Source organism: Camelus bactrianus, chromosome 9 (assembly GCF_048773025.1).
Source record: "Camelus bactrianus isolate YW-2024 breed Bactrian camel chromosome 9, ASM4877302v1, whole genome shotgun sequence".
NCBI classification, from domain to species: domain Eukaryota; kingdom Metazoa; phylum Chordata; class Mammalia; order Artiodactyla; family Camelidae; genus Camelus; species Camelus bactrianus.
The window spans coordinates 25,507,796-25,650,663 of NC_133547.1; the positions used below are offsets into that span (position 1 = coordinate 25,507,796).

The 142,868-nt window shown below is 48.2% G+C and overlaps 1 protein-coding gene and 2 long non-coding RNA genes across 8 annotated transcripts; 2 read left to right on the plus strand and 1 right to left on the minus strand.

The window, feature by feature from the left end:
* Positions 1-22,823: 22,823 nt before the first annotated feature.
* LRRC8C (leucine rich repeat containing 8 VRAC subunit C) lies at positions 22,824-91,338 on the plus strand. 4 transcript variants are annotated; one of them, XM_074369891.1, is made up of 4 exons: positions 23,216-23,468; positions 45,219-45,405; positions 59,832-59,973; positions 84,775-91,338. In XM_074369891.1, the coding sequence occupies exons 3-4, from the start codon at positions 59,836-59,838 to the stop codon at positions 87,046-87,048; spliced, it is 2,412 nt and encodes an 803-aa protein (XP_074225992.1). In that variant the 5' UTR covers positions 23,216-23,468; positions 45,219-45,405; positions 59,832-59,835; the 3' UTR covers positions 87,049-91,338. The 4 variants fall into 4 exon arrangements, with proteins under 4 accessions (XP_074225994.1, XP_074225992.1, XP_074225993.1 ...); XM_074369893.1 differs by lacking the exons at positions 23,216-23,468; positions 45,219-45,405 and adding an exon at positions 22,824-22,951; XM_074369892.1 differs by lacking the exon at positions 45,219-45,405.
* A 25,789-nt stretch (positions 91,339-117,127) lies between these two features.
* On the plus strand, positions 117,128-126,103 carry LOC105065292 (uncharacterized). 3 transcript variants are annotated; one of them, XR_012509069.1, is made up of 5 exons: positions 117,128-117,266; positions 117,508-117,652; positions 118,605-119,211; positions 120,202-120,987; positions 122,000-126,103. It is a non-coding gene; the product is annotated as an uncharacterized LOC105065292 (long non-coding RNA). The 3 variants fall into 3 exon arrangements; XR_012509070.1 differs by having other exon boundaries at positions 120,836-120,987; XR_006723065.2 differs by having other exon boundaries at positions 118,605-120,987.
* LOC141578601 (uncharacterized) lies at positions 117,260-120,896 on the minus strand. Its single transcript, XR_012509071.1, has 3 exons — positions 120,758-120,896; positions 119,188-119,243; positions 117,260-117,635 (listed from the first exon to the last, which is right to left on the minus strand). It is a non-coding gene; the product is annotated as an uncharacterized LOC141578601 (long non-coding RNA).
* Positions 126,104-142,868: the final 16,765 nt, after the last annotated feature.

Below are 142,868 nucleotides of genomic sequence, written 5' to 3' on the forward strand. Positions count from 1 at the left end.
TTGGGCATGTCATGCACTTACTTTTTTAGGTTTTGAAATGACTCACTTCTATGGCATATGAACAAGCCTTTTATTCACCGAAGAACCTGAAGCATCATGGCAAGAGGAGGAGGATGGGACTGTTTCAGAGGGTAGCTCTGCAGAGCCTCCCGTCAGGAGAGGCAGGTGTGCGGGGAGGAGGCGCCATCTAGGGCAGGGCAGGTGGGAACACTTCCAGGGGGCCTCGTCCTCTCAGGTTACGCGTCCCAGGAAGGAGAAAGGGCCTCGGGTGGCACCGGTGGAAAGTTACCTGGGAGGCGCTCAGCCCTCTGGGGCTTGAACACCGAAGCATGAACTCTGAGGCTGGTCCATCACCACTGCTGTGCAGCCCACAGTCTCACCTGGGGCCAACACATGCCTCCAAGTTTTCAGTCTTCTGGTTCCTGTTCCATGGGCCTCTGGGCCTCAGTGTTCCTTCAGTTCCTTCGGCTGCTAGTTGGAGAGACACTCCAGGCTTGGGGACCCTGAGAGGTGTCGCCAGCGCCAAGGGCAGACTGACCCCTGGTGGGCTGTCCTGGAGCTGCGTGCCGTGCGCCTACTCTGTGCACCTACTCTGTGCTCTGGTGCCCGGCTCAGGACTGATCCAGGCCGGGTCGGGGCCTCTGCTGTGCCCAGAAGAGGAGAGAGCAAGACCGCTGTCTTACAGCTGGACTGTCAGCCGGCTGCTGGAAAGGCTCTTGGCTGCACCCTGGGTAGAGCCTTCTCTCTACCAGTAAGACTGGGTGACCTTATCTCTCTGAGCCTCAGTTTCCTTATCTGCAAAACGTAAATTCTATTCTGCAAATATTTAGTGCCTGCTCCTAGCCAGGTGCTGCCTTAGGTATGGAGGATGGGTCAGGACAAGACCAACAGGGTCCCACCCTCAGGGACACAAAGCTCGCTCAGTCTCAGGAGGATTCCAGGAGGTAATGTAAAATGCTTAGCATCTTGTCTGACCCTCGTGGGTGCTCACCTCATGTTAGCTCTAGTGAATTTTCCTCCAAAGATGGTAGAAAAATCTTTTAAAATATCTTTCCAACCTCAGTCTTCACCCATGTGTTTCTCTCTGCCTGGAAGGCTCTTCCTTGATCCGTTTGTCTAACTCCTGTTCATCCATTTCTCTGGTTACACGGTCACTTCCTCAGGGTAGCACCTCCCCAGCCAGGCCCACGCTTGGCCCCCCTGGTGTGCGTTCTCACGGGAGCTGGCACTCTGCTTTTGGATAGCCATCACCTTGGTAACTCCGACTTGTTTGGTGTTCGTGTTCCTGACCAGACTGTAAACCTGGTGTGGAGAGGCTCCACGGCTACCAGAAGCCTCCGCATCTGGCTTTGAGTTCTCCACGAATATCTGACCATCCGACTGGTTGACACACGAAGGGGATGTTCCCCTTTGAACGATAAAACTACTCTGGACCAAGGAAAGGAGACTGTGACACATCCCTCAGGAGCACACGGGCCCTTTCTTCCCTCCCTCTCATCCTCCTCTTAACATGAAGAGGAGGGACAGCCAAGAGACAGGGGAGAAAACCAGCCACGCCCTGGGCAGACCTGCATCTCCTTGGAAGCCATCGGGCAGCCAAGTCACCGTGCAAAGGATGACATGACGGGCCCCCACTGTTAACAAGTGCTTCTCTGCCACCGCTCAGGGCACTGCTGACAACAGGGCGGGAAGGTCTTCTCTGAGACCAGGCACCACAGGCACACTCTTGTCTGTCTCCCACAGCCAAGCAGTGTCATTTAAAGGAAGAAGTCTTGTCTCTCCTAGCTGTAGAGAGAAGGCTGAGAAAATTAAATCCAACGCTGCATGACTGGAATGGTGACAGCAGCAGAAATGTAACCATGCTGACTTTTTCACCCCGCCACGCAGTACGAGAGGCCCCCCGCCTTAGTACCTTGAGAAGGAGACGCAGTTACTTACGTGTGACTCACTGCAGATGTGAGTGTTCTGGCCCCTTGGTGCCTTGTGGGGTTTAACAAAGCAGCACTGTGACCTGACCCCAGTGGTTTTCTTTTGGCCAGAATCCAAATCCTCTGGGCAGTGCTGGACGTCCCACGTGCTTTCCTGCAGGCGCATGGCATGGAACGCGTGCCAGTTCCCTGTTCCAGGCCTTTCTAAATCTCCATGCCTCTGCCCATGCTCTTCTCTCAATCAGAAGTCCCTTCTTTCCATATAAATTTGGAAGATTATCTGTCTGTCTGTCTATCAAACTGCCATTTATTCTTCAAGACTACGACAAAATACCATTTTGTCTCTGACCACCTTCCTTCTCCCAAGCTGGAGTTTAGTGCTTGTATTCCTAACCTTTATAACAGTGCACTGAGGTTATTTTTAGATTTCCTCCACACTAAACTGACAACGGAAACCAAATCTTATTCGTCTCAGTATCCCCTTCAGCTAGTAGGGTGCCTCACCTTGTAGGTGCAGAGTGAATGGAAGGCAGAAAACCAGGCTTTGGCAAGCCTTGTCCCGGGGCCAGTGGGTCGGCCAGGGAGTCTAAGGACAAGCGTCCGCACCAGACACTGCTAGCGGGCACTTTTGTGGACGGACTGTGACAGCAATGAGAAGTCTCTGGAGGCTTGTGGGCAGGGAAGCAGCGTGAGGAAGTGGAGCTTGGGGCTCTCTGAGGGTGTGGTGAGGCTGAAGTACGGAAATCTGCTCGTTCTCCAGGTGAGGGAACTGGGGCTTGAGAAAGCCGAATGTTTTACAATAACACACCAGCTAATAAGCCAAGAAACCTGGTTGAGAGCCCAGATCTGATTCCAGGGTTTGTGTTCTTCGACACGGCGCAAAAACTGAACGGAGTCTGCAAGCGCCACCTAGAGCTGGGGCCCTGCAGTCCTTCAGGGAGCGCTCACGCCGACGGCAGAATGTCGCTAACCCTTCCTGGGCCCACTTCAGCCTCCTCTTCACCAAAATGAGGAACGTTGAGCCAGGTGGCTGTAAGGCCAGTTTTGGGCTCTGAGACGCTGTGACTCTCTCTGGAGCACAGATGGGCTTCCTGACCGGAAACCAGCTCAGCCAGAACCACGGGCACTCGTGCGTCGGCCCTGAGCAACTTCTTTACCGGTTGCAGTCATGACTCCAAAACACAACACAGGCTGTGAAATACTGTCTTAAAGTCTAACTCTTCTTCCCCGAGACGCTCAGGCGCTGAGCTGTAACTGCTGACCTCACAGGATTTATCTGTGTGTCTGAACAGTCACACTTAAGTCACAGCAAAGTTCTCCCTCACTCTCCACGCCTTGGGGCTGTTACCCTGCTTGTAATTCTGCGTCGTTCTGAAAGTTCAACTTCGCACTGCTCAGACTTAGCCCTCCACACCCCATCACAGACGTCGCTGTCAGACGGACGTGCCGTTCTCGGCCTTCGGGCTGAAAGTCAGGGTACAGCACATCTGAAAATGTGTGGTTCAGAATGAGCCCTGAAGTGAAAAGCTCCCCCCAAACCACCGAGTAACATCCTGCTGTTGTCCTCATCAAATCTATGCCATCGCTCCTTCGGTTCAGCCTCCGTTTGGAATCAGCTGTCTGATGCCATTTCTTTGAACCGTTCGGAACAAGATGCAATCTCATTATGGTCAGCTGCACAGAGTGGACCTTTCAGAGCATAAAGGAACATCTGTCCTCCATCTGCAGCGCCCAAAACACGGGACTTCCACAATAGAGTACATTGTAGGACTCCAACGCTTTTAAAGGGCAAGACGTTCATTTCTGACGTTTCCATAAATACAGCTAACGGAACATGCTCATCTCACATACTGTTCTTCAAAGAGCATGTCAAAGGCCACTGGAGCAGAGCATTTGAACGTGATCTTTAGATTCAGCCAGACCTGGTTCGAATACTTGTTGTGTCATATACTAACTGTGTGTTCTTGGAAAGTGACTTAATCCTGGTCATTTTAGGTTTCCTCAGGGATGTGAACTGGAGTAAGTGTACACAGTCGGGAGATGATGTCTTCAGAGAGAACGGCACACGCTGGGGCGCTGGGTGAACGCCAGCTGCTGCTCCTGCTTTGCTGCTGCTGATACTTGGGGCCGAGCGGTCTGACTCCTGACGCGGCTGAAAAGAGCAGGGGACTGGGATGGGAAGACCTGAGTTTGCACCCCACCACTGCCGCTTACTGGCTGTGTGACCTCGGGGAGGTCACCGAGACCTTCTCAGCTCAGCTTCCTCATCTGTCAAACAGGGAAACTGAAGACAGCTAACGTACAGACAGCTTCCACGAGGGGCAAGTGAGGCGATCTGAATAAAGTTTCTCTGCCAGCTGCCAAACTCTGCATGCCTGTGTCGTTTTGTCATTGTTGGTGTTAAGGACTGAATGTCTGTGTCCCCCCAAAATGCATGTGTTGAAACCCTGACTCCCAGTGTGATGGCGTTAGGAGGCGGGGCTTTGGGGAGTAATTAGGGTTAGGTGGGGTCGTGAGGGCCGAGCCTCCTCGAAGGGGTTAGTGTCCGTATAAGAAGAGGACGGGTCTGGGGCTCTCTCCCTCTCCCTGTCTTGCAAAACATCAGCTGTCTGCAGGCAAGGAGGACGGTCGTCACCAAGAACTGGAGGGGCGACTTGTCGACCTTGGACTTGGAGCCTCTGGGACTGTGAGAAGCAAGTGTCTGTTGTGTGAGACCCCCCGTCTGTGTATTCTGCTAGAGCAGCCCGAACTGACGGAGACAGCAGTCGCTCCGGACCTGAAGAGCATGTCTGATTTTTTTTATAAAAATCTTGGTTATGTGCTCAGGTCCTTATGACTGATCTCCACTTAGCCCCTTAAGTGAGGCAGCACCGAGCGTAGAACGCCGTCTTCCCCAGCACAACGCTGTGTGCTGGTCTCAGGGCCGACCTCTGTGCACGTGTGAAGTCCCAGGTCTGCAGAGCTGCTGAGGCAGAGAAGGGTCGTCGACTGCGGTCCCCGCTCTGTGGGTGTTGTATCTGATGTTGCAATCGTTAGGGTTTTCAGATCTCACCTCCCCCTCCCCCCAGAGCATTTAGAACAACTGGCAATTCAGCCCCTCCCCACCGTCCTGGGTGCCTGATCCTTTCGTCCCCACCCCGAGGGTGGAGGTCGTTGGGCTTGGGACCTCGAAATCCTGCCTCCTCGACTTTCTAGCCGTGTTACCCTGGGCATGTCACTTAACTTTCCCACACATCCATTTCTCAGCTGCAAAATGGGAGGGAATAACTGGTTGGGAAATTTTAATAAGACAGCACATGTAAAATTCTCAGAGCCACATCCAGCACCGGGTCACTCACCAGCTTTGCCCTCCGTCCCTGAGCACTCTTCTCATTCACCGCTTGCTTCTTTTCTTTAATAATAAACAACATAACATTTTAATTAATTAGTTTATACCTGTATATTTCTGGAAAAATCGTATTTTTAATAAAATGTGTTAAATATTCAGATTGATTGTTTTGCTGTGGAGATATTAAAACTGTGTTCTCAGGTTATAAAGTCCAGGATGAGAAGAGGGCCAGCAACCGGATTCTCTGCTGTGGATTAGCCAGACCCACGCTCTCTGGATGATAGAGCACAGTGTTGCCAACGAGCAGATTGAGAGATAAGAGCAAATACAAGCCGCGCAACCATTTACCTGACCTTTCTTTAAATAAGTGGCACAGAAACCTCACTGTTGTGAAACAGCAGCACTAAGGCACACAGGAAACAAAGGCACTCTCTCCCGCAGCTCCTGACACAGGCGCGCACGCTGCTCGCTCCTCGCGCCTGGTTGCTGACAGCCCTCTGGGCCTTTGGTGAGACGATCACTAGCAGAGTCAACAGCGACTTGTGAGCCTGTGAGGAAGTGCCCCTGCGGAGACCCCAGCCAGCACTGTATCTCAACAAAAACAATAGATTCTATAGAATACATTTGAAAGCGTGTGTGTGTGTAAGCTCAGGGATCACAGAACATCTCTGGTGGATACACAAAAAGACAGTAACACTGTATACCCTTTTCTATGCACATCTTTTTGTACTTTCTTTTAATTTTGCATTATGTGCATGTATTGCCGATCTTAAAATTACTTTAAAAATGATAGTCATGTGGGAATGCTCTAGAAAGAGTTGTCCAATGCCTTGAAGGTTAGCAGGGACTCCACAACTTTCTAATACATGGACAAGGGGGATGGCGGTTCTTGAAAACCACTGTCTAATAACAGCCTGCTAACAGCTAGAAGAAGAGCTTCTAACACTGTGGCCTCTCCGCTGTAGAGCACTTGTAACCGCTCTCCTCAAGGTTTGTAAAGTAGCCATTTGTCCCCAGTAATAGTAGAAATGTTGATGGAAAGCTTACTGTATCAGGCACTGTCGTATGCACATTTAACACATCACCTCGAGTTAATTCTCACAACAGCCTTCTGAATTGAGTCATTATTCATGTTTTAAATAGCAGAAAGTTGTGTCTCGGAGAGTTTCCTAACCAGCAAGTGACAGGGCTGAGATTCAAATATGTTAGTGTTTCTTTTAACTTTTCTTTTTCTTCTTATTATTTATTGGATAAACTTGACACATAACATTCTATAAATTTAAGATGCACATCAGATTAATTTTATATATTTATATATTGTAATGATTGCCATCGTAACGGCATTTATCTACTACATACTTACAGCACAATATTACTGTCTGTATTCATTGCACTGAGCATCAGATCTGTGGCTAACCTCCTACTCGTTACAGGTTTGCACGCTTCAGTGCCATCAGTCTTATTCTGCACCCCACCCCCATCCCCTGGTAACCACCATTTTACTCTCTGGTATTTGTATGTTTGTTTATTTGTTTGTTCGCACAGGTCAAATCTGTTGTAGGTTTATGACAAGGGGCATAGGACTGTTATAAGGATTAAGTGAATTAATACGTAGAAAGTGCTTAGAACCATATTGCTTGTGGTATTTCTCCCCTTTAAGTTCCAGTACTAACATTCTGGAGTTAGGGAGGAATTTTGTAAGTCAGAGACGTGATCAAGTCAGCAAAAGTACACGAAGTCATTTTTATGAGCTGAGGTAAGTTAAGGTCCCACCTATTCTGTGACTGAGAGCTCTACATTTTCCAGGATAGTTTTCCCTTTATTTTTATTTCCTGTCGATGCCGCTTCCTAGAAGATCTACTGCCATGAATTTGTGTTATTTGTGCTCCACTCCAGCATTTTTATGCTTTTTCATCACAGCAATTTCCACCATAAAACCAGAGAAAGCCAACGAGTTTAAGTGCGGCCTTTAGGGTGGCCGCCCTCACAAGCAGAGGTCTTGTTACTGGACGTTCCCCTCGTGCTCTGGGCTGAGTCTCTACCTGCGGGGAGTGAGAACTGGGGGAGCTGGCGCTTTGTGGGGCAATTTGCCGTTCCAAGTGGGTGAGGCATAAAGACGGCTTGAGATCCTATTTTCAGCGTGTTCAGGAATAGCCACCACCTAACTGCTTACCGTAGAAAGCAAAGGAACACATCAGGTCTGAGCCTGACTGACAAAACACACCACGTTTCTTCAGCCGGATGTCAGGCTTGCAGAATTATGATGCGAGAGACGGAGACCCCTCCGTCAGCAGGACCGCGCCGCCCGGTATGACAGCCGCCGGCAGCCTGGGGCCGCCTGGGGCCGCCTGTGGCCGCCAGGCTCTTGAAGTGGGACTAGTTCCAACTGAGGTGTTCTGCATGCTGGATTTCAAAGAATTAGTTAAAAACAATAAGACACACCAATATTTTTATATTGATTACATGTTGAAAGGATAAGTTTGAGTATTTGGGGTTAAGTAATATAATTAAAATCAATCTCATAGATTTCTTTTCTTTTTTAACATTTTTTAGTTGAGTTATAGTCAGTTTACAATGTTGTGTCATTTTCCAGTGTAGAGCACAATTTTTCAGTTACACATGAACGTACATATATTCACTGCCACATTTTTTTTCGCTGTGAGCTACCACAAGATCTTGTACATATTTCCCTGTGCTGTACAGTATAGTCTTGTTTATCTGTTCTGCATATGCCTGTCAGTATCTACAAATTTCGAGCTCCCAGTCTGTCCCTTCCCACCCCCCGCCCCCTTGGCAAGCACAAGTTTGCACATAGCTTTCTTTTCATTTTTTAAAATGTGGATCCTAGAAAGCTTAAAATACCCATGTGGCTGGCATTCTGTTTCGACTTGGCAGCACTGTTCTAGGTTGAAGTCTTAACTTTACCTCGACCTGACCCTTAAGCCTCCAGTACCTTAGAAATATCAGTATAGAAAGTGACTAAATCCAAATCTAGATGTAAGTAAGATTACTGTGCACAGACTACAAAGAGTAATAATACAGAGTTCTTGTCCTTAAGACAAAGAAAGCAAGCTAAGATTCATCGAGTCCCACTGTGAGCCAGGCCCTGGGCACCCTTGCCAGCTAGACATTATAATTCCCACTGCACAGTTTAATTCCAGCTTCACAGCCGTCTCCTTTCGGGGCCCAGAAAGCTGCTGCAAACCGATATGTGCACAGACGTTCTCCTCCCGTGATCTCCTGACGCCCTTAGTCATAAACACCCTCTTTCCAACGCTAGCCGGTGTCCCAGTCCATCCGCGCTGCTGTAACACAACGCCGTAGGCTGGGTGGCCACGCTGAACTGCCTGCTGTTCCTCAAAGACAGCAGGTCACCTCCAGTTTCAGGGCCTCCTCCCCAGTTCTCTCCCTCCCATGTCCAGTATCCACGTGGCCCATTCTCACCTCTCTCGGCTGCTCCCTCTCTGGTGAGCGCTTCCTGGACCAGTGTTTTTTAAGTCTGTGATTTCCCTTCCCAGATACCCCCTTCCCCCGCTTGACTTTTCTCCATAACACTTGTCCCAGCTAACTCATATTCCTTCTACTCATTTGTTTTCTCGTTTACCTCCCCTAAACAGCATCTAAGCTCCACAAAGGTAGGGACCCCGTAATACTCACTGCTCTCTTCCCAGCTCTTAGAACAGGGCCCACCACAAAATAGATGTTCAATAAATGCTTGTTAAATGACTGAATGAAATTTTTCAGAGGAGGACAGAGGCACAGAGAAGCTCACTTAGCCTAAGGTCACAAGACTAGTCAGTGCAAGGGTCAGGGTTAGAATTCGGCCAGCACCCACCTGGTTCAGCAGCGAAAAGGGGGCCCCCATCCTACTGCCAGAGCGGCCTGCTGGGCTGGGCTGTGGGGAAGGCATGCACTGAGGTTCAAATGCAAATCCTGCTGGAAGGACTGAGCTGAAACAGAACCGAGTCTCTTGGCAGCACTGTTGACAGTCTCTGAGATTAAGGAAAGTAATTTGAAGGCGGAGGCTGAAGCTTGCCAGGTTTAAGACTGGCTTTAACTGTATTTCTTTCCGCTGTAGCTTTCTGGGATGATGAACGTACCATATGTCTGTATCTCCAGGTTCCCACACAAATTAGGAAACTAAAAATGCCCGATGATTAAAACAGATTTCTGCTTGTTTCCATGGGAAATCAACTGCTGTGAAACCTTAGGAAACAAGAGGGAGGCTGTGTTCATTCTGAGGTGTCGTCCAGGACCGGCTGCACTCAGCCTGCGGCCCAGGCTCCAGGCCTCAGGCCGTGCACAATTCTGGACAGATGACACACTGTCCTGGGCTGCCCACCCTGCTGGTGGCCAGGTGACACTGCCAAGATCAGCGTGTCTTGTCCAGCACCTTTGAGCCTTTGCCACCAGGGGACTGGACACTATACTCCAGGACCTCCAGTGCTAGACGCCTGGCCAACCACAGCAGGGAAGGCCCTTCACCAACGACAAATAGACACGTAACACTGCGGAGCCCCAGCCTCAGCCCCCCAGGGTGGTTTCAGCCTGTGTTGAGCCCACGAGTGGGTCTTCTGAGGGACAGAGGGAGGCACCCTCAAGGCTTCTGGCTGGCAGAGCCATAGCTGGCTATTTGCAGGAGGGCAGAGGTGATGCAGGGAAGAGGGGGAGCCCCGGGCAGCTGCACCGAGTGTCTCTAGGAGGCTGTGATGGTGACTTGTCCCCGCCTGCCCCAGAATTGGCACCAATTTGCCTAAAAGAATGCTGAGAGAAAAGGCTACAAAAAACTCTCAGCCTTGCCTTGCCGGTGGCAGTCTGTTACCTGTCGGGGGAATCTGGCCCTGGGGCCTGGGCTGGGGCTGGTTAACCCACAGCCAGCACTCTCCCTGCCACCGAGCCAGGCGAGGGTGAAAAGATGACCCTTCTGTGTTCCCAACCCAGAGTGTAACTCAGGCGTGCCAGGGAGAGGCCCGAAGCTGGAACCTCAGCACTAAAGTTGAGTGTAGAGTTTAAATTTGGATGCAGATGGCCCCGAAGGCTAACGCTTGTCCTCTAACTTACTAGCCGGGAGACCTCAGGGAGCTGAGAGCCACAGCGGGAGAGTCTGTAATGTGGAGACAAGGCCGCCTCCTCAGGGGGGTTACCAGGATGAAGCAAGCACTCACACCAAGCCTGTAGGCAGCAGGTGCTCAGTGCCCGCGGCTTCTCTCCTCTCCCTCTCTTGCTATGTTTTACTACCAAAATTGGAAACGGATAGCTTGGTGAGCAGCAAAGAGGCAATGCCCTCCCTCCTCCCATAGCCACTACTACCAGCAGTCTCAGCTCAGCTCTTCCCAGAATCGTTACTGGGGATGCAGACAGCATAGAGGACTCCAAATCCTTGCACATAACCTACGCACTTGCTTGTGACTCGTCAGCCAGAACTGGTTGCCTTGCCCAGGTGGAATGTTTCTCAGAGACACTAGGTGGAAAAGGACACTTTTTTTTGTCTTCTGCCAAAATAAACCATTGGTAGGACCTCTTGGAATTAAGACCATAGATCACCATACATTCAAATTGCCCTGCGCTAAGCTAGTCACAATACTCTGACTCCTCTCGTCTGTAAATGACTCACAGGCATGATTTCTCACTATGAGGCCATCCTAGCAGGTTCCATGTAAGCCAGGTTAGAGGAGACAGGGTTGCTATTCTGTGGCCCTGGAGAGGCTTTTAATAAATCAATCTTTCCATTACAGCTGATATACAAAGTCATGCTCTGGTGGCTTGATCCATTTCTGTAGATTCCAGTAACAGCATCTTAATACCGTCAGCTCTGTTTCTACCCAAGCCAGCTCTGACACTGACTACCCAGGGCAGCAAGGCTGCACAGGTTGAGGGCAAAGTCCCACACAGGACTGCCCTCACCTCAAATGCTGCCACGAGTCTTGGGAGATCCCCAGGCCAACCACGCTTCTGCCAACTGGCTACAACTTTGGGGGTTCCATGACTCCCTCAGGTTTGAAAATTCACTAGAATGACTCAAAGAGCTCAAGAAAGTGCTCAACTAATGATCACGGTTTTATTAAAAAGGATGCAACTTGGGGGGAAGGTCATAGCTCAAGTGGTAGAGTGCATGCTTAGCGTGCATGAGGTCCTGGGTTCAATCCCCAGCACCTCCTCCAAAAATAAATAAGTAAACCTAATTACCTCCCCCCACCAAAAAAAAAAGAAGAAGAAGAAGAAGAAGAAGAAGAAGAAGAAGAAGGAGGAGGAGGAGGAGGAGGAGGAGGAGGAGGAGGAGGAGGAGGAGGAGGAGGAGGAGGAGGAGAAGGAGAAGGAGAAGGAGGAGAAGGAGAAGGAGAAGGAGAAGGAGAAGAAGAAGCAACTCAAGAGCAGCTACATGAGGTGCCGAGGAGGAAGTCTAGGAGAGAACATAGAACTTCAGGGCCCTCTCCCTCCGGAGTTGGGGGGTGTCATAGTCAGGGTGTGTCACAACATAGACACGATTGAGCGAATCGTTGGCCTCATGATTGAACTCAGTCTCTAGGAACCCCCAATCCCAGAGGTCAGGCTGGCCCAAACTTTCAACACACTAAACACATGGTCAGTCTCTCTGATGTCCAGCCCTCATCCTGAAACTGTCTAGAGGCCCAGGTGGTCGCCTCATCAACTTAACAAGGGCACTCCATCACTCAGGAAATTCCAAATTTCAGGAGCTCTGTTTCAGGAGCAGGGACAACACCAAGTATATTCTTTATTGTACCACAGCCTCTTATTATTTACAAACTGCCAGTGCTCTGAGCTTGAGTTTTTTCCTTTGGGCACTGAGGAGTTACTCAAAGCAAGTTGTAATTATCATGTATTGAGCAGCTACTGCAGGCCAGCCATTCCTAAAATAAGAGCTGAGAGCAGTACTTTTGGACAATAAGATAGGTAATTGCAAGGCGGGTGGGGTCTGGCTGAGACTGGGAAAGAGGCAGAGTCACTGTGCAGCCACAGAGTGACGAGCGCTGCACTGGGCTGAAGTGGAAACGCCAAGGGAGGAGCTGAAATTTGGAAGGAAGACTTCAACTTATTTAAAGTTCTGTCTCTGTTATGAAACACCACGCAATGGGTCAAGAAAACTGCTTGAGGCTTCAAACTGCTTTCTAAAGATTTCCAGGTAATGTTGACAGAGTGACTTCTTGGTGATTGACAGAATTTTGTAGCCTAAACATTAAAAATTCAACTAACATTAAAGATCTTAATGTTTTACCTCTCGAACAGCTTCAGGATCCCCGTCCTGATCTTTAATGCCATATTCCCTTTTGTTCTTCTGAACAAAAAAATGTTGCCTTCCCTTTTCTTCAAATGGAAGAACTGTTTCTGCTTATTCAAATGAATATTGTCAGTTTTTACCTTTCAGATAGCCTTTTGAATGTGTTCATTTTTGAGTACAAGAAGAAGAAGAAGAAGGGCTTCCCTCCCCTAGGTTGCAAATCCATGAAGTGGGTGGGGCAGGGATGCTGGGATGGGCCCTGTGTAAATCACATGTAAAAGAGAACATCATTGTGTTAAAACTAGCTATTTCTTTCAGCATGCAGATTTCAGTAAACAGTAAAAGTTACATTTCAGACTTCTCAGTGTGTACTCCTTTTTCCACATTAGTAATTAAAACAGTGAATCACTCATATCTGCAGAAGTTCTGCAATATGATAGATATTTTAGACCAGAATTTTTCAAAAAAATAATTTCATGGGTCTAAATTTGGGGGAAGAGAGAAATGATTATTTTAATGTATCATGGGTGATACATTAAATTGGAAATAGAAATGAAATAGTAAAAAATATACACAGTGTACCCAGGCAATAAGCATTACTATGTTTACTGTAAAAAATGTATTATATATCAAGCTACAAGATGTTAACTTTTAAGAAAATTGGCAACTGGCAACTCTTCATGTTTTCAATACACTCAAAAAAAAAACTTGAAGGAAAGTCTGCTCCTTCGACATTATATTAAAATAATTAAGTTAACAAGTCATTTTTGAACCTCAGCTGTATGGGAAACAGAAAAAAATGTAAAGTGTCAAAAAAGAGAGGAGATAATTAGCTGTTAAATATTAATGAAAATGAACATTCATTGCTCGTCCGCAGTGCGTCGGGTGCTGTGCTGGTCTCATCACACCCACACTCCACAGCAGGGACCGTCACAGCCTCACTCGCCTGCAGAGGCACTGAAGCTCAGAGAGCGTAAGCAGTTTACCCAAATTCCCACAGCTATGGAAGATAAGAAGATGACTAATTACTGTAAGAGTTTACAGAGAAGAACGTGTTAAAAAAGAGTTATAGAGAATTTGACTAGGACATTTAAAGACTGACGGAATTTGGAGGAGAATGGAGAGACGAGAAAAGGGAAGTGAGAGAACGCAGAAGGCAGTGTGAAGACATGTACAACATCAAGGTGGTGGTACAGAGTCACACAGCCGATGACGGCACCTGCCAGTGTGTCCCCTTCAGAGCAAACAAATGCAACACTCACGAAAGTGATTTTGCCAAAAAGCCACTGGGTCCGTAGGTGTTCAGTTATACGAGTTACAGAAGCATGCAGCGCAGGTCGAAATCCAGATAAATCCCAATCGTTTCAGTGAAGGCATTGCACTACTCCTGTGCAGCTCCCTGAGGTCTTGCAGAGATCAGGAGATGGGGCCATCCTTGTGCTGGGGGAAGTCATCGAGAAGACATGGCCAGTGAATTGACATGCAAGCTAAACTCTGGGGACTGGAGGCTCCCCACCTACTCCCCTGTCCTTGGAACGTGCATTCCACTGGTGTCACCTCCTCCCAGAAGCTTTAGATAAAGAATAAAACCTGGAGGTGACAATGTGGAGATGAGACCATCTAGACTGTGTACATGACCAAACCCACTTAAAGCATCTATGTAAACTTTTAGGATTCTGGCAGGCAGGTGTGGACATCTACTTGTCCTGCGTCTTCCCAAGATGAGCCTTGGAAATAGATTCCCGTATTAAACCTGCCACCTACCAATCTGGAGTGGTCTGCCTCTTTCTTCAGCCTCTCCCTGCCCTCTGAGTACAGGGACCAGTTTCAGATTACACCTGGGACGCTCCCGATGAGGTTTGACAACCATCAACTTGCTTCTTTTAAACCTCTAGATTCAGTCCAGATTTGAGAAGCAGAAACTTCTTCCAGTCCTTGGCAGAAAGAGCAAAATACTCACCAATCTCCACAGAGGTTGTTCAGCAAAGCCCATGATGACGCCCTCATTTTCTCGTGCACGTGGTGGTCAGGGTTCAGACACGCATCACGCCCTCGCAGCTGGATTTGTGCCATGTCCTCTCTCTCCAAAAGCCAGAACACTGAGCAGATCCAACATGCAGAGAGTTTTACATGAAACCTTCCTACCACTCATTTTCAGAAATCATTTTGGGGTCTCAGAGGCTGGCCAGCAATCTGCAAATGCTGCATATTACATGGTTTCCTTGTCGTTCTAAGCAGTAGTCAGCCAAGATTTTTAAAATTCCTCTCCCCTTAAAGCACTCAGAAGTCCCCTGCTCTCCCCTACTCACCTCCGTGCTCCTTGGGAGTTCAGATGGGAAAAGCTGCTGGTCTGACCTCAGGAAAAGCATTGTGATGTGATTGTTAGCCTGGGCAGGGTCACAATGTGCCCTTCTGGGGACTGTGGCAATTGTGGGCAACTGGAAGATGGTTGCAGCGTCCCTCCTGATCATGAAAAATTAAATCTTGCCCAAGTAAGGCATAGCAACCTTTAAAATACTGCTGTTCTCTTCCTTCTCTGGATACAGACTGACAGACACTCGGCATCTACTGTGTTTACTTTAGATTATTAAAAGATTTTTCAAATACATCTTACATTTGGAGTTTGAGATACATCAAAACTTTGTGTGGAACTTTTCAAAGGGGCTTAATTGGAGTGTCTCCCTACTCAAAATGGGCTACACAGTATCTTCTTTCTCAGCATGCAGTGATGATGGACATAATTCACCCGTAATGGTCCTGAAATATGTTCACTGTAGAGAAATGAAGAACAAGACACTATATCTGGGAAGATAATCCAGAGTCAAAACACCAAAGAGGCGAGGAAATGGATGTTTATTTCCCTTAAGCATTCCAGAAAAAAAAGATCACAGTTTCTAGCAGTTTAAAAAATTCAGACGTTATAAGGCAGACAGGGAGTAGGAGAGTGTGGTAAGACTGCAGGTTTGGAGCCAGATACCTTGATTCCGCCGGCTCTGCCATTTACTAGCAGCATGGCCTTGGGCAAGTCACATTAGTTACCTGTGCCCCAGGCTCCCTGTCTGTGAAATGGGGACAATGATAGTACCTACTTCCCAGTGTTACATGGATTAAATGAAATAATACATGGAAAATCCTTTCAACTCTGCCTGGCAGAGAGCACTCAACGAACGTTAACTTACTGCTGTATTTGTGGCGTTCAAATCACTATAGCAAGTTGTCAGACAGCCTCTTAAAATTTCCAGACCAGGTTGCTCCCAGACCAATTATTATTGTATTCTAAAGTCCCTGAAAACCTTTCAATAAGAAAATGTTTCTTTCAAAGCAATTGATCAAAGGTATCATTACAGAAAGCGTAATTGTGAGTTTCGGTTTAGCCAATGAAACCGACAGTTAATACGAAATGTCGTCAGATCGGCTGCAAACAGACTGTTGTCAGGAGCATTTCACAAGCTAGAGGATCATGCTGACATTCAAGAAATCCGGACGTCTTCAGTTTCCTAAATGCGATCACAGTTGTTTTCATGTTACGTTAAAATGATTCTCCCTCTGGCTACATGAAGCAACTCACCTTATCTGAACTCCAGCCTTTTACTCTGTCTACACTCCTTTTGGAAGAAGTCAGCGTAGCCAGCTCAGAAGTACCCGCCCCTCCCCCAGCACACACGTTCCATTCTTTACTGTAAGATGGTACGCGCTGTTCACTGAGGATTAACCCTTAAGTTCCTTTAAAATAACAAGATAGAACGTAAAATACTTTCTAGTCATTTTAATGAGATGTTACCATGCTGGACAGACGCGTATGGTGACTGTCTTTGAATTCCATAGTCAGAGCACATTGCTCCCATTAGTCCTTGACCGATGTTCCCCAGGAACAGGAACGGAAGGCTGTACGTGGTACAACAGGCCCAGAGAGGCCAAGAATTCATAGCAGAGTACATTCACAAGACCAGGGCGGGAGCACAGCTGAGGATACAAAGTCACTCTTCCAATGCCAGCTCACAGGGAGGAAAAAGCCAGTTACTGTCAAGGACTGTGAGACGTCTGAGACTTTATTCTTTGCAAGAGAAAAAATCAGCCGGCCACAGTTTCGTGGATGCTGTTAGATGACATGAAACTCCTGGATCAGAGTTAAAAAAAAGCCCATTGCTCTCAGTAACAGCAGTGGCCAGAGCGTCAGCGTTTCTTCATGTCAGGTCCTCAAGCGCTATCAGATCGACAGCAGATTGTGTTACAGGAGGGGAGCGTGAGCTCAGAGAACGGGAGCCTGTGACGACAAGAGTGTCTCTCTGTCCTTTGCTCTGGAGGGAAATACTGTCTTTATTGTACTGGACAGAGGTATGCTTGTCCTTTGCTCCAGAGAGAGATACAACCTGTATCTCCAAAGGCTGCTCACTATACAAATATCTTCGAAAGTCTAGTCTGAAAGAAAGGGTGGTCAGTGTCTTGCTCACAAGATGTGCAGAAATACCAGAGACCTCTGGAGCGGTGTCTCTATCCTGTGCTGTCCCAATGAGTGCTCAGAACGGATGAGTTTGTCTTATACCAGCTTCAACTATTTCTAGAAGGATGCCTAGAGGCTAACAGAAATGTGTAAAGGCAAAGTAGTATTCCTCAGGGTAGAGACAAGGCTAACTGTTACCAGTGAGAATGGGCACTCTCTGTCTTATTAAAGACGACAGGCACTCTGTCGTGGCTGTTTTTAAGGAAAATGCCTGCAGATTGCACCTATCAAGAGGGCTTCCCTTGGCAGGCATTCATTAAATTAATTAATAGGGCCTGTAACTCCCTTCTCTTTCCAAGGGGGGAAAATCTTATGAAGGCTCTAAATCTTCAACTCTAGAATAAGAATTCAAATATTCTATTCTAAGAGATTTTATTCTCCTTGGAATGTTGATAGATGTGCCCAAGGAAATAGTTCCATGGGAAATGATGTTAGAGAAATGCTAGGTTCAGCAAAGTTAACAAGTATTTTTAAGGTAGGACTTCTCAGAACCCTAAGCATGTCAATATGCACTGTGAATCTCCAAGAGGGATACAGTACTCCCCCTAATGACTCTGACCACAGATCCCTGTCTCCCAGGGTTATCAAAGGTAGTGAACTACAGAACGCTACTTGGAAAGGCCTCAGTGGGGGGAAGGCTTTATCTCGCTGGCAGTGGATGGCGGAAGAGAAAGATGCTCAGGAAGACGTTGTCTGCCCAGCTCCAGACGCATTTCCCATAACAGCAGCGACGGGTGCCTTCCTGCACCTTTGATTACCTGTTGGTGATTATATCCATTACTGGCAAATCTAGAGAGGAAAAATATGTATCGTTTAAGATCAATGTGAAAAGTTTTAGCACTGAACAAGTCCTAAGAAATCACCTGCTCCAACCCCTTCATTTCAGATAAGGAGACTGAGGATCCAAAGATACAAAGAGGCATGTCCCAAGTCGCTAAGTTAGTCAACAGCAGAACTGCACCCGGAGTCCAGGCCTTATTAATCCCAGTGTGCGCTCTTTTCACTACCAGCAATGAAAGTGATTCTTAATGAGCATTCGCATTGACACTGAGAAGGCAAACCAGGCTTTCTTGTTGCTTTTTCCCCAGAGAGGTAAACAACATGAGTTTATTCAGGAAATTAACAAATGAGCTCCAAAAAGGCTCAAGAAAAAGTATCTTGTGTCAGTGCGGGAGGCAGTGTCAGAAGAGAGCGGCTAGGCACGGTTCTAGCATTTTCTAAGTATACAGAGCACTGTCCAGCAGACTTTCCCAGAGAGAGAGCCACGTGTATGTGAGCGACAAGCACGTCTTCAGTGTCACTACCTAATAAGGTTTCTTGGAGCCACGGAGCTTCATGCCTCAGTGAGAGAGCATTTCTTAGTCAAAGGTAAGGAGTAATTCCTTAGGCCTGAAATCAGGTGCTTTGTCAGGGCTGATGCCACTGAAATTTGAAGGAAGGCAATGTCAAACTGTGATCTGAGCTGTTCTAAGGCACATTCTATATGCATAATGTGATATGGTGTTAAGACTGAAAATGTTGAGTCCTGGGGGGAAAAACGAGTTACCTTCCTTAGAAGGTAAATCTTAATGTATTTCTTTTTAATAAATAAGGAAGCTCTAAACCTCTTAAGAGTGTTTCATTATCTTTAGAATAATCTACTTCATGGCTAGAGCCAGTCATTTGTAGACTTAATTAATGAGTTAACACGTGGAAAGTTCCTAGGTCAGTGGCTGTAAGCGCTCAATAAATGGTAGCAAGCAAATGAAATGTAGTAACAGTCACACCAGTGGTGTTTAGGCGCAGAAGGTCGCTCCTGAGAACGCCACACGCATGTTTCACTTTGAGTTTATACTACGCATCTACCACGTGAAAGTCACTTAGTAATCATTGGTCCATTTATACAGAGTTCTAAGAACAAGGCTCTTGGCCTGGTATATTTCATTTTGCCTAAAATCAGAGCCATAGACACTTCACGATCTTTCATTAAGTTTGCTTTCAGTCATAACAGACTTTTCAATTAAAGAGCAAGCTGTAAAGTCACCCCAGGAAGGCACATGTCGGGCATGAGTATACTATTGGGAAAAGCACAAATGAATGCAATTTCAGAAACTACTGAAAAAGGACATCATCAACCTAACTGAGGATGCTTGAAGGATACAATTTAAAAACAAAGATTCCTTTCCCATGTGACTGAGTAGTGGTTAGGCCTGAGATGCTCTGAAATAGACTCACCCGGGTCCAAACCCTGACTCTGCCACTCTTTGGTCAGGGGACCTTTAGTTAGTTCCTGGACTACAGCGTGCCTCAGCTTTCTCCTCTGCCACTAGGAGAGAGTAACACTGCCTGCTAGCGGATGGCGGTGGCGACCAGCTGAGACCATCCGTCTAAAGCTCACGCGTACGTAGCTCGTAGCACGTACCCAGCAAGTGCTGTTCATTGTTGTTATTTCCAAGGAATATCTCAGAATTTCTGTCTTTTGTGTGTATGTGTTGAGGGAGATGTATAAACTATACAGGACTGATTTTAGAATAACTTGACCCAAAGTTTTCTAGAAACCTATTTTTAAGTCCTCAGCACCACTACCCTCTCCTCTGGCACAGACCTTACTGCCACTTCAGGGTCAAGACCACATGTGACCAAATTGCCTCTTGGGCAACTTCCTGCTCACAGCGCATTTTCTAGGGAAGGTTTCCCCTGTCCTAGTATTTTTAATGGCACAGAGTCGAGACTTTCAAAACTGTTGCTCAAGGTGGATTTTATCTTGCAGCTATTAATTCAGAAAATGCTAATGGTTGCAACAGTGTTAAGAGCTGACACTTGAAACAACGTTTCCCATTAGCTCAGGATCCTTCCCACAAAGCCCAGAAACGGTCTGGGGAGCGGATGTGCACAGGGTGGGGAGAGAATGCCGGGCAAAATCCTGCTGGCGGTTCTAGTTTAGAGTTTAGATTCTACTTTCACTATTACTGGGCAGGATCAACTGACATCACATACAAAACAAAACAAGTATAGCAGGTTGGTCTTAAAGAATAAGCCCAGCATTGAGAAATCAAGGTTTACGCAGACACATATGCATAATACATGATTTTAGCGTAAACTATGAGCAATGGGGTTCAGGTCTTAGCGCCTACAGTTTAATACAAATTATACTGAAATTCAAAACCAGTACAAGAAATTGAAACATTTTAAAACTCATTCTTTCAAAATTTAATGCCAGGCTCTGTGCCGGGTGCTGATGTAGAAATGACTAAAGATGCAGAAGTGAAGCAAACGCACAGGGATAAGTGGCATGCTAAGTGCTGAAACAGAGCTTTGGAAAAACAGTGCTGCGGGAGCACAAGGAAGAGAGGGTCACATTTGCCTGGAGCCTGCAGAGCCCCACAGAGAAGGCGACTTCTGAAATAAGCCTTAAAGGAATGGTATAGGCTGGACTTTTCTCCTGTAACTAACTAGATCCTGTGATATAATCACCATTTGCACACCCGCCCCCAAAGGGGTTGCAGAAATTCTGTCTAAGCCTCCCTAGAACCTTAACAAAGAAGGTACTGCTATTCCGGCAGATAGATGGGGAGCGCAGGGTTCAAAGAGCAAGAAACTCCGCGTCATGCAGCTAGTGAGCGGCGAGCCCAGAATTTGAGCCCAGATCTACATCATTCCAAATTTCTTGCCGAGGTCAGGCGTGGCCCAGAAAGACCTACTCCTGCTCCTTGTTGTCAGCCAGCACATGGATAACTTGTAACTGTGTGGAGTCTAAGTGTGGGAACTCACCCTGGAAGCCACCCAGAATGCCAAACTTCGGCCTAAAGAACTGGGTACTGAGTGAAAGATCACGATGGTGGCTCCGGCCCAAGGCGCCCTCGCCTTTCTCTTAACTTCGACCACATTTAGTTCAAAACAGTTTATATGCTTCAAGCGCATGACAGATCCCCTCTCCCACGGTCCATCAATACCTTGAATCAGGCAATAAGCCTCATTCCTCTTTGAGACCCTCGGGGTCCAGCATTCACAGAAGCTGGCTGATTGATTGCTGATTTACCTCGTGCTTTACAGAAGGCTTGGTGAGCGTGCGTCTTGATTTCAGTTAGGTTGACTGAGGTGAGGTGACTAGACTTGAGGCTTACATTCTGTACAATAAGCAAAGGAGTCCTAAGCAGGGTGACATAGTGATTTTCAGACTTGCGCCTCTCAGACTTAAGTGTGCGTGGGACTCATCAGACTGCAAGCAGAACTGTCCAGTTCACCCTGCTACAAAGCAGGCACAGAGCAGACAAAAGTATTGCAATTTAAGCAGCCGTGGGGGGCGGGGTGGGGAGGGACTCAACCTGCAGGGATTCAGATCCATTTCCAAACCTCATTGCTGTTCCTGGTCCTTTTGTTCTCAAGTCAATGAACAGTAGTAGCAGGCACGACAGCTCCCATTTCCTGAGCACTTGTAACGTGCTCGGCCCTGTTCTTGGTGGTGTAAGAGCTTATTTGATTCTCACAGCACCCTGTCGTTTAATACTCATATTGCTGATGGGGAAAAAAAGTAGCCGTAACTTCCTTACACTTACACAGGAAGAGCGGGGATTATGCCCGGCTCACCTGAGTCCAAGCTCTCGGATCATGGTTCCCTGACAGCGGGTAGTGAGGGAGCATTTCAGGGATGCCGAAGCTTGAGGCGAGGATGCCAAGGGCACACGGAGGATGGAGGTGCACTCAGACAGCACCTGGAGAAGAGGGCCCTTCACAGGACGTGTGTACCCGTCGTACTCGCCTCACTGAGTGTTTACATCCAGGAAAGGTACTTAGGGCTGGAGCTACCTTAGGTACTACCTGGTGGCTTGCAAGGTACTTGCATTTTTTAGCAAATTGCTAGACAGCCTCTGCCTTTTCCCCAGGAACTTTCCCACCTACTGTCCAGAAGGAAGACCCTACCCTAGATGTGGCTGGTGGTAGGCTCATCTCCTAAGGCCCAAGAGGGTTTCGGGTAGTCTTCTGGGCCTCAGCAACAGCACTGGAATTGGAAAAAGGGTAGTGGTTTGTGGGAGGAACATGGGAAAAATCAGGTAAAAGCCCAAGAGAACAGCTTTTGGACAAATTTTCATTTTGGCTTGGAAATAAAAATGGGGTAAAGGAGACGCCTGCTTTCCTAAGGCTTTCTGTGTAAAAACAAACCAACTCGTGAAAGACAGTTGTCTACGTTGCTCTACTGGCATACACCCATCTTGTCCTGACTTCCAGGACAGAGCAACAGTTTAATTTGGGGTGCTCCTAAAAGAGTTAATAACGGTAAGCAATCCCCAAAGACCCCATATTACTTAGTTATCTTGTCTGTATACTTTTCCACTGGGCAGAAGATTTTCCATACGGATTACTGTCAGCTTTCAAGAAGGCAGAGTTCACTTTTTCATCCTGAAATTGGGTAGGGAAATCGGAGAAGACAAGCATGGTTCAGATCAATTTTTAAAAAGGTGGGGGAAGCCCTCTCCCGTACTCTTTAAACAACAGGTGGCTTTGACGTGCACGGTCACCTCCTTCACGCACAGTACGAAACTGCACGCGGAGCACTCAATTTCAGCACCCCCGGGCCTGCTGCCGAGAGATCCAGGAGCCGGGCTGTCGGGGTCCGGGAACGCCGGGGTTCCTGCGGGAGAGCAGGCTCGGGTGTCAGGGGGCTCGTGGGCTTTGTGGTCCAGGAACACTGGCTTTTGGCTTTGCCTTCCGAGTTCCTCAGTGTGCCCCACCACCCCCTCCCACCCTTCTGTTCCTAAGTGGGGGGAGGGTGATAACGGAGGGGTTTTCTCCATCCCGACTCCGGTCCTCGCGAGGAGTTCCCAGAAGGGCTATTTTTGGTGGCGGCTGCTCCCCGCTCCAGGGGAGGAGCCGCGGTCGCGTAGCGGCGCCGGGCGCGGGGAAGCCTCGGCCTCTCCGCGCGCCGCTGGGGATGGGGGCAGGTACCGGGCCCAGCCGCCTCCCCGCGCAGAGGCCGCCAGGTGGGCGTCTCGCTGGCGGGGGCGGCCCCGCCGGGGAGCGGCGGGAGGTCTCCCTCCTCGCCCTGAAGGAAGCCCCCGGAGGCGGGCGGCGGGCGGCGGGCGGCGGCCGCGGCGCGGGGTGGTCTCCGCAGGGGAGGAAGTTCCCGGGCCCGGCGGCCTGCGTCACAGCGGGCCGGCGGGCGGCGCGGCGACCCCGGGGTCGGGCGCTGGGCGGCGCTGGCGGCCGCTGGCCGGGCTGCGCGCGGGGCGGCGCTGGAGGCGGCTCCGTCCGCGACCGGGGAGGCGGAGGGGAGGAGGGCTGCGGGGCCGGGGCGTTAGCTGCGTCCCGGCTCGGAGCCCGCGAAGAGGACTAGGAGGAGGGCGCCGCCGTGGCCGCGGCCGCAGTGCTCCGGCAGCGACGAGCCATGAGCAGCGGCCCCGCGGGCGACCCCGCTGTCGCTGGCCGCCGCTGAGCGCGGCCGGGGGACAGCTCGCCGCTCCCCAGCAGCCTCCGCTGCCGGCACCCTCGCGCCCGGAGGTAAGGGCGGGGACCGCGCAGGGATGGGGCGGAGAGGGGCGGCCCGCCGAGGACCCAGGGCTTGGTCCGCTAGGTGCGCCGGAGCCGAGACTCGCCCCGCCTCGTTCGCGCCCCTGCCTTCTCCCGGCTTTCGGGCAGGCGGAACGTGGTCCCGGGAGCCATCCGCTGCTGGGGCTCGGGGACCCGCCAACCCTACCCAACCCACCCCACGCCAGCCCCAGCGTCGGGCGAGGGTCCCCAGTCTGGCGCCAAGCGCAGCGCGGCGGGTTCTGCTTGGAGAGGAGGTGGTGGATGGGACCAGGCGGAAACGGGGCCACTCTGGGGGCGATGGCCGTTCTTTCCGACCTTAAAGCCCCCCGAGACCCCAGGGCCTGCCCCTTCTGGTCTGCTCTCCCCTTGCCGCCCCCGAGCCCCTGAAGTTGGCACTTGTGGGGAGAGAAAGGAATTGGAAGGTCTCCGAAGAGGGCGGTATGTGCTCCCTGGCAGGACCCGAGGGGAGAGAGGGTTTCGCCGGATCGCGCGGGCCCCACGGCCAGGTGCCCAGGCCGGCCGCTGAGGCCAGGACCGCTGCCTCGGACCCGAACGCGGCCGCACCGGCCTTTCCCTTTCCGGCTGGCTCTCAGCAACGAGCTGGTTAGGGATGCAGTTAGCAGCTCAGGAGCCTTGGGATGTGCTCTGCGGGCGCTGACTCCTTTCTCTTCGCCCTCGGCCGGGTCTTCCCTCCCCCACCCCACGCCCGCCAGGGTACATCCATTCCGGCCGCTTCGAGACCTCGCCCGTGCCCAGCGTCTAGTGCTCAGACGCTACCCACATCCCAGGACAGAATTTCAGAGGCTTAGGGCCAAACTTCGCTTTTAAATTCTTTTTAAGCTTGTGAAACTCCCAACAAACCAGTTAGGAAGCACTTTCAAGTGCCCATCCTCCTTAAAGTAAAAAAAAAAATAAGAACCAATCACCCCGTGTGGGAGGCCGGCGCTGGGCGGAGGGAGGCTTGAATGACTTGTTTCTTGCAGCTTCTGGGGGAGGAACAGGTGAAGGGAATGGCAGTCGCACACTTCTTCCAGGCCCTCCATAGTGTAGGAGATGCAGCCGCGTTTCCGGGCAGGTGTGTGGTGGGTTCCTAAGGCTGCGCGAGGCTTCTTCACGGACAGGTCATTAAGATGCCATCCAGGTGAAAGAGGAGGACAAGTGGTCACCTCTTGGGTGGCACAACACTGAAAAATCGCCAGAGCAAATTAGCTTTATATGTTTTCCCATTACCTTTCTTTATTGTTTTAATGATTTATGTAAACCCCAAATGTAAGCTGAACTTCACAAAATTTGCTCAGGTTCATAAACCGTGTGTGGGGTATGTGGACATAGGTAACAGATTAGACGTATACAACTCTCATCTGGATATTTGCATTTCTGTGACTTGCTTCAATAGGGACGACCAGGGATGTAACCCTGATTTGCTTTCCTTGAGTGATTAAATACTCTCTTTAGGTCAGTTTGTTCGCTTTTGAGGGAGAGGTGGGGAGCAGCTTTGCAAAGATGGGTACCTCTGTGGTTCACATAATAGACTGACCACAGATAAGGCCCACTGACCCAACCATCAGATCAGAGATAGCGAGCATGTTTAACAGCTTTCTTTTTAATGAAATTATCAGAGCGGTTGTTAATGATACTAATTTCTTATTTTTCAGATTGACTAGGCACGTAATGGAATGCTTTTTTAGAAGGGAATGCTTTAAATTAAAAAAAAATTTAGGAACTGTAAGAGAAAAGAATGAATGATTTTTCACTTATATGACATTTATCTTTTAAAAACAATACAAATTCACAATATTTTAAACTCCAAAGTATCAAATTTTTATCAAATTGTTATGGTTTTTTAATAGTCTGTAGTATTTTTAAGTTGTAGTTACCAATAACTTTATAATAAGGCCCAGGTTTAAAGAGAAATAGGGTAGAAACTCATCCTTATTTTGCCAAGCATTGTGTTAATAATTTAACGTGTTGCATCACTATAAAACAGTCTTGTTGCTCTAGGGGCCTCACACACATTATCTCAGAATCTGACAACAGCCCCTGAAGGTAGATGGCCAGCCGTTCACACTCATGGAAGAGGGAGGCTCAAAGTTTGTGACGTACCCAAGACGGTGCAGCTAAGTTAGTGCCCCTTTGGCCTTAATCACTTACTTTTCTGTCATCCAAAGTTGCTTCTTTTTTCTTTCCTACATAAATTTTTTGTTAACTTGTCACGACAGTATGAGGAAATGGAGGTCAAGGAAGTAAAGTCGCCCGGCTAGGGTTTCCATGTGACGAGTGAACAGCAGGATTCAAATTTGGAGTCAGCGCCATCTGCTTCCCAAACCCCCATTCTTCCCGCTGAGCTCTATTAAATTACTGATTCAGGGCTTAACCAAATGAACATTTCACTTGTGCCCATCAGCGGCCCTCACCCGCACGACGCCGCCGCCTCGCGGGCTGCAGCACACTCTCCCAAAGACCTGATGCTCAGTGCCTGGAGCACTGGCTGTATCTCCAGGGCTGGGTCGCTCATGAAAGCATATTGCAACCAAGGAGGTGACATCGCTGTGCGGGTATCTTTGAATTCCCTTCATTTCTCTTAAAATATAAGTCATTCTAGATTGGCACGGGGTAACTGCACAGTACAAGTGCCAACTAACTGAACTTCTCTGAGCCCCACTCTCTTTGTGTGTATCGTGTGTGTATCATTGAAGCCCTCCCAGCCGGACTGTCGTGTGGGTTAAGTGCAGCGACGAGGACAGCTCCTGTCGCCTGGGAGGTGCTTCATAGACGGCAGGACCACTGTATTCTAGCACTGGTGAAGTTTCTGCTTCATTTTACGTTTGTTTCTTAACCCTTTTACTTGTTTATTTATTTTTAGGGTTTGCTTTTGGGGGGAGATGAGGTTTATTTGTTCATGTGCTCATTGTAACGGAGGCACCGTGCATGCTACGCACACACTCTGTCCCTGAGATGTGCCCCCTTCGTTTTATATCTGTGTGTTTTACACACATGCAGCCATTAGTCAGCGCTGTCAGTGATTCACTCTTTATACAAAGGTCTTATCTGGTTTTAGCATCTTTAATGTGTGAATCACTCTTTTTTTATGGTCTTGACTTAAAAGCATTTATTCACCTTATGTAGTGTTTCCTTTGTTCCACTCTGCACATTGTTTAGAATATTATTAGCCATATTTCAATGGGTTGGAATTTGTATTTTTTGGCAAAGACGCTTTCCTGTTTTCTGCCTCTCCTGATAGCTCAGCCTTGCTTATCACTCAGAGCACCATGACAATCCAGGTATCTCCCCACCACACACCTCCCCCTTAACTGAGCCTCCACCAGCTGGAATTCTGCCTCTCCTTCAAGGCCCAGCCTAAATGCTACCTCCTTCCTGAGCCCATAGACCTTCCCTTTAAAATTATTGTCGGTTCACTTATAATTCAAACAACATGTACCCCTAATACTTTTATTTATTTATTTATTTTTTACTTTTTCCGTTATTTGCTCAGGTAATATTCTACAATAGACTGTAAACTCTTTGAGGACAGGGACATTTTTCTATTTCTTCATATTCTTTGCTTTGTATGAAACATAGATGGCTTCAGTTTCCTGAATGAAGGATGAGTCAGATGTTTAGAGAGAGGTTCTTGCAATAATCAGGAAAGATGCCCAGGTTGCTTGTCTCTGTTACATGATGGCTTGTGGTGCCTCCCTCTTTTTTTCTGGGACTTGTTCCTCCCAGCCTTCTTTGCCCATTTAACTGGCATTTAATTTACTGGCAGGCCGCAGTTCCTAAACAAAGCCTTGGCCATTAGGTACCATGTGGGATAGCTATGTTTCATTGATAAATTGTTCCCGTGGTGGTATAATAACCTCATTAGGTTGCAAATATATTGATCACGTCAACAGTATTTGAGTAGTTTAACATTTTAGATGGGGTAACGGTCCAGATGGATTTCGTTAATTGGGAATATAATTTACCTGAGGGAAAGGAATGCAGGTTTCCCTGCTCGCCCTAATTCGAGTTCCTACAGAAACTTACCTAAGCTGAAACGGCTTAAAGAAGCAGTTAACCTTAGGGCACGTCTTACTAATGGATGCACAAAATAAACGGAGAAAAAGCACAGGTACTGTCGGAGTTACGGGGCTTGATGCTGGGAGGGGAGGGAGCCAGGCCCTGCCACTCTTGCGGCTGCTCTTGCTGTGCTCTGGGTGCGCGCTGCCTCTCTGTACCTGCTCCCTGCAAAACCAGTGCCGGACACGGCTTTTTGCCTTTGCCTTTCTTTGTAAAAGCAAAAATCCTTTTGGATTTCTTTCAGTCAGTGAGAGCAGGTACCAAATGTGGGTCTTTCATAAAAGTGAAATGGTGTAAGGGGCGCTTTTGAAAAGCGAGGATACCTGCACCTGCCTTAGAGAGAAGGTCGAGGTAATAGGCAAAGAGGGTCTCGACCTCTTTGGTGGAAGATAAGACCAACCTTGGCACAGTACGGACAGCACAACCAGAAGTGACCTCGTGAGAGAGTCAGCACAGGGAGAAGACCCAGGCAGTCTCACCACAGATAGGAGACAGAAGAAAATAAACAGGAGGAGGGAGAAGACGTGGAGCAGGACTGGGACACTGTGTGCAGCTGCTAGAGGTGGGTCCTTCCCAGACCGCAGAACTAGGACAGGGAGGGTGGGGTCAGATGGGCAGAGAGGGGAGAGGTTAGTGCAGCCTCAGACATCTGGAATGTTAACATATTCCTGTTTGTTCCCAGCGCTTGGGCAGGAGGGGTTCTTAGAGCTTTGCTTCAAATAGATAGTTTGGCAGGAATACATTGAAAATTTCCTGGAAGTATTAAAAGGTAGAGAATTACTAAGCTCTTTTCCAATCCCAGGCGTGAAACAAACAGAAATAACCTGGCCTATCTACGTGGAAGGGTAACACACCATCACAAGTTCTGTGAGTGAATCTGAGACCCTTTGCTGGGGTTGGATGAGTGTCCCTTTAAAGTATGATTCGACAGCCTCTGAGTGGCAGTCAGGGGAGAAATGGTTGTATTCAGAGAATGAACAGAGCTAAGAAGAGAAAAGAGAAGACAGGCAAAATTCAAAAATCAGTTTTAAGAAAAATAATTTAGAGCTTAGAGAAATAACTGAAAATGCCCCCCGATGACTGAAGCATTTTGGGTCAGAGGAATCCAGGAGAGGGATATGCTCTTCCAAGAACCCTTCTAAGAACTCAGAGGGACAGGTGCTCAGCCCACGCTGGGGCGGGGCGGGGAGGAAGAGCAAGGCCGGCGGTGGGATAAACACGCCCCGGGCCCGGCGGGAGTGAGGGGCGCATCTTAGCCTTTAGTTCACTGTTGCCGTCCCTCCCCTCCTTTTTCAGATACGTTGTAACGCCACAGACACTCTGTGTATCTGTTTGTGTGCTGTTACCTGTTGGCAGGCTACACACCGGAAGATTCTTTTACCCTCCTCCCCCTCCGACCCAATTTTTGACGGAGACAAGATTGCCCCCCTATTGAGAATACATGATGTAGCATGATTCTAGATTGTGTTTGAAAATCACAAAAGAGCCATATGGAACTAAAAGACATGAAGGATAGTCAATATGTATGTATATATGAATGCAGATGATACCTTCATTAACAAATTATCTGCAATTAGATTGCCCTTTTTTTTCCTTTATAAAAAAGCAACTTCATTGGATCTTAAACTGAAATACATTTGTAAAAACTATGGAGCTTTCAATTGTCCCAGTTTCACCATGGCAAGATTGTTAAATTCACAAAGTTATCCAAAGCCTCCTCTACCTGCAGTCTTTTGTTTCTGGGATGGGAAGCCCTCCCCAAATTTTAAATGCTCAACATCTTTCATTTACTCACTTCTGTTATGCTGGGAAGGCTCTGATAATAACCATTCATTCTTGTGACAGGTCAATTATTCATGAGTATAAATTACTTTGTATTCATTAGAGGGTTTGCATTTTAAGCTAGTTATTTATAATTATGAAACACTGTGTTCCCTATCAACGAGATTTTAGCTCATAACAAGTAGTTGTTGGGGAGGGTGGGGCTTCTGAGATCATTCTTAGCTTCTCACATGCGGGTCCCTGCTCCAGTCCCCCAGGGAGTGTTAGCCCGGGCTTCTGGTGTCCCCTCTCGGAGCTGTAAGGGTTTAGAAGAGCTTGGCTTCCTTTTGCATTGGTTTCCTTCAGCATTTGGAGGCTGTCATCCTTGGCATGCTCCCTTCCCCCCAAAATCCTCTTCTCCTCCAGCTTTACTTTAACCATATTGCTCTTTTCCCTTTCCTTTACCCTCAAACCTCCAGAAATATCTTTATTTTTCAGCATTTTTTCTGTTTGATTTTACCTGCAGTGAAAGTCTCATAGAGATGGAGGCCATCCAGGACATAACCGTCTTGTTTACTTCTGTATCCACAGCCCCTGCCCAGTGCCCGGGCAGAGCCACTCACGAAAGAGTTGTGCAATAAATATTTAATGACGTATTTTACAGTAAAGTTTCTAACCTACCGTCTTAGAGTGTATCCATTTCCCCTTCTATTATTTTACATTCTAGAAATGAAATTTGAGAGTGTAATTAGAAGTTATCCTTCTTAATAGGGTCATGACATACCTGCATAGAAATATTTCTATATATAGTTGGAAATTAGGAGCAAGTATTATATAAAATACGAAGTCAGGACATCAAAATAAACCCCAGATAAAAGTCACTAAATAAGTTAAGTATATGAAAACTCATGGGTTCTGTGTTCTTCCTGTATACATGAAGAACTTATCAAATCAATAAAAGTTAGTTAACTACTTTATCAAATACCTTAGAGAGTTACAAAAATTAGAAACAAGTTCAAATATCTTTGTTTAATGGGAAAGTTATAACCTATAAATCCAACTTCTGAAAAAAATGCTGTAGGGGATTATTTAGCTAACAACACCTTGACTTTTTAAAAAAGCTGTGAGAATAGCTTCATTAGGAAGACACGGTCAGGCCAATTTGTATTATCCCCTTTGACGTTAGCAGGGTCCAGGGCAGTGTCCTTATCAGCAAAGTCAGGAGACGCTGTGCAGCACACAGAGCATCGTTCTGGCTCATGCCCAGCCGTGTGGGTCCCTGCAGCCAGAACGTGGCTGAAGCTGAGGAGAGCCGCGGGTGGTGTGTCTAGGGTTCGGATCTGAGCTGAGTGTTTGAGCATCTCACCTAAGGATCTGGATGGCGTAACATGTATCTGATGTTTCTGTGAGTGGCCCCATGATGGACAGAGCAGCAAAGTGCCAAAGCAAGGACTGGGCATGAACTTGACAAAATAAAAAAAAAAAAAAATGAAAGGAAATTGTCATAACTGAGCAATGAAATTCACTTGAGGGAAGTATAGGGTTATACCTGAAGAAAAACAAATGAGCCAACTGTACAAATATGCTACATTTTTGTCTGCTTTGGGTCCATTTCTGTATCACCAGTGTTTAGAGCAGTACCTAGTACGTAGCAAAGGATCAGTAAATATTTGTTGAATGAATAGATGAATGAAGTGCAAGATGGAGAAAGACTAACTCTATGCCATTAGGGTAAAAGTTAAATGGACCCTGAGGAGATGGCAGTGGATAGCTAGTAGACTGAAGAGGCTTTATGAAACGTTTTTGGAAAGATCATTTATAAATATGTGTTAAAGGTTTATTTTATTTTTAGTCTTACATGTAAGAGAAAAGACTTCTGGTAGGTCGGTTAAAAAATTCATCCTTACCAGGGATATTTTATAAGCATAGTGGATAATTAGGTATCATTGTTAGACTAGATAAAAAAATGTGGGTTTGAGGTCACTAGACTCTTGGCTAACAGCTAGTGGTTAGCTGATTAGCTCCAAGGACAAGCCTCATCCTCATTCAGCATCATACAGGAGGCTAGCTGGTGCAAGAGGATGAAAAAATATTGGACTTGAAGGTTGGTAAGGAAGAAGTAAAAGTCTCTCTCCTTACAGACTTTGTGTTTGAAATTAGGATTCCATATCTTAAGGAATCTACAAAGCAACAACTACAGATAAATGCCACACTAATCTCTAACTGACAGGTGGGTATTTAAAATTTATGAACAAAATCTTAGAAGTAAATCTGCTGACAGTCACTATTTCAGTCAGCCCTTGTACCTGAATTTGAACATGATTTTACTTATCCTGAAAGGGTATCTAATGACATTATCACAATTAACAACATTTTACCTATCAACTCTTTTTTTTTTTGTTTGAGAGCTTTCCCCATAATGTGACTGCAATAAACAGAACAGCCTACTGTTGACCTAATTAAGAAATTTAAGGAGCAAATAAATTAAAACTAATTATCTCTAGCATCTCTTTTTCTTGTGAGTGCCACATCCTGGCTTACGGGAGAGGGAGCAAACCCTTGGTGCTACCTAGAGGCTGTCTAGTATGTCTCAGACATGTTTTGGGTGATAGAAAACTGCTCCTTTTTTAATTGCTCCAAATTTGAAACGATCTCAAAGCAACATTTTAAAATGTTGTCAGATAAGAATACTGGCGCCCAGTGATAAGAGAAGGCCATGCTGGCGGCCGGCTTGTTACCCACAATGAATTATAAAATGTGTAAGAAATCTCAGCATTTTAATTCTCTACAGGCCAGAAATCTCTTACTATTTTTGCTTTCAATTATTTATAATTTTGAAATACTGAAAAGCAGCACAAAAGCAGGAAGGCTAATTGCCCCTCTGAAAGAACACACTTGGTTTGGGTGAGTGAAAAAGTACCTTTCGTCAACTAGGCAGAATATATGGAAAGTAAATAATTTTGCAGCCTCATATTGAGAAAAGACCATCTCAAAACCATTTTTTCCTTAGTTGCAGTTATCTGTTCTGATAAGGTAATAAAAATAGTTCGTTTTGTCTCATTGCATGTTATCTATCATACAAGTCACATAAGCTAAGCGGTGGTGGGTGGTGGTATTTAAAGGGTTGGACCGTAGCTTTTAAAATAAAGTTAACTTTATCAACATAAGACAACGATTATAGTCTTCTTTAATATTATGAAGGACAAATTATGTTTATGTTTAGATATGATGCGTAGGTTAAAACTATCATATGATAGTATTTGCCAAAGATTACTCACTAATTATCTGATTTTAATATTAGCCCTAGGTCTTAATATTAATTATCTTGAATTACAATTTACATTGCCACTTAAGAATCATATAATCATAGTTCATATTGAAAACATACCAGGGGAATATGACACTCCATGGTTTCACATCGCTGCAGCAGCACAACAGCCGTCAGGTAAACTGGCACTAGTTCCAATCAGTGTTGCTGAACATTTCTACAAAGACGTACATTTTTAGTGTAAGTAATTATCTAACTAATGAGACACATATAAGGATTAAAACAGGCATCCTGTCGGAGAACAGATCAGCCAGGCATGAACTAAAATCCTTGGTAACAGCTTTACTGAGGTATAATTTACATACTATACCATTTATTTGATTAAAGTGTGTAATTTATTGGTTTTTGGTATAATTACAGAATTATGCAACTGTTATAATCTATTTTAGAATATTTTCATCACCCCTCCCCCCCAAAAAAAAGCCTGCACCCATGAGCTGTCACTCTCTACCATACCCTCCTCTCCTCCCAAGCTCTGGGTAGCCACTAATCTAGCCCCTGTCTCTAAATATTTGCCTATTCTGGACACTTCGTATAAATGGTGTCATAAAGTAGGTGGTCCTTTGTGACTGGCTTCTTCCACGTAGCATATGTTTGAGATCCATCCACACGGTGGCAGGTATCAGTGCACCATTCCTTTTAATTGACAAATAATTTTCCATTATGTGGATATGCCGCATTTTCTTTATCCATTCATCAGTTGATAGAACGTCAGGTTGTTTCCACCTTTGGGCTCTGAGGCGTGACGCTCCTATAAGCATTCGTGTGTAAGTTTTTGTGTGGACATGTGTTTTCATTTCTCTTGGATAAATATGTGTGGAAGTGGAATTGCTGGGTCATATCATATCTCTTTAACATTTTGATATCAATGAGGAGTAATTTTTACATCATCTCCCCAAACTAGAAGAAAATCAGGGTTAAGACACTTAACTGTCTTTTAAACAAAATTTAACAAAAGGGTTTAATTTGTCCAAGAACTCCTCATTATCAGGAATACCAACTGAACTTTGAATTTTTATATAATTCAGTTGTAGTTCACAAAGTACTTTTAAAGTACTACTAAGTTGCTGTGAATTAAAAGTTCTGGTTAAGAAATATAGAACGTGCTGCTGAAGGCTAACCGGAAAGCTGTTTGCACACTTGGGGGTCCCTTGTCCTTGGTGACCTGTGGTACCTCCTGTTACCTCCAAACTTCCTTTTGTGCAGTTTTTAACTCTTTTTGTTATGGGCAGTGGGGAATGGTGGACATTTTTCATATTCGTTTATTGTAGATTGTGTGTTTATTACCTTCTGCTTGGAATATGTGAATTCACTCATTTGAGTTTTTACAGTCTTGCTAATTTCCCTCTGGAAAGAGGCAGAGGAGCTTTTCACAGTAAAACACCTTGCCCCAGTCAGCGTTCTTTCAGGCACTACTCTTCTGCCCAGGGTGAAAGTGGAGGGACTATCTTTATAAACTGCAGATTCCATCTGTTTTGGTCTATTTAGAACTATTGTTTGGATTCACTATCAGACCAAGGCCGGGCAGAAATTTCCCTTAACTCTTTCCCACACACCCTTATGAAGTCACCCACGCAGATTTCCCCTTCTCCCTTCACTTCAAAGTGAATCTATTTAAGGAGCTGTTTTCCTAGCATACAAAGGACAAACTCCGTGACCACTGAGCCTTCATTCGTAGAGGTACTCTTAAGCAAGTGAGAAGCTTCGGTCTAATAGGTGCCCAAAGAGCTCACTGACCAACAAAACAGAACAGACCAGAACAGCACAGAACACTGTAAGTAACCACTTACAGAAACAGGAAGATATACAGAAAACCACTGAGCCAGTCCTACCTGCAATTCTAACTGTTAGGCAAACGCAAATATGAGTGCAGATTTATGCACAAACCAGCCATAAGCAAAACACAAGGTAACGAGACTTCTGTGAGTGCTGTCAAAGGGTAATTTTCTAAAAGATAAACATGACTGAAGTGAGTATAGAGTGAACATGTCAAAGGGCTATTCACCTCCTGGACGGAGAAGCCAGCAAGATGGAAAAGCGTTTGGTTTAAAGGGCATTCCTGGAACTATTTGAAGAAAGAATGTTAGAGGAACATTGCATGGTTAGATACAAACTACACAATAAAAAAGAAATGTTTTGGGTTCTCTCTTCTGCCTAACAGAGAATCTACAAGTATGGAAGGTAATCAGTAGTAATTAGCAAGTCAAAGAAGAGTATATTTTTCTAAGTTATCCTTGGATGGGCCCCGGAAATGACTTTTCAGTGTAACAGTAAAAGGATATTCTGCCTTCCCTTTGCCTCGCTTCCAAGTTTTGGATACTTTCTTTTTTTAAACAATGCATAGTTGCTCACCCTTTTTAAGGGCTTTAGTTTTTCTTAGTAATATAACAAACATTTGGCCGTGGAGTGGGTCAAATGCAAAACACTGGTCATGGGAGTTCTCAAACATGGGACAGCAACTTTGGCTTTTACACTTGACTTCCCTTCCTGGGGGTCCTTTATGTCACTCAGATGTCAAAATAACTCTAATCTCATCCTGGGGAAGGGTTCTGCTTTAACTCCAACCTCAAGTTTAACCAGTTCTTGGGGCCCAAACCGTTCTCCAAGCTCTCAGAGTAGATAGTAGATCATTGTAGATGATGTAGATGCCCAGTAGAACAAGCATGCTTGCAGATGGCTACTAGACTTTGACATTCTAGTGCTCAGATTGTCATGAATCAGCAAAAAGCCTGAGGCTCAAGAAGCGAAGAAAGGGATCTGAACAGTGTGAACGTCACACGTTTCCTTGAGCCAGAGGCTGCTCCTGTGAGGTGCGCTCGTCCCCACAGGCCCTCCAAGGACCATCACTACAGAAATTGGCAAATGTGGCCCACGTAGTTTGGATCTGCAGCCTGTTTTTGTATGGCCCGCTTGCTGAGGTTGATTTTTACATTTTTGAAGGGTTGTTTAAAAAAATTTTTCAAGAATATGCAACATATACCAGATATGACCTGTAAGGCCTAATTATTTACTATCTCTCCCTGTATAGAACAACTTAACTGATTCCTTCACTAAAAAAAAGACAACTTTGGGGGAAAGGGTAGAGCTCAGTGGTAGAGTGCATGCTTAGCTTACACGAGGTCCTGGGTTCAATCCCCAGTACCTCCATTAAATAAATAAAATAAAATAAGGAAATAAGCAAACCTAATTACCTACCTCCAAAGGACAATTTTGTTGTTAGCATGTACCAAAGTTTTATAACAAGTTTCCCATAAAAGAAAATCTCTCTAGTAGATGAATTCAAAGAATGGTTAGAAAAGCACTAGATTCAACATCAAAAGAAAATAATATTTGCTTAAAGGCTACTAAACTCTTGATTGACAGCTCATCAATTGTCTGGCTGGTAACTAATTTACCAGAATTTCTTAATGTCAGTAAAGTTCATGAGAATCAATTAATTAAGCATTGTGTCAGTAACATTAATTTCTTTCTGGGAGGAGGTTGCAAGTTATACAAACAAGCTTGGAACAATTTTTCTTCTGTAAGGCAATGTATCAGTAAATCTTAAAAGCACACAATAGGCTGCACTGAAAGAAAAGGAACCTCTGGGAATCTCTCACTGCCACGCTAACTCCTGCAGTCTAATTTAGGACTACACAGATAAACAGGAAGACAAAAAGCTTGGCAGAGTCGGGAGACCATCACAAAAGATTAGAGCATTGAAAAAGTGAACCTATGTGGGAAAATGGAAAGAACTGGGACGTTTCAACTAAGAATCTTTTGACATCAAGGCGTTAGGCTTTCCGCAATTTTCAAAAGTTCACAGAATTTTCACTGGGTCTTCGGAAGGTTTCAACAATTGAACGGGGTTGGGGCTCTCTGCCCTGGTTGAGTGTGGTCTTGCCTGGAGGTGTGGCCAGATAGTCCCTTGAGATCAACCATGTGTTTTTAATTCAAGACCATACTGGGTGCAAACCACCACCAGACCTATTCTCCTTTGAGGAGGCTGGAAACCAGGCATTGTCCTTCAGGGCATCCTCTGTGACAGGTGGAGCAGGGTAAACAAATACCCGTGTGGCAAAGCCAAGGGGCAGCATTACCACAGGAGAACGGAAACATTTGCAAGCACTGATATATCTGGAAAGAGAAACGATTAAAAACGTAGCTTATAAGGCAGAGACTGGAGGAGGGGAAGGAGCCAACCAGTCTGAGGAGAGAGAGATCCAAGAGGAGGGAGCAGCAAAGGCAGAGGCAGACCCCTGGCCTGACGGAGCGACAGCAAGAAGGCTTCCACATGGGTGTCCTTGTTCCTGGGTTACAGCTCCGGCACCACACTGCCTTCCCAGAGCACGTGTAGGTCGTCTTTACCTCCCAGGCAGCCCAGCAGTGTGCACGTAGGCGTGACAGTGCATGGACTGGGCATGCAGACGTGTGTCTGCTTTACAGACCTGAAGAGCAGCAGGGCAGCAGGGCTTGTCTCGTGTAATCGGAAGTGGAGTTGGGCCTAGAATCTTGGACTTCCAGCCAGATGTCTTTTCTGCAGCCAGTGCATCTCCAGCTTTCCATCAGAGCCTCCCTTAGGATGGAAGAGATTTTCTGCTTATTTCAGGAACCTGGAATAGAGCTAGAAGTGTACCGTGTGAAGTACCAAATTTCACTTAATACCTTGTATTTTAACTCTAAAAAGCACATGAAACTATGTCCTTATTGGTTTCAGTGTGACACTTTGAGTAAAGTCAATGTGCCTGGAAAATACACGTGTGTATCTTCTGGCTTCTCATACTCCCCAGCTGGACGCATTCACCTACTCCGATGGGAGCACTGCCACATGTGGCTAAGGGTTGTGAGTTCAGATGCTGTCAGAGATAGCATTTGAACTGTCTCTGCCTCCTCCTAATAGTGGCTTAAATAAGAAAGGACATTATTCTTTCTCATACTAATGGGAACCTGATCATGTGTGTCTGTGATGTCAAGGGTTCAGCCGCCTCGAGTCTTCATGCTCCACCATTGCTATCATGCATCCCTGGCTGGTCTAACTGAAGACGATTAACACTAAGCCTACATCCCAGGGCAGAAATGAGGTGAAGGCATGTTGAGGGCAAGCTCCTTTCCTTAAGGACACAACACAGTGTTGAATACATCTTTTCTATTTCTGTTTCACTGGCTAGGACCAGGCCACATGGTCACGCCTGTTCAAGAGACCTAGAACACGCACTGTCGTGTAGAAAAGGAGACACAGGACATCAGGGGACCATAAGCGATCCCTCCTGCCGTGATGTTGCCATCCCAGCTCAGGCCACAAAGGGCGCAGGGCCAGAGGGGCCCCTCACAAGGGAGATGCGGCATGAGGGCCGTGTGGGTGACTGCTCGTGGAGGCCACGCCCTGGCTGCCGGGAGTCTCCCTTAGGGGGACATGTGGGCCCCGCAGCTACAGCAGCGACCGTGCTGCAGACCCCATGAAGGCAGGGGTGCTTGTGGACGGCAGCGGGCAGAGGAACAGCCTTTCCACAGTGGTGTGATTTCACGCTGGCAGGGCTAGCCTCTGAAGGTGGTTGGGGAGGGCTGGGCACTTGTTCTTCAGGAACTCCTCCACTGACCTCATCTTTGCTGGTCTTAGCTGTTGAGGCTTCCTCCAAACTCTGGGTCAAGCTCCGGAGATGCTAGGTGCCTAGGAACTTCGGGAGCCACGTAGTCTGGGGGGCACAGGGTCTAACAGATTTGCATATCTGGGACTTTGTATTTCCAGATATCTGGTTAAAGAATCGGGGTAGTTTGGCATTTTCTTGGGGTTTTGTTTCAGTACATCCATGCGACAGAGATAAAACATGTAATTGGAGGTGGCTGATTTGAAGAAACTGGCCTATCCTGAGGTAAGGAAAAAAAATTACGAAATGTTTTAAAGAAGATTCCACAATTTGGGGATACTTTGCAGCATATTCTATGAAAAGTCGACACAGAGGAACATACATTAAATGGGATTTTTTCAGAATCCAGAAGCTTCCCAGGAGAGAAGCCTCGCTAATACTTTCTTAATTAAATAATGAGGTTGATAATTGTCATATTTACTGCAGGCACTTTTCTAAGTGTGCATAATTTAAAGAGGTTGCCAAAGAACTAGATTTTAACCCCAGGTCTTTCTGGCTGTAAAATTTGCACCATGTTGAACAAAATGGTGAGTAGAGGTAACTTACATTCATGTTCACTTTTTAGATTAATGTGGCTACTTATGACTAAGCTGAGCATTCTGAGAGTTCAGGCTCTAGACAAGGTAAAATGCAGCCCGAGGCAGTAGCAGGAAGGTCTTTAGCAGTTTTGTTGCTGGCATGTATTGCTTTGGACTCAGGATTTCTTTTCACCCTACATGCACAAAACTGGAGTCGCTTCATAGAGAAGAGAATTTGCACGAATTACCTTTAAGTTTTGTATTAAAATGCTGCTGACATGTCAGTGCCATCAGAAGGGACATGAACCATCCCCAGCATTGTGAGCGGTCTGCCCAGGGAGCTCAGTCGGCAGCGGCCATCGCGGTTTAGAAAAGAGATGCTTGGTTTGGTGACTCTCTGATTCTGCGAGATTTTCAGAAGACTTATTTTTCAATAGAAAGGAAAACAGTTTTAGACCCAAACTGGAGCCATGCACAAAGGACTGTTTCATACTAGAGTATTTTACATGCAAAAAGGAGAATGTTTTAGGTGAGGCAGTAAGGTGTGTTGTGACTGTTAAGCAGCAGACATCTGTATGGAACCTCTCAGAATGTGTGTCTGACTGAGAGCATCTTTACATTTACTCAGCTGTATTGAGATTTTTTTAATTGAAATATACCATACTTTTAAAAGGCCCCCTTGTGCCGCATCCACATAAGAGCAGAATAGGTCCCTTATGTAGGGAAACCACAAATCTTGGAAACGGCGGTGTTCCCTGATACTCTTTGGCCGCACTGCTGTTTGGCTGAACTAGCGTTTCTGGTCATGGAACTGCTTGAGTCTCAGAATTAGTTTGCTGAGAATTTTTATGTTTCTGCCAGCCCTCTTCCTGTTGACATATTCAAAACTGAATCAGAATTATTCGTGTGACATCATAAGAGTGTAAGTATGGTGTCTGAAAACAGCATAAGGCTCTGATATATTAATTAATCTATTTGGGTGTGTTTGCTCGGACCCCTGGAATGAAACCTGTTTTAAAATAGATTTGTTTTTAGAATATAATCCAAAAAGAACATGTGCAACCTCTACAACATTTTAAGATAGTTATTCCCCATCTCAACATCACATAGTCCAGCTAAGTCATTTACTTAGTGGAAGCGGGGAAGGGAGCAGAAACACTGTACTTTAGAAAGAGACAGCTATGTTCTCATTTTTAGAAAGATTATTCCTAAGCGGCATCACTATTTTTATGTTAGAATCACCTGGGAAGAAGATTAAAGAAATCTTTATTACCTTTCTAAAACTAAGCCTTCGATATAAAAACTGAACCCATGTGGTATCTTTCATCGCCAAATAATAAATTACAAATTTTGTATTAAAAATACGGACGTACAACAGGCCGCTGGACCAGCTGCGCTCTCATTTAGCTGTTGGACGAAGTAGATTCTACCCTTACAGTTCTTTAACGTTATTAAGTGTTTGACCGAGAGGCCGGAAAGCTGATCTTTACAGCCAGAGTTAGTAACCAATGCCAGTGGAAAAGCAAAGAGAAAACTGACAGAACATCTCTTAACATGGGATGCTCTGAACACAGTAAGTCTCAAAGAAAGCGTCTCTGACGTTCCAATGCAGGTAATAGAAACTGTAAGCAGCCGCACTCCGGGCTTTGGGGATCCCTTCCGTAGACTGACACCCTTCCTTGCTAACTCCTGGATTAAGTCAAGAAGCGTAATTTCCAGTCCTGTTGCCCATGAAATCTTAGATTAGTGACTTACGTTACGAGAATAGCTGGCTCTAAAGACGGGTCGCCTGGCTGCTCTCCTCCGGCACCACCGTGTGCCCCGGGCAGGGCGAGCAGCCCCGCGGGGGCGCCGGGCGCGTTCGGGCCGAGTCGCGCGCACGAGCGAGGTGCCCGGCGCTGCGCGCGGGAGCCCGCAGCTCCGCTTGGCGGGACGGGCTTTCCTTCACTTGCACGGAGGCCTCTGCGAGTCACAGCCGCGCCCACTGTCACTCGGAAATGGGACACCTGCCGAGCGAAAGTGTTCCCCGGGAGAACTGCAGTTCCGGTGTGCGAAGCGTCATCTGCCCTCCCAAGGCGCTCGGGGTGGGGGTGGGGGGGACCCGCGGTCGTCCTGGGGCGCGCGGAGCTGCCGCTGTCGGGGGACACGGGCACGCAGACGGGAGCCCAGGGGCGAGGGGGCGGCCGGAGCGGCCGGGCCGGGTGTCGAGCTCGGGCCGTGGCCGAACAGACCGGCCACGGGCTCCCGGGGCAGGGCCCTGCGGCTGCGGTCCAGGACGCCGACCCTGCCGAACGCGCAGCGCAGGCTCGTCCCGCGGGGCAGCCGCGCGGGAGCCCGTCCGTCCTGACGCGGTGATCCGGGCGAGGTGGGAGGTGAGGCGCCTCTAACCGAAGATGGGGTGTTACAACGTGAGTTCACAGAGTCTTGAAGCCGTCTTAAGTAAGGAGACTCCGCTTTGCAGGCACAGATAAAGCTCTGACTTCCCCGTAAGGCCGCACCTGGTTTGTAGGTTTACTTTTCAATCACAAGAAGAGGAAGCAAGATGTTTCTCGGGAAACAGGTCTCAGCCTCAGCTGCACGTTGGGGTGACCTGGTCACCTTTAAAAAGAAACTTCACGCCTGGAGTGCGTTCTGATTTAACTGGCCCTGGGCATTAGTATTTTTAAAGCCTTCTGGCCGATGCCACCTGCAACCAGCCGACACTGAGAGCCGCCACTCTACCCACCTGAGGCTTCATCTCCCCCAAGGCGTTCTGACAGATTTCAGGAGCCTGGCTCAGCCCAGACTCTAGCAGCAGGCTTTCCAGCGGGCGGTTCCTAGACTAGTGTCAGTCCATGTGTTTTCCCTCTGGAAGCGCACGGGGCTCTGCTGTTCAGTGAGTGACGTTGGCTTCTGGGGAGGTGCGCACCTTAGGCCCCGAGCAGAGCAGCACAGAGCTTTCTCATCTAGCACTCTGCCTCCGGAGAGCGAGTTTCACCTGTTTTCCAGACCTCCATGGCATGGCGACCCCACGGCTTTGTCTTACAACCTTCTGCTGAATAACTTAACAGCAGGTTCCCCCTGTCCACCCTGAGTCTCTCGTACAGCAGTTTGAGGCCTGTTTTCACATTCGAAGTTGAAGCATTTTGTATTTGGTACCTTAGTCTGTCCACATATTTCTAGGCTCTGGATTCATCTATTAGAGACTTACATATTCCTTTGCTTATCTCCGTTTAGGTAACATTTCTGTATAAATTCTGTTTCTACTGCTTTTTCCTTTCATTCAAAAAATATTTATTGAATGACAAATGTGAGCCAGGCAGTCTTCTGGACATTAGGGGAAAAAATAGTGTCTAAATCTGCCATCTTGGGACTTACGGTTGAGGGGAAGGAGATAAGAGAAATACGTAAGTAACTAAAATACATAGTATGTTCAAAGGTGCTAAATGCTGTGGAGAAAAATAGGGCAGGGCAGGAAGAAAGGGGCCTGGCTGGGGCTGCAGTATTATCCATGTGGGAGCTAGTGAAGGCCTGGGCCAGAGTGGTGGTAACAGAAATGATAAAAACCAGTTGGAATCTGGATAAGTTTCAGCAAAGCTTGAAGAAGGCAAGGGATTGAGCCATGCAGATATCAGAAAGAGGACAATTCCAGGCAGAGGATACTGCAAGTGCAAAGGGCCTGGGGCAGGCGTGAACCTGGGATGTTAAAGAAACTGCCAGAAGGACCAGCGTGGCTGGAGCAAGCCAGAGTGAAGGAGAGGGTGATGACACAAGCTGGGGGTGGGTGAGCGCAGTGAAGAGCCTTGTAAGATTTTTGTAAACATTCTGGCTTTTTCCGAGTAAGATGAAGTTATTAGAGGGCTCTGAAGGCAAGAGAAACCCACTGCTTTAACAGGATCATTCTGGCCGCACAGTTGAGACAAATCCGTGTGGGTCGGGGTAGAAGCAGGGAGACCAGTCACGAGGCTGTTGCCATAGTCCGACTGACAGATGACGATGGCCTGGACCAGGGTAACTCAGTAGAACGGAGCTGGAAATACTGAAATCTACGTATTGTGGAAGGTAGAACTTGTCGGTCTTACATGAGTGTCTGTCTAACATTTTTCCACATTCCTCTCGAAAGACGCAGCCTCAAACTGCAGCAAGGGGTCTGAGTGATGCTTGGTGACAGCAAAAGGCTGCCTTCTGGCTCTCGTTACCACAAACTCAGTGTCATGCTGTTTTTAAAGGACGCTGGTATTAACTGATTTGTTCTGCTTCCATCCTCCGTGGCCTCCCACAGTCCTGGCTCTCCAGCTTTTCTGCGCGTTTGCCTTACTGCTCACTTGCCATTGAGGATTCTGGCCTGCTGTTGCTCCCCTCTCACGGCCTTTACCTTATTCTGTGCAGGTCCCTGGAGGAGACTCGGGCAGGCGATGGGGGTGGAGGGAAGAATGTGATTCTGCTGCTGTTGCGACACAGGAGCCCAAGGTTCAGCGTAAATCAGGACGGGACACCTCTTTCCCCACTCCTCGCCTCTTCCCTCTCCCAACTCCCCGAACAAGGCAGAGAACAGAGAAAGACGTTCCTTTTCAACCTTCACATAAATCTCCCACGTGGCCTTTTATGCCTCCTTTGTTTCTTCTCTGCCCTGAAGCAGAGTGTGGGCATCGTGAAAAAATGCAGTGTTGAAAAAAAAAAAATCCAAATTCTGGTATTCACAGAAATACCCATTTTATGCAGGCACACCTCGGAGATACTGTGGGTTTGGTCCTAGACCACCGCAGTAAAGCAAATACCGCAGCAAAGCGAGTCACACCAACCTTTGGCCTCCCAGTGCACTTGAAGTTGTGTTTATACTGTGATGTTGTCTGTTAAGTGTGCAATAGCACTGTGTCTCAAAAAATGTATATACCTTAATTAGAAATACTTCATTGCTAAAAAATGCTAGCTATCACCTGAGCACGCAGGATTGCCACAAACCTTCAACTTGTATAAACAAAACAGAAAGCGTTATCTGTGAAGCACAATAAAACGAGGTATACCAGTTCGTTTTTGACAATGGAGAGAATTTGAGAATCTGTACACTCATTTTTCATTATTCAGTCATTCAGCAACTGTTCATGGAGTACTTGTTATGTGCCAGGCAGTGTTCTGCACATGGGGAGGCAGGCGTGAACAGAGTCCCTGTTTCTTACGGAACGTACTTACAACATGGGAGACAGACAAAAACACGAGTAGGCAAGTGAACACGTATGTGGTGCATCTGATAATACAACGGTGTGAAGGTACTCAGGAGAACGAAGGGACTACTGGGCTTAGCGTGTGCTGGTATTGGTATTCATATTTTAAATAGGGTCACCAGAGACGGCGTGGCATCATCTTGTTAATGATGACATGGCATTTTCACAGCAACCTAAAGGAAGTAAGAGTGATTCAACCCCACGTCTGCTGAGAAGACGCTCCTTGCTGCAGGAGGTCCTCACACAGTTGTCCTCCCTCTGCGTATTTCCTAAGCGACTTTACCCCGTCCCATGACTTTAATCACTTCCTGCACCCCGATGGCCCCCAAATCTCTGTCTACTGCCCAGATCTTTCATTACTCCAGCCAAGCATATCCAGCTGTTCTGAGGTCCCTCCACTCGGATGTCTTAACGGGTGTCTCAGAGTCAACACACCTCTAGCCAAGATCCTCAACCCCCGACACCAAACCTGCTCTTCCTGTAGTTTCTCTCTCCCTTTGGAAGATGTCATCTCCATCCTTTCTGTTTCTCAAGCCGAAATCTTGCTCTCATTGTCTCTCTCAGATCCCATGTCTGAGCCACCAGAGACGTCATGAGTTACTTGTATTGGGGAAAACTAGAAAAGGCGGAAACTTAGGAAGCCGAGATGAGGAAATCGAGTTTACACAGAAAGCAGAGCCGCAGCAGAGGTGCCCGCAGGTGGGATTCGGTGATAGGAAGAACGCTGAGCCTGAGAGAGCGTGGGCCCGGGAACGCAGGCTGACACGAAGCCGCCTCGGAAGTCAGAGGCCCCGAAGGCGGCTGCAGTGCCAGGCCGTCCTCGCGTCGGGGTACGTCCTGACATCGGGACCTGTGTCGGCTGGCAGAACTGAGGCGGCAGCCCCGCAGGCTGGGAAGGGGCCTCAGACACGTGTGGGAGGCTCCCACGTGCAGCTCCCCCAAAGCACGATCCGCCCGCTGCCTCAGGAAGCACTGTGGAGCTCAGACGGGGAAGCTAGAAATTCAGAATCATAACTTTTAAAAGACAGTGAACACTTGAGCCATTTTTTAGAAAAACAAATCCTCTGTGGGTGTATCTGCCGTGAAGCAAGACACTTCGCTGAAGCATCGAGGAAGGGAGGTTCTGATAGTTTTCTAAGGGCGAGAGATGAGTAATGTTAAGGGTCTTGACCAAATTAACTGGAATAAGAACAATTAAAAGGAAGTAAGTAGTCCCTGTCCTTTCCCAGTATTCAGGTTCTCAGTACAGAAGGTTCTTGCTGCTTTGCTGCACTGCGTTCCTGGAAGTCACCTGCAGATCCCCCGAGGAAACTGGAACAGTGCAAAATCCAGGGGATTGCCTTCTTCGCCCAAGGGTTTACCAGCAAATGAAAAACTGGTGCAGCCAAGTGCGTAACAAGAAGACCTGCGGTTCTGGTACGTTTGCTTTTCCAGCTGTTTACGAGAGAAGTGTGAGTGCCCTACCAGTTCCTCCTTCGCGGAGGGAGGCTGAGTCCTTTGTAAACTTTAAACAGACCTGTCCTCAGACTGGCGTTCTCTCGCAGCACCAGGTTTTAGGCTGGAGTGTGCAAATCACAAATTTGATAGCCCTGAATTCCGTCCTCAGATTGCTAACTCCTCAAATAGGTGTTTCTGCCGGCGGATGGCAAGGCTGAATTCCCCATGAAGGAGGTTGTAGAGGCTAAAATAATTTCTCCCATGAAGTGGGGTGAGCCTGGGCACTGTAACCTGAGGGCTGAGGGAAGTCCTGCCGTGCCACCCACAGGCTTGGTGACCTTGGAGAGGTCATTTCATCCCTTTGCACGCTGCTGCTTCTGCAGGGCTGAGACGGTGCCTGCCTCGTGGGTCTGATGTGGATGTTCCTTGTCTGAGGCCTGGCCTCTGTAGGCACAGTAACACCAAATGCTCATCGTTAGCCCTTTCCTTTCCCCTGTAACAGAAGTGGCTCTTTTGAAGTTTGTTTCTTCTGTTCTGTAAAGAATTGTTCTTTGTGTGATACCTCAGGCTAGAACTGACGGCCCCAAACCCCAAGGCAGTCTTGTTCTCCGTAGTAACCTCCCTGTCACACTTGCCAGGCCTGACTGTCAGCTCTGTTGATGCGTCCTGTGCCCTGCCTCGTGCAGCAGCTGGCGTTTGCCGGAACCCCCTCTCCTGCACTTCCCAGCAGCCCTGAGAAGGGAGCTACCGTCCTTGCCCCCACCTTAAAGATGAGGGAACAGACGGTCAAGCAGCCTGCTCGTGGCCGCCCGGCGGCGGCAGAGCCAGGATTCAGACCCGGGCGCTTCAGGGCTGTGCCCTGAACACTTCGGTACCAGAGGAATCCTCCGGGGCCCCGGGGCCTTGTCGTCACGAGTGACCCTTCTTGCCTTCGTCACCAGGGACGTAACTCCTCCGAAGAAGCAGAGGCTGGGCGTGGGAAACGTAACCTAGTCCTTACGTTTTCCTTTCCTTTTTCTTTTTTCTATAGTAAAACCAGAGCTGTAGACTGAGTGAAGGTTCTGTACCACGTGGGGGAAAACAAGTGGGTGAAAACCGCACGCGAAGCTGAACTGCTACTGTTCGCGTGACATCTGGCCCCTGCAGACTCCGCGCCTTCCCCCTCTCTAATTCTGCGAAGTGCAGGGAGAGGACGGTGCAGGCTGCTCACTAGACCAGCTCAGTCTTTATCGCTGCGCTTCCACGCCCTTGTATACCTTCTTCCTTTTTCCGTTTACATGTTTTTTGCCTGTTGCCATGGTAACGCTCATTCCAGGATGTGGGCGATCTTAGTGCCCAAGAAGCTTTTCCTAATGTTGAACCCGTGCTTTCACTTCCACATTTTATCTCAGTGTGACTAGGGCAACCCAAATAATTTCGTTTTCTCTTTGAAGCTGATACCTTTTAAAGCTGCTGTGCCCTCATGCTGACTCACTCACGTTCTTCCAGTTTTTTTCTAGTTTGATTCCGGCAGCTGCCTCCTTTGCACACAGGCTTTCTGCTTTTCTGTAGCCGTGATAGCTGATGTGCTGTGGGGCAGTGGTTAAGTGTTGGAGGGATACAAGTCCCACGGAGGATTAGAAAAGAGCTATGGACTTTCTCACCAGAAAAAAAAATGTCAGTTTAAGAAAAAAGGATGAATATACAATGGAGAAAGGATTGTCTCGTTAATAAATGATATTGGGAAAACTGGACAGCCACAAGCAGCAGAGTGAAACTGCAGCTCTAGCTTACACCACACACAGAAATCAATTCAATGTGAATAAAGGACCTGCACGTAAGACCTGAAACCATGGAGCGCCTCAGAGAAGGCGTGGGGGCTGAGACCACGACGTCGGCCGTGGCAGAAGTTCTTGGCTATGAGACCAAAAGCAAAGGCAGCAAAAGCTGAAATAAACACGTGGGTAACATCAGACTAAAAGGCTTCCATACAGCAAAGGAAACCATCACCAAACAGAAAAGGCAGCATGTGGAATGGGAGAAAGTACTTGCAAGTCATAAATCTGATAAGTGGCCGATAGCAAAATAATATAAAGAACTCATGCAAATCAATAGGAAAAAGACCCCGAACAATCCATTTTTTTTAAAATGGGCAGAGGATTTAAATAGATATTTTTCCAAAGAAGACATACAAATTGCCAACAAGTCCGTGAAAACGTGCTCAGCATCACTGGTCATCAGGGAAATGCAAATGAAAACCACAATGAGATAGCACCTCACACCTGTCAGAATGGCTGTTATCAAAAAGACAAGAAATTAGTGTTGGCAAGGATGTGGAAAAATCCTTGTGCACTGTTGGTAGGAATGTAAATTGGTGTAGCCACTATAGAAGACAGTATGGCGTTTCCTCAAAAAATTAAAAATAGAACTAGAACTAAAAACAGATCCAGCAATTCCACTTGTGGGCATTTATCCAAAGGAAACAAAAACACTAACTGGAGAAGACGTCTGCGCCCCGTGTTCACTGCAGCGTTGTGTGCAGCGGCCAAAGCACAGGAGCAGCCCATGCCCTGTGATGGGTGAGCAGATGAAGTAAGTGTGGTGTCCGTGTACAACGGTTTATTATTCAGTCATAAAAAAGAAGGAAATCCTGCCATTTTTAACAACCGGGTGCACCTTGAGGGCACTATGCTAAGTAAGTGAGAAAGAGAAAGACAAACACTGTGTGATCTCAGTTACGTGGAATCTCAGAAAAGCAAAAAACGTAACACAAAACTGACCTCATCGATACAGAGAACCCGTCGGTGGTTCCAGAGGCAGGAGGCTGGGCGTTGGTGAACCGTGTGAAGGTGGCTGAAAGGTGCAGACTTGCCGTTACAAGGCCAGTGAGTTCTGGGGACACAGTGTGTAACGACGACTGTAGTGAGCAGTGCTGCACTGTCTGCTTGAAAGCGCAGGGAGAGTCGATGCTAAAGCTTCTCATCGCAAGAGGAAAATCTGTGCTCTGTGTGGTGCTGGGCATCAACCAGCCTTGCTCTGGTCATCATTGCACAACACACAACATCAGATCATGACGTCATACAGCTGAGAGTAATACAGTGTTGCGTGCCAATTACAAAGAGAGAATGAATGGGAACATCGAATAAACAGCCTCTCTTGTACAAATTTATTTGGTTTGGGGGGTTTGGATAGCAAGTAGCAAGAGTTTGTATAGGGAGAGACTTTTCAAAAATAATCTATCCCCGTCTGTTCCAGTTCAGATTGTGGAAGTTAAGACGCCTGTCTATGTCCGTTTCCAGCTTTGCTCCATCCCAGGGCCGTCTTGTGCTTGGTTTTGTCCGTGTCCTTCTCTGGCAGGTCTCTTGGCCGACCATCTGCAGGGGTGAGATGGCCAGTGGGCTGCTGCTTTTCTGGTGCGGGTCTGGCTCGCAGAAGCCCTTAGGGTTTGAATCCACCCAAAATCTGAGAAGCCCAGAGAAGGGGCAGCACACCTGGAGCCGCCTCGTTTGTAGGTCCATTGCCCACATATTCAACTAGAGCTTCTTTGTCTTTTATCCCCGGTGCTTGGCACATGGTGGTTGGATAAGAAATGTTGAAAGAGGGAGGGAGGAGCAAGGAAGAGAAGAGGAAGAAAGAAATGGAAGGAAGAAGGGTCTATCCGAGAAAGGAAAGGCGGGGACGAAAAGCAGACTCAAGGAGACCACCCTCTGACCAAAGACTGATTTCCTGTGAGAAGTCAGTCCCAAAGGAGGAACCCTGGACGATGCTGAGTGAGACGACGGCTCCCAGGGGGGCGCGGGTTTGGATGGTGCAAGCGAGGAGCGCAGCCTTTGGTCCTGAGAGTTACTGCCTTAGTAGAAGATTCCTGCTGTGTCCTGGCAACTTTTTGCCGTTTCAATCTAAGAACATGTAGCTTGTTGCCCTCTGGCTCTTGGAATCTGAACCAGCTCAGGCTACCCCTGCCGTTACGTCTCCAGAGATGGAAGATGTCAGGTCCAACCTTACTTGAATAAAAGAAACAACACCTTTCTAATGAGTGATGGAGGGCAAAATGATGCATCTCAAAGGGGAACCAAAACCCATCGCACTGCACACCTTTCATTCTGCCCAGAATGTTCTGCTGGCCCTGGCCTCCAGCTCTGCCCAGGCCCCTGTTCCCGCCTGTACTTCCTGTTTCATGCAGGCATTGATCCCTAAGCCCCCCATAGCTCAGGTACCTCAGCGTACTACCAGAGTACCCCAAACTCCCACTTCATCATACCTGTCACAGTTGTGATGATACAGTTGTGTGTAATTATCTAGTGTCTCTCTTTCCACCATGATGTAAGGTTCAGAAGGACAGGGGTTGTGTCTGTCTTAATCACTGGTGTGTCGACATGAGTGAGCTCAACACCGGACAGGGGAAAGCCGCTACAGTATTGCAGAAAGAATGAGTAAGGCTGCCGGGCACCTGCTGGGTGCTGGGGATACAGAGCTTTTCAGAGACGCTGCTTCCATCCGTGGAAAACTTGGTGCCTCTGGAGCCGCTGTCTCTAACAACAGCGTATCCCTCTCTCAGCCTCTGGAATTGAAGACCGAGGCTGCCTCAAGACTCTGTGGCTTCTGCACCTCACTTCCCCGGATCCCGACACTTTTTGTGAACACCGAGTAGAAATGAACCAACTTATCTTTTCACCAATTTCTGCTTCTTTGCTAAGTGGACATTTATTTTGTTTTTGTAGAACCGACTTTAGTTTGTGTCTGTATAACCATCGGCAGAGCTCTGAAACGTCGGTCTGTTAAGGTTTTAACACAGGTCTTCTGAAAATAGGATTAAACGTTACAGAACAAGCACAAACAAACCAACCCACATAGCTGCCCCATAAACCACGTTTTCCCTTGGCCGAGGGCCACTTGAGGGATCATTCGCTCGTTCCTAAATCTCATTTTACTTCAGAACTCCGAAGATCTCTAAGCTTTGAGACGTTTGACTTTTAAAAGTAACTTTTTTACTTGTTTCTTCCTCACTTGTTCCTTCAAAATCTAAGTTTTAAAATACATTTCTATGACCTCCCTGCCCAATTTTTCAGTATTTGTGATTAATACTTAAAACCTTCTGGTTTAACAGCTCCTGATTGGTCTTGCTTCTTGCAGGCATCCCCAGTCCCCCTCTTCCTCCCAGTGAAGCTGTTTGGCCAGACCACTGCGGGTAACGGTGTCGCCACACAGGCTGATGCATTCCTGGGCTTCAGCATCTTGTCTTCCAGGTCTTCGAACCATTTTTAAAAACACATTTGGCAGGGCTCTGAACATCTTTGAGATACTTCTCCCAGGGAGACTCCGTCTGGCCCCAAGCCATCTTTCTTACTAATGATAGCAGGTGCAAGTGAACAGTTTCAAAGCGCGATACAGTCTGTCTATAAAGACGCACTGTTTTGGGTCTTACTCCAGGGAAGCTTATGGGCTTTACACTCTGCCGCCTATTTTCGTTTTGCTGACACAGTATTCAAGTTGGTAAGTCAGAGCTCTCACACCTGGATTGCTCTTGTCACTTTGTTTTTAATGAATCGTTTGTTTGTTTGATGAATATATATTGATCACCTCTTGTATGCCAAAGACCATTAGGTGTTGGGAGAACAGCGGAGACCGACATTGCTCCAGAAACCACCAGTGAACGGAATGGGGTGTCCGTGAGGGGGGCAACCGCGAGAGTGCCACAGTGCCGTGCGAGCCTGCAGAGCGGGCTTTGCCTAGTCAGGGCGATCTAGGACAGCTTCCCCAAGTGAGAGGTACCGAGGCGAGCTCTGCGGGATGCACAGGCGGCGGAAGAGTGAGAGGAGGCTGAAGAGCACTCCAGTGTGGGGTTAGCTCCTCAGCGGCTGGTGCCGTTGCTGTGTCTCCTCTGGGGTGGATTTCCGACAGCTCTGCAGGCCCCCTGAGCTCTGCAGGCTTGTGACGTGTGTCACCGACCTTCACTCTTTCCTTTTTGGTTGTCGGGGGAGGGGAGGGTTTTTCTTTTTTTAATGTGTTTTTGTTTTGTTTCATTTGTAAAGAACATATCATCTTTAGAAACATGTATTTTAATGACTTACGTTTCCCAAGCACTTTTTTTCATTTAGAGTTTTGGCACAGGTAGGTCTGAGAGGCAAGTACCTGTTGACCGCAATGTCCTAGAGTCTTCATGTAAAGAAGCTTTCCATGCCCTTCCTCAGCTTCTAGAATGTGAGATTCTGGGAGTATCGGATACCATCATGTGAGATGTTATTTAGCTTTGATGTGAGAAAACAAGAGTTGGGAGAGGGAACTCCTGTAGTGTCTAACTTGGAAAAGATGGCCCTTAAATCAATATGTTCATTTTAGAGCCAAAGCCAACACATATTTTTCTCTTAGGCACAAAGCCTTGCATTAAATATTTTTTGGCTGGATAGACAAAAACCTAATATTCCAATTTTCCACAGCATTTATATCAGGTTTAATATTCTGGCAGTAAAACTCTGGTCATTGATTTTCTCCTGTAGTTTTGTTTTCCTTTTTTCCTGGAGGCCGGAGGGTCTGAACTTCTTCTTTTCATCGTGGACTTTACGAGCACAGCCAACAGGAAAGACGAACCAAGAGCTCACTTCTTGAGAACAACCTTCCTGAAAAGCCCCAAAGAGATTTATTCAGCAGTTAACATTTCTCTGCTATTACCAGCCTTTCCATGGTCCCCGGTCTTAAAAGGGAGAATTTGAATGGCAGGTTTTTGTAAAGGTGTGTTTAATAAAGAGGACAGCGAAGTCGTCACATTTAACTCCATTCGTCTTTCGACGTCTCACTTTGACCACCAGCCTCTTGTCTCCTGAGGGGTGTCATTTTGCTTCCTGGTGGCAGGAAATGTGAAATTTTACCCCATTAAAAAAAAAAAAAAGCTTAGTGGAAAGTTTTGATAACAAATTGCTTTAGCTTCCCTGTCACGTGTTTTGTTGGCTCTGTTCCCTAAGTACCAGTGTATACATGTTTGTGAAAAAGTGTTTGTAAAACACCCAAACTTTCTGTTGGGACAGAAAAGGCAGCTTCCCCCCACAGACTCATAGGAATTCAGCTCAATAAACCATTGAGCACTTTGGGCCCCAGAGCAAGCAAATGAAATAAAAGAGGACCCCTGCCTGTTCAGACTCCTCTAAACTCCAGGGGGTAAAAAATAAGCAAAAACCTCCACTTGGAATGTTCCGGAGCGCAGGAGCTGTCCTGACTCTCCACGCGCCTCCCCTGGCCACCCCTTCCAGGGGAGAGCGGCCCTCCAGGGAGACGGCTTCCCGCGCTTGTTGTGTTGAGTTTTCTGGCCTGTGTGGTACATTCATGCTGTGCCAGCTGCCCAGAACTTCTGTGCTCTGTTGTTCAAGGGGGAAAACTGGGTTGGCGATGAACTTCAGCCCCTTCTTGTCCGCCGGGAAGGGATAAATCGTCTTCAGAACAATCACTGCAGATTTACTGCTGAACCCTAGACTCAGCTTTTGGATGGTGAGACTGGTAAGAACGGAAGCCTCATCTTCGTCCTGTTTGAATAATGTCAGGCGTCCAAGGGGAAGCACACACTCTCCTCAGGGGTTACAGTCCTGGGGGGGGGCGCTGAGTGACACTGACGCTGGAAGCCTGCTGCTCCTGGTGTAAAGGAGGCGGAAGCGGTGTAAACAGAGAGGTGGCCAGGAAGCCCGGTGGACACAGAGAGCTGGAGTCTCTTGCTCAGAGACTCTGGGTATCTCCAGGGTAACAGGAGAGGGGCGGGGTGAGTTACATTTGATGCCAACCTCCTACGGAAAAGACTATTAGATCACAGTTTAGCCGCATTTTAGAAAAGATGTCTGAGTTTAGATTTACTTGGAATATATAGACTAAACCTTAAATAATTATTAGTGTTATGTACACGTAGCTGAAGCTCTTGGACAGAAACCCCCAAAGGTCACGATCTCACCAGGGGTTACAAAGGCAGGCAGCATTCCAAACCATTACACTGCAAACAAGGCTTTAATGTTTGGCTCTGTTTTTTGTCACCTGTTCCTTAATAGGGTAATGTTCTGATAAGGGAGGCGCAAAGTGTGGCCACTGGGGACACGCTGGTGCCTAAGAGGTCGTTGTGATCCACACATTTTCCCTGTGACTAGTGACAGACCCTGTGCGTTAGAATTTCAGTGACCCTTACCTTTGAAATTATGCGTCCCCCCTGGCCCTTGTCCGCGTCTCAGACGGCTCTGCAGCGGCGGGTGTGCTGTGGATACTCACCGTCTACGGCGTGAAGCTACGTGGCGGTGGTCTCTCTCTCATTTGCTGTGTGTCAGACTGCATCAGAGGCTGACGACGTAACAGAAGTCTGGCCTCGGCTACAGAACGCTCAGCTGGGTGTGTGTGCCTGTGTGTGTGTTTCGGCCTATTTGAATTTAGCAAATGCGTCCTGAGCTTCTGCTCTAAGGTATTGTGCTATTTCCTAGAAGATACACAGATAAACAAAATACAAACCCTCTCCTCAGGGAAGTGAAAACAGCCACCCCTTTAAATGCGTCATTGGCACTGGAAACAATAATCAGTCACTTGTACAAAGAAGACCAGTCACAATTCATGCTTCAGAGGCATTTCCTTAGCTACCTTCTCCCGTCAGAGCCCAGGGGGTGGGGCGGGTGCTTGGTCGGTTTTGTTCACTTCCGTTCCCTCAGCACCTAACACAGTGCCTGACTTAGCTGACACTCTGTATTTTTAAAGTAAATTTTATTACAATGCTGTAATTATAGCAAGTATGTGAGTAAATGAAAGTAATCTGTGCTTGTGAGAGAGAAAAATCAGCTACTGATAATATGTAACAAAGTTTCAGTGACTTAAATAGAGAACAGTGGGAGCTGTTATGTAAAGCAGTGGCCTTGAGATGGATGAAGGGCAGCCATCAAAGGGGTTTCCTTTAAATATGGAAAAGGTGCAAATGAGAGAGAGGTAGCGTGTCATAGTTGGTTAACAGAGAACTAGAAGTGCCGGGTAGGTGTGATTTTTGTTCCCCACCATCCTTAGGAAAACAAGTTAAGCTCAGTTTGAACACTTTCTAAATAATGTGACTGGGCCATTAATTTAACATATGACCTAACGAAACAAAGAAATTTCCAAGGAGACAGTAGTACAGAAGCATCCACGGTGTTGCAAGTTCGGCTTGCCTCTTGCGACGACTCCTTCTGAGCCTATGGCTCTCACTTAGGGACTGTTCTAGCTTAGGGTCACCCAAATGTAGCGGTAAGAGTTTGTTTCTCATTTTGTATTTTCCATTAGGGACGTGAGAAGAGAGAGTGACATTGGAGAAATTCTGTTCGAACCGTTTGCTTCTTACTGTAGTTTGGATCCCTTGCATTCAGTGTCGTCCGGACTCTGAGCTGCGCAGAAAGAGGTGCGATCTGATTAGAAGTCACGGCTCACCGTGACGTGTCACCTAGTCTCTCCCGGCTCGAGGCTTCTCACTCGTAAAGTGAGAGTTACGGGTGGGTGACCTCCGAAAGTGCCTTTCAGGTTGTGAAAGGTTATAACCCATTTATGATTTTCTTTAAATTAAGTCCACTTCTATAGAACCATATAATTATGGTCTTCTTTAGTGGACTTTTCTAAAACTTGTTTGCCATTGGTGCCACAACTACAGAGTCAAACACACCCTAGAGTCATGCTCTCCCAAGAGAGAAGGCTGTCATTTTTACAAAATTGGAAAGTTTGGCTTTGTGTCCTGTTTTTACTTCCGTCCTCGCACTGCTGGAGGAAGAGCGATTTGTTTTATAGTTGATGTTTTGAGCACATTCTGATAACTTTATTTTGACTTGCGGAGCCGGTGGTGCTACTGGGAAGAGGCTGTAAATAAATCGGGCACTTCCGTGCTCTCCTTGTCCACCCGCCTCTCCTGGGCCCACGTCCCCGCCCTGTACCTCCCATGACGCTGCTCAGACACACACTAGGCTTTTGTAATCCTCATTTCTAAAACAAAAGGCAATCACACCCCCTCTTCATTAACATTACTAGTTATTCACTAATTTACTCAGCAAATTCTGAGTGCCTGCTATATGCCAAACGTTATTGTCTAAGTACTAGGACAAGTCAACATGCAAAAAAGAATTGAAAAGGAAGTTCCTGCCATCGTGAAACATACATTCTTTTAGGGGAGACAGACAATACATTAAGGGATATAAGTATCTTTTGACAGATTGGATGTGGGGTGTAAGAGACAAGACCCAAGGGCGACTCCAAAAATGTTGGTCTTGCAACTGGAACGATGGAGTTGCCGTCAACTGAGGGGAGTCACGTGAGGGAAGGGCTTTGCCGGGAGTGGGCAGTGGGGATGGGGAGTGGAACTGGAGCTGCCTTGGGGCATGCTGAGTTTCACGTGCTAGCGGGTGTCCAGGTGGAGGCATTGTGTGGGCAGCTGGGTCCGTGAGTCTGGAAGCCAGTATGAATTTTGTTTAGGATGATGCCATTGAAAGCATTGTGACTAAATGTGATCACAGGGGAGTACTTGAGTTAGAGATGACAATTAGACCGGAGACTAGGCACTGGGCACCCTGAGGTCAGAGGTCAGGGAGGAGACAACGGAACGGCCAATGAGGAACGAAGGAGCAACACGGGAACAGGAGGCATACCTCATGGCTTGGCGTCTTGCAAGCCAAGCAGGCAATGGGCGTATTTTGCCAAATGCTGCAGACAGAGCAGGTGATGTGAGGGCCGAGAACTGACCATTAGGTTTAGCCGCATAGGTGAATAATGTAAGTGGGTTTCTTTCCTATAGAATTCATATTTCATGTGCTCAGGAATTACTGAATATTTTCATTCATTTCTGTAAGGTGCCACTCACCACATTACTGATATGATCACTACTATTGTGTGGAATTGGCCCTGGGCTCCTTGAATGGTGCGTGATTGTACTGTGTAAAGATGGTACCATTTTCCAGCTGCTGGAAGAATGTGGAACGAAGCAGCGTTAGCCCACCCACCTGATGGCCACTGGAGAACAGTGTTAGCAACCAGGCTTGAGGCACAGTAGAATATGTTTGCTATTGCTAAAGTCATGGTTGATAAGTAGAGTAGAATTTGTTCTGTGTGATTAATTCCAGAGAAGAAGATACTAAAATTCTCCTGAGAGGGGGGAAGACAGATTGTTTCAGGAAGAGCCAAATAAATGAAAGAAATAAACTCTGGGTTTGCAACTAACTGAACCAATATTCTTTACCAAAGAAATATATGATATGGTATTTTTGAGAGGTAAAGTTTTATAGATAATGGAACCATTAAAGTGACTTTTGGTAATAAGCATTTTTAATAAAAGAAATGCATGTCGATTTCTGCAAAAGGATAGAGTCAAATACATAGCATAATGTAAAAAATCATATATTTTTAATCAGATTCTCTTGATTGAATTTGCAATGCCATGGTTCCAAAGACACTATTAGGTAAGCTAAAATCTTACATAATGAGTTGGAAATTGGAGTTGGAAGAATTATAAAAATTATCATTTATTAAAAAATCTCTAAATAGAAAAAATGTTAAATATAAATGAAATTATCCTGGTTGATCTCTAGGGGAAGAAAGCTATGTAAACTCAGCAGTTTATTCAGAAGTGGCTCCTTCAACTTGAGATGACAATTCTTGAAATGGTCACAGGTCATCTGGAAGCTGCGATGGCAGTGAAAGGGGAAGCAGGTGTCAGAACCCTAATGTGCAGCGTTGAGAGGAGCTGAGTTATGAAAGAACACGCATCTCTCTTTAATTAGGCGAGTGCGGGGTCCATGCGCGCTCTCTTTAGTTGTGGAGTTTTTCAGTCACCTTCTCCTTTGCTTCCTCCCCCTGAGGAAAGCAGTGATGATACTAATGAATGTGATTTTTAAAAACAATTTGTCAACATCTGGAAGATCTGCATCCCTAAGTGACCAGTGTTGTCCAGATGACTGATGCAAATCATCACAAAATCGAGCTTGGATAAATAATCCATTCACAGCACAAGACAGACCAATGAGCTTTAACTTCAGAGAGTTTGAAAAGTTCATTGATACAGTTTTCAGTTTCCATATTGCAACTAACCACGTTAGCCTGATACGTTATCAAAAATTAACATCCACAATTATGTGAAAAGTCTGTTGAGATGCTCCTCCCTTTTCTAACTGCATATATATTTGACTCACAATGTTCAGTCGAAGCAGCGTCACCGCAGACTGAGCAGCGGATGTGAGGGCCCAGCCGTGCTCCACCAAGCCGGCGGCCAGAGGTCAGCAAGCACGTAAGACGCGCCGTTCTGCCTATTAATGGTTTTTGTCCTGGAGAATATAGTTATTTTTTTATAATATAATTTGTTAACTTACAATGGGTTTATTATTTTTAAGTGAGTTCATATATATTTTTAAATTCCTTGGTTTTAATCTCTAATGTGGTCAATATTGATAGGTGCTACCCTCATAAAAAGTACTCTTTAAGGTCTTCTCCTCACTGCATTTTAAAGCATGAAGGGATCCTGAGATCAGAAAGTTTGAGAACCACAGCTCTACCTTGGCGTTTTTTTATTCCTAAAATTGCTCTTTGCTTCAAAGAACAAGCCCAGTTCCCTCCAAGGTGTGTGGGGACTTACCACGAGGGAGACAGCCAAACCCACCACAGGACGTAGCCGGTGGCACAGGGGCCACGGCTGTCAGCACCGCCGCTGGCTGGGGTCCCCCCACATCTGACCGGGCGAGCAGTGCTCCGTGCACAAGCATCTGAGTTCATTCATTCATTTGACAGACAGGTGTTCAGGGCCTCTTGTCTGCCAGGCACTGTGGTTAAGTGGTGGGGGTGCAAAATAGAATAGTAGCTTCTGGGCAGAATGTGGACGTTTAAGCTGAGTGAGTGCCTGCCTGTGGCTGCCAGCCGGAACAACTGTGACTGGAAAGCGTCTGGGGCCGTGGAATTGTCATGATCCAGGGAGAAGAAAAAGGTCATGAAGGGCCAGGAAAGGCAAACTAGTCCGAAGTGTCAGTGATGCTGGGGATGCGCCGTTACTTATTTAGCTCAGGGGCTTGCTGCAAGGTGTGTTTTGAGAACACAGACACCCATGGCCTATAGGGCCTCCCTTCAAGAAGCCTGCGCCCGGTGGTGGTGACCGAGTGGAGTTAGGGAAGTGTGTTTCCATAGAACGAGGAAACTGTATCATGTGCTGCACAGAGTCAAGTAGGTTGGTCACAGGGAAGAGCAGCGCCAAGTGGCTGAACTTTCAACCTTGTGTTAAGGGAGGCAAATCACTGCTTCAGAAAAAGCCAGAACCAGCAGCAAGACAGAATGAGCACCTCATGGCCGTCCCCAGAGGTAACCCCCAGCGAACTCCAAGAGGAGCCGTTGGTCTCCTTGGGGCTGTTTGTCATGCAGTATCCAGTTCAGTATTAGGGAAGCGAAAATCCAGGAACAAAAAGGCTTGGGAGGGTGAGCACAGAATGCAGCCTCTGCCCTGCTCTGTCATCAGACTGAATGCCCAGGCAGGTGTGGAGGGCTAGAGACGGTGGAAGGGAGAGGAAGTGCCTTGTTGGCCCTCACTGGCCACCCTCACTCCTTGACATGAGATACGGAAAGACTGTTCCTTCTCCCGGTAGCAGGATGATTAACTTAAAATCCTCGACCATAATAAAGGCTGGGGAATGAGCAGTGAGAAGGACAAGGCAGACTAGGAAAAGGATGTGTCTCCCCCTTTTCCCAGAGCCTCAGGGACACCTATTCATTTATCTTCTGTCATTTAGGTGGAGACAGGTGTTTCCAGGGCAAACTGATTTCTCAGAGGGTAAGTCTGAAGTTCACAGTGAAATGTAAGGGGTGTAGGAAATAGAGGAAAGAAATCAAGTCAAAAGCACGAGGACCCAGAAAAGGGGGGAGAGCAAGAGAAAATGGAGTTCCCCCCCACACCCCCTCCCCCCAATGTGAGCATCCCTCTTACCAGAAAAGGACCAATGGCAAAGTCATTTGCCTTCCCCAGAGAGCAAGCAAAACGCTTTACAAATAGGGCTTAGTAAATAATTAATATAAACCAACACTGAAGTTACACTCAAAAAAAATAGTCTAAGGCAACAACCCAAGATGATAAATAGAAAAGCATTTCAAAGGACGGGTCCTGCTCTTTCTGGCGTCTTCGTGTTCTGTTTACGGGAGGGAGAGTCCGGGAAGTAATGGACGGTCATGCTCTCTCTGGTCCACTTGGGGCCGAGGGGCCTGGCTGACCGGACAAGAGGCGACAAAGGTAGTTGCTTTCTCTACGTGGGGCTCCCTCCTTCCTCAGCTGGTGGTTCTCTCAGTGGCTTGTTAAAACCCCGAGGTGCTGTGACGGCTTCTGGACTGATTTAAACCGCTGAATCCAATGGGTTGAAGCAGAATTTCAAATGCGGTTAACAGTGCAGTACGTTATACATAAGGATAAATCAACTCACCAGTAACCTCTCCTTCCTCAGAAACATGATTCCGGTGACAGAATTCCGGCAGTTCTCTGAGCAGCAGCCGGCCTTCCGCGTGCTGAAGCCATGGTGGGACGTGTTCACCGATTACCTGTCGGTGGCCATGCTGATGATCGGCGTATTTGGATGCACTTTGCAGGTAGGTGCCTAGACGCGTGTCAGAATGGAGCCAGGGCAAAACACTAAGCTGTTGAAACCTCTTAAGAGCTGGCTGTGCGGTTTCTAGCCGTGTGCACGACTTGCTCTTCTCTCCTCGTGTGTGGTGTGAGTGATCACGGCAGGGAGCCTGGAGCCTAATTTACTGAACTCTCCTAATACGGTAAATACGGCACCTGTAAGATTTAATGGCGCTCAAATAGCAACTGACTACAACCAAGCAGTATTTGTTGTCACTAACATCAAAGGGAGTCCCTCATCTTTCAAAGTTGGCTTTGTAGTAGAGAACAGCGTGTGTATCCACAGTGCCACTTAGACTGTTAAAATGGGACTTTTTCTTTACTTTATCGCTTATATTTCCCCCAGATGAGATTTTCTGGAAGAACTGACATTTTGATGAGATGTCACTGTCTTGCCCAGTGTTTAGTTCTGAATTAAACTGCAGCTGAAGCATACACTGGCAATCAGGTGCGGCTGCGTTACCCTGTGGTGGAGGCTCCCACGGCACTCAGCGAGCCCAGAGGGAGGGGGCAGGAGAAATGGCCATCTTAAAACGCGAGAAGTAGTCAGGAAGAGGGGGCTGGGGAGGAAGAGAGTTCCAGGAAGGGGAAAGAAAGCTGCAAGTCAGGGGTGTGAGGAAGAACACGGCCTCCCTGGGAACTGTCGGTAGGACTGGCACACGCTGGGTGTCATTGCTGTGAGAGTTGGAGCCATGCCTGTGAGTGGAGTCACCCCCAGAGAATGTGATGAGTGAGGTGACGCCAGCAATAACTTTAAGTGAGAAAGAAGGAAAAGGGGGTGCCTCTGAAGAAGGCGGAGGAGGGGCAGCCGTAGGACGGGGGAACCAGGAGAGAGGAGGGGCTCAAGCGTGGTCAGTGACGACAGGTGGTTCCACTAACTCACGGACTGAGGAGGAAGGCGGCGACCGGCTCATTAGAAACCTTAGTCTCGGTAGGTGGAGAAGTGAGCAGAAATGAAGAGCTGTGGGGTAGACGGGACCTTCAGGTAGATCAGCCAAGAGGAAGAGGAGCTGGGGAGAGGGAAACAGCTAGAAATGGTGCAGAGTAGAAATAAAGGCCTTTTTAACATTGATTTTAACACTAGTTAACACGTGGTGTTTCCTGTGTGTCAGGCCCTCTTCTGAGCACTTTGCACGTGTTTTAACCCATTTCATCCTCCTGTCAGCCCTAAGATGTCCCTGTCCTTAATATCTGACACCAGGCTGCCTTTTATTTGTAGACTGGAAATATTTTGCCCTCCTTCCCCCACCACCAAAAAAGAGGTTTGCCAGTGAGAAAATATAGCGTTTGAAAGACAGAAAGGACATAAATATATTCATAAATAAAAGAAATAGCTTTGAAGAACTCACTGTATACCAGGCACTATTCTAGGTGCCAAGCATTATCAATGCAGAAAGGGAGAAAGAAAGAAAGAAAGAAAGACAAATATCCCAGCCTTAGAATTTAAATTCTATGGGGGAAAAAATACTAGCAAAATAAGCAAAATCAGTTAGTAAATCATATATGCTAGACGGCGGTGAGGACAATGGAAAAGAAAAGAAAGCGTATGAGGCTGGTAGGAGGTCCCAGCAGGAGAGGTTGAGTCACGGTTCTCAAATCAGGTGATGGCCGCATTGGGGAGGTGACTTTTGATGAAGGCATTGAAGTTGGTGAGGGAGCAGGCCATGCAGGTGTCCAGGGAGGAGCCATCCAGGCAGAGGGAACAGCAGGAGCGAGAGACACAGCGAACAAAGCGCTCGCTCGACGCTCCCCTTCTCCAGGAGAGCTTGACGCCTGGCTTTCTCGACTTCCTCGCTCACTTTCCCTGGAGCCTGACGAAGGCCGAGTGTAACTGTGTCACTAGGCGCTGTTGCTTATGGCACAGATGCCTGCTGGTTGCCCAGCTGCGTCTGGGCTCGGGGAATGATCAACACCTGGCAGGTTGCCGCACCAGGGGGCTTCCGGACTGTGGTGACCCTTGGCACGTGGAAGATGTCTTTACAAAACAGAAACAGACCCACAAAACAAACTTATGGTTATCAAAGGGGAAAAGGAGGGGTAAATTTGGGATCTGGGAGTAACAGAAACCCACTGCTATGTATAAAATAGATAAACAACGGGGAACTGCTGGAGAACACAGGGCACTGTGCTCAGTGTCTTGTAAAGACCTATAATGGAGAAGAATCTGAGGCTATACACCTGAAACTAACACAATATTATAAATCAACTAGAGTTAAATACTCTTTTTGAAAAAGAACGACTAAGATTTTTAGGCCTGAGCAACTAGACACAGTTTGTTTTTGAGCATGTTAAGTTTGACATAGGTTGGCTGCACAGGTGCAGATGTCAAGTAGGCAGTTGGATGTAAGACCCAGGACCTCGGGGTAGGTGCGGAAGGGTCACCCTCAGGAGTGGGAGGCGATGGACCCAGTATCCAGGCGGGCTTGCCCTTGATGTGGGTGGAGGGGTCCCTTCCGCCTGGGTGGGAGTGATGGCTGCAGGCGCTCTTCATCAGGGGCCGGAGGGTCGCCGAGGGAGACGGGAGCGCGCGCATTCCAGCTTCCGTGAAGTGGGAGGGGACGCCCCTGCCGAGAGGGCGTGAGCTGCGGGAGGCAGCACCGCGGGGTCATCGAGGAGGAGCGCGGATGTGGGCGCGCAAGGCTGGGAAATGGTGGAAGGAGTGACGTGGCGGCGCCGGGCGGCCCTGCGTCCTCTCGCTTTACTGCTGAGCCACGGCACCGGCCTTGTCCCCGGCCCTGCTTGTCGGCAAGCCCAGGAACCGCGTCTCGCTTTGCTTGTTGCGTGGCGGGAGAGATGCAGGAATGCGATCACACCGACCGAGACCTCGCAGTCAGCTTGGAGCGGGGTGGGTGAGCGCGGGGGCGCGCCCACGAAAGCAGCTGCCACGTGTACCGTCTAGGGGATGTGTCTGCGGGGAGCTCAGGGGGGCTTCAAGCAGACGTGAAGCGTCTCTTCCCGAACCCGCGCCACACGTTCTTCGCAGAGCTCTGCCCCTGCGAGCCTCTCCTGCGCGGAAGCCCTCGTGCTTCCCACTTAGCAGCCCGCGCCCCGCCGCCGCCGCCGCCGCTGCTGGCTCCCAGTCGGTGCCGGCTCCTCGGATGCGTGACCTAAGCCGGCCCTTCACACACGGGCCCGCGTCGTCCTTGCAGCCTTTAAGGACACGGACACAGGGTGACCGGGCACATGAAGAGCGCAGCCCGAGACGCCAGCCCTCTGCAGTGTGAACCACCCCAAAGACAGGCTGCATCGGAGCGTGAAGGGCCCGGGCCCAGGCCGGGCTCAGTGCGGGGCGGGCAGGTTGGTTCGGCAAACGCCCCTGGGCACCGGCGGGACGGCGGGCGTGGTGGGCGGCGCCGAGAACCGAAGGAGAAACGCGCCGCCCTCGGAGCGCTGGCGCCTGCGGGCCACGGAGCGTGCGCCCCCGTTGCGCTGGCCTTCACGGCGTGGGCTGCGGAGACAGACGGTGAACACGGCGTTGTCAGCTCAGCTCCTGGAGCGAGGGGCTTGAGTGACACTGAGCTAATTCTCAAAGAGTGAATACAGAACCCCCCCCCCAAAGTATTTTTAAAAGAGGAGTGGAAGCAGCAGCAGAAGCAGAAGGTTCGGTGTGACCGCTTTACAAGCCCTAGCTGACGAGTCCTCGAGGCGCTTTCGGGGCGTCCTGCAGTGGGTGGGACGCTCCCACTGAAGCCAGGACGCCAATGGCGCTCCCACTGCACGACACCGCGGAGGGAAGCTGTGCTCGAGCCAGCATGTGTTTACTAGCTCCTGGAAGGAGCGTCTGGAGGTAGATCCGTCCCATCTTCCAGGTGAGAATCCTCTTCTGAGAGGTTAGGTGACTTGCCCCCAAGCCAGGAAGGATGCGGCAGGAGTGCAGATCACAGGTCGCCTCCCCAGCATGTGGCTTCCCCCTCCCCCCGCACCCTGCTATGGGATGTTATGGAACCATTACAGTTGTACAGGTTGTGGGCCAAATTTTGGCTTCTAAAACAGGATTTTAAGTATAAAAACAAGTGCAAAATGATTGAAAGAGAAAATAGTTATAAAGGAATTAATTCTCTGAATTACAGCTTAGATCTTCTAAAAGATTATTCACTATACACCTGCTATTAACAAACAACTTGCAACCTATCGTAAACTTTAAAGAAATAAGGTGTAAACTAATAAAGAAAGTAACCCCCCAGGATCCATACTGCACGTGGAAGTAGTGTCCTGAGGGGGAGAATTTAACTCTTATCTTAGCTCTGCTCTGATAATCCTCTGACACTGGCTTAATGACTGGTAACTTCAGAGACAGAAGGTTCTCTGTGAAGCTCAAAGTCTCTTCCCACTTCCAAGGTGATATTACAATAATCAAAATGTGTTTTTTGCGCCTTGATTTTCCCTTTGTAAAGTGACAGTGCAAGCATCCGTTCTGATCTTATTGACAAAACACGTTAACTCCTGGGGTTGGAAAACATGACGACGTGAAGTCTAGGCAGGGGCAGAGCACCCACTGGTGACAAAACAGTAGCCCCATGGCTTTTTGACTGTTTCATAAATGGCTTCTACCAATGGCAAATAACAGTTCATTCTCTCTTTATTCCTGGAAGGTTGTGTGCCTATAGGTTTAACATTATGTAGCTTTGAAAATCCTAGGGAAGAAAGAAGTTACTGGCTATCAGTGGCGTGTTGATTCTTTCTTGCCCTGATGTAAAAGGATTAAAATCAACACTTGCCTCACTCATCTGACAAATACTTACTCATTTCTGAGCAAGTAGCAGTTTTCAAGGCTGCCATGGCTTCAGACCGTGCATGAAGAGCACTCCCTAGATTGCATCAGTCCACGTGAGAAGCAAGGATCAGCTCACTGTAAACCAGGCGGGTGCGCGCATCCTATTTCTGTGCAGTCACACACCCTCAAGGGCCAGTAACATAAACACACAACCTTGGGCTGTAAACGGCACTATTCAAAAGCTCAACACACTTGATAAAATAGACGAAATCCTGAAAGGTCAACACACCACTTCCTGGAAAAACAAGATTGCTTTAGATCTCTGCTCTGTGACTCCAGGTTATCTTATTATGACCAAATCCAAAACAGCCCACAGTCGGGCCGTTACCAAATATAGAGTTAACAGTCAGAGACCAGAAACAGGAACTGGAAGATACAAGCCCCTGGAAGCCCTAGGGGACTGCGCTGTGACTGCTATGCAGGAAAGACATTTCCTGCTTTCTGAATTGGGGGGGAAGCCAAGAGAATGATTTCAAGGACTTGAAACCACCTACAGAAAAATCCTTGTGGATTAAGCCAGTCACCAGGAGCAAACTGGCCAGCAGGGTCACGCTGAAGAAGAGCCGGGGACATCTGAGCGTGTCGGTTGGAGTTGATCCTCACTTTTATTTTCGGTACATACTGAACCGCTTCTCTGCTTTAGAACCTTCAGCATCAGCTCCGTCAGCGTCAGACTCTGAACCACGGCAAAGGGCCTTCAGGTGAAAACGCCCCCAGGCAGTTCACCAGAAAGCCGGGCAGGAGAAGTGATAACCTCTAGGTGACTTCAGAGCAGTTCCTTTTGGTAATGTGCCTGAATTCTTGCTTCCACTGCCCTCCCACAATTCCCTGTTCCGTTCCTCCTGGGATTTCTGGTAGATCTTTTTCTTTTGCCAAGTCTGAATTTACAGATGGAGAGTCAGAAACTCTTACTCAGATTAGCTCTTGTTTAAGGTGAAATCCAGAATCGTGATGAAACTGCAGTTAGCACCAATGGGTAGACTTCAAATGAAGACCTCAGCTAAGATGTGTTTCATAAGGTTTCTGCGTACCCACAACATTGCACCAATCTGCTTCAGTCTTTGGGGAATGTTAGACAAAAATCACTCGATGGTGAAATGATCGTAAAGAGCAATCTTCCTCATCTCGGGCTCCGTGCGAGAAACACTGTCTCAAACTCCCCGTCACACACAGTAACAGAAGTTCGGCTTAGTTAGGACCTCCTTGTTACTGTGGTTTTATTCAGACTGATACCTTTTTTCTTCCCTAGAGCTTTATTTCTTGTCATCTATCACCTTGACAATTAAGTGTGCAGTAAATTCCTGGCCACAAGAGTGATGTGTAAGTGCCTTGCACCTCACTCTCGGGCTGAACACAGGGCATGAATCTAAGTGCTTTTCTTAGATCATCTGATGCCACCCAGTGCCACTCAGTGAACGGGGAACAGCTCCTTTTATATCACTGTTCTGGGCTGTGACGACCACGTTGCCTGTTGATTATTTAGTAATACCTCTTTTCACTCAAATAACAAAGCACTGACAGCGTATTGGGTGTTTTTTCTATGTGAAGCAAATGAGATTCACCACCTGCCTTGTCTGTAGGGTTCATTCCTGTGTCCCCAGAATAAAGACAGTAGCGGTCATGTGTGAATGCTCACCAGAGCAGCCACGATCCGTCGTGGATTGTGTGTGCGTTGTAAATCACCAGAATCAGTAAAGGTCTCCATGAAGTGGATTTACCGTGACATGGAGGGGGATCCTCCTGTCCTTCTAGTCAGGGCCCTCCCTTTGGGACCCTCCCCCATCCTCTCACCCTGTCAGGCAAACAGATCCACTGGGTTCCGTTCCAAGTCCCCTCTGTCCCACTTCACCGAGAACGCTGACAACATCTGGATCCTCTCAGCCTCGCAGGGCCCTGGGGTCAGGATCAGGCAAACGCTGGGGCTACATTGTAACTGCAAAGCTAGTAAGTGTCTAGGTTTGGGGTCTGGAGCCTTCTGTTTAATGTAAATAATGAGTCTGTTCCTTCTTCCCCTGTGCTACTGTTTTCCTTTGTAAAACCCTGCACTTTTGTTATGTTTATTTTATAATTGCTATTGTTTTGGAACATCTAGGCTTTGTATAGTTTTTTAAAAATCTAGTCTTATTGTTTTGTATTTACTTTTTAAAATATGAAATACTCCCAACTAGAAAGATACATACCAAGTAAAACATTTAACAAAAAATAAAGTACTGCCCAAAACAGCAACAAAAGCTATCAAGTGTCTAGGAACTGAGCTAATCAAGAATGCACAAGAACTTCATACAAAAACTTCACACATCTAGCAAATGACATGTAAGGCACTATGAATAAATGGAAAGACACGGTCTTTGGATGGCACACACATACAAAGATGTTCGGTCCTCACACATTATTTTGTAAGCTCAAAGCAACATTAAGAAAATTCTAGTTAGAATTTGTTTTGAGAAACTTGGTGAACATAGACCAAAATTTACATGAAGAGTGCTCACTTACGGTGCTGGAGGGGAACAGAATGGTGTAAGGTGATAAAGGGAAAGAAAAAGAGGGAGGAGGAGGAGAGGGTGGCAGGAAGGGAAGGGGCTTTGCAGGAACTGATAATATACTGTGCATCGAGGACATGGGTAATTCAGCCCTCTGCCCCGAGGGTCCCCTCTCCCACCACACAGTCACCTTGACTACGTGAACTGACTTCTTCAGATTTCCTTTATAAAATACAAGTCAGAAGCTCCATCGAATTCGCATCCCTTTTCCAATTGTGAATTTCTAAATCTCTGTGCAAATATTCTAGTTTCTTTCACAAGCAGGAAATTTCTTAACTCTAAATTGCACAAGTGGGTGAATAATTAGCTCTAAGATTTATCATCCCTTTGTTTCAAAAACAACAATCTAGTTGGAAGAATAACCTCTAAGTGTTAGGAACATAATCTTCTCAAGGCCAGGCCTCGTCTACAGGGTTCATTCCCAGAACGAAAGCCGGCAGCACTCGTGTACAGGCTCACCAGAGTTCGCTCTGCAGCATGAAGGGGTGAGTGAGTGAGGAAGAGTGGATGAGACGTCCTTGCCATGTGCTAATACACAGTGAGCATTTAATGGCCTTGGAAAGGGACTGAGACTTCTGAATTACAGAGATACTAGACTTATTTCTGGGTATTTACAGTGTAACTTAAGAGATTGTGACCAGTAGAAGAAAGAGACCAAAAGCCTTTATGTGAGTCCTGGTTGAGGTACATGTAGCCTGAGGTGGGAAGACCGAGGGGACATGAAGACGGACCACAGACACTCGAAGGGCCGCCGTGGGGAACGTGTGAATGACTTCAGCTGATTCCACGTGCCCTGCAACACCAAGTAGAACCAACAGCAGAAGTTCTAGGAAGGAGGATTTTGGCTCAATACAAACCCAAACTTTCAAAAAGTTAAGAACTTTCTGAAAGTGTCATGTTAGGTAGTGAGTTCCCTGTTACTGGAGGTGCCCGTCCAGAGAGTGAATGGCCTGGTGGAGGGGAGGCTGCAGGGGGAGTCCACGTGTCCTGAGAACCATGTGCTTTTGTTCTTTACATAGAATAAATAGTTCCAGGCAGAGGGGCTAGGCAGTGATAAAAATGACAAGGCCCTGCCAAAAACATAAACATATCCATTTAAAATGCAACGTCAGTAGAAAACAAACGATGCTCACCAAAGGGGAAAGGACGGGGAGGGATAAATTAGGGTCTGGGACTCACAGACACATGTTACTATATATAAAATAGGTAAACAACAAGGACCCACTGTACAGCACAGGGAACTATATTCAATTCCTTGTAATAACATATAATGGAAAAGAATATGAAAAGGAAAAATAATACATGTACGTATAGTGTACCTGAATTGCCTTGCTGTACACCTGAAACTAACACTGTGAATCCACTACACTTCAATAATAAAACTAAAAATAAATAAATAAATAAAATCCAATGTCAGATGTAAGGGCTTTGTGAAAAAAGCAGTGTAAGGAGAGGGGGGCAGCGGTCCTGCTTTAAATAGTGTGGTCGGGGAAGTCCTCTCTGAAAAAGTGACACTGGAGCAGAAGTAACGGAACTGCGAGAGGGAGGGGTCCGTGGCTCTCCCGAGGAAGAACATTCCAGGCAAAGGGAACTCAGGAGGCCAGGGTGGCGGGTACAGAGAGGGCAAGGGGAGCGTGGCCTCTTGCAGGTTTTCTTGCTGGAATCCACTTTATAAGGTTTAACATCAGTATTGACCTAAATTGAGCATCACCAAAAATGTCAGGCATCTGAGATTTAAGCTTCAGACTTGTCAGTTAGGACAAAGAATTTAATCCTGCAGTGTCTGCAGCCCGGGACCTTATGAACTACCAAAGCAAGCAGTGTTAACCCTTTGCTGACACAGCCGGCCACAGTGTGTGGAAGAAAACGTTACTGGTATATCTCATTGCCCATTACAGACTTCAGGTGCTCAAAGGCAGGGTTGGTGTCTGATACATCCTGGCACCCACCTCGGCGTCTTAAACATAACACTTGAGAAATGTGTGTTGAGTGAGTGCATCGCTGTGCTTCCGCAGCTCTAAGAACTGTCTCAGTGATGAAAGCAATTACACAAACGTGCAGTTTAAACCTGCACCGTAAACTGGAGGGGAGCTTCGTGTGCGATAATTAACGACAGGTGATAAAAATCGGATCTCCCTGCAAAAAGTAGCAAATGGTCTTTTCTTAGTAGCACTGGGGATGAAGTGCAGCCTCTGCAGAGCGGGACCGAACGCGGGGAGCACCCTCTGCAGGGTGATTCACGTAAACCCAGGGCCAGGGAAAGGAGCCAGGCCCTTATGTTTGAGCAACAGTCTTGAAAGAAGAAATCCTTTGAGGATGTATTGCACAAATGTGCTAACACTAGATCAACAATTCCTGAGTTGTGTTAGGTGCCCACAAGTGTTGGAAAACTACAGCCAAAATTTGTATAGAAAAAAAATCATGCTCTTACAACAAAGAAACTGAAGAAACTGTAGACATGGCGGCACATCATAGAGAATCATTTCAGTGAGACTAACGGAGTATACTTTACAGAACTGAGAATTCGTCACATTTTGGCCATAGGTGGCTGTTTTATAATAAAGCTGACGGCCGTGGTGAAAACCAGGCTTTTGTTACACGAGTGATTGCCCTTTGCAGTGGGTGCTGTGTGGAGAGGTATCCTGCTGGCGCCGTGCAGTGAGTGTGCGACACTGTGAGTGTTGCCCAGGTTCCACAGCGGTGCTCGCCCTTGCTCTTGTACCTGTGGGATGGATTCTGTGAGCGGCCCTGAGAGTCTCCGCACCTCGTGCTGTTTTGTGGGAAAATGGTTTCCTCATTCTAAACGACCAGTTTTTAAATGGACTTTTGAGGTCTGGCTTACATTGATTAACTGTTTAGTATACTTCAGTCTTTCAGGCTTTGTTTTTTAATTTACTTAAAATTTAGTGGTTTCTGAGTGGTGGTGGTATTTTCATGGTGTTGGTTTTTGCTGATCTAAGAAGATTATTGTCCTGCACTAGTGAGATTTCTTTTAAAAAATAAAAATGACAAATTCAGAATTGGAAAAGAATTTAGAGGTGACACACTGGACGTTCTCGTCCAATATGGAATCTCTTTTATAGCATCCTTGTTAACACCTAGATTAACACCTAGTTTCTTTCTGAGTATATTTGGTGAAAGGGAGAAATGTCCTGTTTAATGAAGTTTTTGCTGAGAAACTGCAAATACATCAGTGCATATTTGCTGCATGTTGACTCGGTTCCCAGCACTGTGTTCGGTATTATGGGGGATACAAAGTAATTTAAGGCTCCGTCTCTGCCCCAGAGAAGCTTAGGGAGCATTTGGAGAGACAAACGGCTCATTGGTTCGGCCGTCGCACCAGGGCGTTCAGCTTGTGTGTTTCTGGCACTGCTGTGTTCTGGCAGCACAAAACTTGGTCTTGGCCCTGAAGATGTTTAGACGGTTGCAAAGATGGGCATTTACATGCATCCTTCTAAAACACAAGGTAATTGCTTTGTGTGTGTGTGGGTGGGTGTGCCTGTCTGTTCGTGCTGCAGTGGCTGTGAGAGGGGAAGAGCAGCTAGTGTACCTGGGAAAGCAAGGTTCTTGATATTGTGTGTGGGATGCTTTAAATTGTATTCCTATGGGGGAAAGTGTCGTGGTTGTTACAGAGAGTAAGACTTGTGAGGCAAAGTAAAACGTATTAAACGTCTGCTTGGAGGTGTCTAGCAAACAAGGACTTCCAGCTTTCTAGAGGCAACGGCACTTCCTGTTTCTGAGAATAAGGGAATAAAGGCCTTTGAACGTACACTTGCCTTTTCATCATGTAATAGCAAGTTCAAAGCTTTCGCCTTCCTAAGCAGCAAACTATGCTGCCTGGCAATATTAGGGTCGGCTGTTTTAAAATGGAGCCAGCATCTCCCTGCTCAAGGTCTATTAGTCCTAAGAGCTGGTGAGAATCTTTGCACTGATACCTAAAGCTGAGGCTGTGTCACCTTAAGCTCAAGTATGTTAGCTTATGTTTGGGGATGTTGATGTTGACTTTGTAGATGTGGGTGCTGGATACTGGACTCAGAAGTGCCTACTGCATGCTGAGATGATGTGGTACGGATGTCCCCATCTGGATCTCCTTTGTGCACCTCATTGTACTGCATCTGATTTTATGTTTTTAGAAATTCTGCAATATCAGCCAAAAGTCTTTCGTCTAACAAATAAGCTACGAACTACGTCATCATTTTACCTTGTAAGGAACCTCATCTGCTCACTGGACACACAAAACCTGGGTTGATTTTTATCATTTCAGCTAGGTCAAGTAAATTAAAACAAGTTCAATCTTTCCCCAAAACTTCAAGCAGAAAACATGGGCTCTTCCATGTGATTTGGGGGTAAAAACACATGGCCTTTCTGAGCCAGTTTTATTAAATGAGCAATATTGGCATCATTCCCATTTCCCAGATTTAAAAATGATGATGATAAAGTAGAAATTTGTTATTTTTAGTCTCTTTAACTATAGTGTGTAAATGCCTTCTCTTCTGGGGCATTTCCACGTGTCATAGATGTTGAGGCTCTGGCAAACAGATGGAGAAGGATCTACGATCAAGGACCAGATGCCCAGTGCTTCCCCCACAACTGTCTGCTTCCCTCTCCCAGAGGGCTCCGTGGTAGCCATGCAGACAGGGGACCAGACCAGGCAAAAGAGTGTGTGATGCAGGCTCAGCTCTGGCCCCACGCCTCCCTGTCACCCTCCTGGTGAGCTGGTCCAGAACTCAGAGAAGTCACGGGGACTTCCTTGGCCAAGCGCTGGGGACCTACCCGTGTAACCTGGACCAGAAGGCGGCGCGAGGGGCACAAGGACCCTTCTCACCTCTGTCCTTGCACTGTAATCTCTGCCTGCTCAGAGCAGGCAAAGGGGAGCCCAGGCAAGAGAGAGACGGGGTGGGGAGGGTGGGGAGGGTGGGGAGGGGTGGGGAGGAGGAGACTGACTTTGACTCCCCCTACAGCCAAGAGGAGAGCATCTGTGAGCGGTCCTCCGCAGGTCTTCCTGGGGCATAATCTGCTCCCGAGAGGCAGCTCCAGGCCCAGCCTGTCAAGTCAGCTTCAAGGAGGAAGAAGACCTCAAAGCGAGGACTCCCAGGAGAAGCTCTGAGGGAGACTCCACGCAAACTAATGCCAAGCGGAGCCTCTGCCTGACCTCTGAACCTTAACCCCTATGAGCACCAAGGTTCAACACTTCTCCTTTAATGTTACCATCTCTTCAAGCCCTCTTTCTCCGAGACAGAAGTCAGGAGGAACAGAGAAGAGTCTTGAGTTCTGCTCAGAGATCGGCCATCTGGATGAGTCAGAAAAAAGAAAAAAAAATCCGTAACTGAAATCACCTTGTATGGTGAAGATCTGTCTGCCTGGAACGCGCAGAACCAAGGTAGCGGTGCTGCTGGCGTCCAGGTGGCTTAACTTCCTAAAAGCATCGCACCTGGAGGAAGTGCTCCCGCCGTCCCACACCCCTGGGGGGCTAAGAGCTGTCCTGACTCCGCACCCCCGCCGGCCTCTGCGGACGCGACAGTGAGGCGCAGCTGCTCTGTCTCGCGCCTGGACCACAGCCGGCAGCTACAGCACTCACTTGCTGAAGACTGTAGCGAATTATTCTCTGATTATTACAGTAAACTTCTAAAATAAACAATCACTTTTTAAAAGATTCTTTTAGTACTTTTCTCTTTGTTTATCTGGACGATTCCCGTGTTAGAATTCTGTATCCTTGTGCTGCTTGCGCACTGGCGTACAGTCCAGAGGACGTTTCTCTTTGGACTCTCCCGATTTCTGTCGTCTTACCCTGCTCACAGATTTATCAGTGTGCTGCAAGGTGTCCAGAGATACGTCAGTTGAGTGTAGAACTGAGATTCCAGTCCCTGGGGGTTGCTTCAGAAAGAGCTTTTTCTTCCTTATTTCAAGAGCATAATTATAAATATTTCAAATTTTTTAAGCAACTAAAGCAAATTGTCTTGGTTGTGAATGATGAACAGAATATCCGTAATGTTTAGCCATAGTTTTTACATATGCACTGAATTTTTTCATGTCGTTTTGACTTTGAAATAGATGCTTCCCACTTAAGTCTTAAACTGCCATGGATGAGATAACTCATTAGTCCACTTGGCTTATGGAAAAATGCCGTAAGCAAAGTGAAAACAGTTTGGAATCTCATCCGTGCCCTCGTTTTTGGAAATTTTTTCTTAACTCCTTTTGTGTCCTGGAGACGCTTTCCTCAAAAGAAAACACAGTGTAGATACAACTAAGATACAGGAGACAAGGAATGAATGCATCCTTGATGGCTGGAAAGTCTCAGGCTAACCAAAGGTCAAAAAAAAATGAACGTTTGTGAATGTGTGTACGGTCATCCTTGCCCTCGGAAAGTCAAGAGACTGCATCTTCACAGCGGTAGGAGAGTCGCCTTTGTTAAGTGGAATGTCAAAGTGCAGGCACAGTCCTGACATGGGTGTGATGGTTCTTCCCTCACTTAGGAATGAAGTGAATGGGTAGAGCCTCTGAATCTGGCGCTTTCTCCGTGTGCCTTCAGTGAGTCAGCCCTTCACTCTGACTTTAGGACTCACTGGGTGAGGTCACTGGCTAATTTGGAGGATGCGTGAATGAGCTGTTTGGTCTCAGAGGAAGGCAGCCAGGAGGCAGGTGTTTCCAGCTGTGCACGGGCAGCTGACTATCCGTGCTGCGCTTTACCTTCCTTCGGGGCGGGGCCGCAGTGTTCATCCACCTCGCGAGTCGTGCGTGCTCCCTGCGTACCAGGCAGGGCCAGCAAGGCGGAACTTGCTGTAGGGAGCTTCCTGGTGTAGGAGGTAAAGTGGCAAGTAAATAGACGGTGTTTCCACAGGGTCAGGAAGTTGCGCCATGTTTCCATAGGTGCTGTGAGAAGACTGCTTCAGTTCTGGTTAGCTGTATGTTTTTGTTCTTCACAGTAACGACTCAGGGAATGAAGCTTTAGCTTCTTAGTGTTTAATTCTTCTAGCAGACCAGTGGCATCTGATGTTCCTCAAGCAGAGAAGTTTCTGATGACGCTTCACTTGGGAAGATCTGCTTTGTGCCTGCTTCCGTGTGCAGACGACTCCTGTAGCAAGCGCGCTGCTGTCGCACCTCACCACCCGGAGAACTCGGTGATCCAAGAACCTAGGCTTTAGTCGCTTGCCCCTCAGGTCCCTTAGATTCTCTTCCTGAGGACGTTGACCCCAGCCCTCGGGGTGCCAGGCTATGATTTTTTTCTTCTCTTTTCCCTGTTGCTGTTGAGGAAATGAGCAACCACTAAAAACAGACTTTTTACTCAGCCCCGTGTTTATTAATAAACACCTCAAAATTCGGCGGTTTTCTTTAGACGGCTCAGTCTCTCTCACCCTCCTCTCTCTGGGTCCAAACTTCCTCTGCACACAGGGTGCTATTTCCTGACCATCGTGTGAGGTTTAAACACCATCGTTAAGGGAGGGCGCCGCGTGCGCGTGTGCGCAGCAGGCAGGAAGTGAGGCCGCGCCCTGCAGCCGTGCTTTCCCGCCTCCCCTGCAGGCAAGCCCCGTTTGTGCTGGTGGGAGTGAGGCGGTGTGTGTGCTCGGGGGCATCTCGTTTTGTGCTCCAGTGGCGACTGCCCCCAAATACACAAGTGCTGGTCTTGGAGAACAGCACACCCTGTGAATAAGGCGTTGCTAAGAGTGGAAGTACCTAACTCTTCCCCATTTAGAACCATCTTCCCTGTCTTTTCAGTTACTTTTCTTTCTCACCAAAGTTTTTTTTTGTACTCAGAATATTTTCAGTAGTTAGCCTTGAAACAAAATCTGCGTGCTTAGCATTAGCTCTGTCACTGATGAGCACACATCGTACGTCCCTCAGGACAGACGCTGTGTCTTCCAGCATCTTGTTTCTGGCAGAACACGATTAATTAAGTTTGCACATGAGCTGATAGCTTAGTGACATGAAAGCTGACTCCCTTCCCCTGCAGCCCCATCTCTTTTCCCAGAAAGAAATAGTGATGGTCCATCTTTTTAATCTTTTCACTTTTTCTTCCCAAATAAAACCTTTTGCCTCTGTCTCTGGAGCCCACAAGGTCCAGACCTTCCCCTTCCCGCAAAGCCTGTCCGAGTCCAGCGTCTTCGAGGCCCAGATGAAGACGTCGCCCCACTCCATGAGCCCTCCCGGCCCACTCAGCGCCTGAACTCCTTCTGTGTCACCACGTCACTCACGTGGTGGGTGTGCAGCCTGTGTGCACTCCTGTGTGACTTTTCTCATGGCTATTTATGTCTCTCCAACAAAACCGTAAGTGCTTTCAGGACTGCAAACATTGGCTACGCCTCCCTGCCTCTCCTATCTGGTTCGCATGAAGTAGACGGTCAGTGAGTGTAGGTTAGTCACGGATAATCTGTCCTTAGTACCTCTGAACAAGCCCTGGGGGGTAGGTCTTTGGGGTCTGCTTCTTACTAGGTCATTCTTAGATCAGCAGAGATAACTCGTTTTGCTCTTACCAGACTGGGGGCAAACCAGGATGGTCAGCTTCAGGGCACAGCCTTTTGCAGTGGTTGTATTTGAATTTGTGCAGCGGGGGGAGGGGAAAGGATAAAGCTAATCACCTGCATGTTGGCCCAGCCGCCACGCTGCGGCTCTAGTCTGCCTGTTTGTGTCACACTCGCCAGAACCAAGCTAAAGCACCGTCTTCTGAAGGAGCAGGTCACCATCTAAAGAACACACGTCAACACTATCGGAATGAGGCCTGCTGTCCTGTCACATGCAGCTACATTTCTCACTTCTTGCAGTGATAACCTAGCCGTAACTGTGGCGTATTTGTTGAGGTTACAGGAAAACAACTGCTCTCGTATGCAGTGGGGGGGGGGGGTGCAAGAGAAACGCAGCCTTTCCTCGGCGGGGAGACGGCTTTGGCATTACAGGTGTGCCTTGCTCGGCTTTACCCCGGCGATGCTGATTCTTCATGATGGTAGACTTGAGACTGATTTTTGTATTACAACACATTGTCTTTCTCTTCTGAAAAGATAGTGAAGCAAGAGTTACTCTTGAAAACACTCCCTCTGTTCAACGCGCACAGTCATGATAAAGCATAAAAAGAGATAACAAAACGCATACGTGGGCTCAAAACAAGATAAACACTTGTGTGGAGCCCGAAAGGAATACTGAACGGGGCTGAAGCAGCCGCCGGGCTCTTGTCCAAATGCAGGCAGTAGCAGCCAGGAGCTCAGCGCCTGCCAGGAAAGGAACTGAAAATGCTCCAAGCAAGATAAGAGACTGGAGCCTGGTCACTGTTTGTAGCCAAAAGCACTGACTCCCAAAAGGAAGCTAAAAAGAATGGCGATTAGCCAGTGCTTCAGAGGAAACCGTGCATCTGGGGTGCCTCCCACCCAGGAACTAAGCCGCCTGCCCACGTCCCCCTGACTGGATCTGCGAGGGCCTGACATGGCAGTGGAACATCAGAGCATCGTGCTGAGTCCTGATGGTGGACTGGGGGCCTGGGGGTTGGGTGCAGGAAGCCACAAAAGGGCGCGTGCGAGAAAACAGCCTCCTCAGAATAAGCCTGCCACCCAGAGCATGCGAGGAACACTGGGCTGAGAAAGTGAGCAGCACTGGCAGCTGGGACCCCGATGCACTCAGCTCGAGACGAAACAGACTTTAGAACCAACCATGAAGTTAAAATAAGTGTGCTTATTAGACTGGTCAAAGTGTGAGGACAAAACATAAAAAAGGAGGCAGATCTGATAGAAGAGCAAATGGATATAAAAATTCTCTACGTCGTGGAAATAAGAAAAGGCGCTGAATTTAGAAACGCCGACATGTAGAGAAACAAGACTGCGCTCAGCTGTGGGCGGAGTGATGGGCTAGATGAGGGCTCTGAGTTACCCAGAGCCCAGCACACGGGGAGACGGGGTGACGCAGCACCGCGGCCCGGAGGACCCGCTGCGAGACGGTGACGTACATGCGGTAGGAGGAATGGCAGGAAAAAAATGGAAGAAGTGATGAAGGAATTCTTCAATTATTTTAAGAGATTTTGCTACAATTTTCCAAAACTGAAGCCAGTCAAGTCCTTGACCACTGACATTGAGCAGCGTTAATCTTCATCCATTTAAAATTAAAGTGAAATTGTAGAAGGTCTGGAATTAAAGCTAAAATCTTAAAAGCTGTTGTCGAGAAAGATAGATTGCCTACTGAAGAACAAATGCAAGATGACAGCAGCCTTCTCATCAGCAAGAAAAGGCCAGAAGATGGGATAATGTTTTAAAGTGCCGAAGGGGAATGACTGTCGACACAGAACTGTGCAATTGACTAAACTCTTATTCAAGAATATAAAGCAATATAGACACATTCAGACGTGCGCGGTACATGGATTTTCATCCGTAGACCCTTACCAAAAGAACTATTAAGGGATATACTTTAACCAGAAGGAAAAGGAACCCCAGGGAAGATAAAGGGTCTAAAAAAACAGTGAGCACATGATTTAATAAATATGTAAATAATCGCAATCAAATAGATTACGTTTTTAAAATTGTGTGTTTCAAAATTTTATCATTGCAACAGAAGGCAGGATGGGGGAAGAAAAGGCATATATAAAAATTAAAGATACGGAAAGAAATCCAAATGGCAGTAAATATCCAAGTATGAATGAGGTGAACAAAATAAGATGAGATTAAATTCACTTGTAAGAAGAAAGCGATGATTAGTCTGGATTTTTTTTAATCCATAAAACAGGCACCTAAAACATAAAACAAAATCACAGACAAAGGTACAAAATAGAGATTAAAGAATGATATTTAAAAAAGCAGAAAAAAGTCTGGTGGAGCACTGTTAATATTAGGCAGCATTCAGCCCTCCCCTCTTCAAGAACATGCTCTTTATCAACACAAGATACACGTTTGAGTTTTAAAACATACAGAAGTTCTTGTCACTACCACATAGGATCCAAAGACTCCCAGCACCCCAGGGAATTCCCGGGGCTCAGCCTTTGCAGTGAGCCTCTGGCAGCCGCCCATGTGCCTTCTGGACGGGTTTACAGAATGCCACGTAAAACCAGGCAGCATGTAATTTTTTGAGACTGGCACTGATTTTAATTTGAAAAATTGCTTAAATGCACATATCAGCATTGGAGTACATCGTAGTACTACATCGTAGTACATCCGCACTGTGTGATTCTGTGGTCTCCAGAATGAAGTAAGTCCCTGTGTGCCGACGTGTGAGGTCTCCCAGACGCACTGCGAGAGCGAAAGCGCGAGGCACGAGGGCAGCCCGAGCGGTAAGGTGCCGTGTGTCGCTGTGCGCGTCGGCGTGCGCGCGCAGAGGCGCCTGCGGAAGAGCCCGCTCGGGGCTGACCAGCGCCTGCTGCAGGCTGGCGTGGGGGCAGAAAGGGGAAGGGAGATCTCCCCTCTGTGTTAAAAACTAGTCTTTAAAAAAAAAAAGTTTTATAACAACAAAAAATAAAATGCTTAGGCTTAACAATAAATGTCAAAAAAAACCTATGTGAGGAAAGCTAGAAAGCAGCCTTAGAGACACAAACTGAGATGTGCACAAGTGGAGACGCCACGGGGAGGAGGAGCCAGCACCGCAAAGCCGTCGGTGCGCCTCAGATTAGCTCATGAGTGTAACGCCATCCCAGTAAAAGTACCACCGAGGTGGTGGTGTTGCTGCTGTTTTCCTGGATCTAGATTATAAAGCAGATTGTAAAGTTCACTGTGAAAGGCAGGCGTGAATTTGAGCACTTACAACACTCATGACTGAGTTGTCTTCCTCTTGTGCTTGACCTTGAGAGTTTGCCGCTCGTGGTGTCACTGGGACTGCTGAGCACGTGGGGCTCCGCGCCCTGCGCCGCCCCATCGGTGACGGTTGTGTCTCCCGCGTGTAGTGGACAAGCTGGCCCTTGTTTGTGTGGCTCTACCTTTGTTATTTCAGACAGTTTCTCTGAAGCTAAGTGGTCTAGTTTGCTCTGGATCTGCTTTGCTTTGTTTTAAACTCAGCGCTTCGGTGTCACTCATGCAAACGTGTTTCCACAGGTCCCTGCTGCTTCCACTGCAGTGCTTTTCTGGAAACTGCCTAAATTACGTAGATCTTATTTGTACATTATGCTAATGAGTGTCATGATTCTAACAAAGGAACGGATAATAAAATAACCCCCATCAAAGGTATATCATACAAAGGTGTAGATGAAGATTAATGATTTAAAATAATGAGAATTACTGTTAAAAGGCCCTAATTTTGCACTGACCATGCAAGGTATTTCAGTATGCTGCGAAAAAGTGTGCACATACTCCACTTAAAAATGCAACTCCTTGCTGGTATAAATTTGACAATTATAGTTTGAAATATTTAATGTCTGTAGATCTGATCAGCATTTCAGGACATAGTTTGGATGGGCTGTTTCCTATTTTAAGGAGGGCTGAATTTTACTTTGTTTCTCTTGAAAACATACCCCCCCACCATAGAAAGTAAAGGCAAGAAATTCAGTTTATTTCATTGACCTAGGAATTTTAAAAGCTGAATTCCTTTTTTTTCCCCTAAAAACAGCTGTCATCTTAAAATAATTTGCAAATGATAGTTCATCAATCCAAGTTTTAGTAAGCCCATCTCCCTAGTGCCTGCAATGCTCACGTTTCTTTTGCAGAAATATTACCTAGAAAGTATGACAGCCATGGAACGATTTTACATGTATGTGTTTATTCCTCCAGGAACTTTGCTTACAAAGTCTTGAGGAGCATCTTACATATTTTTGTTACCTGGATGTCAGCTGCGCCTTGAGACCTAGAAGGTCTTGGGTCAGTCGCAGCCCGTGGCCTCTCCGAGTGGCCTCCCCGAGCCCCAGCAGACTCATGGGAGAGTGAGGCCTCGTGGCCCCAGCTCCTGCTTCCATGGAAACAGCTGAGCTTAATGGACTTTCAGTGTCTCAGACAAACTCTCCTTGTCTGTACAGTTTTGACCCAAGCATGAAATTTGGTCCCTTTTTGCTGTGATTTCTACAAAATTCATTCATAAAGTGTATGTGTGTATGTGTGTGTGTGTGTGTGTGTGTGTGTGTGTGTGTGTGTGTGTGTGTGTGTGTGTGTGTGTGGCAGATTCTAGCAAAGGTTTGGGGAAGAGTGAAAGGTACTTACAACTCAAAGCGGAAACATGAGTGTGTCCTGCAGCCTCTTCCCGTGTGCCTTGACCCGCTTCCTTTGAGTCTGGCCCCTCTCTGCTCTGCTGACCCCGCCCTTCCCGCCGCGCCCGCCCCTCCCCGGAGATGGTTGGTGGTTCAGCCGGCTTTGTTTGCCCGACTTCACCTGCCCTTTGTCCTCAGTGACTCCTTCTTCAGTGCCCCCTCCTCCTCATTCCCAAGCTAACTTAGATATTTTCCTCAGTGGAGATGATTTCATCCAAGACTTTGCCCCAAACCCACTTTTAGGACAGTAACTTTCTCGCCTTATAATATTTGGATCAGATTCTCTTGTTCATCTTGCTTTTTAAATTCTTGTCTCTACCCCCTACCACCGTTTCTTGCCCCTCTTTCTTGCCCTCCCCCTACACAAACACGCCATGTAACTCTAGTCTCAAAACTTCTTCCTCCAAAGGCAGTCTGAGGGTTGCCCCTGAAGAAGACGGACCTCCTCCACGTGGTGACATGAGAGTGAGTGTGCATGAGCTGGCGGTGACGGTCTGGGCCTCGGAGCCTAAGCCCAGAGCAGGACAGGGGCGGGTTCCCCGCTCTCACCCCCGGCACCCGCTCTCAGTCCGGCACCAGCTGCCTGGAACCATGGCTCCTTTGAAATTTGTTTTGCAGCCTTTCTTTAAGGCGTGTTTTGTACTCTCATCTTTAAATTGGGGGTAAACATAGAAAGAAGTGAGGCATCGGTTTCACAGGGAACTATATTCGATATCTTGTAATAATCTTTAGTGGAAAAGAATATGAAAACAAACCTATGTGTGTAGATGCGTGACTGGGACTTTGTGCTGCACACCAGAAACGGACACGTTGTAACTGACCGCACTTCAGTCAAAAAGAGAAGAAGTGGGGTATAGGGTTAATTAGAGCAGCTTCTCAAAAGAGCAGAAGAGGTGAAACAGAAACTTAAGTTCTTACAGGCTGCTATTTACAAAGATACCACAAAAGTACTCTTTGCCCTTCTCTTTTTTTGAAGGAAGCCTGTCTGCCTTCCTTCTTTCTGCCTTCTTGCTCTTTTTCACTCTACCTTTGAAAACACTGTTGCTTCTCCCCATTTTGCTGCATGTTGCAGTGATCAGAAACACGGTTTCTATTAACCACGGGGGGTAACTTCCTTCCTCTCCTGTGGCTGTTTTGCCGTGTAAGTCGTCACACTCTTTACTGCTAGACTCCGTAGCCTTCCCTCTTCCTTTCCATAGTCCTGGACTGACCACCTGCCGTCACATCCCTTGGGAATTCTGCTCTGAGCGGTGTCTCTGCAGGCATCTTACTGTGATTCGCCCTCCTGGCAGCATAAGCAGCTACTGTTCCTCTGACGAAATTCCAGTATCTTTTCTGCTCTGCGCTCATTTCTGAGTAGTTAACAGCTTCCAGAAGATAGAGTATTCTCTTTACCCTCCAGAGATTTAAATAGGCACATTTTAAAAATTGCATCTCCGTGAAGATTGAAGGAGAAATGTGGCATCAGAAGGCTGCAAGGAACTTCTGGAGATCGTCTCGTGTCGCCCTCCTGCGCTGGGCTGCTCTCCTGAAGCCGTCGCAGCAGAAGCATGGAGAAATGAGGAGACTGTGTAGAGGGGTGGAGATACGCTAGTCTGCGCTGCTGTTTCCTAACTGTGAACTCGGGCAAGGTACTGAGCTTCTCTGAGCCTTCGTCGGGTCCTTCTGTAGAACGGGGAGAAAATGGCCCACCTCTCTAGCATGGCCGATGCTAGTATGCTAGCCAGTCGGGTGCCTTGTGCAGAATACAGAAAGGCATCCCACAGGGTGCAGCTGCAGGGGGAGCACAGCAGGGTTCCAGCCCACACTTGCTCCTTGGCTGGGCTCCCTGGTGCAGGTGTAACCTGAGACCCTCTGCAGCAGCCAAGCCCCAGAGGTTCATCTTCCCCCCTGAGGAGCAAGCCTGGGGAAGGGCTGGGCGCAGGGGGTGGGCAGTCATGGGGCCACCTGGGTGCTTGGCAGGGATTTAGCACCGTCAGAAGGTGCTGATCTTGCTTTCACACCAAGGCCTCTCTATTTTCATCACACCATTAACCATGTCGTATTAGGGCCCTAGCTCTAAGGTGTCACTCCTGGAGAAGACGCTCAGGGAAGCATTCCTTCCCATGCTGGTCTCTAGCGCCTACCTTCTGTCTACTTCACAGATTACTGAAGCATTAAATGAGAACATGAGTGGGACAGTGTCTAAAACATGACCCCAAGTACTGAATTTCTCGTTTTCCCTCTTTGGTGTTTCTTCAGGGCAGTCTGACACTTGTGTAGCCTTTCTCCCACTGTGTTCTATTCCAGGGGTTTCCAAGGCAGAGTGTTTGGCCCCCAAGAAATGAGAAGGATGCCCCACTGAGAGATGAGATTAAAGTGAAAACTTTCATTTATGTTTATTTTCAACTTAAGGAGAGAAGAATTAAGCTTTCTAGTATCTGACACATGGATTGGCAATACTTTGTGGATATAATTACAAGTAGACATACCCATGCCCACAAATGTGGATGTGTTTACCGTTTTTGCTGATACAGGTAAGTGATAAGAGTGTTTGAAGACGCTCTCAGCTATTCTCACACCGCTGTAGCCACCAAGCCCTCTGAATGCAATCACGTTTGGTGTTCTTTTGATTTACATAGCAAGCACTGCCCCTGCTTTACCTTCCAGGGTGGAGCTTTTATAAATCTTTACAGGCGAAACTTTGTCTGTTCCCCTGACCTCATGCTTTCACTGTTATCGTCACAGGATGCGGGGAGAGATGAGCTTTTCACCTAAACACATGTAATTTACATAAGGTAATTTGTTGCTTAGGATAAAGTCAAATTGAGATCTTTTTGTTTATCCTAGAAATTGGGTAAAGTAAAATAAGGATGTGGGTTCTGGATCCAGGTGGCCTTGGCTAGATGACATTAAACAAGGTGCTTAACTTTTCTGTGCCTTGGTCTCCTTATCTGTGAAACTGGAATAAGGACAAGGTGACAGTTAAAACAATGCCATGGCATTGCTGGAACAGGGCTGCATCTTACGCACAACAGGAAGTTTGTCGCTGTCCCCACTGTAGTCGCATCCCCAACTCCATCCCTAGGAAGGGCATGGCGCACACCCAGACCCCTGCAGCTCTGAGCTGGAAGGGCTGGTGTCAGTTCTGGGTTCATGCATGTTCTCAGCAAGTGTGTGCAGCTGGTCTCCAACGTGTCGGACACTCTGCGAAGTGCTGTGTGCTCCTCTGCATTGTCAAACCTTGTACCTCTCTCTGGGGGCTTGGGGTCACGTTCCCATGCCGTAGCAGGCGACGTGGTGGCGGATTCAGCTTCTACTTCCGGAATCTACATAAAGGGCTCTGCCGTTGCAAAATCACCAAACACTGTGGGTTTTAGCCATTTGACATTTTAAGGTACAGACAGATGCCCCCTGCATTACTAATTCCAGTTTATCGCTGTCAGCTTCTTGGTTATTATTCCTCCTCTGAGCTGTTTGTTCATTGTTCAGATAATTCCACTTAGGTGGTTTTCTTCCTGGGGAGACTCCTACAGGTTGATTCAAGGTGTGTCTCGCCTCGTCCCACCTCTTCCTCAGAAGGGGTGCCTCCTTCATGCCCAAACTGCACTCGTGTGAGGCTGCTGGGCGTTCCTAGGGCTTAATATTCTTCTCAAAAAATTGAAGCATTGGTAAAGAGATAGAAGTTAATGTAGTATTTTGTGGGAAAAGCAACAAGTTTAGATAATTATTTTACTATTGGACATGTCTGTATTCTTTCATTTCCCTGTGAAGAAATAGTTTTCACAAAAGCTGAGTAAATTCCCATTATATTACAGCCTGTCACGTTCACCTATGCCTGTCCAGGAGATGGGCAGAGAGAAAAGCGGAGATGATAAACACAGGCGTTTCTCCCAGATCCCCTCTTTGCAGCGCTCTTACTTCCCACACACGAGCTAATACGACCTCAGGAGCCACCCAGCGCGAGAGCACGGCTGGCAGAGGAGGTGCTTCCCTGCCCAGAAGCTGGTTCTCCCAGGCACCCTCGTGAGAGAAGAAATGCAAATTTTCAAAAATACGTGAATGTCCTTTCAATATTAATTTTGTTGTGAGTTGTTCTATGTCCTAACAGAACTGTTGTGTTTTGTGTCACGACTGAGACACGATGAACAGAGACGTGTGTCTCGTCTCCCCAGCGCGTGGGCTGGGAAGCGGACTCTTGGTGCTGGGGCTGAGCGCGGTGCCCTCCAGGCCAAGGAAATGGACGTTTGTTAGCTGTTATTCCTGCTCTCTTCATGCTAATGACATTATGAAAGCTCTCTGAGTAATACAATTTGAAAAAATGATTTCTGTGTTTCAGGTCATGCAAGACAAGATAATCTGCCTTCCAAAAAGAGTTCAGCCTTCTCAGAACCACTCTTCTGTTTCAAATGTCTCTCAAGCCGTGGCCAGTACCATCCCACTGCCTCCACCGAAACCGTCTCCTACTAACCCGGTCACAGTGGAAATGAAAGGCCTGAAGACAGACCTGGACCTTCAGCAGTACAGCTTCATTAACCAGATGTGCTACGAGCGAGCCCTCCACTGGTATGCCAAGTACTTCCCTTACCTCGTCCTCATCCACACACTGGTCTTCATGCTCTGCAGCAACTTTTGGTTCAAATTCCCTGGCTCCAGCTCCAAAATCGAGCACTTCATCTCCATCCTGGGGAAGTGTTTTGACTCTCCCTGGACCACGCGGGCTTTATCTGAAGTGTCCGGGGAGGACTCCGAAGAAAAGGACAACAGGAAGAACAACATGAGCAGGTCCAACACCACCCAGTCCGGCCCGGAAGGCAGCCTGGTCACCTCCCAGTCCCTGAAGTCCATTCCTGAGAAGTTTGTGGTCGACAAGTCCACGGCGGGGGCTCTCGATAAGAAGGAGGGTGAGCAAGCCAAGGCCTTATTTGAGAAGGTGAAGAAGTTCAGGCTGCATGTGGAAGAAGGTGACATACTCTACGCAATGTATGTTCGCCAGATGGTACTTAAGGTTATAAAATTCCTAATCATCGTTGCATATAACAGTGCCCTGGTCTCCAAAGTCCAGTTCACAGTGGACTGTGATGTTGACATTCAAGACATGACCGGATACAAAAACTTCTCTTGCAACCACACCATGGCCCACCTGTTCTCGAAGCTCTCCTTCTGCTACCTGTGCTTCGTAAGCATCTATGGACTGACGTGCCTGTATACCTTGTACTGGCTGTTCTACCGTTCTCTGAGGGAGTACTCGTTTGAGTACGTCCGGCAGGAGACTGGAATCGACGACATTCCAGATGTGAAAAATGACTTTGCTTTTATGCTTCATATGATAGATCAGTATGACCCTCTGTATTCCAAGAGATTTGCAGTGTTCCTGTCTGAAGTGAGCGAAAACAAACTGAAGCAGCTGAACTTGAATAACGAGTGGACTCCTGATAAACTGAGGCAGAAGCTGCAGACGAACGCCCATAACCGCCTGGAACTGCCTCTCATCATGCTCTCTGGCCTTCCAGACACTGTTTTTGAAATCACAGAGTTGCAGTCTCTGAAACTTGAAATCATTAAGAACGTAATGATACCAGCCACCATTGCTCAGCTCGACAACCTCCAGGAGCTCTCTCTGCACCAGTGCTCGGTCAAGATCCACAGCGCGGCACTCTCCTTCCTGAAGGAAAACCTCAAGGTCTTGAGCGTCAAGTTTGATGATATGCGGGAGCTGCCCCCCTGGATGTACGGACTCCGGAACCTGGAGGAGCTCTACCTGGTTGGCTCGCTAAGTCATGATATTTCCAGAAACGTTACCCTTGAGTCTCTGCGGGATCTCAAAAGCCTTAAAATTCTCTCCATCAAAAGCAACGTTTCCAAAATCCCGCAGGCAGTGGTGGATGTTTCCAGCCACCTCCAGAAGATGTGCATTCACAATGACGGCACCAAGCTGGTGATGCTCAACAATCTGAAGAAGATGACCAACCTGACCGAGCTGGAGCTGGTCCACTGCGACCTGGAGCGCATTCCTCACGCCGTGTTCAGCCTGCTCAGCCTCCAGGAGTTGGACCTCAAGGAAAATAATCTGAAATCTATAGAAGAGATTGTTAGCTTCCAGCACTTGCGAAAGCTGACCGTGCTCAAGCTGTGGCACAACAGCATCGCCTACATCCCAGAGCACATAAAGAAGCTCACCAGCCTGGAGCGCCTGTCCTTCAGCCACAACAAGATAGAGGTGCTGCCTTCCCACCTCTTCCTGTGCAACAAAATCCGATACCTGGACTTGTCCTACAACGACATTCGATTTATCCCACCTGAAATCGGAGTTCTGCAAAGTTTACAGTATTTCTCCATCACTTGTAACAAAGTGGAGAGCCTGCCAGATGAACTCTACTTCTGTAAGAAACTGAAAACTCTGAAGATTGGGAAAAACAGCCTATCAGTACTTTCCCCGAAAATTGGAAATTTACAATTTCTTTCCTACTTAGATGTTAAAGGCAATCACTTTGAAATCCTCCCTCCTGAACTGGGCGACTGCCGGGCTCTGAAGCGAGCTGGCTTAGTTGTAGAAGACGCTCTGTTTGAAACCCTGCCTTCTGATGTCCGGGAGCAGATGAAAACAGAGTAACTTATTTTTGTTTAAAGTTGGGCTGAAACACGCTTCTACCAAATACAGTGTAAATAATTAGGTAATCTTAATGCCTTTCCTACTTTTTTTCTTTTTCACACAAAACAAAATGTGCACAAAGAATGAGTAAGGAGTATGTATTTTTTAATAAAAATTTAATTGTATTTTTTCAAAATTAATATTTTAAAGTTTTATTTGTCCTGGAACCTAATGTATCTATTATTGTTTTCTACTGACAAAAACATGGTTCCATCTGTTTTTTGTTTTGTTTTGTTTTGTTTTGTTTTTGTTTGGTTTGTTTTGGGGGTTTTTTTTTTTTGTTGTTTTGTTTTGTTTTGTTTTACCCCAGTTCATTCTTGTGAAAGGGAGGGAATTTTAGTTGCATGCTTTCTGGTGTTTCTTAAATAGATGAAGATATTTTGCCAAGGTCGTATTTAGCTTGTTTACATCTCTACAAGGTTCTTATTGTTGGTTTTCATTGTATGTGAACCAAGGAATCTGTGCTAGTTATTTTAATACCAGCTGCCTTCTCCATCGGCCAAGTCCTTCATGCTACAGAAAACTCTTCTCTGGAGTGTAAATTCACATAAGTGCATTGCCATAGACGCTTCACATTTTCTTCTTACCTCCAACAGAACCCTAAGTTATATTCTTTCATATACCTGACAGGCAAGAATTTTTGTGAGTAAAGACAATAATCTTCCAAGGTCAAATGCTTGAACTGGTCATTTATAATTTAAATGATTTAATTTTTACCAACATCTTTAAATGATATTTTAAAAATGAAATACAGAGATTCCTCCCCTTTAATACCAACATTGCTATGCAGTACTGGTGAGCAACCTTAGAGAAGCTAGATTTATTTTAATTAAAATAGGTAATTAAATTTAAAAATCATAGAATTAGAAGCCTGTTTTTTTTTTAGTAATTTAATCATCTTTGATATCTTGATATGTGAATACATCTGATGGAAAAAAAAAAATGCACTACTGAAGCACTCTGTTACAGAGCTGATGCACTCCAGCCAGGCGGACCGACCCTCTGGGCAGTGCAGCTGTGGGGAGCTGTTCAAATTCTGCCTGTTACACGAAACGATCCATGTATGTGTATATATGTTAACCAGTCTCCCTCAAGCCTGCCCTTCCTGCGAATGCTAGTGTTCCAAGCACAGGAACTGCTCTCTTTGGCATCAAATAAGCATATCTCATCTGAAATGATTTTGTTACTTTTTTTTCCAAGTGTGAATAACTTGCTAAGCAAACATCATTAGAAACAGTCTTTGCCTGGTGTCAGCAGAGCTTTCATTTATCTGTGGACTGAAAAATCCAACATAGTATGGGTTTGGGGCAAAATTTTTCACTGACTGCTAAACTGTATAGAATGGGAACATGAAAACACTATTTGTGCTCTCAACCTGGGACAGGTCCCACCTAAATGGGAACTTTGTTTCATTCTCCAGCTTTGCACTGAGTGTTTCTGAAACCCTGGTCTGAGCTAAGGGACTTCTGCGACTTAATGAAAGGCAGTAGGAAGATGGTTTGGGGTTTAAAAATGCTGCTTCTAAAATTTACTCCTTGACCCTGGTGACTTTGCTTAATGCTACTTTGAGTCATTCACGGAACACAGCTATAGGAACTACTCAACAGATACATGTACCTCAGCTGTGTTTTAAATATTATGATACATCATGGAGTAAAGGATTTGGGGAAGAGATGCTTTTCATTTATTTAATAATTGAATCATGTAGACCAAGGTGCTTTGCTGTTTCTGCTCTGTGTTCAAGTGTTAGAATGGTGATTTTATAAAGCTGGTTTCTTTCCACCTGGAATTGAAACAATATGTTTAGAATAGTGACATGGTTATATTTCTTGTAGGATAAAATATTCAATTCTAGAATGTTGTTAGGATCCTGATTATAAACAATGTGTTGTGTTTAGAACCTGTTTTAAGCAAACAAAATACTCTACAAGATTGTGCGTGGCTGGGCACGACAAGGCTGCATACCCCCCTGTTGAAAGGTGAGCTTTGATAACTACTGGTGAAACACTGGGTGCACTGTTTTTCTGGTGAAAATTTATAGTTATTTTCTATATCACCCTTTAAAGGGGATCTGTTCAGGTTAAAAATCATATTTATGCTGAAGTCTCTATCTGGTGTTAACTCATAATCTCACATGGGTTCCTAACTGAAGTAAATCGCTAATAATTAGTCTTTATGACAGTTTGCTCGAAATGCCAAAAGAATTTGATTTGCTTTCTTAATGATTTCACAGGCTCTAACCTAAGTTCTAAATAACATCCAGTCAATCAGTATAAGTTCTATGACTTTATGTTTTAACTAGGAAAAAAAAATGCATAGATGTTTCTATTAGATTTTATAAAAATTCAAAGTGCTCAAACTTCATCTTGAGTCTAAATTTTCTGACTCTGGCCCTTTTTAATATTGTCTATTTTTGTTCACATTATTAAGTAAAAAAGCATTTAATTACTATTTAGCTTTTAAATGGGAAACTCAGGTAAATGAACTGCTGACTTTTCTGAAGTCCTTCAGTGAATCAACTCAGTGTTCAAAGGGGTATTTACCTAATCCCTTTCGTATTTTACAAGTGCTCTTGCTAAAAAGGAACAACTAGCTCTATTTCTCCAGCTTCTGCAGACTTCATGAGAAGCTGCTCGTGTGCATATAAAGGCATCCATCATATGCACCGTTAAACCCTGTAGCTGCTGGACACTGACACCCAGGATGAGTGTGCTTTTGGGTCAGTGTTAATGGTTAAGTGTAGAACAGACAACTATTTGGTGATGATCTGGCTGAAATAGAGTGTCTAAGTATATCCCAATGGAACTCGCCCGAGAAGAGCACACCTCAGGAAGCCAGCTATGGGGTGGCTTTTCATTTTGTTTTGTTCTTGACACAGCACTTTTAATGGAAGAGTTCTTGGTGCAGTAAACCCTGACCCTTGCACTGGTAAAGTCTCTGATTGCTCCCCGCCTTTCCCCTGCCTTCGGTGCCCCAGGCGCTGCTGCGATGAGTTCTGATGGTTCACGTGGCTTCCTGGGCAGCAGGCACTGCTCCTCCAGGAAGACTCGGGCACGAAGCTTGCTGTGAGGGTTTTGCTCATTTAGAGATGCCTCCTTATCTGCCTCTCTGGCCATCTTTGTAGAGAGGGGTCTAAGCAACCTGGAGTCTCCCTTTTGTTACTCGGGATGAGGAAAGTACATGTTTTTGCAATATGCTATCTCATGATTTCTGGTATTAAGAAAAAGAAGAAAAAATCTTTGTATCTCTAGTCACCACTTCCCCCAGGAGGAGCTTTGCTGTCGTTTATGTTCCTAATTCTAAGGAAAGTCCATTTTCTAAGTAGTTTATTTTACTCTAAATTTCATACCAAATACCTGATCAGTAGTGATGATGTATTTAAACAGCGAGCAGTCATGATCCATCTTAATGAAAACTGTCAGCAGTACTTAGTAGTGAATAGATAAGATAAATTTCAAAACAACTTCTATTTGCGATTAGAGACTAAATTAAGATTCAGTTTACATTCTCCTTTAAATCCTGAATGTGGTGATTCTGTTCAAGCAGTCCTCATTTTGGGGAGGGTCTCAATAACTCAGGGTTTTAGTGAGGGGAATGCCTCAGGGTCAGTGAGTTTGTCTCATCTTTTCTTGTCTATTGAGACACATTGTAAGAAAACTTGGGCAGTCTTGACCAGACCAGTCGTGGCTTTTCAGACTTAGGCTCAGTGACATGCTTCTAATACGGTTTCATGCCAGCCTTCCAAACTCGGTATCCACTCTGACTCCATCTTCCCAGAGCCTTTCACTGATAAAGGTAACATCCTTCAGTTCATTTTGGGGAGAGGGAAGAGGGTCTCCTCCTGCCCCCAAGGAATTTTTTCTAATCAAAAGATCTTAAAAGGGGGAATATAACTTTAAACAACTTAATTTCTCAGCCATGTTAAATACCAGTTCCTGTGCATGATTTTGAATGTGGTATAAATTTGCTCTCTGCTGAATGCCGTTCCCTCTCCCACCTGACTGATGAGTATCTTCACTGGGTTGACACTCAATGCCTTATGTGCTCACCTGGTTTTCCTTTTGCTGCTGTTTTCTCCACTGTATGTACTCAGATTGTGTCAAATGCGGGCAGAACCTCTACAACTGTCAAGAAAATGCTTGAAAGTTTGGTATGTCATAGTGTAAATTTATGACTGATGTCTTAATGTTATTTGGCTAAGTAGCCCATAGGACAGAAAATAACCTAAATAAAGTCATTTTTGTAATTTAAGGTTGAGGTTTGTCCCTTGCGTATTCATCTGTGGAAATCATGTTTCTCTCTTGCGTTTCTCTTGTATTTTTGCATGTGCTGTTACTGAGGAGCCCTGTACTCTGCAGGAAATAGGTTGCATGCATTTTTTCACTTTATAACTAGCTGTTTCTGCAATTGTGACTAATTATTTCCTTCCTTGATTCTCTGTACTGCATCTACCTAAGGTGCCCCTGGAGTTTCATTCGGGTAATTAGTGCCTTACTGTGTAATCTGGAGCACAATTTCCGTGCATTTGCCAGATCAGATTGTACAACTGCTGTCCAGCTGAGCTTTTGGTAAATACATTTATGGTAATGATTGTGGCTACTTAAATGAGTCAGAATGGTTCTGTACAGACAGAAGGCCTTCCTCAGTTAAACATGTACATTCTAGGCTTAGGGAAGCCCTTTCTTTATAAGAAAACTTCATGCACCACTTACGCATAGAGAATTGTGATTGGTAACTTTCAAAGCTAAATTGTCACTTCATATATTTTTCCTGTAGCCATTTATGACTCAGTTACTCAACTGATAATCAACAGAGAGTCCTTTGGAGAAGGACTACTGAGCTGAAGAAGGATTACGAGTGTGGTGAGAAGGCCACGTGGCTGTGTGTATCAGAAAGCAGACGGGATTGTGAGAGCGCTCCGGGGAAACTCTGGAGACAAAAGCTGAGATGCGCAGCAGATTTAGGGACATCTGGTGATTTCAGGGCAGTTTGCACATGTGAAAAAGCCTCTGTCCCCTGCCGTCTTCCACTGCCTCATCTTCCAGTCCTTTCACTGATACAGAACAGTGAGAGAAACACTGACATTAAGTAAGTTGATTCAGTTACTCATGTTGCTGGCCAGCAAGGTACAAGACAAGCATTCACATTTGGCTGGAGAAGCACACGAAGAGGGAAGTCGCTGAAGACAATGCTAGACTCAGTGGGGCACTTAATTAGCCACAGCACAAGCCTGCGCATTCTCAATGTCAGTTTGAATTTCACCCTAAATATCCGAGTAGGGAAAAGTGAAAAGCTGTTCCTTAGCTGCATTACTTCTGTGTGTAAAGCTTTGAATGCAGGTTATACTTTAGATTTCTTAAGCAAAGTGCAAATAAGCATTTACATGACAGGCATCCCACAAGTGATAGGGTGCTTTCAGAGTCTGGATATTCTGCATAAAAAATGTAGGCAAAGACGTTATTATCAAACATCTGAACCAGACTGGCCATTCTGATTATTTTGATTCAGGGATTCTTCTGTTGTAAAGTCTAGTCTGGACTTTCTCTTTAGTTTTTTTTTTTAATCTTTAAGAATTAATTTTATTTCAATTCAAGTTACACCTAGATATCACCATTACAAAGGTGTTTAGTTCCATTCTTAATAGCAGTCTCAGGTAAGACAGATCTTGGGAAAAGGGATACACAAGAGGCAACATGTAACTTTTGCATTTATAACTCCTCCATAGTTCTAAGGAAAAAAACCAACTTCTCAGCACTGATTTTGATATTGGAAAAAATTACATTTCTTCAATCTGAATTGCAAGATACTTGGGATTCCATTGTAATTTCATAGAGACCATGTGGAGTAGTTTTGCTAAAATCATGATCTAAGTAACATTTGGACAGCTTTCAACAGTTCAGGCTGATTTAGTCCAAGAGTAAATAAAACCAGTGCAAAAACATGAAAAGATAATCCTTGTAAGTTTGAGAAATAAATGCCCACAAATTTCGGAGGGAATTAATGTGTTCCATTTATGCCTATTGAGTTGTATGTATAAATTACATTTCTTAGGGATTTAAATTTATTTATAAAGAGCACTTTATGACGTAGCCAGTCTCAACAGAAACCTGAGGCCGTGCACACCAGCGACCTCTTAAGTGCTGTTTAAGAAGAAATCAATCTGACACTTGTTAGAATGGCAAGGAAGACTTTTCTCAAGACTTACTATTTATTCAGGGTTTTTTCTTAATTCCCCCTGGGTCCTAGCCTCTGGTGACATGACCCTTGGACTTTCGCGGGAGCCACATCCTGAGCCCGAACCACACCAGCAGGCAAACAGCGTTAATAGTCTCACGCATCCGGAAACAAAGGACAGTGCCCACCGCTACCTTAGTGAGGAAGTGTTTAAAATGAGTTCACACTTGTGAGATCGACAACTAGAGGTTAGCTTCAATCAAAACTACTCAATCTAAATATTTAGCCACAAGAATGTTTTGTTACGTCCGGACCACCTCTCAAAGAAACTGAACTGGTGTCAAATGGGAAATACGAAAATGTCAGAGGGATTAAGCACCTGATTAAATCACATCAGACTTCTGTTTGTTGGGGGGGTGGGGGGGTGCCTTGCTTAACCGGGAGCCTCCTGATAAAGGGTGCTCAGTACACTTTCTAAAATTCGGGCTGATTTGTTCCCCTTCAATTCTACCAACAACAATGTTAAAACAATCAGATCAAAAGTACGGCCAACCAGCTGGACCATTATTTTCAATTCGCTTTTCCTAACTCAGAAACTGATATAATAAAATAAATAAAATGCATAAGTAAATTTTAAAAAGAAACTGCTAGCGATACTGAGTGCTTTGATTACAGATCTGATCAAGAACCTGCATCCAAAAAAATGCCTGAAAGTTGACTCCAAAACCTTACAGCAAATGGCATTCTTAACAGCACTGACTGTATCATGGTAAACAGTCGTAACACAGAAGTCGCATTGCAGGCTGTTTTAAAATGTTCAGACTCACACATGTTTTTTCTTACATGTGCGGGGAGGAAACAAACGTTACGCAAAAGTAACTCTGCAAATGCTTTAAATAGGCCTGACAATACAGGAGCTGCACTTTACCTGAGTCCTTTGACTGGACAGAGACCCGAGGAGAGTTAAATGCTCGTAGACACGCCCCTTCTGTCTGCCTTCTGGCCACCCGCGTCTGATTTTAGCTCTGCTTACTCTAAGGCCCCTGAGACTTTTGAAAGAGCTTTAAGACTTTTTTAGAATTTCTCTTAACACTTTCCACCTGCCGCATCACCCAGTCACTTCTCACTTTTACTACGGTTATTTTAGGACTTGCCGCCTACTGGAGTTCCAGTGACTGCAGAAACCAAGACTTAATTTATCTTCAGATTTTTCTGAAGTGCTTCCCATTGTGGTTTAGATGAGATGGGTGCTGAAAAATACTGCTGAGTCAATCAAGAGGCCTCACTCTCCTAATTGAGGATCTTGGAGCCAGGAGGGCCGTCACCCCTGTTCCGACTGGTTCTGAGATGTGCTATTTCCTTAGCGCCTCCGTAACAGACTCCCACACCCTGGGTGGCCTACGTGAACACAGTGCCGTCCCACAGTTCTAGACCAAGGTGTCAGCAGCAGGCCCGGCTCCCTTGGAGGGCCGTGCGGGAGGGCCTGTCCCACGCCTCTGCCCTGTCTTTGCTGGTCTGCTGGCAATCCTTGGCTTGCAGCCACACCAGATCTCTGCCTTCACCTTCATATGACGTTCTGCCTGTGTTTGTCTGTGTCCAAGTGTCCCCTTTTTATAAGAATCATATTGGATCGGGACCCACCCAAGTGCCCTCATCTTACTTTGAAAATCTGCGAAGACCCTATTTCCAAATAAGGCCACGTGCGCAGGCACCAGGTTAGGACGTCATCTTGTGGTAGAATGCTGTTCAATCCTTAATGCTGGGCAAGGTGGTGCTCTTTCCTGATGAAGCTATTACACTCCAGGTCTCCTAGAACAAGAGAATCTGGAGCTGTTGAAGGCTGCTTAGTCCTGACGCTTTCAAATAGTGTTCCAGGAAGCTTCCTCCCACAGAGGGTCTCAGGAGGACGGGATGGGGCTCCCGGTTTCACGTCTGTTCCAGTTCCTATGGCAACGTAACAAACCACCCCCAAACTTAGCAGGGAAAAACAACTACTTTATTACACTCCTAGATTCTGTGGATAAGGAACTTGGACAGGGCATAGCAAAGGCAGCTTCTCTCTGCTCCACCATGTCTGGGACCTCAGTTGGGAAGAGTCGATGGCTGGGAGCTAGAATCACCTGGAGGCATCTTCACTCCCACGTCTGGCGTCGGATTTCGGCCATTGGCTGGAACCTCGGCTGGGCCTCCCCATACCACCTGGGCTGCCTCAGAGGACGGCAGCTCCAGGGCAGCCAGAGATCCTAGACGACAGCTCGGCTCTAAAGCGTCTGCTCCAGCAGGAAGGACACACTCTGCCACCTTCCAGGGCCCCGCTTCTGTGACGCTGCTTCTGCCGTGCTCTGTTGGTTGACGTAGTTGTAACTCTCGCCCAGTTTAGGGTCAGATCTTTCAGGGAGGAGCATCAGGGTCACACGTAAGGCGCATGTGTGGAACAGGAGGCACTGCTGAGGCGTCTGTGAAAAACATAACCTGTCACGTTGTCCACTCCGTCCTCTTCAACCGCTGGGCAGCAGCCTTTCCTAACTCTCTGATGTTCACTGGTGACTGCAGGTGAGAAATACAGGATCCACACAGGCCAAGTAACACTCAAAGTTTCAGTCTTTCCGCATATCTGGTGATTAGTGTAAAAAAAAAAAAAAAAAGAGAGAAAGCTATTATTTCCTTCACTCCTGTTCTGTTTCTAATTTTTTTGGGCAAGCTGGGAGAGCCTTGGCTGAACTTCTATTATGAAATAACTGGAAGAAAGTCATCATTTCATTTTATTGACCCATATCTTAAAAATCATCCACGTTTTGACAGGGTGTAAACAAAGGGCTTTCAGAAATTTTGCTTGGCTCTCACGTTCCTCCCAGTGGCAGCCAAAGCCTCCTGCGCTGCTCGGAGGAGCACGCGCACACCCACGGCCCCGGCCTGCGGCTCACACAGAGCAGCAAGAGAGAGTCTCGCCAGCATCCGTGGTGAAAGGCGCAGACGTGCTCAGCTCGGGGCCTCAGCACCTGCTCCTTTCCGGGCTAGGCGTCTGCCCGGTGCCCCAGCTCCCCGCTGGACACACGCTCCCAGAGCCCGGAGGCCAGGCAGGTCTCCGAAGCCCCGACCCCGCTCACGGCAGCCTGCTCCGTTGGGCCCTGTCCTTCTAGCTCAAGAGGAATGTTTGGGGGTTGGAAGCGTTTTCTAGGAAACAATTACTCACGAGCAAAGAGGCCAGAAAAGTCCCGGAGATGTCCTCCAACTGACAGCTTAAACCAGTGACTCGCAGTGGGGTGGCCTGCCCTGCCACAGCTGGTGCGAACTGTCTGGGTGACGCTGCACGAAGGTCTGGGTTCTCCCTCCGGCCTGCTGCATCTTCCCACCAGTCATTCCAGGGGTCTCCGTGCTCCTGTGCACACACCTGAGAGACGAGCCTGCCCTCCCCCCAGCACGCACACCAGGCTTTGGTACATCTCAGGGACGTCAATGAAGGTTTGGGAGAGGCAGAGCCTTCACAAGACCCACACCAGCTTCAGGGCCCCAGGTCTGCAGAAGCCCCCCAGCCTGTCTGTGACATTACTCAGCCTCCTCCTCTCTCCCGCCCCGTCCTCCCTGTCCCCAGTCTCTGCTCAGCACGCAGCTCTAATCTCAAATCCTTCACTCCCGTTGCCGGGCAGGTTAGCTTTCTCCAGCTATCTACATTCTCCTGCTGAGCCCCATCACTCTGGGCAGTTTATCTAGGTTTTCTCAGCACACGTCCATCCCGTAAGAGGAGGTCTGATGTCTGCTGTTACGTTCTTTTATCAGCCTGTTTGTTACAAGTTGTGGCTGTGACCTGCCCCTCTCTGACTATTCCTCCTGTCTTCAAAATTCCCCCTTTCTTTGTCCCTCTGAAAATGCCAAGTCTGCAAAAGTAATCCTCACTCCTTCATGTGGAGCAGTCAGTGGGGGCTGTGAGGAGAGGTGGATGGAGTTCGGGAAGGATGACTTGTTCCCTTTTCTTAGAAGTTCAGACACTGAAAGGTAATTGGGATACGAGGGAGGGGCTAGAGCCAAAAAAGCTGGCTGCCTCAGAGCCTCTGAATTCAAACCAGGGTTTACATCTCCCCGCTGCCACCGTCTGGATGTGTGCATCGAGGCAAATCACTTAGCTCCTTGGGTCATAGTCTCCTCGTTGTAAAAGGGGTGTGGGGGAACCCACCTGAAGGGCTGCTGTGATGATGAGCTGTGTGACGTGTAAGATGTGCTCAGTGCTTGCACTGAAGAAATTTGCTAGTATCATGATGACTCTAGGCTGAGCTCTGGATAATGTAAAAAGTAGCCTACAAAACCGCACATTTTACTAAAGTCAACACTTATTTAACACCTGGAATATGCTAGGCTTTGCCTTAAAGGCAGTAGGCTGGTCCCTTTGCCCTCAAGGAGCTGGCGCATCCCAGGAGGGCCACAGGGAAGCAGCTGCCTTGGGCGTACGGTGAGCGGTGCAGCCGGCGTGTAAACACGGCTAGCCGTTCCTCAGCATCTGCGGGGGTCGGTTCTGTGGACCGGAAAACTCAAACGGCTAAAAGTAAGAGAAGAGTTTATTTGGGGTCTTAAGAACTGCATTTCGGGGACACAGGTTCAGATAAAGCCAGAGTGTCCCAGGGAAAAGAAAGCGTTCGAGGCTTACAAAGGCAGAAGCTGAGTCTGCACTGTGACGTGAGGACAGGGGGGTTCGTCCCTGAGGCTGCCACCAGCTGTTTCAGGGTGAGGGTCGGGTTAGCGTCGTGAACTTCTGCCAGTTGTGCTGGATGCCTGCGTTGAGACGGTCAGTGGTCCAAAGGTCAGAGTCCGTCTGGGCGAGATGTGCGTAAGTTGACCCTTCCTCAGTGGCCTCCCAGCTCCATCAGAGAACTCTCGGCAATGCCGGTGCCATTTGATCTCCCTGTCACGACTCCGCGACGCCCCCACACATACTGGAACCCAGGGACGCTCAAGTCCTTTAGATAAAGCGGCGTGGAATGGTCAGCCCTCTGATCCACAAGACCAGCTGGACCACTCTGGTCACACAGGCGCTGTCTTCACCAACCAGCGTTCTCTGAGCACATTCTAGGTGCTGAAGGATCAAAAATGAATATGACTCCTGTGTTTAAATAGCTCATAAACTGACAGGAAAAGACAGCCATGTGTCCAGTAGCTACAGTCTCCCAGGAGCTCACCCGGAAGTCTGCTCCCACTGCGCATGAGCACAGGGAGGACGTGGCCAGATCCACCTGCGATGGGAGGGGTTTCGGGAGGGGAGCCTGAGCTGAGTCCTGATGACGGCGACCCTGCGGCAGCATTGAGAGCCCTGTGGGGAAAGAGCGTTTTGAATGGACACAGAGGTTGAGAGATCCACGAAGTCATTAGAGGACTTAGGGACAGGGAAGGACCAAGAGCCCTTGAAACTGATGGGAGGCAAGGATGGGCAGACCAGGCTTGAGGGTGCCCTGGACCTGCCCCCAGCACCACAAAGCTCTGGAGCACATCCTTCGGCAGCGGGAAGAGGCAGGAATTTAAGTCTGTCCTTAGTTACGTCCAAGCCTGGTAACCTTACAGAGGCTACATGAAACCTTCCTCTGTTTTCAAATCCTTGTAAAAAGAAAAAAACTACCATCTGGTCTTGAAGAAAACCGAAGACTGCACAGTGAAGCCAAGCGTGGGCAGGCTGACGATGCCCAGAGCAAACCTGGCCGTGCGTAACGCAACTCATAAGCATTGCAGTGCTGCTTTAACTTGTCCTTGGCGTCGGGACCTCAGGGAAATCGCCCAGCAGACTCATTCTTTGTCCCTGCCTCTTCCTCTTCCTTCACACCCGAGTTTTCCCTTTGCTTTGCTGCCAAATTTTAAATAGACCACTTCATTGTCGGAAATTCCCTCTGTCGAAGAGTCTGGAAAGTCATGAAGGAAATGACTCAAGCTGAACTCTGAGTGTCGTTCTCCGGGCAAGACCTCCCCCTTCTGGCCCCGCCCCCTGTGGCTGTGGGGTGCTCATTTGGAGGTGCCACTGCTCTCACACACAGCAGGATGCAGTTTGCATCCGCTTGCCCTCTCCGAAGCCCGCTCCCAGCTGAGCCCAGCTGCCTGCTTGAGTCACGGGGGCGGGGTGGTCCAGACCAGGAGATGCGGAGGAGGACGTGGCTGGACACAGCCAAGTGTCCTCGCCTGACCTCTTGCTCTTTTTCTGTCCCCAGAGGAAAGGTGGAGCTCTCCTGCCCACAGAACTTAATTTCCTTTTCCCATTCCTTACATGCTGCGTTCTGCCCTGCCTCCTGGGGAGAACCAGGCTTGGTGTTTCCCGTGGACGCACTCTGCACTGACTCTTCTCTCAAAACCAAGGGCTTTGATGAGCCTAGTGGAGAAACTGTAGGTTGAAAATCTAGAGGCTGTGCCCCTCCTCTGCTGGTACCACTGTTGCGGAAAAATGCGTTACACAGTTCCGTGTGACAGCTCAGTTGGGACAGTAACCTGGATTCGGGCGAGAAACCAAGCAGCTCTCGGAAAGTAGCAGAACTCAGGTTTATTACACCAACAGACCCAAAAAAGTTAACACTCCAAGCTCTGGACCGTGTCTGCAGCTTTACACAGGCCTTTTATAGGCTGTCAGTTTTATACTTCGCAACATCATATGCAAATAAAGTTCAACAGAAGTTGACCAACCAGGAACAAGTGTTGTAGAAATAGACCAATCAGGAATGAGTGCCATGCAAATGAAGTACTACAAATGAACCAATCAGAAGCTAGGGAGGTGGACCAATCAGAAGTGAGAGTAGTACCCAATCAGGAGTGAAGGAAATGACCAATCAGAAGTAAGCTCAGGGAACCAATAGAATTCTAGGTGTAAGTTAGCCGCTTTAGAGGCAAAAAGTGAGATAGAGGCTCTGGACCTGGGAACCGGATGGTGCTGGGAGGAGGAGCGGCCCTGCCTAGGGGTCCTGCCGGTCTTTTTATGGGGCTTCCCGCCTCACCACTTCTTAGTGTGTTTGCATTGCCTGCCTCCCTCAGGGTGCGGCTCAGCGCCCGGCAGGCCTAGGCCTCCGTGAGCCAGCCCCAGCGGGAGCGCCCCATCACCCATGTTGGCCTTGAGGAGACGGGGACTCCCTCGCTGCTCCCACCGCTTCAGACCCAGCGGAAGCCCTGCCCCCTGCGTGGCCACGCCCACAGCCAGGCCCGAGGGGCCAGGAGCGCCAGCCCGGAAGTGGGGGGATTCAAGCCAAAGGGAGGAAGGAGAGCCGCCGTCCTCCCTGCGGTGCGTCACTGCTGCTCCCAGCTGCCTGGCGTGCGCTGCGGGAGCTGTCCCGCGTCGCCGGCTGACAGCTCGCCTTCCTCCTCCCCGGCCTCGCCCTTCCTTCCCCTCGTTCACAGCGCGGCCGTGGCGCCTCCCGAAGGAGCGCTAGCAGGTAAGCTTCGCCCCGACCGCGGCCTGCTGACCTCAGAGTAACCCTCTGCCCCGCTCGTTTGGCTGCGTTGTTCCTGGGCCGGCCTGGGCAGGTGTGCAGCCACCGCTCCCCGCCACCCTCTGAAGCCCCGAAAACCGTTCCTTGCTTCTGCCTCGGAGGAGGACGCATGCAGACCTGCAGATCCCGGGACACGCTTGGTCGGGAGCGCCTTCTCGGCACTGTCGACAGAAGCGGGAAAGACGGGCTCATCTAAGCTTCCAAAGATGGAAAGTGCTATCTTCAAATAATAAACATTTAAAGTAATGTTGCGGACATATTTATTGATAAATAAACTTTTTATCAACGCAAAGCCTATTTTATAACAAAGTGTTGACTATCTCATGTAAATAAACTTATTTATCATGAGTTCATTGAAAAAAATTGAAAACCAAGCACAGTGCGATCTCACTTTTGCAAGAAACAAGAAAATATATTTATCTCTTTGTAGAGAAAAATCGGGGGAAGTTTTGTGTCAAATGCAAGCAGAGGATGTCATCTGGAGGGGGATTATGAGTGATTCTCCTTTTTTTAAAAATAAGTATCTGTATTTTAATTTTTTCCTCTAAGAAATACATGTTAACTGTGATTTTTTTCTAATTTAAAACGGAAAAAGTACCCTGAGCCTGGTGCTTACAAATGCACCTTCTCAAGCAGTATGTTGTCACTTTATTTTTTTAAATTTTTATTTATTTTTTAAATTGAAGTATAGTTGATTTACAACATTTCAGGTGTATAGCAAAGTGATTCAGTTATACACATATATGTTCTTTTTCATATTCTTTTTCGTTATAGGTTATTACAAGGTACTGAATATAGTTCTCTGTGTTATAGAGTGGAACCTTGTTTATTTTATACATAGTAACGTATATATGTTAATCCCAGATTCTTCCTTTATCCCTCCCCCCAGTTTGCTGTCACTTTAGAAGGAGCAGGAGACGAGACCCCAGAGACTCTGGGAGACTAAAGGTAACTGGGAAGCTTTTTATTTTGGGGGAGAACTACTAAGCAGGGATGGTTGTAATTATTCCAATGATGAACACCTGTTGAAGTGCAAAGGCAACATGTCTATAACTCTATAAAGAGAAAGTTTATAGTTTTGCTGCTATAACTGTCTTTTATGGGGCAGCTTATAAAGCGTGCCCATGTGTGTCATGCCTGTATTGAAGTTCACAATTGTACTCTTCCTAATAAATATATTGTTCTTTAAATACTTCTTTTGGCATACTTTTTAGTTCTTGAGAATTTTTAAGAATAAACACATTTGCAGAGGGTGAGGCAAACGGTAGATGGACCGTTGATTCAATATACACTAAGTTTTGTCCACTTTTCAGAAACTAAGCTGGGTCCTAGGTGATCAGCAGTTGAAGACGTACTCTCCCCTTGGTGAGCTGGAAAGGGACAGGGACCAGAGAATCGATACCTGCGGTTGACTTTGATGGGCATTCTATGCCCAGGGCTCTAATGGGCCACAGGAGGGCTTGCAGTCCAGGCTGGGGGACATGAGTGGTCAGGGGACACTTCTCCAGAGTAGGTAATATCTGAGCTATATGCCGAAGGAGATGTTGGAATGAGCCAAAGAAAAGGAGGAGGGCATTCTAAGCAGAGGCTAGGAGATACAGAAAGGAGCAGATTTGGAGACTGGAAAAAGCAAAATCTGTGGATCAGTGGCTTTCAGAACCATCTGCGATGATGGAAAAGTCCCATATCTGGGCTGTCCAGAAAGGTACCTGCACACTACGTGTGACTGTTGAGCAACTGAGGAACTGAAATTTTAATTCTATTTCATTTTTCAAATTTAGATAGCCACGTGTGGCTGGCGGCCACTGTATTTTTTCAGCTACTGTGTTGAGGTCTGGCTGACATACGAGCAGCCGTGCATAACTGACGTACACAACTTGGGAAGTTTAGAGGTAAGCATACACCTGTGAAGCCACACCACAACCTGTGCCATGAGTACATCCATCACCTCCTGAAGCTTCCTCCTGTCCTGTACTTATTACCCCCTTCTGTGTGTGACGAGAACGCTCGACGTAAGGTCCAGCGGGTACCGAGCAGCATGGCTTGGGGGAGAACTGCCACTGGATCCTGGATGTCGTTTTTCTTCTAATAAATTTCATTTCATGAAGATGAAAAGGAGTCACTGCAAAATTTCAAAACAGAGTAATTACATGGGTAGACTTAGGAGAAACACTCCTTACACGTTTGGAAGCAAGGTAATCTGGCCAGTTTTTAACGTGTATTCACTTTCCACGATCTTCTTAGAGAAGGTGACAAAAAAGAAGCGTATAAAACAAACTGCTGTAAAATTCATCTTTGGAAATGATATGACAGTGGAAACTACCTAACAATTAGCTCACTTACAAGCCAGTAAGTAAAGACGGCCGTCGCAGTGTGGGAACTGAGGAGATGGCGTTAGTAAGCCATTCCCTAGGGCTCGCATGCAAGTGGCCAGTTAAACGCGTAAGCCTGTGTTCCACCTCCCTGGCATCCAGAAAAGCTTCAGTGAAAATGAGATTCCCATTTTTCAACAACCAAATTAGTACCATTTTGTTTTGAAGGCAGTATATTGTTGAGGATGTAGATAAACAACTGCTCACTTTACCATCTTAGGAAAACAAATTCGTACATTTTTTCTGGAAGCCAGTTTGGCAGTATTTTGGTAAAAGACTTGAAAATGTTTAAGGCCTGTCAGCCAGCTATTCCATGTCTGGAAATGTGCCATAAGGAAGTAATTGGGGATTTTTCCGAAGATTTATGTACAAAGCTGTCTATGTCTGTATTACATATGAGTGAAAAAACTGTCAAAAAAACCCACCTAACTATGGTTCCCCATAGATTTATTTACTAAATTATGATACATCTACACAACTGAACAATACATAGCCATTAATTGTCACGTTGTGCACAAACACCTGCATGGGGGAAATGTGTGATATATTTTTTGCTGGAAAAATAACAAATCCCTATTAAAATGTAAAATTTAAGTTGAATATAAAAAATGTATACATAGAAAAGATACTTGAGGGCTGTTCGCCAAAGTGTTAACACTGTCACTTAATAGTGTGATTAGGGGTTATCTGGTTTTTTTCTTTATGTTCCTCTGTATTTTGTAATTTTCTACAATGAAAATATATGACATTTACAACAGAAAAGGATTTTTTTAAGTTGAGATTGTTAATTATGTGGGAAGAGTTCAGCTGTGATAGAAATTTGAAAGTATGTAATTGCCACACGTCTGCTGTGCTAGACAAAATAATTAAAGTGGTGGCAGACATGTGCCAGTCCAGGCTTGTGGCCAGCAGAGCGTTTGGAGAGGCGAAGTGACTTTGGCGTCCCTTCCGGAAGCTCTTCCCTGCTGTGGGCAGCGGCAGGAGGGCTTTTGTTGATCAGGATAAAGTGTTTTCGCCCAGAGGTAGCAGCGAGCAGGAAGATGGTCTTGCAGCCAGGTACGTGGATGGTTTAACTAGACAGAAGGGATTTCCCCTTGTTAGGGTCTCCCTAACACTTCAGCCCAGGTGCGTCTGAAAAAGAAGAGGGCGGCAAGGGAAGTTTCAACCAGAGACAGAGAACCGGAAGCTTCAGCTAATCAGACATTCTTCCACCTTTGATTCGCAGGGGAAAATGGGAAATCCCCCAAAAGTGACTCTAAACTGGGACAAGCTCACAACGAACTTTCAGGCTAGTTCTAAATGTTTCTGAAAATTCTCCGATTCTGACTAGTCTGCAGACTTCCTACATCAACATTTGTCATTCTATCCAGTGAAAATAATTCTTAGCAGTGAATCTGAAATTTCAGAAGGATTTTCATTATCAACAAAAACAGATTAAATTAAGTTCTATATACTCTACATCCTACGTAGAAGGAAGAGAGGGAAGGAGGGAGGGGGGGAGGGGGACGATGTAGGCTGGGCAGACTGGCTCTCCAAAGACTCCCATGCTCCTGGTTTGGACAGATACTTAGAGGGGAAAGAAGGAAAAATAATCTTTTATTCCTAAAGTGACTTGGGTGGGTTATGGGGCCTGGGCTTAGACGCAGAAATGGAGGTTAGTTGTTAGGCACACGATGGCATCTGGGTCTCAGCAGGTTATTTTGCTGAGTTACTGTCGCCTGACCAAGCCTGGGCGGGCAGCACTGGGACATGCGTGAGGCTTGGGATACAAGGAAAACCAGCGCAGTATGAGAGGCCTGTGCAGAAGCACACCTGCTGGTATTATTTTTAAGTACGTTTTAAACATTTGGGATCAGTGGGTGCTGTGGCAGAGACGGTGTAAAAGGAATGAGCAATCTCACGTTTCTGAGGGAGCAGCACACTAACCCAGCCCCGCCTCGGGGGCAGCGGGGCTCATCCAGAAACTGCTGGACTCCTGGCTCCTGTGAATGCCTGGGACCCAGCTCCCTGTGTCCCCAGTGATGCACACACCCAGGACGTGGCAAAACAAGTCACAAGCAAACAGCCCCTCCGTGGGCCCGGCCGCGCCTTGCTGTGTCCAGGGCTCCGGTGCTGTGGTTTTGGACTCCTTGTGTGGGAACCGCAGGTGCCCAGACCGTTGGTGCCTGCCTGAAGGAGACTCTGCGGGTCAGAGATTCCTGTCCTGTACATCCCAGGATTTTGACCCAGTCAGGTTTGCTCCTTGAAACACGACTTCTGTTTGGAGAACTGTCCTGCCCAGCACACACCTAATTCCGTGTGCCGCTGGCTGCCGTGCCCGGCTGCGGAGCGTGTCTTGGAGAGGCGATCGCACTTTCGATGTGGCCCCCGTAGCGACTGCTGCGCGCTTCCTACCCGAGGTATGGATGTACCTCCATATTCGGGCTTCATGGGGTGGGGGAGGATCAAGGGACGACGCATTTCAGACTGCTAGCCAGAGGCATGGCATGGCACATTTTGCTTTCTCCCTCCCCCTTTTCCTGACTTATCCGTGGCTATAAGTGGACACCTTGGAGAATTCAAAAGTACAGTCTATAATATTTATACAAGTTTCAGGAAAGACCGGACTTGTGTCTCCCAAGGCCTGGTGCTTAGCACGTCCTTGATGTTCAATAAATACTTGTTCAATGAACAAATGTGAATATTTTTTGTGGTCACTCCTGCCTTATATTGTTTCCTCAACACAGGTTGATTGCCTGGGACACTGGGTTTCCAAATCGCGCCCTCAAGGCTCTCTGCCTTTGCTGGGGAAATGGCTAGGGTCTGCCCAGGGGTGGATTACGTGCTTAGCCTACGTCGCCGTCGCCGGAAGTAAGTCCTCTGAAGTCAGCCTGTGGCCTGGCAGGCCGCCTTGCTTCTGCTCAGTGCCCCGTCTGTACGGGGAGGCAGGTTGCCGTTCTGTGCGGCCTCGCAGCCCTGTCCCCGGCAGAGCATCCCACTTGGGCAGAGTGAGGGCGGGAGCTGGTGGTGCCCTCTGTGCTCTCGCTCCAGCCGCAGATTCCTTTCTGAAGGGGAGGAGCGCCCTGACCTCAGGGCCAGTTTATCCATGAAACTTTTTAGAGACCCAGGAAAGTGTTTAATTTTCTCTTAAAATCAGAAGAAAATGAATACAATAATACTTCCGTGACAATGATTCCGGCCTGAACTATCTTTATACCAACATAGTCATAAAATAAGTCTTCTTTTCTTTTTTCTTATTGGAGCAAGGGGCCCGTGAAAGTTGCGGTGTGGCCCTAGGTGTCCTTGTTGCCGGCAAGTAGGTTCTTGACTCCTTGTGGAAGGAATTCAGAGGCGAGACACGGAGGTCAAGACGGTGAGGTGAGGATTTATTAAGGGACAGACTACACTCTCAAGGGGAGGCGGGCAGGCTCAGGGGAGCGGCTGCCCTGAGTTTCTCTGGCAGGTTGGCTACACAGATTGTAGAAATGCGTGGGCGGAATATTCACTGGGGAGGGAAGGGTTTGGGGTCGTATTCGCTGATTTTCATCCCAGCTCCACCTTCCTGAAGGGAGGAGGGATTTTTGTCCTTATTTAGTCTGGATCGGAAGTGTCACGGCTTCAGTGCATGATGGGCAATTCTCATCTGCAAGGCCAATTTTATTGAAATGAGGGCATAATGAGCCAAAGGTTACATTCAGACACTGGAGATCCCTGCCTCTTCCCACCTTTCTTTGCCGGCCTCCAGGGCACTTGTCACCCCAAAATGTGTTACTTGCCACCAGTCCCGAGGTTCCTGCTTCTCTCTGTCGCCCAGGGGCCCCTGTTGTTTGCATGATGCGGGGTTTCCTGCATTTGGCCCTGTGCCTCTGTCCTTTTTGCCCACTTTCTGCCATTTGGCCTGGGATCCCCTTTCTCTGCTCACATCTAGCGGTCTGCCTGCTCTAACATCCTGAGCAGAACTTAGGCCTTGCCCAGCACTGTGCTGCCCTGGGAGGGCTGCTCCCAGAGAAATGCAAGCTCTTCAGGGAAGAAGACAGACTTGCCTTTGGAGGCACAAGAGCTTCCAGACCTCCCCAGCCTCTCGCACAAGGCACACCCTCACACAGATGCCCCTCCCCTCACTCCTGGACGCAGAATAAGGGAAACAGCAGCATGAGCTCATTCCTCTCCGGGTTTGAAGACAAACCCAGATGTGACCTCGTCCCCTGACTCCTCAGTGGAGAAAGCTCATCAATGACTTCGCCTCCTTTTCCCTCAAAAGTCAAGCTCTGTCAAATCCGGCAGGAAAGATCGGGGTGATGTCACCCCCAGCCCCACCCCGTGCCTCTCCCACCCGCCTAGCTGATGACCCGTTTTCACCGGAAGCCCTCTCAGATGCGGCTCTGTCCGAAGGTGTGGCTGTCTGGCCGGCCGCTGCTTCCTCTCGGCCCCGGGGCGAGCGCATCAGCCCAAAAGGCAGCGGGGCCAGTGAGGAACGACACGAACTGTGACTCAGCACATGGTGGCCAGCGAGAACTTGTCACGGCTCCACATTCAATTAGGAGGCTTTGGGCAAGTCTGGAGGGCAAGAAGAGCCAACTCACAATGAGAAAATGAAAAGCAAAAGGGGAAATCCAAGACTGAGAGATTCCTAGAAAAAAATGCATAACCTTGGCCAGGAGAAGAAGGTTGCTTAAAATGACAGGGCTGCGAGGCAGAGATGGCCTCAGACCTGCAGCAGCTCACAGCCCTGCAGGCACTCAGGAACCCAGCCATCTGTCCGTCCAAGTTTCCTGTGAGTCCTGTCCTGCTCTGCGGGCAGTGGGTCTTCCGTGCAAAAGAGAACGGCAGGCCGCGCAGGTGTGCGTGAGGGGCGTCAGCGTCCAGTGAGCGATAGTATTTGAGTATTTGAATCTGCAGCCCAGACTTAATTCAGGAGAAAGCAACAGGGAGGGAAAGAAGTTCCCTTTGTAAAAAAAGAGACCAGCCGGATGTCGACAGTTGGGGGGGGGGGCTGTGCGTGGGGGGGGCGGTTGGGGGGTGTGGGAACTCTCTGTACTTTCCATTCAATTTTGCTGCGAACCTAAAATTGCTCTAAAACATGAAGTCTATTTTTAAAAACTGGCTGAGATTTTTTGAAAGTCTTTTCTGTGGCTGTGGAACCCTGCCTAGCATCATGCAGAGGGCTGTTCTAGCTCAGAGGGAGCCCAGGTAAGCAAGCTGACAGGGCCACTGGGGACGTCTGAGCCACAGGCTGACGGGGCCACTGGGGACGTCTGAGCCACAAGCAGCATGGCCTTTCCTCTCCCTCGCACTTCCGGCACACCCACTGGTGATGTAATTCCTTACCTGTGTGCAGCTGCTTTGCCTTCTCCAGCTAGGAAGCAAGTCACAGCAAATGCTTCTGGGAGAGGTGGACTCGGGCATAAGAATGGCTGATAGACTTACTCTTGAGGAAGCGTTTTGACAGTGGAAGCCTAGGTTTCGTCGTCGGTGAGCTGAGGGCAGCGGCGCTAGCTGTCTCACAGAGGTGGCACGTGGCTCAGCTGTGGTGCGGCCGTCCGCCTCCTCCACCCTCACCAGTGCTTCCCAGCACCTTGCCTCTTGTTATTTTTCTCCAATGCATTTATCATCATCTTTATATCATGTATTTTACTCTTTCAATTCTCTTTATCTCTCTCTGGAATGTACATTCCCTGAAGGAAGGGATTTTTGTCTGCTTTATTCTGCACCCCCAGCACCTGGAAACTTTTCTAATATAAAATACGTCCTATGTAAATATTTATTGGATAATATTATTCAATTCATGTAAAGTGCTCAGTACAATGGCTTCTACATGCCCAGTAAGTGACACACATTAACTATTATTGTTTGCATTATTCCATGCTGCAAAAAATAGTTAAGAATGATGAAGTTCCAGAGAGGAGAGAAAGGGATGCAGGTAAGAGAGAATCAGTGAGGATCCAGGAACACAAACACAGATTTCCTAGGTGGTACAGGTTTGCTCTGAGTTGGGTCTGCAGATGTAGGTATATGCAGGGCAGGCCTGGCCGCTAAGTAGCCCAAAGTGCCCACCACATAATGAAGATTCATGCTGTCTACATCAGAGCCTCTAAGACAATGTGTATGTGCACTTCAGCCAACTGGTTCACCTCTTTTTTTGGATTCTTAGAGCAGAATCAGTGGTGGGACAGTTGTGCTTTGCACCGCGATTTTAATCACAAGTATTACATGCCTCCAGCATTTCACTGGCTGCTGAAAAGGAAACTGGAAGAAGAGTCCAAAATCACCTCCACCCAGCCATCCCACAATAGCACCACGAGGAGCGTGCCAGGCAGTGAGGATCAAAGCAGAAGCTCGAGGGTCATCGGAGTAAAAGGCCGGGGGTGCTAATGCAGATGGAACTGAGCCACGACAGGCAGCAGGAAACAAAGAAGCACCCTGAGTCGATGTGAATCTGTCAGGGCGTCCTGATGAGGCGAGTCCTTGTTATGCGCTCGCGGGCTGGATGTAGCCAAAGCCAGTCGACAGTCAGCCTTCCACCCTGACGGGAAACTGGTTCTTTCCAAATGTGCTTGGATTGCCTCCTTTTTGAAACGCACACACACAGACACACACACACACATGCACACACCCAAAATCCCCCTCTGTCAAGCTCAGTTTCTCATTGAAATGCCTTGCTGACCCTCAAAAAGAAAAAGAGTAACCCTTCCAAACCATGGTGAAGGCGCCCTGCGCTAATGCTTTCGGAGGACTTTCCTCCTCTCAGCGCCCGCTTTCCTCACGTGGAGGAGCACTCAGGCTCCAGACAGGGAGACCCGGAGCTGAGCTCGCCGGAGAGCAATCTGTGAAGTCCAGGCAGACTGCCCTGGCTTGTCTTTCCCAAATGAAAAGGAAGAAAAAAGTGTGAGGCAGCTGTCGGCAGCTGATTCAAAGGGCAGAGCTACACGTCCAGTGGTTGGACAAACTATAAAAAGATGCCTCCTCCAGAACCTTGGATTGGAAACATCTTTCATTCTTCAAGGCTGACGCCTGGCGAGGGAAGCAGGGCTGTCCTGTGGCCCACTCGCAGCCCTCCTGCTTGGTCAGGCCGCTTTGTGCAGGACAGAGGTTGCGCCCCTGGAGCTGGCGGCTGGCTGTGTGAGGGGGCGGCACTGGAGAGCTAGGGGCAATGAGAAGCAAAATGCCCCTCCCGGGGGCACACACCCCAAGGCTGAGACCCTTGTCCTTTGCAGCTGGAGCTGAACCTCGTGTGGGGTCTCCTCTAGAAGACGCTGACCTGCAAGCCTTTCCCCTCCACGCTGCCTGCCGCCCTAGCCAGCCCTGCTCGAGGCCTGTGCCGCCAACACTCAAAGCAGGCTGGAACAGGACGAGTGAACAAACAACTTAAAAGGCTCTTTGGAGGGGGGTGAGGTGGTGACACGGAAAGGCCTCAGGGCCTGGAAGCAGCTGACCTGGAGTGGTGGCTTGATAAGGGCAGCGTGGGGAGGCTGAACTCCATTTCCCGCAGCTCCCTTCCCTGCACGTTTCCCATCAGAGTGGCCGCAGGAGACACCCTTGTACGAGGCGGGAATGGGGGAGGCGGGCCATGGCCACGCTGTCGCTCACACATGTTGCCACTCGTCTTCCGATGCACCTCGCCGGCCCCAAACAGGTGTCTTCATCGCTGTTCTTGCCGCCCAGAGCTCTCCAGCGTGACAGCACCTCGCCTCCCCAGCCCCGTTCCAAACTTCCTAGCCGAAACCGCTTGCATTCTTAGCTGACAGCTGGGTAAACCAACCCCATTCCTGCCCACTGCCCCCCCCCACATGGGATACCAGCATTCTCTCAGGACTTCCACACACAGAAGGGTGGGAGCAGGGCTTGTGGGCACCAGACCAGGCTCGGGGGGAGGCACCCGGGGGCGGTTTCCCCCAAACCCCACCGTGACTGGCATTACACACTCTATTTGGATTCACAGTAAAGGTGATTATTTCTGACCTTGTTAGCAAAGAATATAAATACCTCAGGGAAGGCCTCCCCTGTTTCAATTCCTTCTCAGCTTTAGGGGCTTGCTGGAACATGGAGCAGTTCCGACGAGGAGGCCTCTCACTGCTCCCTGGCAGCCTACCTTCCGTCCCATCCACACCCTGCACTCCCCACATCCACGCCTACACCCTTCACCCTGCCACGCTCTCCCTCCCATCCTGCTGTGTGAGCACCCTGGCCTCCATCTGTTTTTCCAAACGTGGGCAAAAGGGTGTAAGCTCCCCCCGGACGGCTTGACACAGAAAAGACCTTTTCAGCATCCCAGAATGTCGTGATGAACTCTCTGAGAAACAGTCTAAGGGACTGGACTGGTTTTTCCAAAGTCAGCCTCCGTGGAAACCATGTTGAACACTTGACTCACTCGCTGACAATGTGGGAGAGTTAAATAGTGGAGGAAGAAGAGGGGAAGAAGAAAGGAATGACTAACTGGCTTCTTTTTGTCCACAGGTATCTGATTCGGGTGCCAAGGCTCATGGATGTTGGAATACAGTCAGCTACGACCATGGGTGGTGAGTCTCCAAATGGAGAGACCAAATATTGGCAAAACAAAAGGCAGATCTGGTCCATCACATCCCTGCTCTAACGGGTGCTGAGAAGTGGGCCCTGCACAACCACCCACGGGTTTCCTGGTGCTGCTGCTGTCATTGCAAAATCCTGGCTCCTTCACAGCATCATCTCTTGCCCCTGACAGAGAAAGCCAGCCTTTAGAAGAAACTAAATCCACGGGCACTGACTTCCACATAAAGAGAATATTTTGTCAGCTGCCAAAATTCAGTTTTCTAATGTACTCTTTCCCAATAACTTAAGCCTGGCGTGCTGGGCAGAGTCCAACTTGGGTCATTCCATCCTCCCAGCCCAGTTCCCCCAAGGAGTCTGAACTGGACACGGCACTACCCTTCACTTCTCCAGCTGTCCTCTCACTCATCAAACCACGGCTTTGTATTTCCAAAGCATCGGGGGCTACACGGATGGGGTTTCTAAAAAGATGATTCTGAAGAATTTAGTGATGAGAGGTTCCATTGTGTGAATTCAGGCCAGCTCTTTGGAAGCCCAGTCTGGATTCATTTACTCAACAGTTACGAGTGTGTATGCCAAGCTCCGTTACCAACACTGCAGGTGCAGCGGGGCACAAGAAAAGGTTTCTACCCTCAAGAAGTAAACATCAGAGTGAGTGTAAGCGGCGAGGTTGGAGAGAGGGCAAGAATCAGACCGTGTGAGCCGTGGCCTGGGGTTCGGACGCTGTTGTGAGGACGGCTGGAGGGCCTGGGGGAGTGGTGTGGGCAGATCTGGGGTTCTTATAAGAGCACCACAAGGGCAGGAGCCGCTCTGCGGACTTTCTGTGGGCCAGGGTCCCAGTCTTCTGCTATTTTCCACTGGAACTGAATTGCTTGGCGGTCAGCACAACCGTGGCCAGTCTTCTCCCGGCAGGACTTCAGACAGCACTGGGTCTTGGTTAGCTCAAAGGCCAAGGAGGCCAGAGCCAGGCTTGACCGCGGGGGCCGGCAGCACGCACTGCTCAGGACGAGTGCGGCCTCCCTCTTGCCCTCTTCATCCGGCTGTACCCCCTAGGCTCCCTTTGGTCGCATGCGACACCAGAGAGGTGACAGTGAATAAAGAACTAGCTCATCTCCACTGCTCCCAGAGACATTATGAAAGACTGAACTGAATGCTTTGTTAAAGTCCAAAGTCCTGAGGACCGTGGTCATCCACGGAAGGTTTTAAGCCTGGGTGTGATACAATCAGATTGAATTTTAGAGATGTGTCTGCCAGGCAGTGAGCTGAGGGAACTGAGACTGGAAGCAGGAAGAACAGCTCGCGGGCGTCCGGAAAGGGGGCCACGACGTAGGAGCCGCTAGGAGCTGACCAAAAGCAAAGAGCGGTCGCGATCACCTCATCCCCACTTCGGCCAGCACTGCGAGCCTCGTGTGTGTCGGGGAAAGGCCTCTCGCCCGCTGCTTGGCCGGGCCCCGCCCGTTCTTCTTCGTCTGTCCTCTGGCCGTCGCACCCTTTTCGATTTATCTCGCTGCCTGAGGAGTCTCCCTGCCACTGGGCTTTGGCACAATCCCCTCCTTCTGTTCAGAACGTTTTCTCAGCCTGTCCCCTTTTCCAGGCTAGTCACTCGAACTGTGAGTCTCCATTCTCCCAGGGAGGCCTCCCCTGACCCCGAAACCAAGCTCGGTCCCCTTTCTGACGCCATTCCCCTCATCCATCCCCTTCCAGGACCTCCAACGCCTGCAGTCACTTCATTTCCTCTGGTCTCTTCTTTGAGACCAAAAATTCCCTGAGGGCAAAAACCACCTCTGTGTTGTGTTTACCACCGAGAACTTAGACAGTGTGACGTGGCTGTTTGCATAACACTTGCTGAATAGGATTATCTGCTCACTTGTTCTGAAAGTGCGTCAGAAGCAAGTGTGAAGGCGAGCGGACTGCAGCCTTCAGAATCTCCCCTTTCGTCTTCGGCTTTCTCCAGGGTCCAGAGGCTCCCTCTTCCCTGTAGGGCCCCTCGGAGGCGAGTCTTTTCATTTTCTGGGGTTGTCATTGCTTCAGTGCAGGGATCTGCAAACTACAGGCCAGCTCAAATCTGGTTAGCTGCCGCTTTTTATAAATAAAGTCTCATTAGAACACAGCCACACCTACTCATTTCCAAATTGTTGGTGGCCGCGTTCATTCTACAAACGCAGAGTTGAGTAATTGCAGCCAAGGCCACGTGGCCCACAAAGCCTGAAATATCACCTTGGCAGAAAAAAGTTTGCCAACCCTGAGTCCAGGGTAAAATTTTGAACTGCTTTAGGACAGCGAGGTGAGCTCTGTCTGTCGGTCCGTCCGTACTCGGCTGCCTTTCCTCTTCACCCGTCTCTGATCTGCCTTTATGGTTTGAAAGTCGTTCTTTCTATTATAGAAGTCAGAACAAAGTGGACAGCTGCCCACTGTCATCTCCTGACACGTGTCTTCTGCCCGTGCACTATCTCCTCCTTATTTGGTATTTTTTATAATGAAGATTATTTAAAACAAAAATCACTACTTTTCTTTTTTTTTTACTTGCTCAACTCACACTTTGTTTTTTTCCAGTTTTATCGAGATACAATTGATGTGGAACGCTGTGGGAGCTTAAGGTGTTGAGCACGATCCTTGGCTACACGTCTGTACAGCGAAATGCTCACGGGGAGTTTGGTCCACACCCACCACCTCTCCCCCACCTGGCCTCCTCACTCTGCCAAGCGAAGGCCGTTTTACTGCCCTGGGGCTCTCTGCGGGCGTCTCACTCTCAGCTTCCTTCTGCACGTTCTGCTACGTGCTCGTCCCTCCCGCGGGGTTCAGCCGCCTGGGGTCCATCAAGGCAAGAACTCCCCGAAGGGCTCTCTTCGTAGGCATGCTAGTTCCTTTCTCTGGGACCCCCCCACCTTGTGTTAGCAGAATTCCATTTTTAAAGCTGCTGCTTTCTCACGACGGGCCTCCTGATTACACCTGGGAGTTGTAATGTCCCAGTGCTGTTTGAAGAGTCTGGAGACATGTCAGGAGGAGCCGAGAGGTCCTTCCTCAGCAATCCTGAACCCGCCGATGGCTCCTGCCCCACCTCTGTCTCCAGCCAGTCCCCGTGTGGTCGGGGTTCCGGGCTGGACTGCGTCCCTCAGAACACGTGTTGCAGCCCTGACCCCAGTGCCTCAGAATGCGATCTTTCCTGGAAACAGGGACTTTACAGAGGGAATCAAGTTAAAGTGAGTTTATGCTCCATGACAATGTTGTCATGGTCACCAATAAAAAGGAAAACTTTGGACCCAAAAGCAGACACACCACAGAGAGGGCGCTACTTGGACTTGGAAGCCGATGGGGGAGGGTACGCTGAGGTGGCAGGTGCGTCCCAAGCCTGTGAACACCGAGGACCGGGCGCAAAGCGCCGGGAGTGAGGACAGAGGCCTGGGGCAGAGCCTCCTCCAGGCCTCACCGCGGACTTCCGGCCTCCAGGACCGCGCGACAACAAATTTCTGTTGTGTGAGTCACCCCGTTTGTGGGGCTTTGTGACAGCAGCCCTAGCAAACCAATACAGTCAGAATCAACCCCCAAAGATGTGAGAGCTTGCAGGCTGATTCCAGTGTGAGCTCCACCTCATCTCTCCCAGTTCTGCTGACTCTAACTCCTCCGTCAGAGCCTGTGGTCATCCAGTAAAGCTCACCAGACTCCCACCCAAACCTCCAGATGTGCCCAGCTTGGCAACTCCAGGGTGGAGCCTGGGTCTGCCTTCCATGAAGCCGTAGAGGTAATGCCAGGCCTGAGAAGCAGGCAGGGCCTAACTCACTTTGTGTAGTCCAGTGTCCTTGCTGGCCCCAGGGCCTTAGCACGACACCTGAGAGCTGACAGACTCCTGTCTGCTGCTAACCTCAGCCAGGATCCAGTGCCCCCAGGGGGCTCCTGTGCTGCCTGGTGTCCCCAGGGCCCCCTTTTCTGAATGACCTAGGTGGGGGCCTGCCATTCCCTCACACCCTTGCCAATCGGTCTCATAAGAAGACCCCTGACCCTAGACCCCAGTCCAGTGGCCAGGCCACTAAGCTCTGAGGACAGATCTGCCAAAGGACTCTCCCAAATTATTAACCTCGATTCATACATAAGGAAGCTGAGGTGCACAGAGGATCCTCGTCCAGGATCACACAGCCAGGCAGTGCTTCTGGGACTTGAATTCAGGCCGTCTGCCTCCAGGAGCCGTGCTCTTCTCCCCCTTTCTCCCAAGGACAGTCTGCCCCCCGTGCCAGGCAGCTTCAAAAACGGTCCTCCAGCGTCGCTCTACACACCTGCTTCCAACAGATGGCCACCAGTAAGCCCCTCCTCTTGAGAAATCCTAGCGCACCTTGGGGCTGAGCCCGACAGATGACTAACAGCAGTCATTTAAGAACATGTCCCCCCTCCAGTGAAGCACCCCGAAATGTGATAAGGGGCAGGTGTGGCTGGGTGAGCCTCAGCTGGCCCTCAGCCCACCTGTCCTTCACTCAGTCTGACCCTCGACCCTCAGCTGCTCTCTTCATCTCCCCAGGTTCTCTTCTGCTCGACTTCACCAGCCTCACAGGTCACAAAAATAATCTTTTCGTTATTGGCCTGCCGTCTTTCAGACTTCACCAGGCAGCCTCTGTAACCTGGTGTAGCTCAAGTCTTAGGGACAGAACACCTCGGCACAGCCCCACACCCTTCCCCCACCTGTCACCATTCAGGGTGGTCCTGGCAGGCAGTCTGTAAGGAAACTAATTCCTGGCAGGAATTAAATAACAGAAGGCTTTTAGAAACCTAGATTTGACATCGACAACTAAAAGGTTTAAGACATTAGCCATGAGACTGAGCGGGAAGGTGTCCACCCCGGTCCCAGGCACTTGAACTTGGCTGTGATGTAAGACTTGCCTAGCTTTGGGCAAACGCTCCCTTGAACTGCAAGGGCATAAGCTGCGTATTTAAGGGGCCATTAATCAGCACAACATGGCAGCTAATACGTGAAGTGAATGGAAAACAGGAAAGGCAATCATTTCCTCACTAAATGAAGGAGGAGACAGGAATCTGGGAAATGCTGAAAGTCAGTTACCAGCCGTAAACACGGGGAGAGAAGCCCCAACAGGCAGCTGGGTTTTATAAGGAAGAGGGAACTTGGAGAGGACACAGGAGGCGCTGGGCCCAGCCAGGGCTGCGCTGCCAAGGTTACAGAAGCAGGCGGGAGTCACAGAAAGCACCCCCTCCCACTCTCCCAGAGCCCCACCTCCCCAGCGGGTCTGAAGCGGTTAAACAGCCCGACCCAGATCCACTGGCGGGGGCGTTGTTACTGCGACTCAGGAGGCACAGGCCTCAGCTCGGAGGGGAAAACCTGTTTCAGCTTATACTCAGTCTGAAATCTTCTCACTACCAAGAAGCCAAGGACTTCCCAACCACGCTCATCCCTGCAGCCTACAGGGACAGAGCCCACGCAGACCTCAGTGGGAGCTGCCAGCCCGCAGAAAGCAGCGAGCCACCTTCTGCAGAGAGCAGGACGGAAAGAAGCAGCGGCCGCTCCCCACCGGAAACCGCCACCCTGCCGGGAGCTGAGAACTCTCTGCAATCCGCTGGAGCCTGGGGCAAGGAAGGACGGAGCAGCGTGGCTGGAAAGCTCAGGACTCCTCTGCGCATCCCCACAGAAATCCCTTCTTCCTCCGGCAGAAAGCAAGCGGAGAGAGTCGGGGCAGCCTAAGAGGAGGTGAGGGACTGGGCAGAATGGTGGGGGCAGGATGGCCGTGGTTTTGCTTCGGTGATGGAAGGGGGCTCGGCCCCACGGGCAGGCGCTGTTATGCCCACAGTCCTGAGCCCTGCCCCACGAGCTTCCGTAACCCCAGGCAAGGCAGCTGTGCGCACTCCTGGTCCAAGGAGAGACGGCAGAAGGGTGACACAGCTGCTCCGTTAGCTCAGCAGCGCTCCACCCTGTCTTCTTTGGCCTCCAGCCCTCAGGCTCTGGACATGCCTGTCAGCGCGGTGAGCTCTTGAGGTGGTGGAACCAATGACCACAGCACTGCAGTCTGCATCCAGGAGGAACCACCCCAGTGGAACATGGCAGAGGACCTCGGAGAAGCTGGGGAACGGCACAGAGTGAGGATGATGGGGAAGGAGTTGGGAACGAAGTCTTTTTTGAGTTTGGATAGTCATTTCTTGAGCCAGATTTGACTAAGGCTGTAATTAATTCCCAGGATGGAGGCGTTTTAAGTTACAACACACGCTTGAAGCTGATTGTGTTGATACCATATTTAAATGATAACTGATGTAATTAACTGTTTAGTGAACTGGAAACAGTTCTCATTCACCACGTAGGGGTTAGTCATTCTCAACAAATCTTTTCATTGCCTCTATAAATTCAGGTAAAGAACTCCTGAAAGCACCTGGAGATGCCCCAAACTGTCCCACGTGCTGAGGGCAAATTTTGGATACATGGTCCTTCTTGTCAAACGCTTCCCTGACAACGCTCACAGCTGTGTGCTGTGACGCCCTTCACAAAGCCAGTGTGAACCTCGCACTGAAGGAGCAGGCCTACCTTAGACTGGCCAAGGGAGGAGGCAGAGATTTTTCTGAAGTAGTTTGAGGCCAACTTTTGGACGAGGACAGAAGGGGAACTGAGTTTACTTCGTCTGGTGTTAACTGAAACCCAAGTTACCAGGCCAAGTATCTGGGCCAATGACTAAAAACCAGATTGGAGAACTCAGGTTGTGACCAGGAGGAAACGATGTCAAGACAGGAGGATCTGATGCTGAGAGCTGGTTCCCTCGTGGGGAGGAAGCGGGAAGGGAGCACAGAGGACACCGAGGAGCAGGGAGGGAAAGGGTGAAGGCCATCAGCGCGCTCCCTTCAGTGCGCCGCCCTCAGAATAGCCCTGAGGGGGCTGGCGAGAGGCCTATTTCCAGCAGCCCCTCACGCCCACTCAGGCTTCCTGCTCCGGCAAAGTAGAGGGGAGGATCGATTTTACCGAAGGAAGCACATGGTTCTCACAGACTGGGGAAGTACACCCTCCTTCTCTTAAGACGCCTCTGTTTTGTTTTCCTCGGGACAGTGTATGAATCCCAGGAAGCTACAGTGGGCTCTGAGGAAGCCAATTTGAGGCACTGAGCATGCCCAGAGGTGAGCGTGTGCCTAGTGTGCACCAGGCCCAGGGTTCAATCCCCAGTACCTCCATTAAAAGGTAAGTAAGTAAAAACTAAAAGTATGAAAAAAATAAAGCATTGAGTCTGTTAAAGAGAGAAAAATCTTCCAACAAGAAGAAGAGCAAGTGTTTGGTGCTAAGGTGTGTGCTCTGCCGTAGATGTGGCCACGTAGGTAAGCTTATCTCTGGTAATAACTCTTTTCTGGGGAAAATCTCCGGTCTAAATTCTTCTGGGTAGCTGAGGGAGGGGCAGTGGTTCCTCCTGAGCCAGCAGGGTCTTGACTGCCTTTAGCTCAGAGTAATCCTCACATAAAAGTGACACATTCGGGGGAGGCTCATTCTGAACCCCTACAGGTCTGCGCAGATTCCAGGTTCCAGGAGAGAACAAAGTCCATTAGTGAATCTGAAGCCAAATACAGCCCCAGCTTTTACACACAGAGTGTCTTCTCTGTAACCAGGAGAGAGACCGTGTTGGCTGGAAGTAAAAACATACCTCATGCAGGAAGTCCTTGACGAGGTAAGACTTCAGAATTGCTTTTGTGAAATCTTCTGCAAAAACAAATAAAAACAAACAAACAAACAAAAATCCTGCCTTAAAACTGATCCATATTAATGCAATTCCTATCTAAATCTAAGCAAGCTTCCTTGCAGGCCTAGACAAGCTTCTTCTCAAATGTATACAGGAAGGGAAGGGCCTGGAGCGGCCAAAACGATTCTGAAAAACAAAACTGAAATGGGAGAATCACTCATCTCAACGTTGAGGTGTGATATTTAACTGCAGCACTGAGACAACGTAGTTTTTACTGGTGGAAGGAATAGCGAGCCCAGATACAGATCTGCACAAATGTGCCCAATTATCATTTTTGACAAAAGAGTACAAGCAATCCAATGGGGGAGAAGCAGCCTTCTCAATAAACGGGGCTGGAGTGGTTGGACGTAATTAATTCTCACGCCTTGTACAGAATTAATTCAAAATGGGTCACGGTCTCAGATGTAAACACAAAACTACAAAACTTCTAGAAAAGAACCGAGGAGAATGTCTTTTTGACCTAGGACTAGGCAGAATTTTTGGACTTGACACCAAAGCATGACCTATAACAGGAAAAATTTATACATCGGACCAAATCAAAATTTAAGCCTTCTTTTACAAGCTCTGTGAAGGACCTTGTAAGAAGAATGAAAAGCCAAGTTACAGACGGGGAGAAAACGTATCTGAAAAAGGCCTTGGGTCTAGAATTTGTAAGGAACTCTCAAAACTCAGCATTAAAAAAGGCACCCCTTTTGCACCATGTTTCATGGCCAGTGGTCTGTGGACCACCTGACCTGGGATCTTGGGGTGGGGGGTGACAGGGGAGGGCTTGGCAAACGCAAGTTTCTGTGCCTCAGCCCAGAAATTCTGATTCTATAGATTTGGGTGGGGCCTGAGAAACCTGCATTTAAAACAAACTCCTCAGGAGAATGCTTTCTCTTTCTAAAATTTGAGAACTCCCACTTCTGTTCCTTCTAGCAAACTGTGAAGGCAGAACCGCATTAGAGAGAAAACCAGCTGGGGCCGGGCCACTTGGGCCCGCAGGGGGCGGCCGAACAGGGACTGTTTAAAGACAGTCAGCAAACCAGAGGGTCATGAACAATCCCTGCGGAGAAGCGACCACTCCCTAGCTGTACTGGGCTGTGAAGGAAATGAGGACGTGCACCCTCCCAGCCCCCCTGCCCCCCGCCCACTCAGAGAGCAAGTGGAGGGAACTTGCTGTGAACGGAGAGATTTGAAAAAACCAGCTCAGAGCCCTGTGCACGAGGGGCCTGGCGCCCCGGGGCGTGTTCGCGGGGCTGCGAGGGCCCCGGGGAGACCTGTCTCTGCAGGCAGGGCAGGCACTTTGGCCACTCGGGGGACACGCGTTCCCCACTGAACCCGTGTCCTTGAAGCCCGCGTGAGTGAGGCCTGAGGGACACCCACAGACGGGGCCCCAGCTATTGCCACCGAGCAAAGACCTGCCGTGGGGGCCTCTGACATCACCTTCCCCCGCGGCCTTCCCGCCTCCTTGCACGTAAATATAAATACGCACATCTGGAAATCAAGGAGCCGCTCCTTCTCAGCAGTCCACCGAGTCGTCTGTGCTTCTGCTCTGCCGTTCTGCCTCCAGCCCTCCACAGGAAGAAGAGGAGCGCCTAAGGACGAGGCACCATGACCAGTGCAGACACAGGTCGAAGCCGGGGCCATCTCAGCAGCCGGTGAGGAAGACGGCCGTGACCACGTCCCCGGGAAACGTGGACGGAGGCCAGCCTGGCAGAGGGGGTGAGAGGACCGCCCAGGAGGGGGAGGTCGGTAACTGTCAGCCCATCAGAAAGTGAAGTGGTCCTGAGTGAGGTCAGGGCCAGCCCGAAGAGCAGCTGGCCAGGGCGGGTCCACACTCACCTGCGCCCAAGGGCAGGAAGGAGCCGCCTGCCTGACCCCCGCACCGGGCTCCTGAGATGCCTTTCCTGCCCCGGGGGCTGCTGGTGGCCTCCCAACCTCCTGCCCAGCCCCAGTCCCTGGGTTTTCCCTTCTCTGCTCATTTACGACTAGTGTACGTCCTCTTGTCAAAACTGATAGCTGCTAATTAGTGCTGAAGCCCAGACTCCCTCCAGTTCACTTCCGTTCACCTCATTATCTGTTTCCCTTCTGGGCTGAAGCCAAGCAACAAACACTCGCATTCCCCCTGCAGGGCAGGCGCACACAGACACACGCAGCCCGCTCGCACAGGCACGCACACATGTGTGCTCACACACACACGCACACGTGCTCACTTACATACACTCATACACTTGCACCCACTAGCCCGTATGCGCACACACGCTTCACACCCGGGACAGGAGAGGAGCGTAACTGCTGGCCTGGCCGAGCGAGCCCTGGCAAGCCGGAAATGACAGTCAGACCCTGGAGCCCGGGCCCCCCACCCCCGCCCTCCCGCCCCAGCGCCTGCACCCTGTAATTCATCACTGCATCTTAGACCCAGTTTGCGGTCCTTGTCAGTCGTGTGGGAGACCTTCCCAGGTTCCATGTCAGTGAAGACCGACTGTCCTAAAGCCCAGATCCCCTGACACGTGCCGTCAGGGACCAGCCTGACTTGGATTTAACCAGCAGAGCTGCCCTCCCAGGATGCTGAGCAGACCGGGCGGGGAGCCCTCTCGTGGCCACGGCTGGCATGACACTAGACTTGGAGGGCTGGGGCTCTGGGCCGGGCCCGTCAGCTCCTCTGGATGACGGGGAAGGAAACCACAGCGATAAAATCTTCAGAGTCTAACTCCTCCCTCGTCATCGCCCCCAGGTCCCTTAGTCACCACATCCTTTCAAGCTGCCTTCTCAACAGCACCCCCGTCGCCCCCACCCTGGCGCTGGCCCCTCACCCACGCTTGAGGATTACAGTCTCTTTCCTGGATTCCCTGCCTCCAGCTCCCTTGCTTCCAGCTCGTCTTCCAGATGCTCCTTATCTTCCGCGCCCTGCGTTTGCGTCTCCCCGCCTGCCTGCTGTCGAAGGAGGGACACCCTGGACACTGTCTCCTTGAGTGCAGCCGGCATTTCCCCGCAGCCGTCGCACTGGCTCTTCCCTCCGCTCAGGACATTTTCCACACACCTCCGTTGCTCAGTCCCTGACCTCCTTCATGACTTTGCTCAAATTTCACCTTTTCAAAAAGAAAAAAAAAAAAAAAAAAAAGAAAGCCTACTCTAACCACCGTACTTAAAATTTCAACCTGCCCACCTTCCCCCAGTGCTGACAACTTTGTCCAGCTTCCCCCGTTACCTCCTTGCGTCACAAAAGCAAACACTGGCAGGCGGTTCTCTTGTAAGCTGCCGTCGGAGTGTAACTTGGTACGGCCACTTTGGAAATCTCCAGCAGGTTTAAGGGGTCTCCACTAGAGCTATAGATTCACTGCGCTGTCCTGGGCGTAAACCCAGCAGGAAGGAGGGCTTCTCTGCACCAGAAGACCCATTAGTCACAGTGTTAAAAGCAGCTCTGTTCACAATATCTCCAAGCTAGAAACAACCCAGTATCTACCAACAGCACAAGGGACAAATAAATTGTGATAGTTTCAAACAACAGAACAATGCGCAGTAATGAAAAATGAATTGCGGACACCCTCACCAACACGAATGAGTCCCAGGCCTGACGCTGAGAGGGAGAAGTCAGGAGCAAAAGAGAGCATTTTATATGGTTTAACTTATTTGAAGTTCAAGAAAGGCGAAGACCTTGATGAGAGAAGTCAAGTAGAGCTGCTTATTTCCCCGGAGGGGAGGCACCCTGGCCTCTCTGAAAATAATGCCAATAGTATCTCCCCTGCGGGGCTGGGCTAATAGCTCACACCCATTCCTGGCACAGAGCAGTGGCTAAATACATGAGAGCTCGTGTTTATGGATGTTCTCAATTTGTTAGCTTAATTATTCATAGGTGAAGAATAGTTTTATGACATTCAGCCCAGAAGTTCCAGTTGCATCTAACGTTCGTCTCCTCCGAACAGCCACTCCTGTTCTCTTCCTTACAGAGAACCCTTACCTTTGGGAAGCCGTATGCCCAGCCCAGCAAGGTGAAGCATGACTAAGCCCACCATGGGGCCCCCGCGGCCCTTTGCCGCACACCCGCCATCCCGTCCCCCTCACTCCTAGGGCTGACCCTGTGCCCAGTGTGGGCCAGTGGGACCTAAGGGGAATTCTGACGGGAAGTTGTTTGGAAAGATGTTTCCTCCTTGCTGAAAGGAGAAAAGCACACACTTTCTTGCTGCCGCCTTTGGATGGATGATGCATGGAGCTGTGACAGCCGTTCTTGACCATGAGAATCACAGAGACAAAGACCCGGAGTCCGAAAATAGCAGAATTACCAAGCCACCTGCCTTCAGACTTCTCGTTCTAAGAGTGAAACACCCTTGTGTTTATTGGTTGAGTATTCTGTGCCTCCAGCTGGCGCCATTCCCGCGGCAAGTGCCTTACAGAACACAAGTGCGCAGCTGGGAGCCCTTAAGCCGATCCTTCAGGCACCCAACACGCTCCCCCTGATTTTCCTGGTGTCTGAGCACCACCCGCGCCTTCACTCGTGGTCCTTCCACAAGTCTCCTGCGAGCTAGTTTACCACAATGCCTTCCATCTCTAAGTCAGATGCCTTTCAGCGGTGTACGATCACCATAGTGAGGCCAGTAACTTCCCTCAGGCCTTAAGGCTGCGGAATAAAACAGGAAAATTTGACTCAGTCGCTGACTCTAGTTGGAGGTTAGCCAGCCGAGAAGCATACTAACCTGCATTGGCCCACAGCACCCCGGTGCGCCAACCCTGCAAATGCGAGTGTGCTGTGGATGGATGGCTCCGCCCTGGTTGGCAAGGCCGACTCACCTTGAGGTTGATGACATTTAGGCCCCTTGTGGGCACAGACCCCTTTCAAGGCCCTGTTTGGGGCCCAGGTCATGTATTCACATGTCACACCTCCGCTGGCCGCAGCCCCTTCCCCTCCGGCTGACCCTCTGTGACACTCACCCTCCCGTGGGCCGGTCCTGGGGAGGCCACGGGTCGCTTGGGATTCAGCTAAAAGGCTACTGAGGTGAAGATGCATAGCATTTGGGGTAAGAAGGCTGTACTTATGTGGTTCACTTTTGCATCTAGGTAAGTTACTGCTGGCTATTCCTGGGCAGGAATGGCTTCCAGCAAGATGCCCACTGCCCGCTTCGGCAATGCCGGAGGTCACGCTGGGACGGGAACGTGACCTATTCACTAGGCGTTGGAAGCATGTGGGTACTGAAAGAGAAACGGGTTTTCAAAAGGATGAAGCAGAAGCTAACCCATGAGAATTCTGCCGATCTTCGGATTTGTGCGGTTACAAGCAGAGTATTTTATTCTCACAGTCAAGAGAGCTTGGTCACAGCCTAGTCAAAAGCTCTGTCCTGCCATGAATATATTTGATAAGCAATGTATGCAGTTATAAACCCACAGTATATTTTTTCTTTTTTGGTGTAAGTCACACAAAATACAATTTATCAGGATTCCTGGGCTTGTGGGGCACAGAGCAATGCCGCTTCCACAGTGACTGTGTCTGTCTGTTTAGTCCTGTATTTTATGCGTCCAGCACTTGGATCACGTTGCACCCTGGAGAGAATCAGCAAGTTCAGACACGAAGGGAGGAGTGATTATCCATCGGAGGCGCACAGCCACCTGAAGAAGGAACCCGGGGGCGAACATCACTGTGCGTATTTACTAACAAATTGACGTATGTGACACAACATGATGCGATTGTGTGACCAAATGGCTCAGTGCCGTGCAGGCTGTTCTCACGCGTCTCAGTTACTTCTTTTAATTACTGCGTGTTGCCTGCGTGTTTATCGAGGACGGTGAGAGATTACCACCCAGAGTATGTGTCATCAGTAAGGGCAAAAGCAGAGCTGTGCTTCCTCACATCCGTCAGTCAAACCTGTTTGACACTTTTGTTATATTAACTTAAGAATAAGCAAATAGAAAGCTATAAATAATCTAAAACTGTAGGTATGGTGTTGAGTGGATATAATTTCCCAATCCCTTTTTCATATCCTTTATTGAAAGCCATATTCAGAAGTAGCCAAATTCGTATCTCTGTCTTGATCTTAATCTGAATCATCCATTCATTCGACAAGTATTTATTCAGCTTCCTAAATGCTCCTTTGGTCCTGCCACTCCCCTACTCAGGAATCTTCTGACTCCCCATTGCTCACGGCAGTGATTTTCCAGGGGAGAAGCCCTCCTCTGGGGAGGGGTATCAGTGACGTGGGGCTTCAATCCATCCTCACCCCCCCTCTTCTCCTGCAAGCTAAGACAGGGCTTTGGGGCAGGGCCGGGGGAGAGCTCTTACCTCCCGTTCCAGCCCACCCTCCTCACTGCCCTAAAAGCCATTGTGATAGCTGAGGACTCACTTCACTTGCTCTCAGCAGGGCCTCTGTCTCCTTTGCCCGCTGAAATCACTGGGATAAAAGGCAGAAAGAATTGTATTTCATTTGGATTCAACTTACATTTTCTTTTTTGTTAAATTAAGCTGGGAACACAACGTGGTCTGCTGCCAGCGGCCCAGAGGGCCCCTCCAGCGCTGTGCCCTGGGGAGGGGGAGCCCGCGGGCTCGTGTGACGGTCATCTCCAGGGCTCTGCGGCCTCTGCCTCTGGCCCCTGGCCTGACAGAAGGTTTGGCGGCTCTGGAGGTCAGTCAGTTTGGCTGGGAGAGGGAGGGCTGCGACAGCAGGTACAGATGTCCGACCTGCACCCAGCCGGAAGGGCAGCTTTGTTGTTCACACACTCGATGAATACTTATGTGTTTAAGTATCAAACTCAAATAGCAGGAGCTGGCCTGACCATAGTCTTCTGTCGCCACCCCAAAGCCACCTAGCAGCATGATAGTGTTGATAACAGTAAATAAAAAGTGTGAAACCTACTGGAAAGAGTGAAAATGCTATTTTGTTAATGTGAAACCTGTCATCTCAAAGCATACACTTAGGAAAATACAGCTTCAAGATTTGACCCCTTCTTCCTGCAGATTTTTTTAAGTTGTCACAAGAGAAGCTTATGGTCTAATGGAGTAGGAGACATGTGTGCACAATTAAATGAATTACTAGAGGGGAAATGCTATAATTGGGTACTGTGTTTTCCTAATGAACCCTTCCCAGGGTGAGCCAAGAGTGTTCATTTTCTTCTGGTAAATAGCAATCTGGCCCCAAGAGGTACTCCTTACCCAAACAGCCAATCCGCCAGCGTCGGCGTCTTGATAATTCCGAGAGGCGTCCCCGTGGGGTCTGACCTCCCGCATGAGGCCGGGAGGGGAGCGCTCCGTGCGCCCCTGCGCTCGCTGCCACTCCTGACTCAGTGCCTCCCCGGAGGCTCTGCCCGAAGCCATCCAAGTCTGCCACGTATGGAGAGGTGTCTGGAAATCACTCTGGAAAAGACGGCTGAATTTCCTTCTACCGAGGACGAAAGAAAGAACTGGTCTTAGAAACACGTGTTTGGCAGGGTCGGTAGGTTTCCCATCAGTTGTTGCTTTTGGAGCGTTTTCTGTGTGCCGGCACAGCGCGGTGCACTGCACGTACTGCGATCAACGAGGTGGGGGTCCCTTACTCTCCAGGTTCCTCACAAGGTAAACTGCCCAGGCATTTTACGTTTTCATTTCCCTCCTTTACCAGGAAGACGAACCCGAGCTTTTTCCTCTAGGAGCTGCCCCCAAAGGCTGGTTCACTGTTACTCACACTTCTGCAGACAACCGCCTGTTTACACGTGTTTCAGTGCGTAAGAAGTGCCATGCTTTCCCCACGTCATTCTCTGTCACAGCGCCCTGTTTACTGCCTTCCTCACGTCTAACATCTGAGGATATTTCCTTAGTTGGTGAGTCCCCGTGTTCATGACCTCTCCCTCTCACTAGCATGTAAACCCCACGGAAGCAAGGACCGCTTCTTTATCCCCAGCTGAATCTTCAGTTCCTAATCAGACCCTTGCACGTTGTAGGTGCTCAATAATATTTGTTGAATCAACAAATACAAGGAAGGCAGGAAAGTAGGGAGGAAGGGAGGAAGGGAGGAAGGAGAGAGAAGACAAAAAAGAGAAAGTGACATTAAAAAGTTATGCAGAATCTAACCACTACGAGGCAGCTGACTTCCTGAGGACTTCACCCACCCTTGGACACACTCCACTTGAAGGGGATCGTGTATCTGGGGTGGCACCTTGGCAGCGTCTAGATCCGCGAGCAGCTCTCCCAGGCATTCTCTCAGGGCAAACGGTGAAGTCCTTTGGGCCTGCAGACCTTGAGCCACACCCTGGAGGAGGTTATTATTACCCCCTGATGTCACTGAGCAGAGGAGAGAAAGGGCACGCGCTCGCGGGCTGCGGGCTGCCAGCTTCATCTGGTGGTGCGGATGTGTCCTCGGAGGGAGGACACTGGCAAGGCTGCATGAGCCCCACGTGCTTTCCTTTGACCAAGGCAAAAAGGCCAATGAAAATACTTCTTGTTTTTGTAAGGCAACCTTTAAATATATTTTTTTCTAATACCCTTAAATGTGTTTTTCTAGTCAGAGCTCACACAGCCTGGCAGCAAGTCTGTTAAACTGACCAAGCAAGGATGTGTGAAGACATGAGGTCATTGCAAGGAAATGCATGCGGTCGTAGAGGTGTGACCCTTCAGAACCGCAGCCTAGGTCTGGGTTAAGAATTTTAGGTACTTGAAGTCCTTCGCTTATTCCTATTTCAGGCATTTATTGAACATTTATTGAGCCCGCATTGTGTCTCCAGTGGATTTATTCGATGACAGACGTGGAGGACAAAAGTGAAGCGCGCTGGTCGGGAGGGAATGGTAGTGGCCACTGCTGGACGTACTGGGGGCTTCGTAGACTTGTGCCCTGCTGCGTATGGGGGTGCAGGATGCACCAGCCACTCCTGCACCCCGAGAGGAGGGTTTCCCACGGCCCCGCAGTGGGGTTAAAGAGCATCTTGGAGCTGCTGAGGGTACAAAGATGTTATTTTTTAAAAGGATGTTACGTCAGAAGACACAGTGGGGCTTGCTGCTTTCCATCCGCAGCCGTTTGTGTGAGAATGCTGGTGAGGTCACTTCTTGGACATCAGAGCAAGAGCCAACCCTGGTGCCCCCCAAATGGTAGCCACACGTGTGTGAGAGAATCACAGGGCCAGACGGCCATTTATTTCTAGGCCTCCCACACTCACTTTTTTTAACTTTGTTTAAGTACCAGAAATTTATTTTTTCATGAACATGTGGTAAAATGACTTTTTCTGTGCACAGCTGATGAATTTTTCAAAATTTTATTTATTTATTTGAATTCTTATTTTTTATTGACGTGTGGTAGAGTTACAATGTTAGTTTCAGGTGTACAGCAAAGCAATTCAGTTATACATGTGCACACTTTTTTTTTTCAGATTCTTTCCCATTGCAGCTCATTTAAAGAAATTGAATATAGTTCCCTGTGCTATATGGTAGGTCCTTGTTGTTTGCCTATTTTATATATAGTAATGTGTACCTGTTAATCCCAGACTCATCTAGTCCTCCCCCCACCCCCGCTGGTAACCAGTTTGTTTTTTGTGTCCGCCTCACACTCACTTTTGATGCAAACGCCAGAATTCACATTTCTCTGGGTTTCTCGTTCACCAGCAAGTACCACGAGCAAGAGTTGCCTGTAGATCACACGGAGACTTGCTGGTCCCTGCAGGCCTGCTGGTCGAGCAGCTGTCCTGTCCCCCCGCTGACCGCTGGGCAGCCACTCCGGATCGCTCCCTGGCACTGACTGATCAGCTGCCTTCTTAGGATCCTGCCTGGCCGTTAGATGTGGAATGTCACACGTGCCATGAGGCTGTGAGAATCCCAGAGTCCTTGGCGGAGAGGGAACCCGTGTAATATTTCTGGACGGTTTCTAATAGTCCCTGAGAAAGATCTCTTGACTCTCTGTCTCAGCTGGAATAGTCTATCTCACCCTCAATTCAGAGCCCTTCGACCGCACCGTTCATGACTTGTTCTGTGGTTGTATCTCCCCTGCTGATCTTTGAAGTCAGGGGGGTCTGTGTGGTGAGCAGGGATGGCAACGTCCCAATCCCTGCAATCCGTGAATATGACAGGCTACCTGGAAAGGGAGAATTAAAGAAGCAGGTGGAACTAGGTTGTTAATCAGCTGTGGAGATGGGGAGTCCCTTCATCACCCAGGTGGGCCCAATGTAAGCAAAAGGGTCCATTAAACAGAAGAGGGAGGCAGGCCAGTCAGAATCAGAGAAGGTGGGGTAAAGCAGGGTTGAAGCTGGGAGGGGGCCCATGAGCCGAGGAACGCAGGCAGCCTCCAGAGCTGGGAGGGGCAAGGAAACGGGTTCTCCCGAGGGCCTTGCGGAGGGATGCGGTCCTGCTGTACCCTGATCTCAGCCCAGCCAGACTCCCTGTGAACTTCTGACCGACAGAACTATAAACAATACTGTTGTGTTGCTTTAAGCCACTAAGTTTGTGGTATTTTTCTACAACAGCAGTAGGAAGCTGATACACTATGTCTGTTCCATCTTTCTTTCCATCAGTGTTCAACACGGATGCTCCCTGCAGGTGTTCAATAAATATGAGTCAAATGATTGAATACCAAAGAAATACTGTCTATACCTACAGCTGATTTATTCGTTGTGGTAAAATTACATTACACGTTATTTATCACTGGAACCATTTGTAAGTATACAGTTTGGTAGAGTTAAATTCACTCACAATATTGTATAACCATCCACCCCTGTCTACACCCAAAAGTTTTTAATCATCCCTCCAGCAAAATGTCTCACTTATTAAACAGTAACTCTCCTTTCGGCCTGTCCCCAGCCTCTGGGGACACCTGTGACTCTCCGTGAATCTGCCCGTTCTGGGCCTTCCTAAGTGGACTCACACAGTAGATGCCCTTCTGTGACTGGTTTGTTTTATTAAGCATAATGCCTTCAAGGTTCATTAAGGTTGTAGTATACATCAAAATTTAACTCCTTTCTATGGCTGGATAATATTCCGTTCTATGTATACATCTCCTTTTGTTTGGCAATTCATCCACTGATGGGCACTTGGGTGGTTTCCAGCCTTTACCTTTGGCAACAGTGCCCTTACGAACACTGTTGTGCACATACCCGCTCGAGTTCCTGCTTTACTTTCTTTTGGGTCCCTACCTGGGACTGACATTGCTGGGCCACATGTGGTCGTCCTGTGCTTAACCTTTTGAGACACTGTCAAAGCGTCTGCAAGCAGCTGCACCGTCTCACATTCCCACCAGCAGTGCACGAGGTCCAACCTCCCCACATCCTAGGCAACCTTTCTTTTCTTTTCCTTTCCTTTTTATTGAAAGCACGGCCATCCGGGTGGTTGTGACGCGGTAACTCACTGGGTGTCTGACTTGCGTCTCCTTGATGACTAGTGATGCTGAGCGTCCTTCCCTGGGCTTACTGGCCACTGGTGTACCTTCTTTGGAGAAATGTCTATTCAAATACTTTTGCCCATTTTCTGAATTGAGTTATTTATTTGCTGTTGAGTCGTAGGTGTCCTTTATATAGTCTAGGTATCAGCCTCATCAGATGATGATTTGCAAAGACTTCCTCCCATTCAGTAGGTTGTATTTTCGCTCTCTCGATGGTACCCTTTGGTGCACAAATGTCCACGAAGTCGATAAAGTCCAAGTTACCTTTTCTTTTTCTTTTTGCTGCCTGTGCTCTTACGCGCTTGCCTTCAACCTGAATGACACAGGCTTCTGTCCGAAAGTCTCACCAAGAAGCACCCTAGGGTTCTTGGTCTGGTTTTCTACTCAGTGTCCATCATCAGATAAAAAATTGTCCAAACAGCAGAGTTTGAGTGCAGCTAAGTGTTCTTTTGCACATGAGAACCTCTGACTGTGCAGCATTATTCACCATAGACCAAGGCTGTAAACAGTCCGACATCCATGGCAGTAGGTGGACAAACAAACCGTGGGACACTGTGGCAGCAGAGTGAGACACAGTCATGGGGCAAAACAGAAGGAAAAAAGACAGAATGCAGTCCTGCTGCACACACGAACACGGACGGGCCCACCGGCAGACTGACGAGGACAAGGCCAGACGTCAGAGCGCACACGCTGTGTGGCTCCACCTGCTATGGAGTCAGAGAACAGACGGAACTAACCCAAGGCGATAGAAGCCAGCGTCACGGTTACCTGGGATGGGGCGCTGACTGGCCTGGAGAAGGCAAGGAAACACTCTGGGGTGTTGCAAGTAATCCGTCTTGATCTAGACAGCGGCTACATCGGGTACACATGTGTACAGTTCATCAATTATACACAGGATTTGTGTCCCTGGCTGTTTATACAGTATACCTCGCTTTAAAAAGTTAAACCTCTGGCTAACAGTGAAGTTCACAGGATTCATGTTAGTACATGAACTTGATGGTGTTTCCCAACACGACATGGTCTGAATAAACTCTCAAAAATACTCTGCCTTCTCTGGGAGGCTTAGAAACAATACCTGCTGGAGTATCGCTGGCAAAGAGAAGCTCCGTGAGACTGTCGCCGAGGCCGGAAACGTGCTTGCGGCAGGAAGCGTTTCCTTGAAGACAGAAGGGCAAAAAGTCATTAGCTTCTTGATTCCTGTTTTAGTCCTAAAATAGAGGTTGCCTGGAGAAAAGCTGCGCACAGCCAGGTAGGACGCTCTGAACTCTGTGGTTTTAGGGAACGATGCCCCAGATTGTGGCTTGAAGATGTTGCTAAGATACTTTAGATACCAAGACACAGGATTAAAAAGGATGACGCAGAAGTTTTTAAAAACACAAGTGTGAGTTCAAGCACCCATCATGTTAACACAGACTCAGAGGCGAACTTGAGAAGGCACGAGATGCCAGCGCTGGCTGCAATTTGTCCGCGGACTGTTCCTCTTAGCAAAGCGTCTGAAGATGTGGACACAGCCCTACAATAGATGACATTTGAAGAAATTAGATTTAAAAAATCATTTGGATGGAGACCCAGGGGCCTAGAAATATGAGCCATTGGTCCATGTCAATGGAGCAGGTGACTGTAAGAGCGAGGGGTGAACGGCAGGCGGGCGGGCAGGCAGCACTGGACGTGGCGAGTCCCATCCTAGAAGCTGAGGCTGTGAATCGAATCAGGTGACTCAAATGCCGACCAAGTACAAGGTGAAATGTGTGCGGTGAGAATGCAGGTGTAAGAGTGCATGTTTGGTCCAATTTCTCTTGTCCGGAGACCAGATGGAAAATAAATCACTAAATAAAAGTGCAGAAGGAAAAACCAAGGCTTTCTAAGTGAAAACCTTACCTCAGCAACGTGCGTTATTTCAAAAGTTTTCAAGACACAAGGGTTTGAGACGGAGCTCGTATTTCCCATTCTCAGAACTATTACAAAGAAGGATGTATGTTAGATGGACAGTAGGCACGTGAAAAGATGCTCAAAGTCACTAATTGTCAGAGAATCGCAAATCAAAGCTGCAATGAGGTACCACCTCACACCAGTCGGAATGGCCGTCATTTAAAAGTCTGTAAAAAGCAAGTGCTGGAGAGGGAGTGGAGAACAGGCAGCCCTCCTTCACTGCTGGCGGGAGTGGAACTTCGTGCAGCCACTGTGCAGGACAGTATGGAGATTCCCGAAAAAGCTAAAAATAGAGCTACTGTATGACGCAGCAGTCCCACCCCCGGGCACACACCCAGAGAAGGCTCTAATTTGAAAAGACACATGCACCCCAATGCTCATGTTTATAATAGCACTTTTTACAATGGCCAAGACATGGGAGTAACCTAAATGTCCATGAACAGATGTTTGGATAAGGAAGATGTGGCATATATACACAATGGAACACTACTTAGCTGCAAAGAAGAATGAAATATTGCCATCTGCAGCAACATGGATGGACCTAGAGATGATCACACTAAGCGAGGTCAGCCAGACAAAGACAAATTTCACACGATGTCACTTGTATGTGGAATCTAAAAAAAAAAGATACAAATGAACTTATTTACAAAACAGAAATTGACTCACAGACACAGAAAACAAACTCGTTTACCAAGAGGAAAAGGGGCAGGGGAGGGACAAATGGAGAGTTTGGGGTTTGCAGATACAAATTACTGCATATGAAACAGACTAACAGGGTCCTCCCGTACAGCACAAGAAACTACATTCAGTATCTTGTAATAACCTATAATGAAAAAGAATATGAAAAGGATATATTTATACATTTGTCTAACTGAATCACTATGCTGTACATCAGAAACACACTGTAAATCAACTACACTTCAGTTTAAAAAGATGCATGTTATGCGAGAGATAAAAGGAATCCTCGATGTGCACATTATTGTCAATATCATGTTTTGCCCACTGAATATTTAGAAGAGATTTTCAAAGATAGGTTAATTTTTAAAAGAATTTTTTAAAGGAATTAGGAATTCAACTTTTATTAAGCAAGTACTGTGTGACATAGGTGTGGAAGCCCTGAGGCACCTGACATTATCTGGACACAGTACAAATTTCAGGAAAGCTCCCCCATCCCATCTCCTTAAAAAACTATTAGAGAATTAGGAATTAGCCTTATTTCGGAAAAAAAAATCACAGGAGTTACTTCATGCATCTCTGCAAGTATGCATTTACCAGGGTTATTAGAGAGAGGCCTGAGTAGGTGCCAACGCCATCAGTGGGGATCCAAGCAGAGCTGCGCTAAATGCTACTAGGGCATTCCACGATGTTGTCTAGCTTGGGGTCGAGCCTGCAGCGAGTCATGGCGTCTATTCCAAAGGTCTTTAAAGCAGGACGGCTCCCCTCCTGCCCCTGACAATTGAGGCATTACATATACTTTGGAGTCAAGGAGTCAAGGATTTTAAGTACGTCATACACTACAGCCTTTTCTTCAAAGCCCTCACACAGCCGACAGGTGGCAGAATTGGCTGTTCTACGGTTTAACACGAATCTATGTATGAAGCGGAACAGGTGTTTTATAAGGTAGGTGTGTGCCTCCCTAGGAGTCAGGTGCGTGCGCCATCTCAGAGTACGTTTCTGAGCCTCTTTCCCCAAAACTTACCAAAAGAAGGGACCTCACCTTCGGTTGGTGCCCTGGGCCAACAGCACACTCGGTTCGAGAAAATATAAGGCTCATGAACAAGAATATGCAATAGAGCTCTGGGCTCTTTCGTCACAGAAATCCCATCAACACAGGGCAGACCTTCCAATAAACAGTTTAGAATCGGTGTCAACCACCATCAGCCTTACCTGTCTCAGTGCAACCGTTTCCCAAAGAGGCCCTGGGGTGAGTCAGGCCTGACCTCAGACCAGATCAGACTTCTCCTGACCTCTGTTCCCTGGGCCCAAATTGTGGTTCCAAACAGATCTCAAGCCCACACCTTCCTCTTGGGCCCTTGATCACCGCCTAGGTCCCTGCGACAGGCTCGGACTTCTGCTTTTAAGTCTGTCCTGAAGGCACTTCAGCTCATCACAGGGACTAGATCACACACACAGAAGCAAGGAAACCAGAGTCCTGATCAACCTGTGCGTGTGCTGCGTGCTTCCCTCCCTCCAGGATCACAGGATCAAACTCCGTGTAAGCAGTTTCTGAAATGGCAGGAATCTCATGACCCCTTCTCCACTAGCGAGAAACAATAGCTGATATTCATCAAGCATGCACTGTGTGCTGGGCACTATTCTGAATACTGTACCTGCATGTATTCATCCAACAACTTTTGCTGAGTGACCACTCTTTGCCAGGCACAGCCCTGAGCCCTGGGGATGTAGCAGCAAATTAAAATAGACAGACAAATAAAAACTTGCTTTCATAAATGGCCCAGTCTAGTGGGAGGAGAAAAAGAGTAAGGAAAAATAATTAAATGATAAAGTGTAAGAGAAGTTACAGGGCCCACAGAGAAGATGACGCAGGCAGGAGGGATGGGGAGCACCAATGGGGGGGGCACTTGCTATGATAAATCGAGTGGTCAGGGACCCGACTGCAGAGGTGGCACGCGAGCAAAGCCCATGCAGAAGCCCTGGGGCAGGACTTTGCCCGGCACGTTCAGACGGGGGCGGATGCCGGTGTGGCTGGCGCGGAGTGAAGCAGGGGTGGAGCCGTGGGCGGTGCGGCCGCACAGGCGTTGGCAGGGTGGTTGGGCAGATCATGCAGAGGCCTCCAGGTCACAGTAAGGAGTCTGACCTTTACTGTGAGTGAAGAGGAAAGCCGTGGGGTGTCCTGACCTCATTTATGTTTCCACAGAGTCGTTGTGCCGGCTAGCACTGAGGGAGCCTGCAGACAGTCAAGGGTACGAGCACGGTGACCATTCAGGGGCTATCATGACACTGCAGGTCAGAGACTGTCTTTCTCTGGGTTCCTTGGAAACAAACTCAGGTGGGGGACTGCAGGCAGGAGGCCATCGGGAAGTGTGCTTGGGAAGTACAGCTGCAGGGACACGAGGAAGGCAGATCAAGGCAGACGGAGAAGCCAGCCTGCCAGATGGTGGCAACCAAGGCCTCAGCCACTCCCGGGGGAGCTCTTGGAGCTGGAGTGGCCCTTCAGAGTTGTCCAAAATCGTCTGAATGTCTCATGCCGGCTGTAGCAAAGTCCCACAAACACAGTGACTCAAGACAACACGAATTTATTATCTCACAGTTCTAACTACCCCAAGTCCAAAATGAGCCTCCCTGGCTGAAGCCGAGGAGCCGGCACACCTGCCGTCCCTCTGGATGCTCCGGGGAGAATCCAGTTCCAGCAGCAGCGTCGCTCCTACCTCTGTTCCCGTTGTCCCAGCTCCTTCCCAGACTGATTTCTGCCTCCTCTTTCATTTATGTGGATACCTGCAGTTACACGGGGTCCACCTGAATGATCAGGGTAACCTCCCATCCGAAGCTCAGCTGCTCAGCCGCCCAAAATCCCCCTTGCCACGTAACCCTAACATACTCACGGGGCTGCCCCTTGGAGGAGCATGTAAGTGTTGAGTGAGACAGGAAAGACACACTCGTGTGCCTTCCACAACCAGTAGTTCCAGTGGGTCGGGACTGGGCACACAGGTCCTAAAGAGACCCCCTGGGAACCATGGGTTCCCGGGAGCCGCTGCAGAGACGAAGGCGGCCAAGGCGGGTGATGGCTGTAAGCGCAGTACAAGGCGCCTGGATTCTGGAGATTTTGGAGCTAAATCCATCAGAATTTGCCGATGACAGACGAGGGATCAGGGACACGCCATGATCTGGGGACTGAACACTGGGAGGAAACTGAGACACAGAGGCATCTGTGTGTCAAGTGACAGAGCTGGGGTCTGAACCCAGCCAGTCCCACTCAAAACACTGCATGTTTCATCACTGACAAAGGGGATAATGGGACCCCCTTTCCAAAATGCCTGTGTAGGAGCCCAGAAGTTGAACTTACATCATCTCACAGAACCTTGCCCTCTCACCCTGGGCTTAGAACGGTGGCGGGCACGCCGTAGAGTGCTCAGAAGTACTTGCGGACTGACTGTGTGAAGATCCAGCAGCATGCGTAGAATGCCTGTGTGTATTCCTGCTTGGCTGTTCAGCATCACGTCCTTGCCTGAAACTCTTCAGTGCCTCCCACCTCTGCCCGCAGAGCCCAGACTCTCAGCTTGGAATCCGTGATGTGGTCCAAGCTCGTCTCTCCCTGAGTCTCAGCCCCTCGGTGCCGCTTCACACGTCAGCTCCTCGTCGATCCTCTGGCTCTTCTCCAGGTGCCACAGAGACGTGCTAACCGTGCTCTTCCCAGACCTGCTGGACTCCCACCTCCCTCTGAACCCACTGTGCTGGACCTGCTGTCCTGTCACTGGATAGGGTGCCCTCCACACCTGGAACTCTTCTCTGTTCCCCTAACCTAGCTGAGTACTCCTGACCTTCAAAGCTTAGATGGAGACTCTGTTCCATGAAGTTTTCCATAAAAGTTAGGGTTCCATTCAATTGCTTGTAACAGAAACTGGACTGCATTGCTTTAACCATGTAAGAGTTTACTTTCCTCACACACCAGCAAGTCCAGGATTGCTACAGCTGCTTGAAGACCTCATCAAGGGCCAGGCTGCTCTGAGTTCCTTGTCTGCCACCCTGCACGTTTGGCTTTAGTCCTCATGGTTGCAGGATGGCCGTTCCACTCCAGGTATTGCATCTGGGTCCCAGGGAGAAGGGTCAAAGTTGCATGTCAACTGAATCTGTGCCTTCCTGTCAGGAAAACAACTTTCCAGGACCCCCACCCAGCAGACTTCCTCCGTCATCACCTTGGCCAGAGTGTGATTGCATGGCCACCTCTTCCTGGGCACAAGGGTATGCTGGACAAAACTGGAATTTGGTTCAAAAGGAAGAGGAAGAGACTGAAGATGAGATAAGCAAGCGTCAGTGTCTGCCAAACCTTCAGAGCCTACTCCAGCCTGTTTGCACTTCATCCTCCCGAGTGACTATTTATTATTGCATTTGTGAAGGGTACAGTCCTTGTCTATATTCCCCTATTGAGTGCCAACCATACGGGAAGTGTCCGCTGACTTCTCACAAAGGCAGAGGCAGGGTGCACAGTGGTAACTAGCCAGGTGGCCTAGGTTTGCATCCCAGCTCTGCCGTTTGCCGTTTTTTAGTTCTGCAACCTCCATCAAGCTACTTAACTTCTCTGCTCTTCAACTGCCTAGTGTATAAAAACGACACGGTAACACATAGTTTACACCGTTGTGATAAGGATTAGGTTAATTTCAGCAGTGCGTTTAGACCAGTAAGCACAACGTGTCTGTTCGGTAAGTACGTGCTTGCCACCTGTGTTCAAATTTCACTGGAAAATGGGACACACAGTTTGACAAGTTAGAGCATCTTTATGGACCAAAGGGACAGAACAGGTGATGCTTCCACTAGGAGACTAGGCCGTGTGCTGGCCAGAGCTCCGTCTCCAAGGTCAGGCTGCCCAGATTTGGCTGCTAACTTTCCCTCACTTATTAAATGTGTGCCCTTGGGCAGATCACTGAATCTGTCTAATTTTGTCTGTGATGTTGTTGCAAGAACAAAGGAAAATTCCTAATTGTTTATTTAAAAATTGACTGCATACTAAGCCATTCTGTGTAACAAAATCTCCCTCAATTAGAATCATAGAGAAAACTAGGTCAAAATTACTAACATCTATTTGTAGAATGAAAGCACAAAATGTGGAAAATTTTTTTGTGAAGTGTTTTTAATCCTTTTAGGTGGAATATACATAATTAGCACCAGCCCAATGTAATAAACTAAATGAGCCTAATTAAACGACAAAAGCGATAGTTAAAAACAGCAGTGTGTCATCACCGTGCAAGTCTTTGAATATAAGAAGTAGTTGCTGATTCCCACGACAGACTGCATGCTGAGGAACATAAGATTTTAATCCATTGCTTTGAAAATAAAATAATGCTTTGAATTTAGCAAGTAAGTCTTTGAAAATGCTCGGAAGAAATAACCTCAAAAATCCGAATTCAGTAAAATGTATTCGAGCTCTCATAGAAATTCCAGAAGGATTCACCAACCATCTACTATTTGTACGAGGTATACTTGAGCTCATTTACACCCCCCTCTCCTGTAAGATGTAAAACACACATGCTTCCAAGGAACCGGAGGCTGGATGTCTTAGCCCACACCATGCAGCGGGCTTTGAAGCTCAGTTTTCTAACTCTGAGTGTGTGGTTTGTAACATTTCAGGCAACTCCCTGTGTTATAAAATCAATGCAGAACAGTCTGAACAAATGTGCTTTCCCATGTTGTCTACATAAACTCCTCCTCTTAAATAACTTACGACATATGGTTGCAAACAAAAATAGACGACCTGGAGGAAGATCAGAATCCTTCGGTCTCACACACCACCTGTCCTTCACCCTGTGAGAAATTTTGGAGGCCAGATGTGTCTCTGGAAGACTGTATGGTGCTAATGGAAACCTGGAAACTTGGACTTTGGCCTCAAATGCCATCGGGCTCCACCAGTAGGTGAGGCTGAGCCAGGTGACGTGGCCTAGAGCCTGGAAGAAAAACTGGTCACCAGCCTATTTGACCCTCCTTGTCTAGGCACCCCGAGGCTCAGCCCCCTCATCCCAGCACTCGACGAGAAGGCAAAACCAAGCCAGTGACAGTCAGGAATGAGGGCCAAGAGAGGAGCGCTCGGGAGCTGTGTGCATACCAACGCCCAGGCACAGCCCTCAGATGGACGCAGTCCTGCCCTTCTGACTTACTCAGACGGAGGGCAGAGTGAGAAGGGAGAAATGAGAGAGGATGACACAAGCAGCCAGGACTTCTCCTTCCTTCTTCCTCCTCCAGAGGAAAGCCATCGCCAAAGACAGGAGTCTTATCTAAGCTCCACCTCCAAGGTGCAGCGCCTTATTCTAAGCGCGGCCCCAAGGGTATCTCTGGCAATGGGACCGTGACCCGCCTATAGAGACATCTCTCCTTCTGGGATTGATCTCAGAGCTGGGGCTTCCTTACCCTGCAAGCCAATATACTCAATTTTTATTTTTGACGTAAAATTTTTAGAACCTAGTAACATTATACAGTATGAAATAATACATGTTGGGGGTTTTGTGAAGGGCCTTGGAAATCCTGCCCCTCAACTGGAGATCTGCCCCATCGTCTCCTAATTTTTCCCCTACAAACAGACGTAATCCTTGCTCCTGAAGGAATTTATAATGCAAAACCTTCCGAGGGCGGAGGGCAGGTTCCACCTACTTCATTTTCACAACAGGGGAAGATTGCTTCCAGGAAGGGATTCTGAAGATGTGAATACCGAAGGAGCAGCGCCATCATATGTATGTGAGATGGAAAAGTGCCCCCGTGTTTAGGAACGGAGGCAGTGGACCAGAGCTGGTTTTAATTATGTAGGAGTGATTGGTTATGTAAAACACAAACTGGAAAACTGCCTCAGAGCTCGTAAAGAATTCATAAGACTTCAGAGCTGGCAGAGACAACGTGATCGTCTTATGCAGCAGTGCCCTACATTTTATTTAATCCAGTCAAAGAAGTATTTACTGAACATCTATTATGTGCCGGGAACTCAAGCACAAAAATTCTTTTTTAATGTTACAAAAGGTCACAGTCTCCCATGTAACAGTAATTGCGGTTCTAGACGTTAGAAAAGAAAAGTACTTAATGGGATAAATTTAACTGCAAACATAGTAAAACTTTAAATATTACATTTTAATCATTACAATAGGCCTTTGATAAGTAGCCAGTTAGCAACTGAAGTGAGCATGGAAACAGCCCCTCCAGCCTCTGTTAGGCCCCCCGGTAACTGCTGCCTCATGCGACGTGACATGCGACAGGACCACCCGGCTCAGTCCCTCCCAGCTCCTGACCCATGGAAACTGGACAATAGACGCCACTAAGTCTTGGGTTTGCAGCACAGATCGCTGATGCACTCGTTGGGTGTGCTGGCTCTGTTACCGTATACAGGGCTTGGTAGATGTGCTAGAAACGTCGCCCTCTCCCCGGTGAGTAGGCTAATTCCATGGAAATTAGCTAATGGTGTCCAGTTTTCTGTAGGGTCAGAGGTGATGATGCCTGCAAACACATCTCTTCATAACAGATCTTAGATGCGTGGTTTCTGGGGCTGAGGGTGGAGGTGGGTAATCTCACCAAGTGTTACCCCAGACCCCAGACCCCAGTCCCCAGACAAAGGGGCAAATTGGCATCAAGTTATACAACTGATCTACATTTAGATTTTTCCTGATATTTTGGCAAAATAAACGTATAAATGCAGGAGTCAGTTCTCATTAATCATCTAAGCAGCCACCCAGGGCACTGGGACCAGGGCCTGGCACAGCCTGAGGAGACGGTCACGGTAGTTGCGGACCGCCTCCCGCTTCCTCCCGCAGCATCCGGGCGGTCAGCCACTGCGTCTGGTAGAGACAAGCTTCCGAGTGTCCCCAGAGTCCCTTCTGCTGCCTGAGACCCAAGCTCTCCCGCCACGCTGATTTCCAGGGAAGGCAGGGTGCCACTGTCATGTGAGGGCTCCAAGAGCATCTGAACTGAACACGTTCCTTCCCAAAATAGTCACCATGACTTCCATATCCCAAATCAGGGCACATTCTAGTTAGGAACTATTTTTAAAAATCCAGGACCCAGGAAGGACCACGATCACAGAGAAATGGGCTGACCTGGCAGTCAGCACTTCTAATGACCCATCATTCATTCCCCAGACAGTCCATTCCCCAGAGTGTCCGTATGTGCCAGACAAGACACCAAGCACCCTGACAGAGGCGGACCCAGCCCCTGCCACAGGGCTCTCTCCATCCAGCCTTCAGAGCCGCTGCCCACTCCCCGCTGCACGCCAGCACCCCCAGCGCCCCAGCCCCTGCATGCTGGGAAGTGGGGGAGGGACCCAGCCTGTGCTTTTCCTTTGCTTTCAGGAGTGAGGTCTTGTGTGCAGCTGGGGGGGGGGGGTGGTCAGGAGAGTAGGCTCACTGGGAAGCTGGTGACAGGGGCTGTCACCCTCTTCTCTGTCAAATAGCTGGAGAAGGACTTGAAATATGCAGATCATTTTTCCAACGCCCAAGGAACTCAGGGAACAAGAGCTGCATTTTTATTCTGTGTCAAAAACAATGCTTTGTGGTCCCAAAGCCTCCATCCCTGACTGTTACAGTGTCTAAGGCCACAGTCACAGAGAGTCCTGCACTGGCCTTTGAGGACACAGAACAACAGGTGGCAAGTGCTCCCCTACCCCAGAGTGGGTTGCTAGCCCACTGGCAAAGGAGGAGCTAAGAACTGATTTGAGACCTCAGCTGACTACCCAGCCACAGCCTGCGAAAGACTGAGGGTCTGAGGGCGAGGCTGGGGGTCTGAGGGCGAGGCTGGGGGTCTGAGGGTGACGCTGGGGAGTCTGAGGGTGATGCTGGGGGTCTGAGGGCGAGGCTGGGGGTCTGAGGGCAAGGCTGGGAAACAGAGGAGGAGGATTTGGTCAGTGGCTGGTGTGTGGTTCTCCCCAATCCCTCGATGCAGAAGAGGTGGCAGGCTTTCAGAGGGACTTTCTGATGCAGAGGAAATGTGTCCCTGGAGGTGGGGCTTGGACTGTACCCACTTCAGGCCTGAGAGTTCTAAAGGGCAGGCATCTGACTGAAGCTGCCTGGGGCCACCGTGCAGCGGGTGCGATCTGGGAAGTAAGTTCAGCCCTGACCACAGGGCAAAGGTGCTTGTTTAACGTGAAACAGAAGTGCAGTATGCGAGGGTGTACTGTGAGTTGACCTGGAACCTCTTTAAAAAGAAACTTTGCCCCAAAGGGTCATTCCTTAAGGAATTCCAACAGAGAGAGCTCGCCTCCCAAGGACACAGGCTAACAGGGGCGTTTCGAGCAGCCAGCCTGTGAGGACATCACAGAATTCGGGAAGTGCAGGTGAGAGACCCAAGGAACTGGGTCTCCGAAGAACCTGAGAGCAGCCCACGTGAGGAAGAGCACCAACCACTGAGCAAGAGGAGAGGGAGCACCGGGTTTTGCTGGAGGTGAAATCACGGGGTGGGGCTTCCAACTGTGAGCCAACCAATGAAGGCAGGGATGTGAGGTGGGACGGCCCCCGGATGGCCTTCTGCAGCCTCACCAGCCCAGGTCTGCCCCCAGGAGCACCAGCATCAGCGCCTGAGAGAGCCGGGGGGGGGGGGGGCGGGGGCGGCTCCCACTTCCGGCCGTCCTGAGCAGATTCACATTTCTCAAGCTCCCCAGGTGGCTCTGTGCACATTAAAGTTTGAGCAGCTCCACTCTTGAGTCTGACCAACAATCCA

Coding starts and splice junctions, on each gene's coding strand:
- LRRC8C (XM_074369893.1), top strand. CDS start 59,836: ATGATTCCGGTGACAGAATTCCGGCAGTTCTCTGAGCAGCAGCCGGCC. Junction 59,974..84,774: donor TATTTGGATGCACTTTGCAG/GTAGGTGCCTAG, acceptor TCTGTGTTTCAG/GTCATGCAAGACAAGATAAT.